This window comes from Halichoeres trimaculatus, unplaced genomic scaffold, assembly GCF_033239565.1.
Source record: "Halichoeres trimaculatus isolate MK-OKI-2021-1 unplaced genomic scaffold, fHalTri1.1 fHalTri1_scaffold_2, whole genome shotgun sequence".
Classification (NCBI taxonomy): domain Eukaryota; kingdom Metazoa; phylum Chordata; class Actinopteri; order Labriformes; family Labridae; genus Halichoeres; species Halichoeres trimaculatus.
Genome location: NW_027437180.1, coordinates 28,055,077 through 28,179,536, shown reverse-complemented (window position 1 = coordinate 28,179,536; position 124,460 = coordinate 28,055,077). Strand labels below are relative to the sequence as shown.

Here is a 124,460-nt window from a genome sequence, read left to right as displayed (position 1 = left end):
CATCTTGGATATGATGCGATGACTGTTTCACTTTGATTAATCTACCTTTATTCATCAAATTTATGAACAGATCAGCCCAGAGACTAACAAGATTTTCTTTTCTGAGTATAAATAATAATGATGCAATATCTGTGTTTGGGGAATCACTGTTTCTTAATTCCAAATCATTTCATTTCAGGGGATGTGAAAAACTATCTCACCTTTATGACTGAGAACATGAAGTGTATGACAGTTTGTTGTAGCTGCAGACTGGTCAAGCTGTCCATGCTGACCTCACCAATCAAAGGGCCTACAATGAGCATCTATGCATCAGATCCAAAATTAAAATGTTAGCCCAAGGAAACGGGGAAGTAATGATCTCAGGTGCTGGATTAAAAAAAAAAATGCTGTCCATGGAGGATCTTCATAACCACATGAGTGTAACATAAGTCTAATCAAGTTAATAAATACACTGTTCAAGCATTTTGCCTTCTCAGAGGAGTTTCTTGATTTATCAGGATAATTATTGGAAAGCTGTCTTACTATGCCTATTATTGCTGAATTTCTATCTTGGACTCTGTATTATTACTCATCTCCTATTGTAGCTTTTATTTCTTACTAATTTCTAAAAAAAAAAAAAAATTAGAAAGTCTAGTTGGCGAAATTGAGTTTATTTTAATTTCCACTTTATTCTAAATGCTCAGACTTTTTCTTAATGAGCTTGAGTCTCGGGTACAGGATGTATTGGCAGATAAACACATAAATCCTGATCTCACTAAGACCATTGCTCCCACAAACCACTCCCCTGTGTCATTCCTCAAAAAAAAACCACCTACTCAACATACCCACACCTATCATCACTGTCACGGTTTAGCTTTCGGTTTTGCCCAGTAAGTCCTCGGAAAAAATTGGCAACCTACACTTTACACATCACTGAAGACAAAAACTTACTTGGAATTTTTTAATCTTTAAAGCCTTCAACGGAAAAATCAAAACACCTTGTCTAAACACGTTAAAAATGAAAATGTCAAAAAGATTGTCAACCACCATTGCAGACAAGCTGGGGCGATAAACTTACGGAGAGTTGGCATAGAGTGTGAGAATTAGTCAAAGTATTGAATTACTTGGCTGAAAAACAGCAGGAGTGACAGTTCTACAGTTTGTCACCTGTTTGTGCCAATACACACTGTGTATATACACTGACAGAGGATGGTGCTATGTGAAGATCCAGTAAGTGTTGGCAAATCTTTTTCACAAAATAACAGCATTTTCTCCAAGGACACTTCAACATTTGGTGCCAGGGGCTTTGGATTGATATGCCCACCCTTTTATATTAAAGGACAGACAACTCTACCTCAAAGCTCTTACATGAATGTTGTTTGATTTGACAAGACCTTTAGCTGCCACTGCCAACTCTGTATGCATACAGAAATAGTTTAAAGGCAGACACACACGCACACAGACACACACACATACATATACACACACACACACACACACACACACACACACACACACACACACACACACACACACACACACACACACACACACACACACACACACACACACACACACACATACACAGAAAGGGAGAGAGAGAGAAACAGACGCAGTCTGAAGTTTGGCGCTGTGGCGACAGTTAAGGAGAAACCAGCAGGCCATTCCCAGCAACAATCCAAAGCCGTAGCAGCTGGAGTCTGACAGGAGCACAGCAGCAGGTCGTCTACTTCACCGATCCCCAGGAACCTACAAGACAAACTCAGATCCTCCCAGAGAGGTGTATGGTCAGTAACTACAACAGGAGATTAAGACTAGAAGTTAGACTGACAGAAAAAAAAGGGAAACAGGAGCCCTGTGTGTCAGTTCCCCCCAACAGTCTAAACCTATAGCAGCATGACTAAGAGCTGGTTCAGACCTGATCCAGCTCTAACTGTAAGCTTTATCAAAAAGGAAAGTTTTAAGTCTACACTTAAAGGTTGAGACCATGTCTGCTCCCCGGACCTCAACTGGTAAGTTATTCCAAAGAAGAGGAGCCTGATAACTAAAGGCTCAACCTCCCATACTACTTTTAGAGACCCTAGGTACAACGAGCAGACCTGCATGTTGAGAACGCAAAGACCTAGACGGATTATACAGAACGATTAAGTCTTTAAGATACGATGATTTTTAATCCCTCTCTCCTCTGTAATTCATGGCTTATTAATTGTATGCCCAGATTGATCAAAAGCTTGTGGGCTCAACTGAAGAACCCTTCACAGTCAACAGCTCCAACCTTTACATGATCAATTATTGAAAAATGGCAGCAAGATCAGCAGAAGGCCACACAACCAACCAGAGTTTAGGTTGAGTACTGCATAGCATCAACAGACAGCCTAACTTATCACTGACCTACATTGGCCAAAACACTATGAACTCTTGCCAAGGGTCAGGTTACTATTTACTCTTGGGATCAAATGGAGTATAAGAAGCCTCTTGAGTGAATAGGAGAGCGAGGGTGTAAGTAAAACTTTAACAAATATATATATGGAGCATCAGTCTCATTTGAAAGATAATTTTTTTCATCATGTGTTCACTCAATAACATTTCACCCTGAAACGCAAAAACACAGAGAGAAAAAATCTGTGTTTACACCGAAATGCTGAGGGACTGGAAACGCTGTACTGAGCATGCCAGGTTTGCTGTTGGTGGGAAACTACTTTGTCGAGAAGTAACTTATGGTAAGTCTCTACAGAAGTAGACTTGGGCCAATCATCTGGTGTACTGGGGAATGGTAAGAGCAGAAGTGATGCAACAAATGTGCACTTTGTTGAAAGACACTCAGCAGATGCAGCAGATGCAGCAGATGCAGCAGATGCAGCAGATGCAGCAGATGCAGCAGATTCAGCGACAAAGGCACAACACGGTAGTCCACTACAATCGAACCAACAGTACTTTTGTATTGTTGTGTGCACATATGGACAGCATTCCCAATAAAAATGCCGGGTTGCTGTTTACACGGTAACATTGGCTGCTGATTTTCAAAAAAAAGTCCATCTGGAGGCTGTTTTCAAAAGTTTGCATTTTAGATGGCTGAGACGCCATTCCCCAATAAACAAGAGGCAGAGACCCAACAATACTTTTACATATCATCCTAAATCCATTGTTATGTAAACGGCCCCTCAATCAGAAGGTAGGTGTGGGTGCATGCGTTTATGTATGTATGTGTGTGTGTGTGTGTGTGTGTGTGTGTGTGTGTGTGTGTGTGTGTGTGTGTGTGTGTGTGTGTGTGTGTGTGTGTGGATGTGATCCCTCATGTTCAGCCAGCGCTGATCCTGCAGATCGGAGCACATCAGCTAAAAGTTGGCACTTGTGCCAATCTATTCTGGCAATGATGCCTCAAGCTGATTTCTCATCATTTTCTACTGTAGATAAGCCAACACCACACCCTCACCTCCACAGTGTTACTCAATACTCAATGATAATTACTCCTTATTAAACAAGACTGTTCTTTAATTATCAAAAAAAAAAAAAAAAAAAGAAGAAGTCAGAGTCATGTTACTGCTAGCCTTTTTCTCCAGCTGGGGTACTACACTGTGGGGGGTCAATGGGGCTTGAGTACAGCATGGTTCAAATGGCCAGTGTGAGAGCTACTGCACACAACACAAGCACAAAGACACCTTTCATTACAGTTAATTGTACTGTGTATAGTTTCTTTTTACTCTGATGTTGCAGGTTGCTTAATGTGTGTGAAAAGTGTGTGAATAGTAATGGTTACAGTTTACAGCAGGCCAGTATTTTCACAAAAAATGCTGGCCTGCTGTTTACACGGCAACAGTGGCTTCAAGGTTTCACAAAGATTGTGCTCTGGGGGCTGGTTTCACAAACTTGCATTTTAGGTTGGCTAAACCATAGGCAGAAACGCAACAATACTTTTGCATTTTATCTTATAACTGTTGTCGTGTAAATGCCCCATTATCAGACCGTAGGCGTGTGTGGGTGTGATCCCTTCTGTTCAGCAAGCTCTGATCTTGCAGATCGGAGCACATCAGCCAATAGCTGACACCTGTGCCAATCTACTCTGGCAATGATGCCTAAAGCTGATCTCTCATCAATCTCCACTGTAGATAAGCCAACACCACACCCTCACCTATACAGTGTTACTCAATGATAATTACTCCTTATTTAACAAGACTGTACTTTAATTATCAAAAAATGTACCTAATCTCTTTGACTCTCACAGGTTTCCAGCAGAAAGATGAAGCCACTCAGAAGTCAGGTTCGCAGCTTAGTAATTTGGGTTGGTGTTCTTAGGATGCAGTCACACTGGCAAACTGTACTGTGCTTAAGTACACTGCAACCCTAAAGCACAGTTCCTTTGGCCAGTGTGACTGCAACTGTGCTGTGCATGATTCACTTTTCTGCTTTGGGACACTTTGAAGAGGTGTGCTTCCATCCCGGTTCGCTTCACTCATCAGCACAAGCATGTGGATAGTGCGTATGATGCATGATGTATAATCGTCGCAACCGTTCCTCTCAGCCATCTTTTTTAACAATAGCAGGGTGCTAGAGGGCTGTGTCCACCAAAGATAACCAAAGATCAGCCTAATAGTCTCTAAGGTTGTAGCAGTTTTATCTGTGTCTCATTGAGCTGACTCTGATGAGGTTACGCTCTGTTTATGATGACGTGGGAGGGCCATGTGTGTGCATGTAATACCTGCTAAAGTCTGGATCATATCGGAATAGTGTGACCACTGGCCGTACTCTCCAACTGGGGAACTGCGCTGCAGGGGGGGCAATAGTGCTTGAGTACTGCATGGTTCGAATGGCCAGTGTGACCAGGCCCTTATTCACGCAGCTCCTGAACAATCACATTAAATCCTAGCACCAGAGATTGCACTCAAAAGGTGATGAATTTTTTTTCTGACCATCTTGTCATCATTAATATTTTTAGCTACAAACCTGTGTTTTTGATATGATTACATAAACAACAAATCATTACAAAAATATAAAACTAAATTCATGCAAAGGCGCTTACAATGGCAGCATCAATAAGTAACATTTTCATTGCAAAACACAAAGATGTGCATACAAACAAACAGCACAAATCATTTGGGTTGGTGTTTTTTTATCCCACAGCTCTGCACCTAAAAGGTAAAACAAACAACCATGGAGACACCTTGCATTACAGTTTAATATACCGAATCGATTTTCTTTTTACTCTGATGTATAAAATTTCTCTATGTGTGTAAATACTAATTGCTGTTGTGTGCACATGCGCAAAGTGGGGGTGACGTCAGCATTTCCACTAAACTTGCTGTTTACGCCACAACAGTGTTTTTGTGTTTGCGTTTTAGGAGCCGTTTACCCGACAATGGTTTTAGGATGAAAGGCATAAGTTTGGTGGCGTTTGGGTCTCACGTTTACATGAAAACAGCATTTTAGCCAACCTATAATGCAAATTTTTGACAACAGCCTCAAGAGTGGAGTTTTTCTGAAACGCTTCCGACAACATTGCTGTGTAAACAGTACACCGGTGATTTCAGTGGAAATGCTGACATCACGCAAGCGCATACAACAGTACCTCTGTTACAATCGTCCTGAACTACCGTGTTGTGCTTGTTCTGCTCAATCTGCCGACTGTTTTTCAACAAAATGTGCTTCTGTTGCTCCACTTCTACTCTTTGTATTTAATAATACACCAGATAATCAGCTCCACTCTACTTCGGTGGAGATCTACAAAAAAAGGTATTCTGACCATGACAGTTATAGCACCATCTACAGGCCTGGCATGCTTTCTACAGTGTTTTCAGTCTCCCTGCGTTTCAGTGTAAACTCTGATTTTTTCACTGCGTTTTAGCGTTTTTGGATGAAACGGGCCTCAGGTTGGCAACGATGCCCTACCCAAGAAATCCAGGGGCAGAAACGCAACAATTCTCTGCATTTTATCTTATAACCATTGTCAAGTAAATGCCCCATTATCAGACCGCAGGCATGTGTGGGTGTGATCCCTCCTGTTCAGCAAGCTCTGATCATCTGCACATCAGCCAATAGCTGACACCTGTGCCAATCTACTCCGGCAATGATGCCTCAAGCTGATCTCTCATCAATCTCCACTGTAGATAAGCCAACACCACACCCTCACCTATACAGTGTTACTCAATGATAATTACTCCTTATTAAACAAGACTGTACTTTAATCATCAAAAGAAAAAGAATCCCTTTGACTCTGATAGGTTTCCAGCAGAAAGATGAAGCCGCTCAGAGGTCGGGTTCACAGCTTTTACTAAATAATTTGAGCAAACACCTACACATCACAAAACATGTGGGTTGCACATGTACATACAAAGATATCTAATTTCTCAAATGTTTCATAACTACCTCATATCTAGTACAATTTACTGTTTAGTAGGCCTGTGCGAAGTGGGGCATAATGCCTTCACTTCCACTGAAAACGCTGGCAATGGTGGCTGCAGGGTTTCAGAAAAGATCCACCCAGGAGGCCGTTTTCAAAAGTTTGCCCTTTAGGTCGGCTAGAATACCCTCACCGTTTAAACGAGAGGCAGAAATGCCTTTTTGCATTTCATCCCAAAACCTATCGTGTTTCACAGGAGCAGGAAAGAAGAGGTGAAGGACCCATTTGCAGATTTAACCAAAAAGTCTTTATTGTTGCTAAACTCAAAAATCCAACTTGAAACCAAAAACTCTAACAAAAGAAACAGAACTAAAAACAATGGGAAACTCACAATTGGAAACAGGAGAGATGGGGTCAGCCGCTGAGAGCTAAGCAAGGAGCTGGTGTTGGCCCACTGAGAGCCTAGCGAGGAGTCAAGGTTAGCTTGGTCCCAGCTGACCAAGGAGCGGGGGAAGAACCAAGGTAGGAGCCGGTGTTGGCTTGGTCACAACTGAGCAGGCCTGGTGCCGGCCGCTGAGATCCGAGCAAGGAGCTGGGGTTGGCCCCTTGAGAGCCAAGCAAGGAGCTAGTGTTTGCTTGGTTGCAGCTAACAAGGAGTGGGGGCTGCTGACTTAGAGCTGAGCAAGGAGACGGTGTCGACCCACTGAGGGTCGATTGAGGAGCCTGAGTTGGCCTGGTCACAGCCTAACAAGGAGCAGGTTTTAGCCCACTGAGAGCTGAGCAAGGAGCCAATGTTGCTGCTGAGAACCAAGGGAGGAGCAGAGGTTGGCTTTGGTTCCAGCTGAGCAGGGCTGGTGTTGGCCCACTGAGATCTGAGAGAGGAGATGGGGTCGGCCAACTGAGAGCTGAGTGAGGAGCCGGTGTTGGCTTGGTCACAGCTGAGCAAGGAGCGGTAGTTGGCCCACTGAGAGCTGAGCAAGGAGATGGTGGCGGCCCACTGAGATCCAAGTGAGGAGCTGGGGTCGGCCTGGTCACAGCCAAGTGAGGAGCTGAGGTTGGCCTGTGAGCCAAGAGGGTCACTGGTCACTGGGTGAGAGCTGAGTGAGGGGAAGGGAGTGGGCAGTGCTCCGCTGTCCCAGGAGGCATGTCTGCAGTTCTAGTCTGACATTGACAGCAACAATGAGGCAGCCTTCCTGGGTGCCAGAAACAAAAAAAACAGTCTGGTCCCTGCCCAGGGAAACCTGCCATGGCCCTCCATGGACCATGTAGCCCCATGGAAAAAAGACTGAAAATAACTAATTTTTGACACAGTTGAAACACATGAGGGGCAATCACACAGGAGGGAAACAAAAAATCAACATAGAAAACACAAGACCAGAACCCCAAATAACTACAAAGATATACAAGCAAATCCTAACTATGAAACAAAAAGACAAGCAAATCTACTCTGGCAATGATGACTTCATACTGACCTCTCATCAATCTCTCCTGTAGATGTGTGCACTGCTTGAGGTAGAGTAGGAGGTGGAGGAAGAGGAAGTGTACATGATGGTGGAACAGGGGGAAGAGACCAAGACATCAGGACACTTTCGTTCTCCGAGTACAAGTCCTGAACTCACATTCTTTAACATGTTGCAGCTTTTCCTTTTTCTGCAAAAAAGCTGTCACCACTTGGCAGCTCACCTTTATCGTCAAAATTGAATTTCAACTTTTCTTCTCAAAAAAAAAAAAAAAAAGATATTAAAATAAAAAAATGAACAAATAAATAATACATTAAAACATGTATGAAGCTAAATTGCTGAAATTGATTTATTTTGATATCCACTTCATGCTAAATTATTAATTTCTGATTTGTTTTTTTTTTTATGGATGTGAGTCTCAGGTTCAGGCAGTATCAGCAAATAAACAGACAAGTCCCGGCAAGGTGGAGAGCATTTCTCCCACAAGTCACTCCCTCATATCTTTTCTCAAAAGATAACCTTCTCACCACACCCATCACCACCACAGGCACTGAATTTATATTTTGTTCAATAAGATGTTGAAAAAATTTTTGGAACCTTCACATCCCTTAAAACATTGTGAGACTTCCTTGGAATGTTTTGCTCTTTGTTCTCTTCAACAGAAGCACCGAAACACTGTGTCTAAACATGTTAGAAATTATAATGTCAAAAAGATTTTCAAGCATCATTAACTACAAGCTGGGACGATAAACTTATGGAAAGTTTGGCAAAAACTATGTGAAGTTGTCAACTAGAAGTAACAAGTCAATTTAAAACAGTTTCTACAGTTTCACACACCACATTCATAAGCTGACGGCAGATGGTGCTATGTAAAGGTCAGTCTAGTATTGAAGAATCCCATTCACACACTGATGGCAGTTTCTCCAAGGAGACATCAACATTTGGTGGCAAGGGCTTTGGGCCAATATGCCCACCCCTTAATATCAGAGAACAGACAAGTCTACCACGGAGCTCTTACTTAACTTTTGTCTGAAATGGCAAAACCTTTAGCTGCCTCTGTATGCATGTAGAGAAAGTTTAAACCAGGTCAAAGGTATCCTTACACAGTGACGCCAATGAAAAAATGGGAACCAGTTCTAATGGTACGGCCACACCAGACGCGAATTTGCGTCTAGATTACATACAAAGTCAATGCAAAGACACGTTTGGATGCCGATTCGCCCCAGACAGCTCGTTGGACGCTTTTAGCGCGGCGTGTTTGGGGTGTCAGGCGCCTCTAGACATAAGTTGAAAATATTGAACTTTTGACGCAACGCGGCAGCTTAACAGCGATGACATTCACCCATGACGTCATTGATTTCATGACGTTGGGGGGGAACTGCCATCTGCTCTGACTCCAACTCCGCCAAAAGATGGAGGTGTCAAAAAAAAGTGTGTGTGGTTGGTTGAAAGTCCCTGAGGAGATAGGTTTTGAAGGTAAGCTCTGTAAAAATGTGTTTCCAGCTGGGTCTGATTGTGTTTTTTCAGTGGGGTTTTGTCATAAAAGATGGTAGAGCCTCAGGGACACCTACCTGATAGAGAGGAGGAAGGAGCGGGGCAGGGGCAGAGCCAGGGAAAAGATGGAAGTTGTCTACAACCCCTTCATTATCCCCAGGGAGACTTAGGGGAACATCGTTCAGGGGTCAAGGATGAGGTCGCAGGGAACAGCCTGGCAGGGCCAGTGGAGGTGGATTACCAGGGAGAGGCTGCAGGCTTTGATTGTGATCTCCAAGGCTTTCACACACTCTCTTGTTATGCTTTTGAAACCACAGCTCATTGTTTTTCAGATGCTTTTTTGGGCTTTCCATCTCTAAATTAGTGGGCTCTCTACTCCACCAGCACAGTGACTGGTGTCAGCCCCTCAGCTTGTCAAAATAGTCCAGTGTCCAGACTCGGTCGTTCACACGGCACGTTACAGGCGTGACGCGTGTTTAAATTCACAAATGGCATCCGGTGTGGCCAGGGCATTATGGTAAACTCTTCCGCAGTATTTTACCTGAGATTAAATGAAAGCTGGACAACAATAAAGTTATACTAGACACAAATGAGCAACAATAATCAGGGTTGTGCCAGGTCCATTTGAATGGACTAGTTCATGTTTGTTGCTATCATTTTTTAAAATTTTGAACTTAGCTTATGGCCTAAAAAATGAAGTAGTTGTTTGTTTTTTCATTACAAGTTCTCTATTCTGTTCATGAGTTATAAACTGAGCAGTTCAGTTCAATAATAAGCAGGGAATTATTAAATGCTATAGCTTCTTTTCATTGTTTATCTTTTCTTTTTATTTCTTGTTTATCCATTTTTCTTTTCAAGTTTATCTGGTTTTGGATAAAGCTGATGCTGAACTTTGGCAAAAAGCTGGTTAGGTCACACAAACATTCAAATGGCCACACTGTTTTCCATCCCAGACGGCTTCATGTACGTGTACGGGAATTCCAGATCCCTGTTTCTGACTTCGATTTTCACATCCAGCACTTCAAGCTCTCCTTGAAGCTTTTTTATCAGCTCAAGAGGAGTTTCCTCACAGAAGTGTTGGTTTGGGTACTGGCCAAGGGCAACCTGGTGACACCAATGAAACATTTACAAATTTTTATTTTTTTATTTATTTATTTTTTTACCCATTAGCATTTTGATTTTAACAAGCATACTTAAATTATATAATTTTTAAAATAAGTTAGTTGATTTCTCACAATAGAGTTAAAAAGTTTTAATCTGCAATATGAATTAATAATTAAGAAAATGTACCATGTGAACAATAAATTCCTTGGGTTGTGTAATTATTTTGGTTTTTACGTCTGTTTTTTTGTATGTTTTCATTTTGTTTTCATTACTTTTCCTGACACCAACCCTCAGAAGAATTTACGGGCACTTACAAAGTCAGTGGACTGCTTGCTGAGGAGATACATGATGGAGATTCCATTAACTGTGGCATTGACGTCAGGGAGCGTCTGCAGCAGGGTGTCCTCACTTGACCCCCCCTTGTTGGTTGGTGGAGGAAGTTGCATGGAGGGGGGAAAGTTGGGCATCCATGCACCATAGTCGAACTGCATAGATTGACAAATGACTTATGGGTATTTTTTGAAGTACTGTGATTATGCTGATGAATAATGTAAAATGGGTTTTTTGTGTTTTAGCCCTAACAGGAAAACCATGGATAGTTTGTTCATTACTTTAATTTACACTATAGTTTAACAGTGAGGGGGAGAGACAGTAATCAAAGCATCTTAAATAGATTTTTCAAACAGTTTATTGCTGCGTTAATACACAAAGCCTTATCTAAACTTTCCTCAAAAATGAAAAAACAACAACAATGAAATGGCTCACCTGTCCAGCATTCACAGCTGAATGCTGCCCTGAGCAGCTGAAGATCACCATGGTCACAAACTTAACCAGCTGAGGCACTGTGTCAAATTTCTGTGGAATTCCTGAAAATTACAGAAGATGAACCACATTATATGATCTGTAGCTCACAGGACATCAGGAGTTTACCGGCTGCCACTCTGTATCTAACATTTCAGACATTTGACTAACTGAAATATAGAAAATATGGAAAAACATAAGGTGCTAGCTGTTTTGACAGATAATGCCAAAAGGATGACCAAAGCTATGATGGACAGCAGGAGGGCAAATTTTGGCTTCATGGCCCACGCCCTCTAAACTTTTTATCCAAAGTGGAGAAGGGCAAAAACTGTTAACTTCTACATGTTAGAAGAGACTCTGATAAGAAACCCCCATTTCCAGAATTAAGACTCAGCACAAATATTGGCATTACAATCACTTTCATTTCCTGCACTGGCACAAACGGCGCAAAAAATACCTGTGCAGTCCATGCATCAGCATACACCACTTATCAAAAATTCAGCTCTGTTTCCCCCATGTGGGATGAGAAGAGAAACTAACTTAGCTTCATAGATTCTCTTCTTCATAAAGAAAGACATGAATCTAATAAAGAAGTTGACAACAAGGTATTGTCAAGCTTCAACCTCCAGTCTTCAAGCCAATGCAAGAGTGCTGAAAGTTCAGTTTGAGCGCCGACTTGAGGCTGGCTAAAGAAAAAACAAAATAAAAAACAAGCATACTCTTTCCAAATAACTGATTACAGCTAAAACATTTTTACATCCTGGTTCACCATAAAACAGTACACGGTAAAGAGGATGGTTTTTTTAATGCTTGACTTTATGATATTGCATTTATGAGTTTTACATCATCAGGAATACGGCTAAGTAATGTTAAAGAGAATATATCCTTGTTTATGTTTTTTTTTTTCCATTTTTGCTGATTTCTTTCTTTCTACATATAAAAGAGGAGCTCTGCTGTGTGGGACGGTGTGCCTGAAGACAATTTTTCTGCACTGTTTTAATTTCTCTTTATCATTTAGCCTAGTTTTTTAAGCTCTTGTGATATGTTTATGATTTTTCACCACTCATGATGTGTAGGTTTCCTACTCTGGGTGATTGGTGGTATTAGGTGCATCACCCCTGATTTTTACAACCTGTGTATCAATACCATAGACTGAAAAAAAACGGACGTCCTCTTGCTGGGCTCGGAGTGAGGTCTCCACAAAAACTGCTCCCCCTGGTGGCTGGCTGCAGTATAGGTTAAAAAACAGCTTTCCAGCCTTTCCAGATGGGCTGTGGTCAAACTTTAAAAAATTGACACTCCTCGTAGAAATGTTTCTCACGTCCGATTGTTGTGATGATTTGAAGATATCATTTGGCTGTCTTGTATTCAAGTCCTCTTTTTTCTTAAAAGTTTCGTTTTCATCAGTCATAAAAGGTTTTACATAATGTTTAACGGTGACTGACAGCTGACGTTCTCGTGTAGTTTTTTCGGGGATTGTAAAATATGTCGGGAGGTAGAGTCAAGAGGTGATTAGACTTTCAAAAGAATAAAAATAATATTATTTTTGTCACCCAGCTCCACTCAGATTCCCCCATAATCCCTTATCATCTCTAACAGACTCTAGCTGCACAACTGCTACAATGGCTGCGCCTGTGATGGGGGTATTTTGGCCTCAAAACTGTACAATGATAAATGGCGGAGCCACACTGTCCAGTCTATATACAGTCTATGATCAATACTAACAATTGTAGTGATGAAGGCGACAACCTGTGAGTTCACTGTATGCACATTCCAAGTACCAAATGATTTTTCCCCAAACCAACCTTAATCTGTGTTGGAAAGGAATCCCTTCTCAAAAATGTCCAGAATCCACTTCTGCAGTTCAGCGTCTTTCTGGACGTCAGCATCAGTTTTGTAGTAATAGGTGAGGACTCCTTCCACAAACCTTGAAGAGAAATTTTGAAGAGTTTTATGAAAACCATAGATTTTTACATCCTGCTGCAGTAGAGTGCTCCTTTGTGGGGCTGTTATTAGATAATTCCCTTTCATCGATCAGTCCTATTGTTTTTAGGACGTTTTAGGGCTCATTACTACCACAGTGATCTTTGATGTTTAGAGAACATTCATTTTATGTCTTACAGAGAGTTGTGCGGATGTGCAAACTTGTTGTAGATCTGGTGATGCCAGCGCCTAGCCCCAAACAACTTAAAAAGTTTGAAAATCTGAATGTCACTCCACTTCAGTCTAGCCTTCTCTAACATGATTTTTATCCATAGATAAGAAGGAGTAAGAGAATGAAAACTAAACACTGTACCTATAGATGATTTCCCAAAGTTTGAGTCCATCATCTCTGTAGAAGAAGTTGGGCACATCCTGCAGCCCACGCTCAACAATGTCTTCTGGCATGCAGAGGGAGCTGTACGTCAGTTCGGACAGTGATCTCTTCAGGAATGTGATCATACCATCTGTATTAGTTGCTGAATACTAGAAATGAAAAAAACAAGAATAAAGTTATAGACAAATACCTGACTCCCTGTTCAAAAGAAGCAAAACATAAACTTTATTTGGTTGGGAGGTATCAACTTGTTGGTTGGCATTTGTGTGTACAGTTTTAGAGAAAAAAATTTGTGAAAAATCCACATGAATAAACAGAAACCATATAGATCCCAAAAAATTCCCCTTAAAATTCAAGGAAAAGTAGGTTCTTCTTAGATACCAGGCCTTATCTTTTTATAAACACATTTATGTCAGTTAAGTGTCTGTTTTTTGTTTTCAACACACCATATGTTCGTATGGAAAAAGAGCACAGAGAAAGGAGGACTTGAACACTGTCATGCATCAAGTTTGCTCAGCAAAAGCAGCAGAAAACACTTAAACTTTTGTCACAGAAAGACAGAAAAAAAGTCTGCCATGAACTCTGGCTTGGATAATACTCCACTTGGTGCGCTGCTTTTTTTCTTACCTGTGGGAAAAACCCATCAGGGGAAATCAGCCTTTTACGAGCCAAGACGTTGATCTGCAGAGTGTATCGAGTATGCGGGACGAGGAGCTGAGAGAAAAAATGAACTCTGTTAGACTCTGTAACACTTTTATTCTTATTTTAAAAAATGTCTGGAGTTTAATTCTTGTATACCAATACGTTTTGTAAAATCCCCTGTGGTGTATGGATGCCAAAGCAATATGATGTGTTAACGTAGGAGGCTACATGTGGTGAATGCTACATGTTTGGATTTTTGTTGACCCCTAGAGGTTGTTTCTCGTAAAGAGTTTTCCCTTTCTCCTCTACAGAGGTTGGGTGGCTCACTCCTGCCCTTGCTGCACCTGCAAGCCATCAAAAGGATCCCCACCAGCCCTGAAGCTCTGAGACTGTTTCAGTGCCAGAGTATGCCATCCTCTCCTGTGGCATTACGGCGACTCACTTTCGAGATTCTCTCATGTTGCAAGAACCACGCTCACATGGGGTACTCACCAGCCTCCACCTCGAACCTCACACCCGCACCTCACCTCTGATTTCTCCCTCCCACCTCAGACTCTGAATTCATCCCCCCCACCCTCCTTCCCTTTTTTTTTATAATAAATTCACTTTGACTCCTCCTTTGCCTCCAGGTTTTGCTTTTAGGTCCTTGCTAAAACAACTGGTTTCAAACCATCACACTACACCCATCAGCAAGATAAAGAATCAGTGTTTTTTACTGTGTTCCTTTGCAGTTACCTTGTAGAGTGGATGCACCATAGGCACATTGCGCAGCAGAGACACAGCAAAGACCTCAGCCAGCAGGTGAGTGCGCAGCAGGTGAACATTGAGTTGATGGTAGCTGAATTCTGCACTTCTCACAAATGTCTTGGCCAACAACCAGTCATACTCGGAGTCAGAGGGAAGAAAGATGGGGTTGTCCTCTGCAGGAGTCTGTTTTAGCTTTAAGAGTTGAAACGTGGATGTTCATTGATTCAACAAAGAAATGAAACATCCTTGTTAAATATGATAAAAACCTAATGTCTGAAAGTTTGCCTGTTTTTTCTTACTTGGACTGTATGACCACTTTAACACTATGTCAAGGTATATATAAATCATTATCAATGTATACATGTCATATAAATTGAACTGTACCTCTTGTTAATGTATATTTTTGTATATCCCAAGACGATACTAATGATTTGACTGTACAAGTTTTGAATGCAGCCTGCATATCAGCCATTAATTTTTCGTCTGCCTTTTTGAGGTCCTGACTACAACAAGTTGCCATCATGTTGGTTTTTAGAAGACAGAGGTTACTTTAATAGCTGCGATGATTCCACACAGACCAAACCCATATTTTTTTTCCTTTCGATAACAGTCTATAAACATTTTTTCTAGTTTGGACAAAATCTTTTTTTTACAGGACCTAATAGAGGGTTGACTCTGTTTTGGTGCCAGCTCCAAGTGGCCACTGGGAGAACTGCACTTTGGCAGCATCTCAGCCTTGAGAATTTTAGCTTTCCTGTATTATGGCTGCTATTTGAAACTATTTCCAACTGTTCAGTTGATTACAGCCAAATTCAAATTCTAACCTCAATAGTTACTTTTAGTTACATTTGAGCTGCTCTCACCTGGGTGGCGATGGGCATCATCTTGTCTTCAGGGGTTTTGTGAAGCAGGACGAGGGGAGCCATCAGGTACTGTTTTTTCCCATTCACAGTGTTTGTTTCAACTCCATCCAAAAGCTTGTAGTCACAAAGGTAAATGTTGCCATTCTGAAGTTTTAGAGAGGATGAGAACAGATTGGCTCTAATACATACAGTGTGGATTTTATGAATATGGAGTCGATATGTTCATGCTTCATTAGGTGTGTTTTAAATGTCATGGTAGTTACCTTCAACTCATCTTCTAGGCTCTGCTCACCACGGAGGAAGACCATGCCATCAGTTAAAGGAAAGTTCTCAGGGAGGACTGAACAACGTCGGATCAACATGGGGTTGACGCCATTCAGAAACTGGTAGCCGAAAAAATCATCATCCTTCCAATGTTTTTGAACATAGTCTGGAAAAATAAGGATTATTGAGTTTTAACCTCACTGATTAAAAGAGAAATACACAAAATGAAAAAAAAAAAAACAGAGTGTTTGAGAGAACCCAGAATCTTGTAATCTTTAACTCCACACTCCTTTTTTTAAAGCTTTTTGGATTATTATTTTGGATTATTAAATAGGATCTTGGTTTAAAACTTTAGTCTGTGGTGACTGCAATGGATATGAAGGAAGGGAGTGACACTTGCTGTGTGATTGTGTTGTGGAACTTTGTGGATAATAGGAAGAAAAGTATGGGGAGCCCCTTTGTCTGGAGATAAAATGCAAGATTCTGTCCCCATAATACAAGAATTCTGTAACTGCTAGTACTGCACTTAAATTGTGTAGCATTATCAGTCAAAATAAGACAGAGTAAGTGGTATTATCATGGAGAATTGCCTTATATATACAATGTGACTTTAAGGCAGTGATGTACCAAAAATAAAAATTCAATATTGCATGTGTTTAAAAATCATTTCTATGGCTTGTAATGAGTAGTATATGCATGATTAACTTAAATTTTAATGGTGCAAGATTGTACATTGAAGACTTACTTTCAAAACAGTTTATGTTGATGATTCTGTAAAGTTCTGTAAATATCTGTCAACCATTTCTTCAAGGTCTAATTTCCAAGTTAACACAGTGCATTATTCTGCAGTATCATAGAGAGGTGATATGAATGTCATTTTTCCTTTTTCTTAGAAAGAGAGAGGGGAGGAATCTGCTTTAGTCATATGGAACCCCTCCCTGCCCAAGAGATAATGTTTGAAACGTGTTGGTATATGGCCAGGAAGTCCAGTGAGTCGAGTTTTGTTGTGTTAAATGCCCATTCCAGTCTCATCTTGAGTCTGTTTCCTTTTACCTCTTTTATTCATGCAACGATGCTGCCACTTCACTTTATGTTCACACACACAAAGCCTTTCTTCATATTTGGCTTTAACTTATAGCAATTATTCTGTCAAAAAACTTTTGAAATTTTTTTCCTGTGTAAAACATTTGCATTCAAACAAGTGATATATTTTTATACATTTATATTAACCATTCATGAACATCAAAGTAATTCTTCATTAGAAGCCACCAGCCTAGAGCTGGGAGTCTGGACCCTGACAGCTCATGGATACTGAAGGTCAAACCCTTTTCAAAGGGGATTCCCCAGTTGTAACCAGATGCTGCCAAAGAGGGCTGATGTCTGATTGAGCACTGACAAATAATTAGAAAATTCATTTGATCATTTACAGTGAGACTTCAATACAAGGGATATCACTGTCATTTATCAATCATTTCATCAATTTCTGATAGATAGTCATATAAAAGGTAAGCATTTTGTTTGTGAGTAAAATCCCCAATGAGGATGATTGTCTTTTAGATAACTAACGGGCACTATGTTATCTAATTTCCTCCATAGATACAGGTGGTTCCTCATCTTTATGGTATGGATGAATAATTCATTTTAACCAGCTGATCCTTTTACTCCTTTTTTTATTCCGAAGGCTTTATCAAAATAAGAACAGTACCTGATCTGTCAGTCTCTTTACCACGGGCTACACGGTAGATATCATCCAAATCAGACCACTTCTCCTCACAATCAGCCAGTCCATCCAGCTTCAGCTCAATCAATCTAAAAATTTGAGGAGAGAGATATCATTATACCTAAAATAATTTCTAGTAACAAGTAGAGAGGCAGAAACACTGATGCATTGATAGATTCTGGGGAGAATTTAGGACTTCACCCTTGAAAGGCTGTGAGGCGAAACTCTGAAAACTTGGTGAAGGAGAACTGGACCTCATAAGGCAGAGAGCTTGGGTCTTCTGGTTCTATGCAGTGAGGAACGCCTGGTGAATACAGTTTCCATCTGTGAACAAAGAGACAGTGAGAGCGACAAAAGTTTGAGACCTAGCGCACATGAAAGAACAATATAGTTCATACATATTGCAGACAGTTATTAAAACAAATACAGGCATTCATAAATTGAAAAACTTACTTGAAGACTTATGACTGTAATTAAAAAAAATAAACATGGGTGGGGGGTGGGGGGCTGTAATCAAATAAAATAAAAACAGAAAGATAATCTCTCCAGTCTCACTCATAGTCTTTCCCTCGAAAACCCAGCTCCCTTTCCCGACAGTACTTGCCAAGAGGATGAGTATCTTCAAAGACCAAAAGAACTTAAAAAAAAAAAAAAAAACACAATGAGATGTTAAATTTTATCTACATAAAAGTAAACTGACAAAAGTTTTTTCATTAATGTACCTACAAAAACTTGTCCATATTTTTTGTCAGTGAAGAATACCTTTTCCCTCTCTGAATATGTGCACGTCATTGTTAGCAATCCAGCGGTAGATTGGGAAGTGGTATGTGTCTCCCTCTGGGGATTTAACCTCCACCTTGTCAGGGAACCAGGCATTATCAGGAAGAATCATTTGGGACCCTTTATTCAGCTGTATCATGAGAAGCTTTCCGATTGACTTTGGGCAGGACACAGTAAAAGTGGACACCTTGTGTAATGACAAAAAATGTTTGATTAGATCCATGAGGTCATAGGAAATTTATCTGACAAACAACAAGACAATCTGTAAATTCAAGACATTATTGATGAAATGTGTATCAGATTTGTTGAGAATTACATGTCAGCTAGACTTTCATATGAAATGCCTCAAATCACACACAGGTACAGCTGCCGTTGGAGGCACAAAGTTCATTCAAACACTGCAAGTGTTATTTCAGACTTACTGCTCCAGTGGTGAACTTGAAAATCCCTAAGATGTCTGCGAGCCATTCAGGATGGCTTTCTCCATCTGTTCCCACCAGCTTGATGTAAACATTGTTTGAAGTAGCAGAGCTGTGCAGGTTTCCTGTGTAAACAGTCACTTCATAATTCACCATTTTCTCTCTGGTGAGCAGCAGAATCTCTGTGAAGGAGTGAAGAAAAATTTCCAGCATTAATTTTTGGCACCATAACAGTACAAATAATATAAAAGTACGCTTTGAAACAACCAAATTTGTCTTTTCCATTCATGTACAATGATCGTCCTGTCATCTAAATTCAATTGGTGAAATGTCTCACTCACCATTCAGTTAGGTCCTGAAGTTCCTCTGATGAACCACTTCTAGATTCAGGCAGACAATGCTGAATCTTCTCTTTATACTTACAAGCAGTGGGCGTGCCCTGTATTCACTTCAGATAATGTAATGTTAGATATGTTATAGTTTTCAGTGCTGCAGATTTTTGCTTTATCCTGCTAAAACCTGAATGTGAATTGGTTTATTTTTTGGGACCACAAACCAAATGGTAAAACTAAAATAATAAAATATGAGCATGAACTCATTCATTTTAGCCTAGTTGAAAAGAGTCAGCTCATTTTCCATGTGAACTTGTCAAATGCTGCCAGTGATAGGGTTTCATGGAGGTCTATCTACAGGGGTACAGAAAGGTGAGGGAGCGGCTTGAAAGGGCACTGCCAGAGTTCACTGGTAAAGGTGTTATCTGCAGACACCAGGTCGCTCTTTTCATGACATGCGCTTGGTGAATGTGGGCTGGCCTGTGTGCTGTAACCTGACGGATAAGACATGCTGCTGAAGAAGTCCGGTTCTGGCCAAAAGGTGTCAGAACATGTAATGTATGACAGTTGGTTGTGTATGGGGTTGTGTAGCTGCAAACTGATTCCTTTCCACTAACTAAAGGGCTTACAATGAGCATCAGATCTGGAATTACAAGGATGGCCTGGGGAAACAGGGAAGTGATGATCTCAGACGCTTGACAAACACCAACACTTATCTTACCTAGACACATAATCTGTTATTTTTAACAAAAACCCAATCATTTAAGTTGTATTAAATCTGTTTTTATTTCTTGCTTTAAAAGGAGAATGCTTCACAAGCATTCATTCAAGTCACATTGAAAATTTTAAACCAAAAAAGTTAAAAGCTACAGCAGATTACGCTTAATCTGTAGATATATGATGATCAATATAACATATCCCTGATGTGTTTTTTCATATAAAACATAGTTATTCTCTTAAAACTCAGGCTTCTGTGATGTTTTGGCATAAATCCCTGCAGAGATAGGAAAGAAACTTTAAAATCAACGAGGTAGAAGAAAACAGTAAATTAGGACACCTTCAATCACTGATTACAAGCCCTTAACTCACATTCTTAAACATGTTACAGCTTTTTTTCTTAAATCAAACCTACATAAAATAGGTACTGATTTGGGATAAGTGCAAATGGATTCCTTTTGTGCAGTAGAGAGTTCCCTGAACATCATAGCAGATCCTCTTTAGAAAAGAGCCGTCTGTGTTGTTCAGAATCAGGCTGCACTAAAGCATCGAGGATGGGGGTGTCGGTAAACTCCACAGTGCACATCCCTGAGCTGCAGGGAGCGTTCTCCAGCTCCAGGACGGTCACATTGTTGGGTACAGCTGTGCTCAGAATATTGGCAGGGACAAAAAGAGTGACCTGTGGCCCTCGACTTGGCCAGTAACGCCCTAGGTTGAAGCCGTTTACCCACACCTGGCCCTGTAAACAATAGAAGTAAAAGGGTTAAATTAGTCCACTTAGCTTTGTTATTTAAAACTAGTAATTTTTATTTCATTATTTTTTAGAAGGGGATGGGTCACGGTTAAGGGTTAAGGTTGTGTTTGTCTTAAGGTGGAAGTATAGTATACCTTCCTCCACTCGGGCAGCTTGATGTAAGTGTCCTGTGGGAGATCTGGAATACCATCAGGAATGATAAAACTTCCCTCATAAAATGCTGGAAGAGAGAGATTTGTAGGTGGAGGAGGAGGAGCTGTTGGTTGAGTTTCTCCAAGAAGGCCCTGACTGACCGCTTCATCAATACTGAGACTGTACATAGTCCAGCCGATGAGTGATTCTGAACCCAGAGTCAGGTTAGACACCAGGCCCTGTACAGCGGCAAAAAAATGGGAAGACAACCAGGAAGAGCTGAAGTTAGGTAAAAAATGTGCAGAGATAACAAGAGCAGAGATTGTGCCATTTTAAGAAGACAACCTTAAAGTCGTTGATGTTTTTCCCATAGTTGATTCTACCCATATTTTCCACCAGTATGTCCACCTGACTGCGAGCTTTCCCTGTCACATTGACAGTGATGGCTGTGTTCCTCTCAAGAATCCCCATGGGCACCTTTGGAAGAAATCAACAACTGTACGTCAGAATAAATTCAGTCTGTATTTGAAGTGAACAAGGTTTGATACATTTCAGGAAAAGACTAAACACAATCCCGAAAATCTAGTTCCAACGCCAAACTATTTATTTGAAATCAACTTTCTTTACTTTTTTATTGTTTCTGATTTGCTAAATGTTGCAGATCATTTTCAGAGGTACCTAATCATGTAGTTGGCAACCTTTGGTTTGACTAATAAATAATGAGGAACGATGACAGTAAAATCAATGAAATAGCAAAAACAAGGCCTAATGAGAGAGTAACCATCGCCATGGCTTGAAAGTGTTTGGATTGTTTGACCATTTTTGTCTCATTTGTAATCTTTGGTAAGGTACTTGGTTGATATTAGCCATGTAAGAATGAGATTACATCTCAGCATTATGTAAAAAACAGGTTGTGAAGCCAATGCATCATGAAACTCACCCCATTCACAGACACATACGCTCTGTCATGGACCCCGTTCATTGGAGACGACAGAGGAGTGGGAGTGTTACAGTCAACAGGCAGACGAGTCCTGTAAAGCATGTAACCAAAGGCCTGTAGGGAAAAAAATACTTTAACACACAAACTAAAAGTAAATATCAACAATATCAACATGGGTAAAAAACACTACAGGGTACCTGATTGAGTTCGATGAAAGTCTGAGGATATATGCTCTTGACTGGCCCTGAGAAAGACAGTTTATCCAGAGCATCAGATACTGTCTGGAGCTGTAAGAACAAAGAGAGACTTTTTACACTTTATTTCTTTTAATTCAGGGGGTTTGTAAAAAAAAAAGACAAATACCTGTTTCATCACAACTGCCCCATAAGCAAACTTAGGAGTTGTTGGTGGTATCGGTCCCTCCGGTATCTTACGATACTGTTGGGGCAACAAGAATAAAGTTTTCCAGTTTATATAAAATATGCTAACAACAATATCAAAATGACATATTACTACTGTGTCTTTTGCATTTAATGTTACTAAGTTGCACACAAAGGAAAGTTTAAGTAATTTCTGAAACACATACAGGAACCTTCATGAGTGTTCTCACCATTTTGATCACCTCACGGATGGCAAAGTATTTCTTAGTGAGGTCGCCTGCCTCTGAGAGCGGGGCATCATAGTCGTAGCTTGTGGGCTGTGGGGCATAGGGTCCATTCGCCCCTAAGAAATTAATATTCATAGTTTATTGTAATGCCAGAAAGATCAAACTGGATTCGGTGAGAGTCACTTTAGGTGCTGACATCAATGCATGAAACGGATCTGTCAAAGCACACTCACCATTCCAGTATCCAAAGTTTGTCCCTCCTATGAACATGTAACTGAAAGGTAGACATAAATTAACACAAGTAGATTAACACATCTCAAATTCACGTTTTACAGGTATGAGTTTTGCATTGTCTTTCTTTTTTTAAGGATATTTTGGGGATATTCATGCCTTTAATGAGTGGATAGAGTAGGAAAGGGGGCCAGAGTGGGGAGTGACATGAGGGAATCGGGCCACTAGAATCTAACCCGGGCCACCTGCTTGAGGGCAAACATCATGGGGCGTGACCTAGACCACTAGGCCATCTGCGTTCCATGAGTTTGCATTTTCATTACTTTGGTAGGTGCTTCATCCGTTATAAACAAACACACCCAACAGGTCAGTTTCTGGCATCACTGAATAAAGATCCAGTAAGATCCACTGTTACTGGCTAAACCTCACGTGCAGCTTGTAAATGAAGCCGAAGCGCCATCTGACCCCCTATACCGTTAGAGATGGGTACCTTTCACATTTGAAATAATACGGTACTGATGACTGGTACCTGGCATTTGGTATTGGTACTCAATGGTACTGATACCCTATGTAAGGTGACCTTGAGTGCTATGAAAGGTGCCCTGAAATAAAATGTATTATTATTATTATTATTATTATTTTGTGTTTATGTGGTGAGAAATATCAATTTGTTTAATAATATATATTTTTTTCATTTTTACGTATTCATTCTTTAATATATAAACTTGCAGTGCTGTGTTCAAGCCCAGCATGGAAAATCGCCTACACTTTCACTCCCTCACAGTCACAAGGATGCATTCAGGTACCTAAACATGGTACCTTTTGATTGTTCATGAATCGGTACCTGGTACTTTTGACAGAATTTGGTTGGTACCTATAAAACTACCTAATTCAGTACCTATCTCTATTTACCGGAGCTGTTAAGACATTTTCAATGTACCAAATGCAAAGCTGAAACATAAAAATTGAACCTTGTGTTGGTACTGCAGATTTTTGTTAAGGATCTTTTTTGTTTTTGTTTATTGGCTGTAAAAAATAGAGTAAAAATTTTTTAAAGGGAATTGAATTATAATTCAATATGTCATCAGTTGAGGAACAGCATTAACGCTGTGAAATCACCTTATGTTTACTGGTCTTCATTCAAGCATCTAAACCTGTCAGACAAAAATCTGCTTACTCACAGGTTGACATTTGCCCCCATGGACAGGATCTCATTGAGGGACTTTGCAACTATGGTAGACGACACAACAGAGTGATGTGACCCCCAGTGGTCCAGCCAGCCTGTGTAAAACTCTGAGTTCACCTGTCAAAGCAAGGGAAAAGCCTGTGAGCTTTGGAGCACAGATAAAGCACAACTTTACAACCATGGGAGCCAAAGTGGATCAACTGGATCAAACACTTGCCAAAGGTCCTCGGGGTTCAGCGTGTCTCTGTGCAGCAAAGGCAGCGGTTACATTTCCACCTTACAGAATCCAGACAGAGAGAGATTCACGTGTCAATGTGCAGCTTCCTCGTGACTTGTGACTAAGCAGCATTTTGGCATTTAGTCAGTGTGGAAAATACAGGAAGATGGAGACTGTGAGAATTTATGTCCTCCCAGGAAGCTATAAAAACATCTTAAACTCAAAAACATCAACATTCGAAATACTTTTTAGGTTTGCATATGAAAGAGCTTACTGTATTACATTTCCTATCATTTCTTTCTCTTGATTTTAAGCACTAAATGATACTGTCCCTGAAAGCAAAACATTTCAACTTTCTTGCCTGCATGGAGCTGCTAAACAGAAAATGGACACCAGACACAAACCTGGCCCGAAATCCACGGTAGCGTAGAGACCTTGTATTGAGCCACACTTCAGGTAGCCAGTCCCAGCTCCATCCGTGGTGAAGAGCACCACATCATCACCCAGGTAGGAGCGGAATAGCTTGGACAGGTGACGCATGTAGTCATAGTCACAAGCAAAATAGCTGCCGTATTCATTCTCCACCTAAAAAACAAGAGCAGAGCTGGAGGACTCGTCGTGCCAAAAATCAAAAACAAATCTCGAGAGAGCACCCAAGTTCTTTCTGCTCACCTGCACAGTGATGATGGGACCTCCATTCTGGTAAAGAAATGGCTTCATCATTGGTAGCAACTTCCCCATCCAAGTATTCACTGCTGCAATATAATCTATACAAGAAAAATATTGTTGTACACATACAGCAAGTAACTGTGCTTGTAATGCCTTGTTTATTCTACTTTCTTTGACCCTCACCAGGGTCTGAAGACCTCAGCACAATGTCTTTCTTCTTCAGAAGCCAAGCAGGGAGCCCACCCTGGTGAAAAGCACAAAGAAAACAATGTTAAGAGGGTTTTTCATGTGTTGTAAATGGAAGATCACTGTAAAAACATCAACATTCAAAGCAGAATTTTACATGATGCAGCATCAAGCCTTAACATTACAACATGTAAAACTTAAATTGTAATGATAAGAACAGGTTTTGTTGTCTTTTTTCCAAACTGGAGAAAAAAACATAATAACACCCTTTTGATCTTTACTTGGTAAAAAATGTATTACTGCTCCTGAATGAGCAGTTTTCATAGTTTTTTCTGCTATGAAACCTCATTATCTTCTCTAACTGGTGTTTTTAGTTTGCTTGACGTATAACTTCAGACTAGTAGTTCGCTGCGAATGGGCAAAACCAGTTTACAAGTCATGCAGTGTAATTTTCTCTGAACCAAACTGACATGATATTATATAAGCAGAGTCAACACGGGGGAACTACAAAGTTATTTCACTTACGTAGTAACACTACTCCATGAGAACATTGGGAACAGTACTTCAAGTTCTGGGCATATAAATTCACAATAGTGTCAGTAAAAGAGTGTTATTTGCAAAATATGACCAAAAGTTAAGGCTTTTAAAATGGAAACAGTGATATAAAGTGTTGTATGATTACTATGCTATCTTCTAATTATTAATACTTCTGGGGAAAGTTTTCCAGTGGTAAGCTTTATGGTGTGGAAGGTGGAAGTAATTTGCTTTAGCATTAAGTACTTCAGACTTTTAAAACTGATTATCAAAGAACTTATTCTCGAGGTCAAAGAGATGTAAAAAGTAAAACCCAAAACACAAACAAAAGGGGAACATACAGGCATCTTAATGCTGAATTTAGTTAGAATACTGAAGTGAAAGTACTTTTGATGAAAAAATATGTTAAGTACAGCTTATTGTGTTCTCTGTTAAGACTTCAGTAGCTCCTGACTTAAGTAACTCCTTCAGCAGCACACCAGTAGCAGACTACATGAAACACAATCTGTTCAGAGTCAGCACAATGAGACACAGACAACTCTGCTACAACTTCAGACATTTTTTGACTTTTGGTAAATCGTTTTGGCCCGACACAGCCCTCTAACACCCCGCTTAGTTTAAAATGATTGTCGAGAGATGCGCTCGCGGCAATCATACGTCATGGATCACACGCGCTGTCTGCGTGCTTGTGCTCGTGCATTAAGTAAACCATGCTGAAGCCCACCTCTCCGAAGCGTACCAAAGCAGAGAAGTGAATCGTGCTCAAGCACGGCACGGTTGCGGCCACACTGGCCATTCAAAACGTGCTTTAGGGCAGAAGTCTGCTTAAGCACGGCACAGTTTGCCAGTGTGACCGTGTCCTAAGACTCCTGCCCTGCAAAATGGAGCACTATCACAGGTTATTCCTCCCAACTGCAATAAGAATTTACAACTCACAAACCTGAACTTTCACCATAATACCATCCAGCATTCAAAAATACAGGCCTTTTTGCACATCATCCCAGTACTCACTGTAAATTTTAATTGTCAAGTGCTTTTTATTGTCAAGAACCGATCTTTGAACATATCTTGCTCCTATGTGAATATGTACATAGTAATATTTTTCTTCTTTTCTATATTTCTTTAAAGTTCTAATTTCATATTTTTATCATAATTATTCTATTTTTTTATTTTTATTGCATTATTGCACTTTTTGTGAGCTACTGTGGCAAAAAAATTCTCCCAAGGGGATCAGAAAAAGGAATATTCTATCATATTTCCTATTCTATTGTCCCCCTGATTTGGTTTGAGCCAACAGCCTGGACCGAAATATATCTTAACTTTGAGTCTCCTCATTTTTCTTTAAAGGTAACCATTTTCAAATGTTTCATATGTTCAGGTCATTCTGTTTGTGAAAACCACTGAGAACTCAAGTTGTGTCTCATAACTGTCAAACACGCTCACCATGTCCCACTCTGCACATATGTAGGGTCCAGGTCGAAGGATGACCAGCAATCCAATGTCGTGAGCCAGCTGAAGGAAATACTCTACATCCCGGTCTCCACTGAAGTTGTAGTGACCTGGAGCCTCTTCGTGGTAGTTCCAGGGAATGTAGCTTCAAAATAAATTAAATGGCAGTTTGATAAGGACATGCACTTAAAATGTTTATAACTGCCAAAAATGTACAAATGAAACCAGGACAAGGCACCGTTTGGAAAGCCCAGTCTGATATCTAAAAATGTCTAGTTTTGTACAAGCTGCCACATAAACCCTAGTTTGCAATCACAAAATACATAAAATTGTTCACATTCAAACCGTGCCAAATAAGATTTTAATGGATAATCCTGTTGGAAAAATGTCCTTAATAAATTGTGTGTATTAATGACAGTATTTCAGGATTGCAGTTAATGCTTAAGCAAGAGGTCTTTGTTCCTTTCACATGTAATCATTTGAAGACCCAAACAGTAAACTCTCAGGTAACAAATTGACTAACATACAACCAGTTTGAAAGCCTAAAGTTGATAATAGTACACAAAGTGTGGTGTGAGACGAACATACATTTGGATGGCGTTCAGTCCTGCCATGTACATCTTCAGCAGTCGATCCTTCCAGTACACTCTGGGGATCCTGCTGTAGTGGATGCTTCCTGATATGTAACGAAACACTTCACCATCCTTCCTAAAGCAGTCATTCTTGTAGTCAATGCTGAATGAAGGAGTTTTCCCAAGCTGCAAGTCAAGTTTGACAAGTTTGATCACATGAGAAATCATTTCTTATGGCACACATGTCTTCATCATTTGAGAACAGCTGAGTCTGAGTCATATGGGTTTACTGTGTGGTTAAATTTTCATGTTTTTATGGTCCTAGGCTGAGATCTCAGCTGACTTTGCACCAGAGAGAAAAGATAATATAACACAATGCACCATTACGTTCAAATGTTTTTAAAGGTACACAAACACGTCAGATTGAACCCAGGTGAGTTTAATCTGCTAAAATCATTGGCATTAAATTAACGTCGCTTGAGCAGTATCAAATATGCACATTAACATAAAAGTCGAAAAAAGCTGTATTAAAATAACTACCTTTTATTTCTAGGTCTTATTTTGTCCTGTAACAAGGCTGCAGGCAAAGCTATTCCTATGTTGACATTGTGATACTCACTGAATACGCAAAGAGCAGCAAAGTGACTCCAAATCTGAGCAGAGACATGCTTCGTGCTCCCACGGGGCCTTTGGTGAAGTGAAGATATAAATTATTTAATGTCCACGAAAAAAGTTTGCAATTCAGGAGAAAGCTAACAGCTACACGAGTGTCTTACTTCCCTGAACACAGTGAACTGTTTTGAATGAATGCTGCAGACTCATGAGGTACGGAAGTAAAATCATGTGATGTTACGCCGTTGATACAGATGTAACAGCGCCTTGTAATCGGTAGATGGCAGCACAATGCACTACATAGCTGGCCCCCAGCCTAGCGAGTTTTTTTATTATTATTTCGAGCATTTCACAATATACAAACTCTCAGTGAGGATAATAAAAACAAGCTACTTTCTGTTCCATAGCATAACGAAATATAACAAAGTGAAAGTAAAAAAAACAATAGAACATAACAATCTTAGAACATTATTATAAAGGCATCCATAATTAGAGTGAGAAATCAAGCAGAGTTAGAGACAAAACAAGGTTCAGTATGAAAAGCTTAAAATATAAAAACAAAAAAATACTCTGAAATTGTAATTTAAATAAATAAACATGTGGTGGGGGGCACAAGTTTGATTTTCAATCTAAATAACACAATGGTTGGAGAATATATGAAAATAAATGTTTGCCCATCTGTAAAGTACAAAATTAAATACTTATTGTAAAATTGTAAATGCAACCATCCACCTACCGATACATTTTAATCAAAAACATTAACAACCTAAGGTTAAAATAAATTAAGATTGTGTGCTAGATCGTAACAGATCCTTGTGGCATTTTTTTTGTCTTCAGTCTTTTTAGAGAGAGAAAGAATGATTTAAACTCATTCATAAAGCAAGGAAAGGAGGGCCTGTGGTTTCTCCACTTAGCACAATGACAATGGTATTTACCCATTAACAAAATAAGATTGACAATCTCTGAAACAAAATTGTCCAAATCGTCCATGTAATAAAGAATGTGATTCCATTCAAAGTTAGGAACATCATTTATCTCTTCTTCCCCAGAGTTGCAGATGTGTGTCTGCCACCTTTTATTTGGCAGAGATACCAAAGTCAGGACCTGGGCTGAAACTGGATGGGCTGCCTGTAGAGGATGGTCTTTGATATCAGGTACAATGGTTATCAGTTTTGGAAAGCAGAAGTGCGACAGATTGATTTTTATTTCATTTGCTTTATTTATTCATTTATTTATTTTTTATTCTATTTTTTTTTTTTTTTTGGTGTGTGTGTGTGTGTGTGTGTGTGTGTGTGTGTGTGTGTGTGTGTGTGTGTGTGTGTGTGTGTGTGTGTGTGTGTGTGTGGGGGGGGAGGGAGGGGGGGGGGGGGGCATTTTGGTTATTAATATCCAAATAGATTGCCAGATGGGGCATAATTCAATTAGTGGTGAGGACATATTGATATTGGTATAGTGCTAAGTCAGCTGCTACGTTTTCACAAATATCCTAAGACTGATGGACAAAAAACAAGGAAAAAAGCAACTTTTGAGTAATGTTGGGAAACAAACAGCATTAACCCATATAGCATTAGTCAAGCTAGTGTTTTGTGCCTTTTAAACATGTTAAACATGCAATGTGTGATGTCAACACTTAACATCTCGATTTTAATGTCCCACTCGGATTTGAACTTATTCAAAAACAAGTTTCAACATTATGTTATTGAAATTGAATTGATTATTTTTCCCTGAAAAAAAATGTGTTCCTAATCTTTCATCTTTTTTCTTAGAGTGCAAATCAGAAAACACCTTCTCTATTTGGTATTATTTCATCTCAACTCTCAACTCAACTCAACTTTATTTATGAAGCACTTTAAAACAACCACAGCTGAACAGAGTATTAATGCTTCTCACGTAAAGGTGTGGGTCTCATGTTCACGAGAAAACGGATAAATACTGTTCCAGGTAACTCTGGCAATGCTTCAATAAGCCACTCCCTCATCTTTTTTCCCAGAGGATAAACTTTGAACACCCCCACCACTGTCAATCAATATGCCAAAACATTTTCGTGCGACTTTTGTTTTCACATTACTGAAAAAAGTTACATGAAATTCTTTATCAACATCATTTACTTTAAGCTGGGACAAGAAAAAAAGAGCCCCCAGTGCTCACCGGAAAATTTATGAAAGCCGATCAGCGCCAACCTGTAGAAAATGCTGGAGGCAAAAAGGTGGTATCACTTATAATGCATGCCATTATTTATGTGTAAACAAAATAAAGGTTATCTTAATTAATATTAGGGGCAACTTGTTTTGCAACTGTAACATCACATAAACAAGGAAAGAGTTTGACAGGCCTGTTATTAAAGCCCAGGTAGTTTGGATACCAGTCTTCAGTGACTGTATTTTTGGGTCAGTGTTTCTCATCTTCTTCAAAACAAAACCTCTCAGGTTGTCTGAGTGGTCAAGTGAGTTTGCAAGCCAATGAAGTGCAGTAATTCAGTCAGCAAACTTTTAGGTCATAGTTTAGCTTACTGTGGGCAGGTGATAAATCCAGCTAAAAAAAGGAAACCAGTATCTCTATAAAGCTGGTCAGCAGATGGAAACACAAAGTGATCTAAAGTTCTCTTGCAGAGGGTTCTGGTAAGTTTGGACTTGAAAAGTGGTTTGAGGATAAACGTGACATTCTTAGAGATAAATTTCCCATCTTATGATGTTGTTTTTTTTACTCACTGTATCTTGTCTCAACATATTGGAGAAATAATGTTAAAAAGACCACACTGGACTTTTTCATTTTAACATGTCTTAAAGCTGTGTATGTGTGTCTCATTCAAACTGAGTTTGATAATGACTAAAGTTTTCTTCATATGCTAGAAAAAAATTCAACTGAGGCCGCTCAAGGACAGCTTTTTCTTTCTTATTAACAGTTAAATTTTAGTACAAGAGCTGATGACTTCACACTCTTAGATAAGGGCAAAGGCAGTCTTAACTGTGGATGTCTGTACATTGCATAGGTTGGAGAGGATAAGCAAGTTGAGCAGCCACATTCGCTATGACGCAAGCTGTTAGTTTTTGTTCGAGCAGCTACAGGGCGCCCGGTGTCCATCACTTAAATGGACAGCAGTTAAATACTTTGGTAAAAAGTAAAATCCCTGGTTTAATCACCCCAAAGAGTTGATTTCAGTCATCTAATCCAGCAAGACTTTCAACTCCTGACAAGATTTTCTCAAATTCAAATTTACAATTTAGACATAACCATAAAAAGACCTGTAGATGAATTTGTTAATATTTTCTGTTTCCTTGGTTCTTATCATTGGCTGCTTTGGCCACAAGTCTCTACAGACATGAAATCATATAGAGGGTGACATGTCTGAGCATGCTTTGGTTAATTAGTGTTGGCTGACATTTAGGGCAAGAACAAGAGCCAAGGAAATGTATTCACAATTGGCATATCAAAGTTACCTTCCTCTGACGTTATGAGGTGTCTTACCCTTTTTTTCCTGTTAAAGCTGTGTTTTGGAGGTGTTTTGGTAGACAATTACTGACAAACACTGGGTTTCACTTCAATGTTTAGACTACAGGAAAGGGGGGGGGAATTGTAGCCTTTGGAGAAACTCTGAAGTTTTCTTAAGCCGTGTTTCCACCAAGCAGTTCGGGTCAGTTCAGTACGGTTTGGGTACGGTTTTACTGCTAATAGAAAAAGTTAGATGTGGATGAACTGATTTAAGTCCCACATTGAGCCACTCCTAACACTGTTCACTCTGATGATGTGTTTTTTGTTTGCAGAGCTCATACATATCTATCATTACATTACCTGAAGAAAGAACAGTCAGGACACTCCCTCTATCAGACATTCAATATAAAGAGAAGATACAGTGTTGTCTGCCTTAATGTAAGGAGTGGTTCATCCGAGGAGCTTCGGGACCTGATTGACTGGTAAGTGAGATACTTCACAGAATGATATCAGTTAATGACAGTAGGACCACAAGAAACGGCAAAAGACTAACACTTGTCTTTGTTTTTGATTTTTTTTCAAGTTCCTTGATCCGTGTGACTGTTAGGATTGGAAAATTTCTCCAATTAAACAAACAAACCAACAAAAACAATCAACAGTTAAACTAGTAGACATCAGTTTGTCATTGCATTTAGCCAGGGTTTGTAGCTTAATTGATTGAATTAATCTCTTCCTTTCTTCTCTTGTAGCTGAAGCAGACTCCTGCAAAGGACAACCCCATCTTTCTTCCCACTGACTCCGAGTACAACTGGTTGTTGGCCAAGACGTTCGTGAGAAGTGCAGAATTCAGCGACCATCAACTCAATGTTCACCTGCTGCGTACTCATCTGCTGGCTGAGGTCTTTTCTGTGTCTCTGCTGCGCAATGTGCCCACGGTGCATCCACTCTACAAGGTAACTACAAAGGAGTATACTGAACATACTGGGGTTGTTTAACTTGCTGATGTGTGTGTAGCTACCAGAGTTAATAAACCACAGTGTGTTGTCATCTATATATTACTGAGAACTTCCCAATACCAAATGCTTTAAAAGCAGTATAGCAGCAGTGACAAAAAATGATCCCAGGAACTTCTGTTTACCAGTCTCCTTAGGGCAAGACAGTTAGACCCGAACTGCCCTCTTGGATGGGTTACTATTGATGGTGCTTCACATAGTAGCCTCTGCAAATAGTGTATGATCAAGGTGTCAACTGGCAACTTTCGATGATCCAGTGCTTTGATTTGTCTGAAAACAATTTGCCATTAAAATGAGCACCTTTTCTAAGTAAGAATAAAAATGCTGAAGCGTAACAGTCTTAATTCTTTCCCTCAGCTCCTCGTCCCCCACACTCGCTACTCTCTGCAGATCAATGTCATGGCTCCACTTGCCCTAATTTCTGAAGATGGGTTTTTCACAAAGGTAGGGAAAGGGCAGTACGCTCAATGGCGCTTATAGCACTTTATTTTAGATTTGGCCAATTCTCATTCCAGAGTTCTGGTCTTACAGGTTAAAGTTTTGTTTCTAGCAGGAAACAGGACTGCGGAGTTCTGTCAACTTTACACTGTGTTTTTTTGTTGTTGTTGTTGTTGTTGTTGTTGTTGTTGCCATTATGAATAAATGTAACTATATGATATCCCATGACTGACAGATGACAAAAAAAAAGTTTTCATTTTTTTATTTTCTTTTCAGTTTTTTTTTTTTTCAATCGTCTATAAAGCCAGCACAAGCAGTTGAGTCCCCCTCTCATCCCTCCTGTCACTAAAACCCGTTGGTGCTTCTTCCTGATCCATAGGAACTTTCCTTTTAGTGCTGTTTCCCACTGGGGGTTGACTTTCCCATTGATGCTTCAGTTTTCAATTACCCCCCTGCTCCTGCTTCAGGGAGTCACCTCAGTAGATGTGATGTGTGGTGAAAATTTAAAAAAAAAACCTGGTCATAAACATGAATTGGCATGTAAAACTGTAGACTTAGTTATGAAATAATGTCAAGTATTTGTCACCAACAATACTCTTTACGTTTTCTTATTTCAAGTTTTCTGCTTCTGGTGGAGATGGTATGGTCACAGTCCTGAGGAGATCACTGTCTGAAATGACATACAGATCCCTCTGCATGCCAGAAGACATTGATGAGCGTGAGCCTAGGGATCTACCCTCTAATTATTACCGAGAAGTATTCTTATATGAACATGAGTCAACATAAATGCAATCACAGTTCTTTTCATTGTCTGATGTGTGTGTAAGCTTCTAATACCTTCCCCATTTCATATAGCAGGATTTAGTGTTCAAGGAGGCAGAACCCTTAATTCAGCATCACTGACAGGGTGTTACTTCAGATATAACTTGATCAGGGTCACAACCCATACACAGCTCAGCTCTAGCTGCTTCAACTCTATTTAAACCAATGCTAATCTTTCCTTAAATTTCCAGTCTCCTGTTTTGAATGACCATGCTTTAAAGAGATTGCATTTCAGTTAATGGCATAATAAGCCTGGGGGAATGAGTCTCGACTGATCTGACTCAGGTAACTAATGTTGATATTATTTTGATAGGTTCCTTTGCTGCCGGAGTTCTCTTTATAAGCTTTTTATTTTAATGATTTGTAATTGAATAATTTGTATTGCTTGGGTTCCTTTGTGGTTGAGTTCTCATGTCAGATTTTTCCTTTGCTGGTTGGATTTCATTTTTATGCTGTTTTTTTTTTATGCTTTGTTGTTCGACGATCCTGTGTTTGGGTGTTTATATTTTCTTGATAGTCTTAGTAGTTTTTTAACCTTTGTTATTGAAAGAATTTTAAAAATATTTTTAACGTTTTTTTATTTACTTTTTCAAAGATTTGTGGATGGAATCCTCACCCATTACTACAACACCAATGCTGATGTCTGGAAAGACCATGAACTGCAGAAGTGGATTTCAGACATTTTTGTGGAGGGATTTCATTCCAGAAAAGAATCAGGTTGATGATTATCATTAATGCATTTCATTTAGAAACAGTTTGATGTAGAAGACAGTTTTTGTCAGGAAAATTCCCTGGTAATGACAATAAGATAGATTTTAAGATTCTTTTACTGGTTTTTAAAGCTCTTAATGGTCTTAGTCCTTCATATTTATCAGATTTGCTTTTACCCTATGAGCCCATTAGAGCCCCAGGTCTTCAGGAAGCTCTCTGTTAACAGTTCCCAAAGCTAAAACAAAAACTTACGGTGAGGCATCTTTTTACTACTATGGCCCCCACTTATGAAACAGCCTACCTGAAGACCTGAGGGCTGCATCTAATATTAATGTCTTTCAAAACAAACTCAAAACCTACCTTTTTAGTCGAGCTTTTACCTGAATTACCTTTTGGTGTTTTATTTATTTTAAGTACAGACCACTTTTTATTATCTTATCTTGTCGGATTTCTTTTTTTTTTTTTTAATTAATTCATTAATTAATTAATTTAATCTTTTCTTTTTAAAATCTTTTATATTTTCCGTATTTTATTCTCTAGTTTTCCTGTTTTATTCCTCATTTATATATATATATATATATATATATATATATATATATATATATATATATATATATATATATATATATATATATATATATATATATATATATAGACTTAATTTCAAGTATTTTTTATTTTTAATTCTTAAAAATCATTTTCTTATCTTACATTATGATACTTTTATTTTTATACTTTTTACCTAACCTCCAGTGTATTCTCATTTTTAAACCTTTAAGACAGCGTTTCCTCAGTACGAAGTGGGAACAGCAGTGTGCTCTATTACTGTCTTTTATCTATGTTGCTTTTTATTAACACTGTGTATGGGTTGCTGTGTGGGTGGGTTCCGGGGCTGGATGGAGTGGGTTTGGGGTATAATTCTTTTTTTAAATTCATGTGTCTGTTTGTAAGGCACTTTGTGCTACATTTTATTTTTTATGAAAAGTGCTATATAAATAAATTTTGATTGATTGATTGAAGTATACATACTCTCAGACTGGGTCAGCCAGAGCAGAAACTTGTACTTCAGCTTTGTTCAGAAAGCCTTTAGCATCTGCAGCTTTTCACACATCTATCATGAAAAGCTGACAATACTTAAATAATGCAATTACTTCAGTAAATGCATATTATGTATGTATAATTCTTCATACAGTTTTTAAATACATCAAGGTGGCTAAAAGATTTGTTTAAAGGAAATGTTTTAAGCCCTTGTTTAAAACAATAGATTGTGGTGCACTCAAGGTGTCAGGGTGGGCATTGCTTACTTAATCCTGTAACTAAATATTATGTCACCTGAGCCAGCCAGTGAATATCATGTTAAACGAACTCAATTCATGATGATGTAAGAATCATAAAACAGATCCATGTCACACTTGGATGTTTTACAGTATTTTCTGTATATGTGATTAAGATACATTAATACATATATCGTTTTGACAGTCAGATGGATGTCTTCATGCAATACAGTCTATCTTGTCTAATTCTCAGGTATTCCTCAGAAATTTGTCACAGTGGCTGAGTTGGTCAAATTTGTGACCATGGTGATGTTTACCCACTCAGCACAGCAAGCAGCTGTGAATTCTGGACAGGTGAGGCTTTTTGTTATGGTGATCAGACCATTTTTATGGAATAGTATGATGAGCTTTTGCAGTTCTCAGGGGTAAAAGAGAGTGAAGGCCCAAACTCAGTGAAGTCATTATTTTAAACCAACCATTCTTTATTCTAAACATGTAATCAAAATGCTTTCTCTTTAAATACACAAAGACAGTTTTATCAGAGATTGTTGAAAAGCAAGAAAACCCAAACTCCAACAGGGCAAAAGTCTGACATCATTTCAGCTTTTCACTTACACCACCCTGAAAAGGCGTCATGCTGGCGTTCCTGCCGGTACCACATTGTAAAACATGGAGGCACAGGGGGCATGGATTTGTATCACACTGCTCAAAACCCACGCACACTGAAGACATGTATACAGTCACACTGTTCCTCTTAGTCAGCTTCAGTGCTTCATGTCACTTCTCTCTTCCCCCCGTTCTGCTTCTGTTACTACCGCTGAATAAAGACCAGAGAAGGAATTACTTTTCTCCCACCATTATGCCTTGATAAGTAGCACAAGGCAGCCGTAGCATAAAGAAGTTCCTTGTGAAGGCATGGTGAGGTTAGGTTGGCATTGTTCCAAGTAAATGGTAGGAGAAATGCTGCTTTGGCATTAATAATCACTATGTAAATATTGTAGTGCCTCAAAAGATATTCATCAGTGACCTGTCAATTGCTTAATTATTATAGTTTGACTTTGGTGCCTGGATGCCCAACTGTCCCGCCACCCTGCAACTTCCTCCACCAACCACCAAGGGGAAATCAAGCGAGAACACCCTGCTGCAGACGCGCCCTGATGTAAATGTGACAGTTAATGGAGTCACTGTTATGTATCTTCTCAGCAAGCAGTCCACTGACTTTGTGAGTGCCAAATTCTTCATTGAAAATAAACAAATCAAAGATATTTACACCTCTTGCGCTCTAGATTTAAACATCAGGACAAGACAAAGTGTACTGAAGCCTTCACATCTGAATTTGCTTCTGTAAATCCAGACCCCTATGAGGAGGCTTTGGCTTGCTACAAACAGCTGGATGTCCACACTGATTCCTCTATGTGATTTACAAAAGAAACCTCAGTCCGACACAAGACAAGTGGTTCTTTTGTTGTTTTCAGGGTGTATTTAAGGCTTCAGAGGATAAATACGTGTGTTTGTAAAAATGAGCATGCAAGTGTTAAAAAAAACTCACTTTTAGATGTTTCATTGGTGTCATCAGGTCGCCCTTGGCCTGTACCCAGACCAGCACTTCTGTGAGGAGACTCCCCTCAAGCGGATCGAAAAGCTTCAAGGAGAGCTTGAAGTGCTGGACGTGAGCATCAAAGTCAGAAACAAAAGTCTAGATCTCCCGTACACATACCTGAGGCTGACTGCAGTGGAAAACAGTCTGGCCTTTGAATGTGCAGTAGATGTGACCTGATCAGCTGCAGGCCAAAGTTCAGCATTAGCTTTACCTAAAACAAGAGGATACACAAAACTTTTGAGTACAATAATTTCTTCCTACAGGTTTTGTATAACACATAATCATTTGCAAATGCCTTATTATTTCCCTTTTTACAAAACTTATCAAAAATAAGATAAAAATGCTCAGTACTGTTGAAAACTCTTTGCTAATTCAAAAGCTTTACTGACTCGTCAGTGTTTTGCAAAATACTGTGGTGATCCTGGCTGTGGTGCAGAAGCTGCTCTCTATCCTCCCCCTCACCCCTCTGTGAAGCTGCTCTGAGGTTCCCGCGGCTGCACCCTGCACACCTGACTCGAGTTGTGTCATTAGGAGTGCGGCTCTTAAGCTCAGCTGGAAAGGAGGACCGAAGCCAGTAGATTCCAGCTCTCATCGTGGTAATCAGGCCAACTGAGTATCTCTCAAGTATTTTTTGTGCATGCGTGCTTCTTGTTACTCTTGAGTACTGACCTGTGTGTGTTTCTCCTTTTTTCCAGTGCCTCTGAAAGAACACTCTTGCAGCAGCTCACCAACAGCCACTCTCTCTCAACACCTTTCATCCAAAATCCACTGTTCAATAAAAACTCTCAAACCTGCTTCTTCCTCCGCCTTACCTTTGGGTCTGAGAAAACCATCTGGTTTAACAGAACAAATACAGCACAGAATAAAGAAGCAGTGCTGGCAAATACTGGGATAAAGTAATTTTACCTTCTTTAGTTTTGATTTTTTTTCTTCCTCCTACCATTAAGTTGCAAAAATTGAATCAAAGAAAAAAGGTTTAACTTTTTTGCATCATGTTTCCACTAACTATACATATTTCTTTTTTGGATCTGTTCTGTTCATGTTGGCTCATGTTGTGTTGTCTGGTTTAAGATTTATCTTAGCCGACTTTGCACTCATCAGTATCTTATGCTGGGAAACATGTGATTAACTGCTTTTGCCGCCGTGAAGGGCCTTTAACTGTCTTTGAAACTGAAAACATGACACTGACCCGTAAATATTCAGGAGCCACTTTTCCAATTAGCCCTTTGACTAATTGCCATGTAGTTAAAAAAACAAAATACAAATACTTCTCGCTGCTAATTATTGTTATTTTTATAATTATTATTATTATTATTATTATTATTATTATTATTATTAGTAGTAGTAGTAGTAGTAGTAGTAGTAGTAGTAGTAGTAGAAGTAGTAGTAGTATAATTATTATTATTATTACTGTTTGTTGTTGTTGTTTTTAATAACATAATTTACCTCATTATTTATATGGTATGACAATGATCTGTTCATACCTTATCTAGGTGTAACTGTCATTGAGCAACTTGAAGACACGAAACATTGCTTAATATCTTCCCAGGAAATAGTACAAACAGACACACACATTTAGAGATCAAGTTGGCTTGTGTCCAGGGAAAAACACAACAGTTTTATTGCCCCTATTTTTTTTTTCTTTCAGATTACTGAGGTATGCCATGTTCCTGATAAGTAGGCTTTCCACAGAATTTCCTTAAGACTTCCTCCAACTTGAAGCTTTTATTATTTTTGGCCAAGACATTAAAGATTTTTTCCAATGCCATTGCCTAACCACATAGTGTGCACTATTTTTTTTTTAATGGAAGTCTCACTCCTAAACATGTGATAATTGGATAAAAGCTGTTTGATTTATTGTATTTAGTGTATATATATGTATTTTTTTATTTAGGTAAGTATCATTTATAATACTTAGAAAAGTCTAGACCTGCATTACAAATGCGTTACATTTTGTACTGTTAAATCTTAAAAAGGTTCTTAGTAGAGTTTCAAAATACTAACAGAAGAAATGGGAGGTAAGCAATTTATTGAAAACAACTAAACTGAAATAGGCTGTTCATCACCAAATCAAAAGTTTAAGACCACTAGGTCAATTATTGAGCTGTGTACTCATGGCCTCTCACAACAAGCCATCGCTGCAGAGTTTGGACATTGTAAAACATGAAAGATTCCATTTGCACACATTTCTACTTTTCCCTGACAATGTCTCAGTTATGATGGTCAGTGAGATAGGCTATTGTTAGTTCACAGCAAATAAGAAAAAAAATGTTGGGCCAAAAAGACAGGGGGGCAGTCTGTCACACTCCGTAAGCTCTTATCCTGGAACTTAACCTGCTCCGGACCAGGTTTGGCATTCAGCATCAGTCACCAGGGCAACCTGTCTGGATAATAAGAGATCCACATTTGTAGTGCGGAAAACCCGAAACTTATCCAGGAAGATATCTAGTACAGGCCCCTGTTCATGTTGGCTCATGTTGTGCTGTCTGGTTTAAGATTTATCTTAGTTGACTTTGCACTCATCAGTATCTTTTGCTAAGAAACATGTGATTTACTGCTTTTGCCGCTGTGAAGGGCCTTTAACTGTCTTTGAAACTGAAAACATGACACTGACCCGTAAATATTTAGGAGCCACTTTTCCAATTAGCCCTTTGGTTTGTTATTATGGTGGCTGACAAGGGCCAAAGGCACTGCAACGACTGAAACAATGTACATAATGATAGATGCACATCATATTTAGAAATGCTGCACATCCAAAAGCAAATGCAAACATCCAAAGCAAATGCATTGGCTGAAATATGCTGCAAAGGAAACAAATGTGCCGCAAGACGAAAAACAACTGCAATAACATTGAACACGCAGCAAGTACTGAAACTAAAACAAGCTTTGTTTCTGTTTTCTTTTACTTTTCTTTTTTTAGACAAATGAAAGCTGCTTGAGTCTGTCTTGTATTTTTCATGCAGATGTTCATCAATGGATATGCATGCAGTAAATAATTAAAAAGTTAAATCCTGACAGACTCTCGATGAAAGGACAGGAATTTGCACGTCATGTAGACAGAACTGTGAATATTAGCCCTTCTACCGTGATTCGACACATTCAAGCCGTTGTCTGCTTTCAGACTAGTCAGTTTGTCCTTCCTTACCAGGTTGGACAGGTTTTCTGATTATAATAAAAGATACAAATTTATTAGGTAACACATACAAAATTGCTTATGTTACCATGGACATGTTGGATGAACACCAGGGTTTCTCTGTTTTTTTTTTTTTTTTCTGTGACTGGTGGATTGTCCTGAAAAGAAACTCCTTGTCAGCTTCTGCTATGCAAAAAAGTGTTTGTTTCCCATAGAGTAGTTATATAGAGCTATCGCTCCAGAGTTTCAACAATAAGTGTGATGAAAAAAGAGAATAAAAAAATTAAGACGTGATTTTCATTGTGATCCAAACCCTTTCTAGCTGTTTTTATAGGCTTTTTTTTCAGTAAACAATCAGGCTACTCCATTTGGCCTTAATGAACTGCTATACGTAGTAGTTGTTGTCTTCATATGTTTGGTAACAGCTTTTAACTCACTTGTACTCTCAGCTGGCGTATACTCATTCCATAACATTACAAGCAACCAGTGTGTCCAGTGTGAATTGCCCCTGTAGGTACCATTGAGCATCCCAAATTGTTTAATCTTAACATGATCTTTTACAATGTTATACTTTTTTTTTTTGGGGGGGGGGGGGGGGGGGGGCTGGAGCCTATTTCTAGGCTCTTCAGAGTGGGCAAAGGACACTGGTTATATTTTGACACATCTATGGTCTTTGCATGGTCATGACAACTGCCCTTTGGTACCTTATCTAGGTGTAACTGTCATTGAGCAACTTTACTAAGTGAAACATTTCTCAATTTCTTCCCAGGAAATAGTACAGACAAACACTTTTAGAGATCAAGTTGGCTTGTGTCCAGAGATAAACACAACAGTTGTACTGCTCCCTTTTCTTTCAGATTACTGAGGTATATCATGTTTTTGATGAGGAGGTTTTCCACAGAATTCCTCTTGGCTAACATGCTCCAACTTGAAGCCTTTGATAATGGACAAGGGCGTTATAAACAGGTTTGGCTTTTTGGTTTCCCAGGGGACAGCAGTGTCACTGTCCCAAGGTTGGGACTAAATCAAGTTGGTTTGTTAACAAAGGGAAAACACACCAGTTGCACTACCCCTATTTTTTGTAAGGCTCTGAAGTATGCCGTATTGCCCGTTACTGATGCTTTCCACAGAGTTCCCTTCAGATGGTATGCTCCAACTTGAAGCCTTTTGGTAATTTTAGCCAAATACATTAAAAAACCGATTTGGCCTTGTGGTTTCAGTAACTTTCAAAACTCTTTTGAGACTGTAACAGCAGTGTCACTATAGTAATGTTAGGACTGACAGAGTCAAAAGGTAAATGTGTAAGTCCAAGTCACCTCTGATGTGATCAATTCATCAGTGTACCTGTCTCTCTACCTGCTGGTCAAATTTATTTCAATTATATTAGCTTTTTGCTCAAACTTGATAGATTGCTTTAGGATTGCAAGGAGAAGTGGACTGATATGGGTTTTATCTACAGGGTGTTCTGCTCCAAAAACACTGATAGATCAGGTACCACCCCAGTCTGCCTACCTAAATTGTTCGTGCAGGCCCCCAATAGACTGCAGGGATCCCACTTTATTGTCAGAAAACCCAAGAGTCAGGAGGCCTATTAGTCAGATATTAGTTTGTATTTGGTTTGTATTCTTTATTCTTATTTGGACCAGTATTTCAGAGAATTTACATTCTTTAAAAATTGAACAGATCAAAGCTGTCTTAATGTATGGGCACGGTGGACATTTGCCTGAAGCCTGCATGCCTCCACAAGCTCAGGGGCCCCCAAAAATTGACTTAAAGGGGTTTCTTTGTTTTGTTTGGTGTTTGAATATATTAATTTTTTCCATTTTTGTTTGTTGACAAAAGTCAGCTTGGAAGGGGCTCTTTATTGATTTGCCAGGGGTCCTGTGGTGTTTTTAAGACAGCTTTGGTTCAGATAACAGGAATGGTCAAAGAATAACGTAATCTTATTGTTGTAGAAAAATCTCAGAAGAAACTCAGAATAGCAACAAGAAGCTATAGCTTCAACTTATTGCAAAAAAATGAGTTGTAGATCAAAAATATAGCGAGAATAAAAAATATGAACTTAATCCAAAATAGTTTTCTGACTGACAAGCTTTCCAATATTCAGACTAGAGGGCTTTCTGACTAGTGGGCCTCCTAGAGTGGGCCTCTGACTTGCACATCTTGTACCATAAAGAAAAAAACTGCAGGAAAAGTTTACCTGCCAACCAAAACCAAAATAACAATGAAAGTACAATGGCGCCAATACCAATCAGTGTATCAAATTGGGTCATCCCTATTTTGAATAAGATAACACTGCAGTTCACAGTGCCTGTCTGACAAAGGACTTTTTCTAGAAGAATATCCTCACTCTCTTGAACCATCCTGCAATTCCAGTTTAATTGTTTTTTTGTTTTTTGTTTTTTTGCAAGAAATTGCTTACTTTTTTTTGTCTAACTCCCATTTCTTCATTTTGCATTTTTGAGACTACTTAGAACCTCTTTAAGATCCAACAACATAAAATGTAAAATTCTTGCAGTTTTTCAGCTGGTCTTCAAGTTTTAATCAGATGTGTATAGATCCTTATTGGACTCCTTTTGTGTGTGTTGGGTTACTGTTTGGTGTTTGTTCTTATCTGATTTTCCATCACCTGAGTTGAGTAATACCACAGACAAGACACTCCCACAAACCTGTAAGTATAAAGAGAGTGTTCAGTGCTTGCTACTTTAGTCCAATGACTAGTTCATCATAGGAGCTTCAGGACCTGATTGACTGGTAAGTGAGACATTTCATAGATTGATATCAATTAACGACAGAAGGACCATAAAAAACAGTAGAAGACGAACTCAGTGGTTGTTGTGAAAAGTACTTCAAACATATTTGAACTGCGTGACGGTAAGTAAAATAGGTCCTGGAAAATTTTCATCTATCCTCTGCAGGGATTCTTCTGTTCACCAGAGTGAAAATGGTAAATTATGAAGTAACTGTCTACACTGGAAACCTGCTCCACTCTACCACTTTAAACAATGTCTACATCAAGCTGGTGGGAACAGATGGAGAGAGCCATCACACCTGGCTCATTGACATCAATGGGCCTTTCAACTTCACCACTGGCGCAGTAAGTCTGAAATGTTGAAATGTGCAATATGCCTCCAAAGGAAACCTTGTTTCAGAGCAATTCAATGCATTTTACATAAAATACCGGACGTAACCAATGTATTGTATGGTCCGTAACTCTTCATGTTCTGGTCACCTGACAAATGAGCTATCATTAAGTTTCTCTCTCATTTCTAAGCAAACATTTGCACCATCCATCTTTATTTATTTTTATTTTTGTATTTTTATGGTAATTACTGGGATTTGCAGACCATATTTTTGGGTCATCAAATATGCCTCATTCAACCTCATGAACAGATCTTTTCTTACTGTTTGTAAAAGGTCGCCACTTTCACCGTGTCCTGCTCTGAGTCCATCGGAAAGCTGCTCATGATACGGCTGAATAAAGAGACTCCTCTATTATTCCTTGCTGATGCCTGGTTCCCTGCCAAGGTGGAGGTAAAATCCCCTGAGGGAGACATATACCACTTCCCTGTCTACCGCTGGATCACTGACAGTGACACACACATATTCAGAGAAGGAAAAGGTTTGTACTATTTCCCCCAAGAAAGACAAGTTCACAAAGACAGGTTACAATGACTTATCACTGAACACTGCCTATATTAAGTAATTCTGCGACTCATCATGTTTCTTTCTTTAAGCTCTTTTGGTCTATGAAGACACCCATGCTCTTGGCAAGTACAGTCGGGAAAAGGAGCTAAACCAGCGCAAGGAAGACTATGAGTGAGAGATTATCCTCTGTCTAGTTAAATGCAATCATGACCAACATCCAAAGGTCTTCTTACCTTCAAGTGAAAATATGTTTGGATGACTTAAGTATCCCCCTTGTGCAATGGTCAAATGACAAGGTCCCTTTTGAAACTGTTCGAATAACCATAAATTTATGAAACTGTTTGTGTCTAGTTATTTGGTTGTTGACTCCTGATTTTCTAACTCTGCTGGTCTCTGTTTTTCTTAGATGGGAGGAGTATGAACGAGACATTCCCCACTGCATAAAGGCAGAGAGCGCCAGCTCACTACCCTATGAGGTCCAATTCTCCTTCACCAAGGAGTTAGAGTTCCTTCTCTCTGCAGCTCATGGGTGAAGGCCTCAATTCTGTCAGATATTTATCAATACATTGATGTACCTGGTTCTCTACATGTTGGTCAAAATTATTTCGATCTTGTTAATAGCTTTTTGCTCAAACTTTACAGATTGCTTGAGCTGAAACTGGAAGGACTGGCTAATTGCCAGGAGAAGTGGACTGATATGGATTCTATCTACAGGGTGTTCTGCTGCAAAAAGACTGACAAATCAGGTACCACCCCAGACTGTCAACCTGATTTGTTGATGCAGGCCCTCAATGGACTGCACAACTTGTGCCATAAAGAAAAAGACTGCATGAAAAGTTTATCTGCCAACCCAAACCAAAATAACCGTAAAAGTACCTCTGTTCAGAGTTTAGACTGTTAAAAATTAGAGTGAAGTACTGCAAATGAGGCACAGTTTTTCAGACCTTCTTCAACCCTTCAACCCCTTTGAAAGGGAATTTCTGCATTTTCACCCATCTGATCACAATTAATACAACTATTGAGCATGTGAACGAGAACGTGAGCATATATTAGCAGATGATGTTTTAAACTCTACATTTCACTGAAAAAGTGTGAAAACAACCAAAGCTACTGTATCTTCTTGTCCAAAACAAACAATAAAAAAACAAAGTCTCTGAATGTTTTATTTAAATCATAAGAAAAAGATGAATATATGTCGTAGTAGTTATGATTCTTAGTTCTGTGAAACACACTGTGTTCTGTTTTTAAACTTGAACTGTGCTGTCCCTCTATCTTTGCATCAGTGAGGTAAAAATTCAAATCCTATCTTCCTCTCAGCCTATGTTCACGAACATTGGAAGGATGATGAATTTTTCAGCTACCAGTTTCTGAATGGCGTCAACCCCATGCTGATCCGGCGGTGTTCAGTCCTCCCAGAGAACTTTCCTGTCACTGATGGCATGGTCTTCCTCCGTGGGGAGCGTAGCCTGGAAGAAGAGTTGCAGGTGATTGTCTTAACTTCATCAGTTGTCTCACATCATGTTGAATGTACATTCATACATTAACATAGACTAGTTGATATTTGTGATGTGCACTCTGTTTGCACGTGAGCCTTATTGATTCTTGTCCTCACTATAATTTCAGAGTGGAAACATTTACCTGTGTGACTACAGACTTCTGGATAGAGTGGAAACTAATACTATAAATGGGAAGAAACAGTACCTGATGGCTCCCCTTGTTTTGCTCCAGAAAACACCCGATGACAAGCTGATGCCAATTGCTATCCAGGTGAGGGTGACTTAGATTCAACTAACAGGTATGCTTAAAGCTAGAATTTTAGTTTAAGAGTGGTCGTTTGCGTGGTTCAGATTCTAGTGAACAGTTTTATGTGTTTTAGTGGGGCAGGGCTGAACTGGAGGCAAAATAACCCACTAGACCCGTTTGCCAACACCACCGAGCAGGTTGTTTTGGGGTTGTTTTCATCAATAGCAAATGATAAAATCCCCTGACACCAACTGTTTGACTTTATCTTGCAATTTGAAAAAGGGTCAAATTAACTGATCAAACTATCTCACTTTCCTCTTCTGTAGCTGAAGCAGACACCTGCCGAGGACAACCCCATCTTTCTCCCTTCTGACTCCGAGTACGACTGGTTGTTGGCCAAAACGTTTGTGAGGAGTGCTGATTTTAACTACCATGAACTCAACGTTCACCTGCTGCGCACTCACCTGCTGGCTGAGGTTTTTGCTGTGTCTCTGCTGCGCAATGTGCCCATGGTGCATCCACTCTACAAGGTAACAGGAAAATACTGAATTAATTGTAGTTTAGTTTACTGATATGCAAATCAAACAAGTAATAATGTTACAAGAATCAGTGTAATTCATTATTTCCCTTAGCTCCTCGTCCCCCACACTCGCTACACTCTGCAGATCAACGTCTTGGCTCGACGTCTGCTGATTTCTGCCACTGGAACTTTCATGGAGGTAAGAAAAAGGCTGCACTCTCAGAATAGTATAGCACAAACAGTATACATTTTTGAAGGGAGTAAGTATTTGTCCCTTACAGTTTTATTGATGATGATTTTCTTTTTAGTTTACAGCTTCTGGTGGGGATGGTGTGCTCACAATCCTGAAGAAATCTCTGTCTGAATTGACGTACAGCTCCCTGTGCATACCAGAAGACATTGCTGAGCGTGGGCTTGAGGCTCTGCCCAACTTCTACTACAGGGATGATGGACTCAAACTCTGGGACATCATCCACAGGTATGTTATTTTGTTCTTACTCTGTGTTTTGTGCATCAGGAAATGTTGGAAGTCTTTTTTTTCCCCCTAATAACAGCTAAAATCTCTGTTAGACACTCAGCTTCAGCCCCTTGATCTTGATTGAATTGACTCGGGGAGTTGTCATGAGATATCTTCAGTGCTACTGTTTGAGTAATTCGTACAGAGAACCAAAGTGAGATCAGAGAAAATGAAAGAAACGGGCTCAAACTCCTCCACACTTCTCTTAAGGTTTGTGAAAGGAATCATCACCTACTACTACAAGAACGATGGTGATGTCCAAAAAGACTGTGAAGTGCAGAATTGGATCTCAGACATTTTTGTGGAGGGATTCCTTTCCAACGCAGACACAGGTGGGTCTGAAAGAAATAAAAATGTCTTGATCTTTAAAAATATAAGCATTGCTGTAATAAAAAGTCAGACATCATAATGACATGTAGTTAATCCTCTAACTCTCAGGAATTCCACAGAAGTTTACAACTGTGGCTGAATTGGTCAAGTTTGTCACCATGGTGATATTCACCTGCTCAGTTCAACACGCAGCTGTGAATTCTGGACAGGTGAGTCATTTCAGATTAATGATGACCCTGATGCAGAGAAAAGGGCTGAAAGTTGCAAATTGGTTCATGATAACATTATCATACAATGATACTGCACTAATGGTTATTTTACAAGTCATTTATTTAATGATACATCGCACTTTCTGACAAATTAAAGAGTTCTTGTTGCCCCTGAAAAGGCCTAGTGCAGATTTATGTTTTTTTTTTCAACTCACTACTATTTTTTGGTTTGTAGGTGTGAACGTGTAACAGTTACAGTCACTCAGATATCAATAACCACACAAGGTTTTTTCCACCAGCTAAACATTCCTCATTATTTACAAGCTGTAAGACTGAAACATCATGCTAGTTTTCACCACATGAGAATGTGTTTGTATTAGCTGTCACATAGGAGTCTTTGCACATGAAGGCCACCAAGTCAGAGTGCTGGTGTCGTTTTTTTTTTTTTTTTTTATCAGCTAGCATTGTCTGCTCAAATGCAATACTGCACTGTTCTGGTAGATTTACATGACACATACATGTGTAATTTGTGCAGCTGTGTTTTTTAGTGCCTTTCAAGACTCATGTTATCTGATTTATTTTATAGTTTAAGTACAGACTTCATATCTTCTGAATCAGAACAGAAAGAGCATGATAAGCACAATCTAAGTTTAGTGCAGTCACCCATCAATTATACATTCACTGCAGTTTGACTTTGGTGCCTGGATGCCCAACTGGCCCACCTCCATGCAACTTCCTCCACCAACTACCAAGGGGAAATCAAGCGAGAACACCCTGCTGCAGACGCTCCCTGACGTCAATGTGACAGTTAACGGAATGGCTATCATGCATCTTCTCAGCAAGCAGTCCACTGACTTAGTAAGTGCTAAAGGCTTCATAACTAAACATATGCATGGGATGTTAACTGTAAGGCAATATATCTTTAAAGAAAAGTTGAACCAAGGCCCTGATAGCTCCACACACTGCAGTTAAGGGGACAGGAGTTAAAGTAAGGGCACAAACAAATAAAAAAAAAAAACCTCACTGGCAAAAAATTAAATAAAATTCACATATGTCAGGATTTTTTTCTGATTGTTACATTTTGTAAACTGCAGCTTTCTCAGATGCAGTGTGTTAAGCACTTCTGTGCCACTAAGAATTACATTATTTAAGCAATCCAATTCCTACCAATTTCCTACTACTGTACATTGTGCTGCCAAAAGTCTATGATGCTAGTTTGGGAAACGGAAAACTCACTTTTAAATGTGTCACTGGTGTCACCAGGTTCCTCTGGGTAAATACCCAGACCAGCTCTTCTTTGAGAAGACTCCCCTCAGCCTGATCAAGAAGTTTCAGGGAGATCTTGAAGTACTGGATGTGAGCATCAAAGTCAGAAATGAGAGTCTGGATCTCCCGTACACATACATAAAGCCGACTGTGGTGGAAAACAGTGTGGCTGTTTGAATTCAGGTGTGACCCGCTCCAGCTCCAGCTTTATTCAGAGTGACAGGATAGGCTGGAATATAAGAAACATTTGAATATTTTCTTTTACTTTAATTGCTTCTTCTGGATAATATGCAGCTTCACAAGTTCAGTCTTAGCACCTACTATGTCTACAGTTATTATTTAGAATCACTTTTCTGAATCATATTAGTTTGTTGATACTTTCTCTGGGTATCTCATCAAATACTTCTGTAGGTAACATTTCATTTGTGAACACATCGCATGCTGTGACACTGTAACAATTAAAAAGTCATTTTTCCCTCATACATGTCTGTATGGGTAATGTGAGGATAATTTAAGGGAATCTATATTTGCTGTGTGCTGTATTTTCCGTATTCATTCATTTCATGTAAACATGCTGTCACTGAATTGGTTGAACTTTGTGATAAAGAATAAATGTGATTTAAAGGGGCAGTGAGGAGTTTCCACGTGATCACTTCTAGATATGTATGCCTGATCATTATCCACATTCTTAAATGAGATCATCAGTGCCATTTTAGGTTATTCCTGAATGCTTCTTATTAGCTTACCGATTGGGTCGTGCAGGACCGGATTGATTAACGGCATATTGAAATCATGGTAACAACACCACACCGGCTGACGGAGTTTAGTAATGAGAAGAGAGATCTGCTGAAAACAATTTCTGTGATTAATTTTGTAGTAATGGTGGACACTGTAGCCTAGACAGAAGAGCAGTAGAAAGCTAAACAGAAGAGTGGTAGAGCATGGGCTAAAGACTAAAACACAAGCTAAAGGCTAAAACAAGTGCTTAACTGGTTGTGATAGTGTTCATTCCAACCCACAGTCAGCAGTTATTCTGCAGTGGTCTGTTTAAACTTGAGAGTCTATCAATAAAGTAAAGAGTGAGGTTACGTCAGCTCTGCTTGGTAGATGACTGGCAGGACATAACTAGGATTCACTGGATTACCTAACCAGGATTACAGTCACGTCTCAGAGCAGCAGGCTGCCAGTAGTGCTACTGATCTACTGTATAAAAATGGTTTGCTTGTCGTCACGGTTCAAACAACAGCTCTACGTAACTGTTGATCAATACCTAACTTCATCCCATTATATCTGGTAAAAAGTTGTCTTGATTAAGTAACCTGACAGTGTGTGAGACTCTAAGCCAAAAGGTGTCACTTCAGCTTAATTAAAACAGATCCTCTTTGCAGCATCTTTAATCTATAGAAATAAATCCCCTTATTAACTAGAACACTTGAAATTGATTATTTTTGGTCAATAAACATGTCACTCTGAGTGGCTCATACATGAACAATCATTGTAGTTAGTATTGGGTTTTTGTTTTGTTTTTTATTTTTTATTCAATGGCTAGATGACAGTCTGTGACTTCTAGAAAATCAATGAAAGGAACTGTGATTAAAAGAAGAAAAATATCATGTTTCAGACTTGCAACTGCTGTTATATAATGTTTATATAATATGTATAATGTTTTTTGCTAAACTGAAATTGAAAAAAAAAAAAAATGTATTGCAAGTTCAGTACTGTCTTGACCACACTGCAGAAGTGACTCAGACATGTTGGCCTTAGCCTTACCCCTCTAAAAGAGGAACTGAAAACCATAGGTTGGCACACTGTATTTGAGAGGATTTTTTTTCTCGTCCGTTTAGGGGTCGTATTTTAAGTACTATGCCGTCTGTTAAGCTTCAAACAATGTGAAAGTCATACAGAGCGCGCTGACATAATTACTAACTTTATACCTTGAGCATGCTCCAATTCTTTTTTTGGTAATGTATTTAGCACTGCGCTCACCAAAGGTCAGATGAAGGTCTGTGACCATGGGAACGCCCTTTTAGGAAAGCAATGAAAGGAACCAGGAGAACTTTGGTTAAAGAGAAAATATCATGTGTTAGACTTGCCACTTCTCTATCATCAGTGTTTTCCCATACTTATAAGAAATAAAAATGCTTATGCAAGTTTTTTGCAGTCAGTACCTGACTGGTTCAGAAAGCTGGCCATGGCCTGTCTTCTCTGAAAGAGGAACTGAGAACTATGAATTTCTAGTTCAGCTAAAAGTCGAGGTTACCTTTATATTTCCCCCCATCTAAAGCTTTTTAAAGGTGTCCCGCTTAGTTTTCAGCTCTGTTGTAAATCAGTATGTTGAGGATTCATTCTGAGTGGATTCATTTAGAGTGAGCTGTAGAGCAGCCTGCAGAGGTCCAGGGGCCTGCAGGAGCTAACCTTTGACCCTTTGACAAGTTTAGCTGAGGCGTGTACTTGAGATGACTCTTCATTTCACCAGGATTGAAAGATTTAGTACCCACAGCTGTTTTGACCAAGGTGTCTTGACCAAGGCCTGCCCAGCAACTACATGTTACAGAAAAACAAGCTACAGACACAGAGTCTGTTTACCATAAATGGTTAGTTGCATGCATTCAGGGACGCCCCAGTAGTATAGTAGTATAGTATAGTATAAAGGGGGCTAGGACATCAGGTTTAGGAGAGAGGAGAGGAGGGTTTTTTGTCTGTGTGCCATCGTTGTGTCAACTTCAAATAAAGATGTTGGACTGAAGCTGCCATTGGATCTCCTCTTCTTCATTGAACTCCGTCTCTTCTTCATGCCAGTATTAGGGAAGTGGCCCACAAATTTATAACGCAGTCAGATCAAGGAGACCAGGAGTGAACCTCACTCTAGGAAAGACACGTCAAGTACTGATGACTAGATGCACTTTAACTAACATGGTACAGCTAAGCTCACTGAGCTGCACTTCTTTAGCCAAAAACCCTGCATGCTCAGGTACGTGAGTAGTTAGATAATACTAAAATAATGATGTCAACATGGAATAATCTACTTATCTTCTTATCTTCTATAGACTTGCACTCTTTGTATTATAGAGGAAACCCATTGTGATAGTGTGATTAACACACTTGCAAAAAAGAAGAAGGAAAAAGGAACAAGAGGAACTTTGACTAAAAACGAAACAGTGTGTTTTCTGACCCCGTTTAAACAGAAATCTATTTCTATCGTCCTTCCTGATGAACAAAACTGAAAGTGTGATCATCAAACTTTTTTATTCTTTCAAATCGGCTTGTGATAATAAAAACTGAATTAATGAATAAGTTAAAAAATTAATACATTTTTGATAAATTAATTACTCTCATGACCATTTTTACTGTGTCCAACTTGTTGAGTGTTTTGTTCAAATGAAGTTAAAAATAAATTTTTAATGATGCCACCTATTACAACGTTAAACATACAGATGAAACCCTAACCTCTCATTCTTTTATTGGCTAGAACACTGCAGACCATTCAGTTTTCAAAACCACTGTCATGTTAAAATAAATCTAGTGGTCAAAGAATGAGATTTCATCAGCAAATTGCTTCATAATACTGTTGAGAAACAACACCAGTCAATGAATAAATAAAAAAGTTAAATGAAAAATCCAGTATTTTATTCCTTTTTTTTTAAATACAGTTCTGGTTAGACTTCTGATGTTACTGGGATTTTCTTTTTTGTTGTTGTTGTTTACTTTTATTTTCACTGGTGTTGAGTTTTTGTTGAGCCAGAGATTAATATTAAACTTAAGCTTTCACTTCAACTTTGTGATGCAGTAATCATCTGATCTGATTTGATTTTATAAAGCTAACAAGGGATCACAGAGTTTGGAAAAAACATTAACGTACAAATGCTACGTTGTTACATGGACGCACATGAAGAGGATTATATTACCAGCTTTTAAAAAAAAAAAAAAAAAAAAAAAAAAACATTCCTGTCAGAAACAAGTGATAAAAATGTTTTAGATGTTTAAATTCTAGATTCTACACAGGCATCTGACCCAGGTCTACTGAGTCATATTTGACTGATCCAACACTTCAATTGGCAAACTCTAAAGGTCAGTATCTGTGTAGTACATCATTTATCTCTGGTTTGGACCAATAAAGCATACTTCTGCTTTTAAACTATACAAGTACATGTTGTGATAAGTAGTTGCATAGAGGCACAATAAATAGCTACTTTTTGTGCAAACAGTTGATTTTTGGATATATGTACCAACTTGAGTGTCCATATAGTTAGTTATAATAGTTATCATAATTAATAACCCAAAGGTTTTTTTTTTTCTTTTCTTAATTTAAGCCCTGACCCTCTGACCATCCCAGCTGAGTTTCTGGGAATAGTATTGTGGCGATTCTGCAGTGTTGTGGGCGGTTCCCACTGATTCTCACTCTCCAGCTACTGCTTCACCTGCATACCTGGGACCGGTTAGGCCATGTCCACACGTAGCCCGGTAATTTCAGAAACAGGTATTCCCCCCCTCTTTCGTTTTTTAATAATAGTTTCGTCCACACGCAGCGGGTAAATCTGGCTCTAAGCACGCCAAACCCATAACGGGCAGTGTTTTCCTGATGTAAAACCCATGCCACCCAGTCAGAATGAGCCCCCGTCATTCAGCTGTGACGTTTGAGAACCGAAAACTCTGTTTACCGGTGTCCACATGAAACCACGAAACTGGAGTTTTCCAAAATCTTCACTTTGGCCGGAGTTTTCAGAAAACATTGTTTTTAGTGACATAAAACTGCGGTTTCATGTGGACGACAGGCGTAAAGGTATAAAAATATATGCAGTTTCCCAAATACCCGGCTACGTGTGGACATGGCCTTGAGCTCTGTGACTGCAGGACTAAGATGTTAGAGAATTCCTGCTGCAAGTGGTATTTTGGCTGTATCTAAAGCATTCTGAAAGTTGAGATCTGTTTTGTGTTGCCTTATGCTCAAGACTCACCCTCTTATTTCTCTCCTTCTTCCTCCAGTGCCCCCTCAAGCCTCCTGCACCACTGCCGTGCTCCTACTGAAGACTTACCTGCTCTCACTTGCCTGCATGGATCCCCTTCACCCTTTGCATTTTGGATCTACACAACATCACAAGTGTCAATGAAATATCCTAAACTGCTTCCCTTCTGCCTGCTTTTGGGTTCTACTAAACAACTGGTGGTTCACCACAACATGTACTTTGATGAACAATGACTGGACAACATGAACCTGCTTTGATAAAATGCAAAGGAAAGGAACAGGCAAAAAACAGTGATAACGTAGGATTAATACATCTTGGTGCTGAACGCATGGACTGGTGACAATGTAAAAATTCCAGGAGAGTAAAATATTTGGACAAAGCCACAGACCATAGAAGGAAATAAGTGAGGTGAACTGTGGGTCCTAAAACACATATGTTTGAGTCTGTTTTTGTGCATTTTACATAATCTTATGGTGAACTCCTTATGCTTTAATGAGTGACATTAGATTCCCACTGGATGGTGTTGAATCTACTTATGTCACTGTTTATTAAACAGTGTTTTTAGGATGTTGTCACATTTGTTGCTGCTCAGTGAAACAAGTTTTGGTTGGGCTCTTCGTGAATGGTTTTATAACTTTCCATCTACTTCTTATCACTCTCCCTGCCAACCATCTAATCAACATTGAACACCATCAATCTCTGTTGATTCGTTTCTTTCAGTTCTGTATTTAAACTTCTGTATTTCCCCTCAGTTTCAGATCCAGATTTTTGCTGCTGTCTTTTATACTTACTGTTTTATCAACTTTCCAGGAATAACTGAAACACTGAAACTCCCTCACTATAACTGTGATGCCAAATAATAAATTGGAAAATTAAAACACCCTCCTGATGTGTCACAAGCTTTGGTGCATGTCGGTCATTTCACCATAAAGGCTGACTCTTGCTCTTGACCGGACACTCCCACCAAGCTTTCTGTATAAAAATGGGGCTCAGCGATGACATTCATCAATTGTGCAGGTCATCCAAGAAGCTGGGCTTCACTGACAGGTAAGAGGAACATTATGCAGTCACAGAGTCAGTATTTATCTAGTACTTGTAATGTCAAATCTAATAACATGTATTCTTTCTCCACCAGGAGTCCTTCTGCAGAGTCAAAATGGTGAAATATGAAGTGACCATTTACACTGGCAGTCTTTTCAGCGCTGGCACTCTCAACAATGTCTACATTAAGCTGGTGGGGACGGATGGAGAGAGTCAACAAACTTGGCTCATAGACTTCAGAGGGGCTCGATCCTTCAGCACTGGGGCAGTAAGTCTAAAATTTCCTTCTCTAGGTTAAATCAAAACCATTACTTAACTCTGATTTAGAGTCAGTTAAATACCAAGAGTTGGAGCAGAAACATGCTGTGTGCTTTTTAACCCAAAGCCAAAACACATCTACAATGTTGTTCATGATGTGCTTTTTTGTCTATCCTTTCCATTGCATTTAGTATGAATAGTTATTAGAAGTGTACAGTTCAAGTCCAGTTTATCATACTTTACAATTTATTCTCTAGTTAAAAGTCCACAAACTTATCCTCTCATTATTCCAGGTGTCCACTTTTACTGTGTCCAACCCCGCCTCCCTTGGAAAACTGCTCTTGATAGAGCTGGAGAAAAAGCCTCTCTTAATTTTCCCTAAAGACGCCTGGTTCCCTGCCAAGGTGGAAGTGAAATCTCCTGAGGGAGACATCTACCACTTTCCTGTCTACCGCTGGATCACTGACAGTCTGGTGCATTGCTTCAGGGAGGGAAAAGGTCTGTTAGAATCTACTTTTTTTACACCCTGCAAGATGGTCTCTGACCACAGAAAACTTATTAAGAGATAAGTTCCCATGCCATCACAATGAATGTTTTAATAGTTTTTAACAGTGCTCTGTTTTTTTTCCATAGCTTTAAGAGATTTTGATGACACCCACCCTCTTGGCAAGCATTGCCGTCAGCAGGAGCTGCAGCAGCGAGCTGAGCAGTACATGTGAGCATTTCTAAACATTTTCTGGTGCCTGCATTAACATGCATCCGAAACTGCACAGCTTTGATTGTCATACGCAAAAGAAGATTTGAATGAACAAGCATTTACCATTTGCCAGATGATTCAAAATCACAATATACTGCACAATATCTGTTAGGTACACTTTTTCGCTCCAATTTGAAACTACAGATTCCTCGAGGCTGCCCAAAGTTCCTCATATTTTCTGTACTTCTCTTAAAGATGGGATGTGTATCTTGAGGAAATCCCTCGTTGCATGAAGGCAGAAAGTTCAGACTCTCTGCCTTGTGAGGTCCGGTTCTCTTTCACCAAGGCTACAGAGTTCTTCTTCAGTGCAGCTCAAGGGTGAGGTCATCTGTCAGATATCTGTCATTAAAACTGCATCTTTCTTACCTGTACACTGATTATTCATGGCTTTTTGATTTGTTTAACAGACTGGTTGAGCTGAAACTGGAGGGACTGGCTGACTGTGAGGAGCAGTGGACAGATATAGAGGATATCAATCGGGTCTTCTGCTGCCATCGCACAAACATATCAGGTACTTCAATACCACTGCAACTTACTGACATTCATAATTGTGTTGGTATCATAATAAAAAAATATGTATGCATTTGTCTATGGAATACTGACTGCATCCTGGATTCCTACTCTGCTTTTCAAGCCTGGCAGATGGGGAGTGGGGTCAGGGTGTGTGTATCTACACACTCACATTTGTCCACAGGAGAACTATCTGTGGTATGCCTAATTTCATTGTATTGATGATATGACAAAAACCTCATTTAAAGTGACTAGGAAGAGTTTGAAAGTGATCTTGAAAAAGTCTCCCTTCTAGATATATGCCTAATCGTAATCCACACTTGAAAATGAGACTATCAGCACCAATATTGCTGGTTACAGGTTATTTCAAACTGCTACTTCTTAGCCTCCAGGTCGGGCCGAACAGGATGATTTGTTTTACGGCACGTCTAAGTTTCTGTGACAACACCACTGAGTAGTGAGAACGATAGAACACAGAGATCTGTGTTTTTCTTTGCTTTTTCTGTCTCTGTCAGACAGAAAAAGCAAAGAAAAGCAGAGGAAAGCTAAACAGGAATGATTAGGTGTGAGCTAGAGGCTAATTAGCCAAATAACTTGTACCACTTGCTCTGCTTGGTAGATGACTGGCAGGACATAGCTAACCAGGATTTACTAACGTTACACATCACTGACATGTCTTGGAGCACTGGACTGCCAGCTGCGCTGAATATAAACGGCTGCTGAACTACTTACAAACTAACAGTGTTTACTTGTTGACATGTTAGCCTACAGATACATCAAAGCACCGGGCTGCCAATGTCACAACATATAGCCGGCTGCTACAACATTTGCTTGATGTCATGTTTCAAACCGTACTACATAACTGGACTGATAAATACCTTACCTCAGCATATTGTATCCAGTAAAAAGTTGCCTTGAACAAAGAAAATTTGTTCTGATCCGATCTCCATTTGATTCGGAAACAAGCACACACCTCACTAAAAGTAATTTATAACAGTGTGTGGAGTCTCCAGGCCACAAGGTGGCGAGGAAGCGCACAAACAGATCCTCCTCATAGCACCTTTAAAACTTCTTTGATGTGCACTGTTCCCACGTCTCTGTTGCACAAAAGGACCAAAGTTACAGTAAACCTCTAAATAGTTTGATGCAGTGCAAAACGCTTCTTTAAAATATCTTATTTTTGGCCTGAGCAGCTACTGTAAAGACCCTGTTGTAATAGATCAGGGTTCTCACTATTTTAAAATCTCTAATTTGGTACCCTGAATACTTTAAAAAAGTCTTAACTTTTTGCATATTCACCAAACCAGGAGAAAAGTTTGATAATTTATAATAATCAAATATGTACAGGGATTATTTGGCTTACGGCACTTCTGGTGGGTTGTATAAGACCAGCAGTGTCAACAAGGAATGATCCTTTTTTATCATTTGCATATTCAGCAACCCAAGATCGAAGGAAATTTGAAAACTTAAACAAATAGATAGATAAAATAGAACATGAACGCCATGGTAAGATGTCAGCAGGCAAAAGTCAGGGAAAATCACCCATGTTGGCCATGTCCAGATTGATTTGAACAGTTTATTCTTTTGAGGGACATGTCCATTACACTTCATATGAGGTTTACTGATCGAAGAGACCAACTTGATGAAAAAATAAGGTATGGGTTTGAAAGTGGTACTTTTAGACAAAAATAGGCTCTGTGATTTTCAACATTTCAATGTTTCCAGAATACGCCCATGAGCACTGGAGAGAAGATGCTTTCTTTGGCTACCAGTTTCTAAATGGTGTGAACCCCATGATAATCAGACATTGCCCAGTCCTCCCGGAGAACTTTCCTGTGTGTGAAAGTTTGGTCTTCCTCCCTGGCCAGTGTAGTCTGGATGAAGAAATGCAGGTGACTGTCTCCACCTCAAAGAGCTTTATTTTGAATTCAATGAATTGTCGCCATGAATAATTAATGAACTCATGGGTAAATTAAATTCTCAACTCCATTAAAACTAAAAACAGAGTGGCAACGTTTACCTGTGTGACTACAAGCTTTTGGATGGAATTGAAGCAAACAGCATCAATGGAAAGAAGCAGTACCTGATGGCTCCCCTAGTGCTGCTCCACAAAACTCCTGATGATAAACTGATGCCAATCGCTATTCAGGTGAGAGAAACTTCAATGTAGCTAATACTAAAGCGGAGTGTATTGTTCAAGGAAGCTATCATCCAAACATGCAGATGTAACTCTGCTGTAGACATGAAGTATCTGCTCTGCTGAAGTGTTTTTAAGTTAACAAAGTGAATCACATCCTACTTCCCTCTTCTGTAGCTGAAGCAGACTCCTGCAGAGGACAACCCCATCTTTTACCCAGCTGACTCCGAGTACGACTGGTTGTTGGCCAAAACATTTGTGAGGAGTGCTGATTTTAACTACCATCAACTCAACGTTCACCTGCTGCGCACTCATCTGCTGGCTGAGGTTTTTGCTGTGTCTCTGCTGCGCAATGTGCCCATGGTGCATCCACTCTACAAGGTAACAGGAAAGACACCTGTAATTTAGCTTACTGATGGCTGTAGTCTTCCAAAGTTTGTTTCAGTGTTCAGTTTCCATTTCTAAATGATGCAGAAGCCTCTAAATTTCAGATTTTGTTGGCAAGTAAAAATATGTTACAGAGCTTTATCTTTCCCCCAGCTCCTGGTTCCTCACACTCGGTACACTCTGCAGATCAACTACTTTGCTCGAAAGCTGCTGATTTCCAAAACTGGCTCTTTCACACGTGTAAGAAAAGACCAACGCTCAGAAGGGAATTGTCCAAAGTTAATGTGTTAAATAGCACAATCAGTGTTTGTCTCTGACAAATTTCTTTATGCTGACTGTTTTCTATAGTTTGCAGCTTCTGGTGGAGAAGGTATGATCACAATCCTGAAGAGATCCCTGTCCTCACTGACGTACAGCTCCCTCTGCATACCAGAAGACATTGCTGAGCGAGGGCTGGGTGCTCTGCCCAACTTCTACTACAGGGATGATGGACTCAAACTTTGGGATATCATCCACAGGTACAATGTTTAATTTAACTACCTACAACAGAGAGATCTATATATTTAAAGTAGACATGTTGGTAACTTATCTGTACTTGGCTATATTCTTTTTCTTAAAGCTTTGTGCAGGGAATCCTGAGCTACTACTACAAGAATGATGGAGAGGTCCAGAAGGACTCTGAACTGCAGAAATGGATTTTAGATATTTTTGAACAGGGGTTCCTTTCCAATGCAGACACAGGTAAGCCTTACAGATTAAGTTGGTCTTAGTGAAGACTAATTGAGGCAGAATGAATTAAACATGGCACAAAAGTCAAAACAGATGATATTAATGGGCCCATCTTTTGCTGTGATTCTCAGGAATTCCCCAGAGCTTTACTACAGTGGCTGAATTGGTTAAGTTTGTCACCATGGTGATCTTCACCTGCTCAGTGCAGCATGCAGCTGTAAACTCTGGACAGGTGAATGCTTTTACAATGTTTCTGTGGATTTGGTTGGTAGGCTCTGTAGTATTACAGTCTTTTCACATCTGCAGACGTGAGGAGACTTGAATAAACTCTGGTCAGCTGGTCTTTAACATAAATGAAATTCTGCTGTGGATTTGCAGCTCATCTGAACAGTACAGAATATCACTCTGTATACGAGGGGGGATAAAACTGAGGAATTTAAAGATCAGTAATGTACATAAAATATAAAACGTACAAGTATTTCTCCAATGTCAAATTAGTTTGATGTTTGGAGAATAACAAAGGGCTTTGTTAAGAGGTTTAAGGTTATCAAATGTCACCTTTCCCTTATCAGCTATCTGTTAACATCATTAAATAAGATTATCAATGGAAAGTACAGATAAATTGTAAAGTAAAATCTCAGAAGCTTTAGCAAAAAGCTGTGCTGAGAGTCTTTCTTATCTACATGCACTTTGTGGGTTAATAGAGGGGGGATGTAAATCAGAACGACCACAAGGGGTTTCTGGGCAGGTTATGTGGTCAAGGGTTTTCAGCCAACAGGTCAGTGTCAGGGCTGCAGATCCATCTCTGAAGCAAAATATGACCAGGACTAAGCTATCTGTGCTTGAGAAAATGAGCTAACCACCTGCCCTTTCATTTAATTACCATAAATAAATTTGTCTTGTTAGCTTGTGAACACTTTCTTATTGGCATGAAACACTTAGTTCTGCATGTATTTGGTCATAAACTAAAGTATTGGATAATTTTCAGTTTGATGATAAGTGAAGACAAACTAATCAGTCAACTACTGATCATTAACTCACTGCAGTACGACTACGGTGCCTGGATGCCCAATAACCCCAGCTCCTTGCAACTCCCTCCACCAACCACTAAAGGAAAAGCAAACCAGGCCACCCTGCTGCAGACACTCCCTGACGTCAATGTGACAGCTCATGTGATGGCCACCTTGTGGCTTCTCAGCAAACAGTCTTCTGACTTTGTAAGTGCCCACTATTCAATAAATATACAGTTTATAAATTATTATTTTTGCTCCTAATGTATTTACTTGATTTAAAAGTAGGGATGCACGATATTATCGGCACAATATTGGTGTCGGCTGATAAAAGCTCAAAAACACGTTTATCGGTATCTGCAGATATGAAAATTTCTGCCGATATGCACAGCGGATAAAGTGCTATTCAGTTAGGATTATTGTTATTTTCCATCTGAAAAATAAGCTCCTTAAATAAAATGTAGCACTTCATTTATTTGCACTGCAGAGCTCTGTGTCTGTCACCAGGTTTTTACAGTTGCTCTAAAATAATCAAATGCAACTTGGTTATGTTTAAAAACTCATTGTACATTTAAAGTTCATGTGATCTAAAGAATTTATTTTTCTGTATTTCAATACTGAATGTCTTGAGTTTGAAAAAATAATACATTTCTTATTTATGGTAAAATCAAATGTTTTTTTGTCTTGTTTTATGTGTGTTCCTTAAACAAATAAGACTGTCACAATAAGAGTAACATATAAATTCCAGTACAGGATAGACTTGGCTTTCTTTACAGTGAAAAAAACAAACTTGTGATATCGGTATCGGTATCGGCCAAAAGGGGTTTCGGTATATCGGCATATCGGATATCGGCAAAAATCCAATATCGTGCATCCCTATTTAAAAGACTTAATGGCTAAAATGTTCAGTTGCTCTAAGACATGCAAACAGAAAAATGTACCCCGTGCCCCCCCCCCCAACTGTATACTCGTCACATACATAAATGTCAAGGATTTCAATATTAGTAGGGAAAGAAACAACTTTTGAATGTTATTCATGTTTTCAGGTCCCATTTGGCCAGTACCCACAAGAGAATTTCTGTGAGGAGGTCCCCCGCAGGCTGATCAGGGATTTTCAAGGAAAGCTTAAAGTGCAGAGTGTGAGCATCAAAGTCAGAAACGAGAGTCTGGATCTCCCATACACATACATGAGGCCAACTGTGGTGGAAAACAGCGTGTCCATCTAAAGACCAGAGGGTGACTTCTATTATCTTTATACTGCCAAAAAGAGAAACTGCGTAATCCAATTCAGCTTCACTGAATAAAAGAACAGCCTTCATCATTTTGTGCTGAAATTTGAATTGTACTCAGCTTTCATGATTTAACTTCAGTAAACTTTACAGTTTAAAACAGAATCCGCTTCTACTCAGTATATTTCTCAATGATATTACAGACAATCTAATCAAAACATATCACTTTGGAAAGTGCTTGCTTTTGCTTTGAGATTGTAACATTTTCTGAGTAAACTATGACTGAAAAGGCACTGTCTCAATAAAATATATGAAAATAAAGAAACATTAGTTTGGATACATTTGCTATATGTTTTGTAAGGTGCTTTGTAAAGTGGCAAAATTTTGTGTCTAGGACAGATGGATAATTGAGGTAGTTGTGACTTGCACTCTCCTATGCGTTTATAGTAAAGCAGGCAGATGTCTTGCAGTTTACACTCCAGACCACTGGGTGTCAGTAGAATGTTACTAGCTATCCGTCATCTTCAGCGGAAGTAAATCGGCGTACTCTACACCATACAGCCTCTGGTCCCACGTGGGTACGTACAAGTTTTTGGAAGTGATGTGTGAAGTAGTCTATGGTAGTTAAACATGTCAAAAAGACAAAGAGCTGTGCCGGAAGAGAAGACTGATCCTGAGATGGAACAGGAGGTCGTCCCGGAGACAAGACGAACCCGCAGCGGCCGCAAAGTGCGCACTCCAGCTGCACTGCTGGACTCCGAAGTGCCAGTAAGAACCCCTACCCGGAGGACGAGAAGGTCTGTTCTCCAAGAGCTGCCGGCGGTGGTTGAGAAAAACACTGAAGACGCAGCACAGGGACTTGAAACTTTATCTGAGGAAAAGCTTGTCATGGATGCTGAACCAGAGTCGTGCACCGTTTCCGAGCCCGCGGAGCCCTGCACTGAGGCGGCAGCACACACACACGGTAACGACGTAAACGGTAGCGAAGATGCTCATCCATCCGGGCCTGCAACCGCAGAAACGGTGCTCACTGAAACGGCACCCACCCAGACGACCGAACCTATCCCAAAGAAGAAGCCTCGTTCAGGGCCAGCTGGAAAACAGAATCCGGCCGTGCCTCTTGGAAAACCCAAATCAGGAAGAGTATGGAAGGACCGCAACAAGCAGAGGTGAGGTTATCACTATGCAAATACACCAACACTTTATTAATCATTGGTGGGTATGACAGGGTAACTCACGACACCGCCTACAGTCTGTCAGGAGGTTTATGATGATGATGATGATGATGATGATGATGATGATGAATGTATGATGTATCGCGATATCTCATGAAGTGATGAATATAAGTCGGTTCTGCTGCTATTCATTTTTCAGACATGGTTGTAGAAACGCCAACATGGATGCACAATGTAGTTTGGTACATTGACATCAAAGGTGGCAATGTCTTTTTTTAATTTCACAAATTAAACATTAAAAGAAAATGTTTGATGCACCAAGTTTACCAGTTTAGAACAGGTATTGTTCTTTATACATCAGAGACTAGTAGAGTATATATGTACATCATCATATAACCTGCTGTGGGTTTTCTTTTTTTGGTTATTTTTTGTCTTTAGGTTCTCTGCTGTGGTGAGAGATAAACAGTTGTGCTCCTCCTGGGAAAAGAAAATGGAAGCCAAGCGGGAGAAGCAGCTGGTGAAACAGTACACTTTGCAACTTAAAGAAGAGAAAGCCAGACAGAAAGAGGTAATTTAAGGCTTTGTCATGATTAAGCCTTTGTTTTTAAAGAATATCTGTGAGCTTTTTAAAATGTTTATATTGTTTCATTGCTTTTAGGAAAAGAGGAAAAGGAGAGAGGAGAATCTGAGACGCCGTGCTGAGAATGAACGCAAAGCAGAGATCGTTCAAGTGGTACGTCAACTTATAAATGCTATCCACCATTAACATGTGTACACAACAAGCTTTAGTGTAAATGTACCACGCCAGTAAACATGGAGGTGTCGAGCCTAGGTCGCTTTTTGAAACATGACCCACAATGGGTCAATGAAGAAGTAATACCCTTCTCCTGTTTTAGTATTATCAAAGCAGTTAAGTTTTCTATGCTTTTCGTCTAGAGAATTGTGATCCACAACAGAATTCTAAAAGACACTTTTATTATGTACATTGCCATTGTTTACAACCTGGCTAGCAACTTCATCTGAGAGCAGATTGTGATGCATTTTAGGACTGCATTTAGTCCAAACTCAAACCTCATGGATTGTTTTCTTGCTTGAAGCAAATGTACATTAAAACACAAACACCCCCAATAACAATCCTGCATCTACAAATTCTGCTTTTATATGCAGAAACCATGAACAGTAAACCAAGAGAGCAGTTATCTTCTTCTCTGCTGTGTTGAGAAGTGCTCAAACATTGTTCTCGTCATTTACTACCACTCACTCTTATCCCTTCCAGGTTTACACCTAGCATGAGATGATATAATATTTATTTTACTGACATAACACTCTTTGATGGCCATAAAAAGGTTTTCTTCTATTTTACACATATCTGTGTCTCATACAGAGCACAGGGCATTTCTTATTTTATATGTGCTTTTTCAAATAATTTTTATTTTTATTATCATAAAAATAAAAACTGTGCTAATGTTCATAATATTTTGTATGACATTTAGCCATATTGCCATAGTGACACAGAGACTAATCATTTAGTATTCTGAATTTAATTTGAAGTTCAAATTTACATCATCTTCTCCTTTGTGTCACAGATCAAGAACACATCAAAGATTAAGAGGATGAAGAAGAAACAACTGAGGAAAATTGAAAAGAGAGACACACTGGCTCTGCTGCAGAAGTCACAGACACCAACCGGAAAAGCCAAGGGACAAAAGAGTAAAAAGGTTGACCAAGAGCAAAACCAAAAGACTGTGGGATAACACAATGCTGAGTGCTTTGATTATTTGTCTCTACATGGATGCCTAAAATATAAAAAAGACTATTGTGGTGGTTACACTGCACCATTAAAGTTCTGTCTGTCTGCTTCATAGTTTTGTTTGCCTTTCACCTTTGTTATTGGCCGGTTGCATTCATCTGCTGAACTATCTCATGTGACCATTGTGTCTTTTTTACAGTAACATGAATATTATAGAAACTAACTTTTAAAAGTTTGAAGAGAGAACTTGTAGAACTCGTCTCAAGAGAGACCAGTAAGCTGCACGCAGTTTAAAAATGTTCCAGATGGAAATAAGTGGTTAATGAGTTAAACATGGGTTTGATATACAAACAAAAACTGTAATAGTGGATTTCTTCATGACTTATTGACTCTGTACACAGTTGAATTCCTTTCCTGCACACAGTAAGTCAAATGACAGTTTTTCCAAAGTATAATCTACAAATCCAAAAGATATTTGATCACATTCTTTGATCATTTTTGTCACATTTGTATTTGGTTGATGAAGTTTAAATTGACTGTTCAATGTTTTTAAGGACATTAATTCCCTGAAAGTTCTTGACATTGACAATATAAAACAGTTTTGTCATGAAATGTAAACATTCAGTGGTAATTTTTAAGGAATTAAAACCTTTAGTAGAGATGACAATATGTTACAAACCAGCTGTCAAAATAAATTCTTTCATTAAAAATGACGACTTACAACCTTACCTTCCTTTATGAGCAATTGATGGTTTTCAGGGTTTTATTTATTAAGTATGTTAATTCTCTATTAATTTTAGTGTTTGCCCAAAGAAACAAAAATTGTGATTTTTTTTCATGAAAAATAAAAATTAAGTTGCAAAAGAAGACGATAGGCTTTATTTAGTTTTGTTTGACCTGGGTAATACAGTGTGGGTTGAACCCTAATGGTGTGGAACCATAAACATGTTCAGCATAAGGCTAATGCCATAGTGGCATAGTGGTGAGTCTTGAGGCAACTTGCTAACTGCTATAAGAGCTGACACTTAAGAGATAAGGATCTGGTTGTGGGCAACTCTCATAGGAATTAACTTGAATTAAATAAATTAAATTAAAACTTGCTTTTGAAATTTTGATGTACTACACTTGACAAAACATCCAGTTGAATTTTTTAAAGAGGATTTTAGCTACTGAAGAAAATGGTTATTGTTAGAAAAAGGTCTGACTTGTATTTTTCTTTGTAGTTCTTGAATTGAATTCAGAATTTTAATTTGATTATTAGAATTCTGAGATTTAACAGAAACAGATTCAGAAAACATTTATTTGTCTTGAGGGGAATTTTCAGATTACAGTTTCTCTTGTACATAAAAAGTAGAAATAGATAAAATGTAAATAAAAAGAATAGATTAGAGTCAAAATTTTGATTACAAAATAATTCTGATTTCAATTTTTGAGAAAAAAAAAATCAAAATTCAAACTCACATATTAGAATTTTGAAATGCCAGAATATGTAAAAAAGAAATAGTCAGGAAAAACTCCCCCCAAAACAAACTCATTTGCCCTCAACCTTTCCATCGATTGTATCACAACCTTGCAGTGGAAAGTTATCTTCAGTCAGAAAGAGCAGATGTACACTCTTAGCTTGCTGTCATTTGATACACTTAACTAAAGAGTTACACTGTTTTTATAGCACTACTACAATCAGGACAGAAAACATGTTGGTGGTATGATGCATTACACATCAAGACTAGACATCAGCTTTTTTTTTTAATCAGATTTACTTCAAGTGTTTTATAGCAAAACTCACTTTCAACATGGCAACTGCCACAAAAATGCCCACACCTCTTCATAGTTTGAACTCGTGACCTCTAATGACTTTCTGAAGCTGATATTGCTTTAATGATAACACTTAGTAACATCATTTTATTCTGATCACAAACAACAGTCTGCTATCTGAACTGTCACATAGATTTTGAATGCAGCATCTACACGAAGGAATGCATCATGAGACCATGCTGGTCACAAACATCGTAATGTATGTTCACCAAAAATAGTTGAGTAAATGTTGCAGACAAAGACACCCTGCTTTTTCTCATACCATCAACTTTACGTGAAACATTTATTGTTTAAGCTCTACCTAAGCAGCCTATGGACAAATCACTCAAAACTGTCACTCACACACTGCTGTCTTTGTGTCACGCTGTGGGACACCTCTTTCTTTTCATGCACTGCCTGTTTGTTTTGCAGGTTCTTTCAGTTGCTGTAGACTGATGTGACAACAGTTAAATACATGTATGAACAAAGCAACTTTTTGAAACCGTGGTGAACAATACGGATGGAATGATCATACCTCAAAAATGTGGAGAGTCGGGTCTCTTTTGCATCATTTTTCATGTCTGTCTTTGACTGTATAAAATCAGACACAAACACAGAGACTGAACCAGAGCCTGAGGAGAAAGAGCAGCTTCAACACCACGGTTGGTGGCAGATTTTTACACAGGTTAAATCCAGACAAAGTGTAAGTACTAACTTTTTTTGTACGTTTTTGTAGAAAACTTTACGAGAATAGGCTTAACTAAGTTTCTCGTCATTTTTCCTTGTTTTCATGTGTAAAGTGATGTTTTTAGAGAAATGTTCAAATTTATGAGCCTTTACTTAGCAACTTGAGTGCATATGTAAAATGTTTTTTTTCCTCCATCCTTTAGATGAAACAGACATTTACAATGCGTCTTATAATTCTGGTACAGCTCCTGATCATGGGTGAGACTGAAATTTTGGGGTGTCCTCTAAATTACAACAAATCGTGTAAAAGGGGTTCAGACCTTGCGTATTACTAATGTTTTACTTTCTGATTACAGCATCCCTGGCTTCAGCATCCACGACTGCTGGAGGTACCACTGCAGGTGGGACTGCTGGAGGCACCACTGCAGGTGGGACTGCTGCCGGCACAAACAGCGCAGCTCAGACCACTGCAAACACTGGGACTGCTGCCAACACAGCCATCACTGCAACAGTGACATCAAACTCAACAAACACAAACTCCACCACCAACACTGCTGCTGCTACACATCCAGGGATCACATACACGAGCGGTCTGATTGTGTGTCACTTCACTGTTCTTCTCTACAAGTCTGTCTTTACCCTGTGACATGCCTGTGTTGTCTTAATCTCCATAGATTGTGTAATTTATATGTTGAAATGTAAACTCATTTAATCATGTGAGGACTTCTGTTGATGGATTAAGAAAATCTAAATGACGCAGTGTTACCATGGTCTTAAGCTCTTTGTTCAGCTTTTATTTGTCAGTTGATGTTCCCACTGCCAGTGCCTCACAGATGATCCTATTTTTCAGTTATCCCACTCTGACTATTAAAATCATGTTAAAATTACCTTTCATACGTTTTGACTATGTGTTTCCTGAAACATCAGCTATGTAGCTTACTGAACATTTTATTTGATGTAAACGGAAAGCCAGGATTTGAAGTTTGTGTTATAGAAATTCAAAAACAACCAAATATAACATGTCTAAGAAGTAACCACAAAGTATCTGTTTCAAAGTCAAGTCCACCCTGACAACAATTTTTCTTTCTAACGCGTACAGCTACCTGATGTTAAGGAATTTTGTTTCCTCATATAGGTCAACAAAATTTCTCTGTTAAGTTTTTTTTCCTTGTAAAATATTTAGAAGAGAACGTTTTCAATACTTCGCATGAGTTTGTAAGGGGTATGTCACCATAAATCAAGGTGACCAGCTGAAACTCAATACAACTCCAATGCTGTTTATGGAATCTTCACCACTTTGATCTTTCTATGACTCACTGTGAGTAAGTAAGTGAGTGTTGTGAGGAGCAAGGGTTGACAAACTTTTCATTCATTCATTCATTTTCCGAACTGCTAATCCTGTGCAGGGTGGCGGGTTGCTGGAGCTGGCTGGACTGGTAGGCAGTCAATCACAGGGCTGACACAGACAGACAACCTTTCACACACTCACACCTACGGACAATTTAGAGCGACCAATTAACCTGATGAGCATGTTTTTTGACTGTGGGAGGGAGCCAGAGAACCCACACATGCAGGGGGAGAATATGCTAACTCCACACAGAAAGGCCCACCGGCCAAGCTGGGAATCAAACCGGTGTTACAAACTTTTCATCTCTCAAAAATCAGCCTGGCCAGGGACTGGTACTAACCTGCTATGGGAATACACTGACAGGCCATTCCAAAAACAAACAAAACAGGCCTGAGATACTTCATTCAACTGGTCAGTATAATATTAGACTACCTACGTGAACATCTTACAGCTTTTCCACAATTAATCTGCCACCACTAATTTCCCCATTTTTCTGGCTCAGTCACCTCAGGAGTCATTTTGGCAGTAAAGAAATGTAGAAAACACATCAACTGTTTTCTTTTTGCATGGCTTTATATCAAATTTAGCCCTTGTTTTTTTGGTTGGAATTTTACAATAATGGGTGAAAAATACAACTGTAAGTAGTTTTGGATTTTAGAAGGCACTTTGTGAACCACGACTCAGTTGTACAGACTGAGGTTTCTGTCATTTTTTACTCCTCATGTATATAATGTAAGTAAGCTTGAGTTCTTTACTGCAACGAATCAACCAAAATGGAGTGTTATATTCTAATTAACATAGAATGATTTAACGTAGCCCTGAGTGAAAGGCTATTGCACACTTTGCTGTAACCAGATACTTGATTCACGTATATTCATCTTAACATGTTAGCCTTTGCTTTCATTTGAAACCATACATCACATGGTTTTACCAAACAGGTTGTGCACAGTGATCAAAGCATTTGGCCCATGTATAGAGCCAACAGCTCTCATTACAACAGTTGCTAGTTTGACTTCAGGAAATTTCTGTTTATCATTCTTTACTCTTTCCTGCCTCTCTTTAGCTTTTTGTCAAACAAAAGAAAAGATGCCTAAAAAAAAAACAACAACTTTGAAACTGACCTTTAGATTCCTCTGCCAAGGAGGTATGTTCTTGAGAGAGTTTGTCTGTCTGTGAACAACATAACTCAAAAAGTAAAGAACAGATCTTGATGATATTTTCCAGAAATGTCCGAAATAAGATAAGGAAGAAGTGATTAAATTTCACAGGTGATCCGGATCACCATTTGGATCCAGGAAAGTTTTTAAAGGATTCTTCATCATTGTGAGATAGGGATGTTTTCACCATATGAGTATTTAACTCCACGATAAATGGTCAGATTGCTTTGCAAAACAATACAAGACAAGGTCACCATAATTTCTGACAGATGTTAAAGTACAATCTAGATCCTGACAATATTCTGGATACTAAGATCTGGAATATGAAATATGTACTGGGTCATCATAATTCTCAACACTGTCAGGTAACATATTATCACACAAAACTGCAACTAACACCAAATTGTAGCAGACAGTTTGTTGACAGGGAGTATAACATTAAAGTGGGACTTAAGTGTGACAATCACAATATGCTTGGTGAAGGTCTGTGCTCTTTGAGTGCTTTTGTAGTTTATGTATGCAACAACATCACAGGTTAACAAACAAACAGTAAGACAAAATAAACCAGGTATAAATAAGATAAAAGAACAAAGAGAAATATAACAAAAAAAAATACTTTGTACCTTAAGGGACTCAAAGACTGATGGTATTCTTAGATGAGAGAGAGATATGTGGCGCTGCTTCATGAGGTGAGCTACGGTACGACTGTCTTATGTTATGTTTTACATGTTCTCCACTGGGTGTCTCTGTTGTGCCATTGTTGTCATTGTATGGATTTAATCTCAGCATTATAGTCCAATAACTTCTAAATTAAGATGTCTGATTGGTTTTTCCCTCTAAAGCACAAATATCATCTTATCATAAGTTCTAGAAAAAAAAGTTGAAAGAAAATAAGGCATTGATGATCTTTTTTAACACTAGATGGCAGTATTTCTCAATTTTAAGATCACCCTGGTCAGCTTCATAACATCAAGACTTTCATGTCTGAGCTCATTTGTGACTGTGTAAAACTGAAAAATAGATTATTTGTGTACCTTGCAAGAGAAAAAAAAATTCAACAGGATTTTCTGATGACAGGAATTTTGATTTAGTGTCAGAAAGAAAAAAAACTGCAGCATTTCCAAAACTGGGAAATTTTATTTACAGGTCAAGTCAGTCACATGCAACATTTTCTTAAAATGAATAAACATGAAATTAGCAAAAAACAAGAAAAGACAAAAGAGAAATGCATATTATTTGCTCCAAAATAGCAATATACAAAAATAGAGCTTACAAATACTGTACAGCAATTGTCTTCAAAAATATTCTGCTGCAGAATTCTTAGTTTTACAAACAATGTCTGTGAGAGTCCACAAACATAATCAGTGTTAACAAACAGGGGAGGAGGAGGGTGCACAGGTAAAGGTGTGAGGGTTTATTTGGAGAAAGACAGTGAAGTTATTCTTGAGTTGGAAAGGTTAGACTACAGAGGAATAAATAACACAAAATAGAAAACAAGAAGGTTCACTTCAGAGAGGCAGTGATAGAAAGTGAGACTCCTAAATGGTCTGGTCATGAAAACCAACTATTGAAATATGATAAAACCTTCATATACAGAGAGGATTTGTTAACTTCATTTTTTTGTCTGTTCTTTGTTCCTTTTAATATAACAGCAGAGTGTTGTCACATCCTGCCAGTGCCAGGAAACAATCTTATAAATGGCTTTCTGAGGCCATCACTCAGACAAATTCCAATCATATGAATTGTACGGCAGTGACATTTTGTCTGATTGTGTCTTGTTTAATCATAACAGACTGAACTCAGAAACAGCTCTGACGTCACCGTGACTTCAGGAAAAGAAAGTCATTCATCAATTTATTCATGGTGGACTCTTACTCTGTTTTGGCCACACATTAAATTCACCTTTTCATCAACACCTTAAATGTTTTCTGTCTGGGACTGATTTTTAATGCTCGCTCGGGTTGGCACTCTTGACGGAATAGGATTAGGACAGCACATAAGGAAAAAACAGGGAGGTTAAGGTGAAAAGGCTAAAAGTGTTTACAATCAAACACAACACTTAAGATGTCCAAATGGCAGGGAGTGTACAGCTGCCATTTAGTTTACAGGAAGGAGCATTAATTGTGCACTTATATATAAACACACCACTAATGACAATACTGTCTACATAGATTTATCAATGGTGATATCAGTGGCAACAGGACTATGTAAAATAGCACGCTTTCACATTAAATCTCATCTTCATTCATTGCTTTGCTCATCCAAGGACAAGCTGTTAGCAGTAGCAAAGCTTTAAGACTTGTGTTCTTGGTGCTTAGCTACAAAATACATCACAGGGGCACAATAGTATTGTGAAGATTTTTGGATATTTTTTTGTGGGTGAATATGTTTCAAAACTGGAACATTAAGAGTGAGATACAAGTCAAACCAAACAGTCACAGCCTCTTCATAATGAAAGAGTAAGAAGCAAAACGTTACCAAAAACTGAACTTCACACATCAGACCGAGGAGGAACCTTTGTGTTGCTTCATTTTCTGTAACATAGTCACAACTTTGCAAACAAGCCAGAATGTAACAGCTCTTTACTGGTCATTACATGTGTCAGTTTTTGTTCATGAAAAGTTCAAAAGGACAATATGTTTCCAAAAAGTAGTTTTATCCATCAGGGAAAGAGCTTCATTAATTTTGGCATGAAAAAAGGAGAATAAAAAAGATTTCTTGCCTCTGCTCATATTTGACATTAAACATCTTAATCCATCTGCAACAAAGTTCATACCTGTAGCGTTTTAAGGGCTGACAGTCAGAAAAGATGAAACAGCATGACAGAGGCCACAGTAACAATGATCTCCTGTCAGTGAAGTTTGAATGCACTAACATGTACTAAACACTGTTTGTGAGCTATAGATATTAACCTTTAGTTAGCTTTAAACTAGATGTCCTCTTAATTTCACATGGGTCATATTTCTTTAGTTGCAGCAACACAAGTCTGCATACAAGTAAAACGCATTGGTTTCACTGGGGTTTTACATATCAGCTTTTTATTCACTTTAAGCTCTGGTAAGTAACTTTCAGTGTGTATTGATTTTGGCGCCCCCAGGGGACAAAAATCCTGCTGTTGTATAACAGTCAAAAGTATCACTCACTATGAACATTTGCAGTAGGAAAAGTTAAAAAAGGCAGCTTTGTTTGTGTGGTGTCAATCATCTGACCTGACACCTACACACTTGGTGGTTGTTGGCATAAAAATAACATAAATACAGAGATAGTCAATCCTGGTGTGGGTTGTCTTGTTTGCTTTTGTGGGTCATAAAGAGGCATCAGTGTTAATTTCGGTCGGTTTCAAAACCATCCCAAAACTCCTCACAGAAGTTTTGTGTTTGTAACAATGATTGTCATTTGATTATACCCAGCTCAGGTAAAAGACAATTCCTTGCACACCTCAGGCTCATCACTCTGAGGCACGACATTTTTGTTTGTTTGTTTAAAGGGAACCTTTCTGATCTTTGATCAGCAAATTTTAACCCACAGCATGTGCACTAAATACTGCTAAAAAGGATGAGGACAAAAAAAAAACGAAGCACAAAAGGCGACAGGGATCAGAGTTACTGTATGTGTGGCACAAAACAAAAAGCACCCTGAACTGTGCAGACAGACAGACAGAGACAGAGAGAGAAAGGAGAAAACACTAGAGTCCTGTGGCCAAAAAGCACAACTACCCTGCATGTGTGTGTGTTTGTGTGTGTGTGTGTGTTTGTGTGTGTGTGTGTGTGTGTGTGTGTGTGTGTGTGTGTGTGTGTGTGTGTGTGTGTGTGTGTGTGTGTGTGTGTGTGTGTGTGTGTGTGTGTGTGTGTGTGTGTGTGTGTGTGTGCGCATGAAAGAAAATGCTGCTTCATTACAACCTGCTGACCACTGACTCTATGGCAGGGCTTAGGTTGGGGCCCTCGCTCTGTTTGGTGCTTCTGTGAGTGTTTCCCAGAGCAGTGTGTAACATGACCAAAAGACATGCTGATGACATGTTGAAGGTAGTAAAACAGAGGGGGGGTTGGCATTTTACTCTCTGGCTGTACCAAGAACTGGTAATAAATAAAAAAATAAATACAAGTTGGGTATTGGGTTGGAAGCAAAAAAGAACTGCAGCAATTAAAGTCTGAAAATAAACATCACAGAAGGCAAAAGTCTGCATCTTCCTGGTTTCTGCCTCCTGTAAATATGAGTCAATTTACAGCAGGATATGTGGGACAAATTCAAGAGAAATAGAAGAGACTGTTTGGTGTTATGTGACATATTTTTGTCTGAAGGAAGCCAAACTAACATTCACACAGCTAGGTTTCAGTAAAACTAAAACAATCAGCAGCAGAGCAAAAATAAAAACTGGAACATTTGTGTTACATTTCTTTGTTTAATATTGCCTCCATTCTTTTGTTTGTTCTGTGACACAACTCTAAAGATAAAGCACCAGGTAATCCAGATTAATACTGTTTCATAGAATCGCATTAGGTTTAGTTAGTTTGAAAGTCAGATTTTACCACATGGAAAGTTCTGTATTGTTTTTCTTAAAAACAAAGATCATGAGTAACGCCTGGGGTATCCAGGTGTATAAATATCAGGTAAATTTCTACCAGGTTAATGTAGTGTGACATATTTTGGGTTTTTACACATTCAAACCTTTCACATTTAGTCAGACATTACGTCTCGAGGTCGCTTTGAGCTTCATTTTGTTTTTGTGCAATTAAAACACCAAGCATTGTCCATTTGTCCTGATATCTACCGAACTTGACGTCCCTTTGAGATATTATTTCTTGTTTAAAAGTCAGTGTTTTAAACATATGTGGCTTTGTACTGTACATAGAAACAAAAATAAATGATAAAATAAAAAACATGACCTTGCTACTACGATCACAAGCAATGAAGGTTTGACTTCTCATAAAGTGCTTGTTAAAAGAAATATTTGTATTTTAGTGTATTGTAGTTCTTGGCTTTGTGTTTTTATTCCTGGTCTTTAGCTGGTGTTCCCAGAAAGTGCTTTGGTTGTGAAAAAGTTTTTGAAGGAAACTTCTTCTACGTCCACTCTTCTTCATTGTCCAAGAGAAAGGAAGATGAAAATGAAATCGCTATCAGTCAGAACTGATATCAATCAGGAAGTCCTTTAGTGAACAGATGCCAGGATAACAGAAGTGATGACGGTTGCAGATTCACTGTTTTTGTGAGCAACTGTGCAGTGACTCCAGTTTCTTCTGCTCCATCCACAGACTCATAACTAAGTGTACCTGTACAGGTGAGAGAAGGAGTCATGGTTTGTTGTGACTGTGTGTCTGCACTGTTGTGCGATAGTCCGCTACACCAGGTGCTCGATCCCAGGCAGAGGCTGCTGTATTGGCACCGGGGGATCTGAGCTGCCGGCCTGCTGGGCGAGCTGCAGGACGGGCATGTTGCAGAGCGGGCATACTTTCCTCACCTCCAACCACTTAATGAGGCACCTGAAAGACAAAGTCTGCAGTGAGTGTGTGGATCAGACCAGGTACATATAGAGGGAAGCGATCCTTGTCACAAAATGTGAGTTTTGGTCACTTCAAAAATTCACTTATCTGGCTTGTATGTTTCTTTTTGCTTGGCCTAAAAAGTAAAAACAACTCAAGTAATTCAAAATGTGTTTGCAATGATGTACAACCTGATGCAGCTTTAAACCAGGATGGTTTTAAACCACATGGACAGCAGAATTCTTCTTTGTAAAGTACTTAAAATTTTAGTCATCCAACAAGCAAAAGCTAAAAATCAAAGATGACCACTAAAGAAATGACTAACTTTTCAGCTTCATTTCATTTTAACTGTGTACATTACGATCAAAAAACAGATTTTGAATAGATAAGTCAGAGGTATAAATTCTCCATCTCTCTCTCCCTTGCCCACACACAAATTGAATCACAGCATCAGGAGAAGGACACCATTCAGTATCTATTCTGTGCGCACTATATCTATTTCCTTTGTGCTTCAATCACACAATTGTGTTTATGTTATTAAACGAGAGCTTCTGTAATTTAAATAGTAAATGTTGGGTACTAGTTTCACAGTTGAGAAGTTTAGTAAAAAGTTTCATCACTCACATGATAGTTTGATTATGCTCATATAAGTAAAGGGCAGTTTACTTCTTCTCCTAACTGTGTCTTTTTCTTTCCCTTCCAAGGGTCTGGAAAACAGTTATTTGTGTGTCAAGCTGATTTTTGATTACTATTAAATTTAGGGATGTCACTTCACTGGTGTTTTTTTATTCATTTAACTTTACATTTCTTTTAATTGTTTAATTTAGAAGTGATTTTCTCTCAACCTCTAAAATTCTTTAGTAACCGTCTGCCTGGAATGTCGGTTTTCTCCCTAAATCAGCTCAGCTCTACTTGCCCGCACTCTAAAAGGAGTGTTTGTACAGTCGATTCAGTGAGTGGTCACAACTCTTGCAGCAAGTGGGGGGAAACTAGGCCAAGGGAGGTGTCGTGCTGATATAAACAACTCAGTTGAAATGGCCAGGGCACGAGGGGGGAGATGTGGGATGGAGTCAGTTCAAGCAATCATTCACGTTCTATCATTTATTTAAACTTAGCACTCATGTGCTTTAGTGTAAAGCTAACTACGTGTTGACTCACAAGCTTGAACTCCCTCCATGTCATAACGTGACAGCTCACATGTTTTTTGATAAATGAGAATGTCCTACTTCCGAGCCTATCATGAAGTCAAACCTGCCCTTGACCCACATGTGCTCATTTTGGGTTCTGAGTGTGTGTGTGAGTTGGTGTGTGTCCAAACGCCTGCTAAACCTTTACTCACTTTCTGTGGAAGGCATGTTTGCACGGGCAAATCCCCAGCTCGTCTTTCTGTTTGAACTCCTCCAAGCACACTGCACATATCTGGAAGAGAAATGGGGAGTTAGAGAGTACAGCAGTGCAAAGGAATCAGACTTCTGCTGGTTTCCTTTTTATACATTGGTTCTTCTAGTCTATCTCTGAGCTCTTGTGGTGAGAGGTTGGACATAAATCATCCAGACAAACAAGGTCAAGAACTCCTGGAAAAAGACCACAGTGGCCAACATCTGCAAAACATTTGACACAAATACTAGAGCAGTGACGGACCAGTTATATTCTGTTGTGCAACTCTGAACTGGTCCCCAATGTAGGTGAAGTCAGTCTGTGTCCGAAAGCTACCTTTGACCTCAATATTTCAAATACAAGACAGAAGGAGTTTTTTCTCAGCTCTTTTACGTTAAGTGGTAAAAGATTATATAAAACTTCCATTCAACAATGTACAGCACACCGGGGGTGCAAGTAGAAAAAGAATAATTCTATGATCTCAATTCTAAGGTACAACTTTTCTGACTGGAGTCTTTTTAACGGGTCACTGATGCAATCCTGATAGACAAGTTCAAGGTATCCGTCTGCTTGTATGTTTGTTTTACACGCACACATCAGCACACGTCCAACAGGCACGACTCGTCCAGGTCATAACCTCTTAGACATCCTGGACTAACTGCAGCTACTGTGTGGGGTTTTTTTTTTAAGTGCAAAACGTGATCTTGATCAGCTGCAAAATTTTTGAACCCTGTATTTGCAGATTGAGCCAGTTGAAAAAGGGAAGAATGTTAATTCTACAACAATGGCAAGCAAATCCTTTCAGGCAGCCAATTGAGTTGATTTTACATGGACAACAACAGGCCCACTGTTTTTCAGTGAATCACATCCAAATTGTGAGAATTTGTTTTTCAAACATACACACCTTAATTTTTTCTTTAAGATCTATAAACCATAATTATGGGTTAGTGTTTTCAAAAATGCAAGGAAACAACATGAAAATCCCCCTATAAGTCTGGTACCAACACCTACATCACTTAATCACTTAATATTCCTGCACCCTCACACTTCACACGTATACAGACTCCATAATCATGTGAAACATGTGAGGCCAATCTCTTGTGAATTTCTCTGTTGACGAATAGCAACCATAAGAGCACTTCGCATATTCCTGCAGCAGAAAGTACACAATCCTCACTATGCAGCACTCATTCTTCCTCTGGCTGCGTATGCCTACAGGAATACTGCCACTTCTTTTGTGCATGTAACTACTCTATCCTTTTGACCGGGATGGCTGCACAAGAGGGAGAAATCCTCCCAGTCATAGCTGGCTGGTAAAAAGAACTAACAGATCAGCATCAGAGTTGCAATGAAAGGACAACAGTGCAGAGGTAAGGAAAATAGGGCAAAATATTTCTTATTCAACCCAAGTCTAGACAGACTGTCCTTGACTGAACTTCATCCAAACAGTGGATAAAGCTTTAATAAGAAAGAGTTTTAATTTGGCACCGTGTTTTTGGCTGTCTAATCCTGCAACTATTACTCCTTTGGCCACACAAATTCTCCTTTTTTCTCAGCTCTGCTTTATGGGTGCTGGATGGACAAGCAGGGATGAAAAGAACAGCATGGGAGCTCTTAGCTTTTCTCCTGACGAATTTTGGACGCAGAACAATCCTCCTTTAAGATGTAGGCTTTTCTCCCTTTGTTTGTGAATAGATCAGTGTTTTTGTTCTTTTCAGCGCCTTGTCTTCAGAGTCACACTCACAGTCGGGATCTGGCACCCTTCCTCAACTTTTGACAGAACCTCTTTCTCTCCATTTAGTGAACAAACATTGAAAGCTTTTCTCCACACAAACACACCGACTACATATCACAAAAGGTGACCTCAGCAGATCATGGACTTGATCATGGACTCAAGTACCAGGATTAGAGGCTCTGCTAAGGAAAAATCAATATATTGTCTGTGTCAAGCACAAAATAAATGGCACAAAGAAGTTCTTTTACTATAGTCGGGCAACAACTAATAAAACATTTTTATTAATGAGAGAAAAGACAAGTTTAACCAAGTAGATGAGTGAGTTAGAAAAAAGACAAGGGTGGAGTCTTGGAATAATCCAAAACCTTCTTTTGGTCATTGTTCATAATTTTAAGCACTTTATTTATTCTAAGTTACAGTTAGATGACACTTTAGTGCTTTGATCCACAAATGCCATCTTCTTTCTTTAATGAGTAAACAGCACTAGCAACTATCGGGCAGATTTAAAATATAACAGACAACATGAAGGTAAATGCATCAACTCAAACATCCTGCTCAATGTTTTAAAATTCTCACAAAAAAGTCTCACTTGTCAAACAAATAATCCTGTTATTTGCAAGCTAAATCAGAAAATTTTGGTAATGCTGACACAAATTCTTGGCCAAACTTTATCAGGGATAGAAAATGTTTGGGCTAAATTTGAGTTATGAAATCTGTTGATCTGCAACAGAAAGTGAGTAATTTAAAACATATAAGGAGAAAGCTACTATACCATTCTATGCTACCTAAGAAAAACAAATGTTTCATACATGTATCTACTTGAAGAAGAAAGGTCACAGTCGAATAAAAAAAGGAAAGCTGGGTGAGTGACCCAGAGACACACTTGAATATAACTTGACCAGTAAAATGATCTCATATTTGCAATGCCACTCTAGATATTCTATCAAACTGGCATAAATCCACACAGCTGAGTCTGTACTCATGTCTCTCCAGGGGGATACTCTGACGTTGTAGCTTTTAAAAACTAGGTCATCCACCCAGGCTGCTGTGTGTGTGATTATTATTGTCCTTGAACAACAAATACAGCTTGGCCATTCAGTCACTGTTTCACGTGACACCTTTTGATGTTTTCTTTCAGTTTCTCATATTATAAACAAAAGAGGGGGCCTCTCGCACAGGGGAATTCCAACACTGCTGACAAGAAAGTTTGCCCTCTGTGTTGAATCACGCATGAAGATGCTATTGTGACGGCTTCATTTGCACTATAATGTTAAAGGATCAGGTTCGTGGTTGGGGACTTCCATGTTTTTCAGTGGTAAGCTAGCGCAGCTTGTGTTCTTCAACCAGGCTGAGGTGACATACAGCTTTTTTTATAAGACAGATCAAATTTTACTAAAAAAAATACCTTGTGGCAAAGCTTAATGTTGCAAACCAGGCAAAAATATTCTCAAAATTAAACTAATAGGAGGTAATAGCGAGAGCAAATTATCAAATGTACTGCCTTGTGTAGTCATCAGGTTACATTACAGAATTTTCTCTTCACCACATCATTAAAAAACAAAAGCAAAACTAAAAGAGTAGGTGCTTACCTCATGCAAATTTAGCTCTTTCACTTTTTCCTTCTGAATGACCTGGGAGGCATAATGAGACAAGAATTATTAGTCATCAGTTCACACGAACAGTGTAATACATTTTAAAAGAGGAAGGGCTCTTGAGATATAATTACAGCTGATGATGAGTCAGGGATGAAAAATCACCATGTAAGGATGATTAGGAAGATAAGATTGCCTACATTATAAATGCGTGTTCACCACAATCTGTGTAGGGGTGTCAGCTGTGTTGGTGTGTGCCTGCTATACGAGCTCTGTAGTCTTACATAAGCCAAATAGAGGCTGAGCCCATCAGTGTTTTCATTTACAAGTAGAAAGAGACATCAAGAGACAAGTTAAACTGAAGGGTCCCCACAGTATCCAGTGATAGTGTGTACGTATGTAGATATGAACGTGCTTCACTTGACATGTGGTACCCAGAATAGGCACTCGTTTGTGTTATATAACAGAAGGACATGGGAGTCATGTTTATGCCCTCCATCACTCCTTCTCACTAGTCCTGCAGGCTATACTTTGCTGGCATACTCAGCTCCAGACACATGCAAATCTTTTTTGACCAGCTGAGCTTACAATCCAAAAAACTGAGCGGAAACGTTTCTGAAATTAGCTTTTGATGCAAACTATAGGAATACCTTCAGCTGGCAGAGGAGTATGCAAGCACAAGAAGAACTAACATTTAGGGACCAGAGAAGAGCTTCATTAATCTCAAAGCATATAAAATCATACTCGGTCACTTAATTTGTGTGAAACCTACTGGAACTCAAAACTGTTAATTTAGGCTTTTAGTTCCCTGTAGCAGTGGCACTGCACTGGTGAAAGAAACAAATGAGAAAATCTGTCTCTCTGTGTTTGACCTGTTAGATGTTTAGTGCAACAATTCGAGACCAGAACAACTAATGAGCTTTACAAGAAGCACATTCAGTTGTTAAAACCTTTTTAATCAGATCAATCTTGTTAAAGAGAAAACCATGGTTAGTCATTGATTTCCAAAGCACATATGTTGAAACCAACCCATTTGACAACCTTTTTCTTAGCAACATCATAAAAACACAATACAAGTTTTCACTGTTATGCAGACAACACCCAGTAACACTTAACAATGAAGCAATAAAAGGAGTATGCCTCTAGGGGAATGACGGCTGTATTACCACTTTTTTAGCTGCTTGATTAACTTCAAAACTTAAGATATTGTTTTTGGTATCAGACACTACAGAAATGCATTATTATTGTAAAATCATACGAAATGGCATCAGCCTGGGATCCAATCTAAAAGCTCTATTCCTTCAACTTACACAAAAAGAAACTCCAACAAATTTCAAAGATGGGCTTTATTCACCACTGTATTAGCCCAAAAACTAATAACGTGCTTTCATAAAATGAAGCACAAACCCCACCCCCGCTTGTGAATTGGTGTAATTACTTACTTGTTTGTATGCATATAGCTCTTTGTGTGCCTGGTGCCGTAACCTGGAGAGATGTGAAGACAAAACATCTTTCGGGTTAGTTTTTGACCTCTTTTCACTGACTACTTCAGAAAGAGACAAACATAAATACATCCTGGAATAATAGAAGATTCAGCACAAGTATGAGTGTTTGTTTCTTTTGATACATGCCCTCTGACACATGTCTATTATCACACATGTGGTACCAGCATGAAACTGGGACACACAACATATCCTTAACCAACAAGCTTAAAGTAGTTGTAACAGTATACTGAAACTAAAGGAGTGGATTTTAAAAATCTATTAAATATTTCTGTACTTTGTCAAGTTGTGCTTAGTAAAGCAACAGCAGACAAAGATACACATTAACAGATACTCTTGAATGGCTCTCTGACCTTAGTTTCCAGAAAAATAAAAAAGTAATTCTATAAAGTAAAATATCAACTAACAGTATGACTCAACAAACTCTGGATTAGGCATTTAGAGCATTACTGATAGTTGTTGAGACACTGTATAAAAGCTTGCAGAAACTATGTAAGATGAGAAACCCCATTGTTTTTAGAGCTTATATAAAACTCTCGGTGCATCTCTTATGTATTAGATATTGCTCTTGTCAATGATTAAAAACAAAAGACCTCAGTAAAGAGGAAGATGACAGAGAGAATCTGAGCAGGAGAAAACAAAATGTAGAAAACACTGAAAAAACACAAGAGCAATAGAGATAGGAGAAAATCATAGGTTTGTAAGATTTACCTCCACAATAAGTAACCTTAACCTCTCGCAGCAGAGTGAGAGGGATCTGTAAAACAAGCAGCACAGTCTAGGAGAGAAACTGACATTTTCAAAAAGGTCAGCAGGAAAAGGTGCAAAGACTCCCAAGGGTAGGGGACAAGTGGTCATGGGTTGGGGGTTGGTGGTGACTGATAGGGTTGCTCAGTGGCCAAGTTGTGCAATGTCAAAGTAAGCAAGGCAAATGTATTTTTGTCATCCATTTCCTTCTGACATCAGAGTGGAAAGCTAAATATCTACTGTAAAATTATACAGTTTTTCTTCAGGTTTTAAGTCTTGTAAATATTGGGAATCAAAGTAGTTGTTGTTGTACTACTTCTTCATTGTCATTAAAAGCTAAAAAGTAGCTGGGTGCCAATTTTCCCTTTGCTAATTTCTGAGCATGGAAGTGATAAAATGCTAACTCAAGCTGTTTTATGGTGGTAGCTAATGTTGTCCCCAATGTTATATCTGTTTTTTTTCTTTTCCCATAATAAGGTATCACACATTCAGAAGGTACTATCAGTATTTAAATACTTTCAAACAAAAGTTGTATCAGCTAGAATAATGCTATAATGCAATAGCTTACAGGCCATCATTTACTTCTTTTGTGTTCCTTGGAACACTACCTAAAGTCTCTGAGATGTCACCATTATTTCTTTATCATCATCATCATCATCATCATTCTTTAATCTATGGAATATGAGCCCAAAGTACATGAATTTCCCTTCGGGGATTAATACAGTATGTTATCTTTGTATCTTTGTATCTTTGTATTTATCTATCTATCTATCTATCTATCTATCTATCTATCTATCTATCTATCTATCTATCTATCTATCTATCTATCTATCTATCTATCTATCAATCAATCTATCTATCTATCTATCTATCTATCTATCTATCTATCTATCTATCTATCTATCTATCTATCTATCTATCTATCTATCTATCTATCTATCCATCTATCATTTGACTTTCACATTACTAGAAGGTAAAATGAAAGCATTTTTATTGAACACTACTATTATTTGACTGTGATGTCAGCAGGAAAAGGCTACCATGGTCAATTATAGTCAACAACCAACTGGCAAATAAGAATTACTTTCTTCTTAGAGCTATCAAGAAAAAGAAAACTCAAAGTGTAAAACTTGTGTGTCAGCAGTTGCTGCAGCTGGTGATGACTGGAGAGTTTAGTTTGCTTCACTGGACAGTCATGAACACTCATAAATGTTTAATCTGGGACAATCTTGGGTTTATTTACACATCACATTTGCATTTTGCAAACATGTGAGCTTAAGCTCATGCTTTCATTATCTGAGGGTTTCTATTGCTTGCTTCAAGTTACACCTCATGGTCAAGAATTACTTTGCAGACCTTGCAAAGTGTGCTGAATATTTCACACGTCTGTGTGTGAGTGTGTGTGAGTGTGTGTGTGCTCAAGAGACCCACTGACAGGGATGGTTGAGTGTCTCTGTGAGGGTCTGACTGTGTCAAAGTGTGTGTGAATGTATGTCCCGGTTAGAATAATGACCTGTCATACGTCAGTACCAGCTTAATTCTTTAGTGCACTCAGTCACCTGTCTGTGTCAACAATAGTAAAAATGCTAGCTGCACCAAAAAAAAGTTACATTTCAAACTGAGCTGCATAAAATTCTCTTAACATGTAAAATCAATGGAGTATGACCTTTAAAGTTCAAATACAGGGCTTTACTTGTACTCATTGTGGATGATGGTGCATGCAATGTAAGTCCTTTGGGAGACTGCATCTTTAGATGTCTTTTATGGAGCAAATAGCTCTTTTTGTAACTTTTACTTAAAGTATCAAATCATGGTACTGCATCAAAGTTTTTCTCTACAGTTGTATGAGAAAATGGTGGAACACAAAATTAGTGAACCTACTTACCATTCGCCCTGCAAGCTAGGATAGGAGAGGGTGACGAAGGGTGAATTTGTTGGAAACTGCTGCTTCATGCTGTCTCAGATAAAAAATGGTGGACATTATTTTTGCTGCTGGGAGGAAACCCAGCAGCAGGAGCAGCAGCTGGGGCAAATTCACTAAACCAGTGAGTTAAGAAGTGGAACGAGGACTAGTAGCTGTGTCCACTTTACCTTTATGAGGCTTTGTATACTGGGTACGTACAGTATTTATTCCACAAGAATCTCAAGAGAATCTTAATGGTCACAAAAAAGAAAAGAGATTTTAACACCCTAAAATAAATGTATTGAATATCCAAAAGTTGATTTGGTAAAAAAAAAAAAATGTTGAGAAATCCAATGGCTCTTTAGAGAGAAAAACAAACATTTACTGTTATCTTTGACGCAGAGTGCCATGATCATAAAAGGTATAAATAAGATGCTGAGAATTTCAGCATTTCAATGTACTGTTCAGATTTCAAGGTCCCCAGATTGGAGGCTAAGAGCTACCTTCTCCAAACTGTGCTGTTGAAAAAAAATAATCTGTGGAAAACAATCAGCAAAAGAGGAAGGGGAAAACATATCACCTTTAACTCAGACTAAGCTAGAAGTCACTCTGATCAAGTGCCATGCAGTTTATTGGACAGACACAAAATCATTGAAGCAAGTTTCATTTGACAGACTCGGCTTACATGCGTATTAGCACTTACACTTTGATTGCCAGTATAATCACACTATGTTCACAGCCATCAGGTAGCACAACGCTGCTTCTGAATAAAAGTATTTCAGTCTTAAAGTACATTTGAAACCTGAGGCTGAAGGAATAAACGACTCATTTTTAATCTCCTTTCTTGAACTGTCAAATCTGCATTTCCTGCATTTCCTATTAAATCCTCTCTTATAAAGCAGTAACTAGTGGTAACCATTGGAGTGAGTGTAATAGTGTAACTTGCTTCTTTGTTGGAACTATTGTTTATTTTCTGGTGCTTTATAACACTGTCATCAGATCCAAGAAACTGAAACAAAACTTTGAGACAAATTCTGTCACACTTCTACTTTGCATGTGGTTTTTGCTGCAACCAGAAAACAAACAAGTCGACTAGCCTGGATGACACTTACTGTCACAAAGTCATACAGCAAAGCAACATCAAACAACACAACTTTAAGAACGTCCAAACCTAGAGCTTACAGATGAATTTATCTTACCTTATCAAGTAGCAGCAGAAGAGGAGACTGAGGATAAAAACAAAGATGGCTGTCCCAAACACCACAATGTAGATATTAAGGGGAAGGTTCTGGAACCCTATATTTGGCATCCTGAAGCTGTAGTGTGGAAAATCGGAGCTCATGGATGGTCTGTATAAAGAGACAAATAACATGGTTTAAGACTAACACATTTATAGACACTGAAGGACTTGTAGCACAGCAAAGAAAAACTGAAGCTATACATTTTAATCTGCTTTGGAATTCTTGAAACTTTATTTTGAAAGTCAGTGATGTGGTAAGATTTGACGACAGCACATACGCAAATCCAAGCAGAAAGAAAGACTTCTGAACAGGACAAATAAAACCCCAAACCTTGTGACAAGGATGACGCACAGATCTGTTTTATATTTACTCACAATGCTTCACGACTCTGTTTTAATAGAATTATTCCAGGAATCTCATTAAAAACTCTTTGTGTAAAAGCCCTGAGTGGAGAATCCTGCCATGGCTTGACTAACTCAGCACACAATGAGAAATCAAAATCATATAAAAAAAAGTCATATGTTTAAGAAAAACATGCTCCTTCACCCTTTGTCCAATCCCCCCATAGTCTGGGTGAATGGCCCTGTCTGCACTGCACTGAAAGTGGTCAGATGCCCCAAACAGCGGGACAATGGTGCAATCAATTTTAAGAGACAACTCAGAAAACAAATGGTGGTATTGTATCAAGAGCCGGGTGCTCCAAAGGATGTCAATAGAGGGGTTCATCTAAAGCTGTGCTACAGTCAATGCATAACAAAATATCTGGATGCATTTAGAGATGAATGTTTAGTACGATATACACGCAACAGCTTTCTTGTGCTATCTTTTTTTGTTTTTACAAATAAAATAAAACATTTGATTTCACACAGTGTTGCTGCTCATATTTAAAAAGGATACAGAGAAACTTACTCCCAGAAAACTGATTCATGAAATCTAAGTTTCACCAACAGGATCTATTGGTCAAGTGCTCTTACACAATTTGCCAGGGGGACATGACTAGACATGTCTTCACCCACCCACAGGAGTGGAGGAGGGGAGGACAGGAATAACTTTACTCCTTTGGGAACCTAGTCCTCTATCCCTCCCCTTCACTGAACACCAAGAGATTCATTCCTCTTCACTCCTACGGAAAGTGGAAAGTTTTGTTAGTTTTGTTGAGGCCACTAACAATCCTCCACTGCTTATGAAAACACAGAACGTACCGCACAGGGAGTCTGAGGTGTCAGAGTGTAGCAGAGAAGAGCTCTCAGCATTGTTCTCAGAAAGCAGCTTTATGACATTATTCCAGAGAATACTGGATGTCACAAAGGGTGGAGAGCTTAAAGCTGAAGCACTGGACAGTCACTGATGACACCTGGTTCATGGTGTCAGAGGGCTGACAGGGTGACACTCTGTGCAGCATATGCCACAAAGTCTACATGTCCAACATCATCTGATCAGATAAGCTTGTTTCAACACCAGGACATGATCACCATTAGTCACACACACAATATTTACCTCAACATTAAACAAAAAGAGAGAGAAATAAAAGGACTTTAAAAGGGACTCTTTATCAACTATTATTAAACACTGACGGACTACAAGAATGGGATACGGTGTGTTTGATTTTGGTTTTAATGGGAATGTATACTTTGTTTCCAGTGTGTTTCCAAGCCTGAATTCTTAATTTTTAACCTTATAAAAATGCCGTTGGTCTTTGCTTTTATGTTCCAAAATATCTTTCTGATCTTTTGAGCTCTCATGCTGTCACGGGGGACTGAGGCTGTAAACACTTCATACAGAGTTTTTAAGCCTGGTTGGATTTCTTCTCTGCAAGACAAGACACAGTGGAGAAAGTTTACTAAACACACAAGGGTCAGCAGCTCTAGTGAAGAGAGAGACGTGCTGGCAGAGGCTGTAGGAATGAAAACGCTCATCTATAGCTTGTCATACCCCTTGAGAGTTTGTAATGGGACAATGACTTCAAACTCACAGCTGAAGTGTAATGAAATTATAATCTCACATGCTGAGATTCATTCTGGATGAGGAAAAAATACAGAAATAGAACAAAGGTGTTGTGGTACTGATATCAAGGCTGAGAATTATGCTTTGGCAACTTCAGGCTTTTCTAACCTTGTAAACCAAAATCTGATCTGCATTGACCTTCCTGCGTTGATGATGTAGTATTCTCCTACCAAGCCGATACCCCATACCAGGATCCAAGAGGTGCACCTCTAGGGATGGGTACCTTTCATATTTGAAACGATACGGTACAGATGCCCGATACCTGGCAATCAGTACCGGTACACAACAGTACCACTTTTCGGTACTTTTTTTGTTTTTATGTAGTAAACATTTTTAATTTGTTGAATAATAATATATTTTATTTTTTCAATATAACATTTTTATTCTTTAATACATAACCTTGCAATGCTGTGTTCAAGTCCAGCATGGAAAATCGCCTACTCTTCCACTCCCTCACAGTCACAAAAATGCATTTAGGTACCTTAACATGGCGCCTTTTGGTTTTACCTGAATTGGTACCCGGTACTTTTGACTGAATTCGGTCGGTATCTATAAAAGTACCTAATTCGGTACCCATCCCTATGCACCCCTAAATGGTCCTGTTGTTTATAGGATCAGTAGATCACACAAGGGGCCAACCATTTCAGTTAGTGAGATGAAATATGAATCCTAAATCACTTTGCAGCAGAGGGTCATCTGCATTTGACTTTTCTTGTTTTGCATCTTCACATCTTGCTTTTCCGTAGCTGAATAGACATTGAGGAAAATGGTAGCAGCAGACAAAGATTATACTGTTATTTTTTTGTTTTGTTTTTCTGCTGAAGATACACCACTATTTTTTCCCGCATGTACAAGGACAAGGACTGTACCTTTATCTCTGTATTACATGTTGTTCTTAGCTTTTGGCATTGTATTTTATCACCTATCATTAGACCAAGCCCAGGATGTGTGAGGTATAGGGCATTACTATAACATTTTTTATGTTATTGTTCAGTGTAAGAACACAGTCTTACAAAGTTCAGGTAGAGTGGCATCAAAAAATTAACTGTGATGGTAAACCACCTAGCTTTGATGTATTGACAATACTTCAAACATCATAGGTTGTTGCATGTGAGATGTATAAAATGACTATACCGCAACCATGGAAAACAAATTGTCACATACGTGTTGACGATGGATGTTGGTGTGTAATTTTCTTTCAAGTTTCACGTCATTTACTTTCTGCTGGTGCTTCTCTCACAGCAAGCAGCACACTCCCCTGCCCACCCAGAAAACTCACCTGTGCATGTATGTTTTTGAATTAGGAAAGGAGGGAAAAAGTTGCTTATCTTGTAAGTCGCAGGTTAAGGGTTTGCAAATTCGAATTTTAAAAATTTAACTGGAGCCCAGCCCAGGTGAAATGAATTGCTAAATGATCAGCAAAATAACCTATATCAATACAAACAGTAGAGTCCTTTTTTATGTTGCATATAAGAAATAAATCCATACATTCAAATATATCGATATATTGCCCAGCCTTAGTTATCTTCAATCTGATTGGTGACAAAGGGCAGAATCATATTAGTAGGGCCAGGAGGACAACGTAAATATGCCACGTACTGCTGGATCAAACTTTTGTAATTTATATTTCTCCTTTAGTCTCTGGTCTTTAAATGGGGATTATGGTGTCTTGAAAGCCTGAGAAGCTGGTGATATTATTGAAATACAGATAATGTTGATAATTGAATCAATCAAAGACATTTTTGAATCAAATCTTTCTTTTCCTTGAGCTACCGTGACACATCTCTTAGAATTAGAAGAAATATATTATTCACTGCTTAAGGTTTAAAAAAAACAATGATTAAGGACCATAAAGACTTTGATTTCTGTCACTTTAAAATTGTATCATTCCGTAAAAACAGTGTTTATCAAATTGTGATAATTTACATAAGGCAATCCTTCCCAGTGTTTATGGTCACTTTTCCTTCAGTAACTAATCAGTGGAAAACATGGTCTAATTTCCGATGACACACCCATCTAATATTGTGGTAATGCTATGAAAATAAACAGGTTAACTCCTACGCAGCACAATAACATAGTGAATTCCCCCACCAGAGGCAGCTACAGCAGGGCAAATACTTCAGTCCACCAGAGCAGGGGCAAAGGCAGCTGTAACTCAGACAAGTGGGTCATTTGGCAGGCATAGATTAATTCAAGATGGGATAGTCAGTCGTTGACTTGGTTGGCTCAGGTTGGCTGAATGACAGATTTTGAAAGGTTCCTTACAGACGACATCTTTTGCTCTTACGGGAAGCTGTCCCTTTCACTCTTTCCAACAACCCCACAGTATCAAAATTCACTGACACAGAGGATCTTGGATGCATTGAGTGATGCAGAAATCCAACTCTTTGGCAGTAAACAAGACACAAAGTGTGACACTTAAAATGTTTTTAGCCGTACATTTTTACAGTCACTAATAAAGCAATGTTTACTAGGAGTCAAACTCGAAATGGGTACCTTTCACATTCAGAAGGATACCAGTGTTTCCCATTAATTAATGAGACTGTGGCGGCCCGCCACAGTCTCATTTGGCTCCGCCACAGTCTCATATGGAGAAAAAAATACGATCCGTCACTCGGTCAGATCATTGCACAGCTGTAATTTCCTACCGCACGTAAACAAGCAAGAACACGAGTGCGCGCGCACTGCACGCTCATACACGTCGCTCTTTACTTGATACGTTTGACGCAAACCAGATTCCAGAGACACTGGAGCGGGGCGTCTGACTCTGAGGTACGTGCATATTTGGGCATTAGCGCTCATGCTAACTGCAGCCGTGGCCACAGTAGCTCACTGCGCTGTCTGCCTCCCTTCACTGGAAGAGGACCGGCTGCACAGCGCACGTCTCGGTTCCAGAGTTTCAGTAACGAGAGAGACCACACTGTTTTAATATCATAGCGCAGTCAGAGTCAGTGCAGGCACACAGTACAATCACCTGTTACCACCCCAACGAGCTGACGCGGCTTATTATTTCATGGTCTCCTCTCCTGGGGCCTCATTTTTTACAGCGTGTAAAAGTCCTCTTAAGTTTCACTTACGACGAAAAGGCAAAACGTGCATACGACCAAAATATATACACTCTTTTCAGATCTATCAAACTCTGTGTACACACGGCTGCACGCTATTCCCCCTGATAAACCACACCGCGCCGAGAACAGCGTAAATGCGGTGACGTGAACACACCTCGTTTCCCGCCTTCAGCACGCCCGAACATAACCATATATGGTCAATGCAAATCAGTACGTGCATATTAAGTAGCCATGTGCGCTGTGGGATTTTATAGCGACATCAGCGTAAGATGGTGAACACAACATACGGAGAGAGCATGGAAGAAGCTGAATTTCTCTCAAAGCCAGATACACAGCAATATCAGGGAATATCAGTCAGAAAATGATCTTTCATTGATTTAGGCTACATTTTGTAATGAAGTGGGCCTTAGCAAATTTAGGCATCTTTATTTATTTAAACTATTTTCTGCAGTCACTAGAAAAAAAAATAATGAAAACACAACAGTCCTAAATCTAGATAAGGGAGCAGAGAGAAGAAGAATAACGGTAGGCTACAGTCTCAGTAGCCTGATAATGGATCACAGATCATGGAAATAGTGTAAATAACCTGTTGTTGAAATGCTGTTCAGTAATTTTTTCAAAATATTGTGAGTAAGTGAGTTTTTGGTTTTGTTTCTGAATCAAATTTAAAATATTTCTGATATGCCTTTGTAAGTTCTTATTTAGCAGCGTACGTTCATGTCCATGGTCCCAAACTGCACTTACTGTAAGGGCGATACATCGCGCTTAAAATCATACACACACATTAAAACCGCCGAGGGTCAGCGACCCTGCCACCACAGTCTCTTAAAATCCTGTGGGAAACACTGGATACGGTACCGTTACCTGGCAATCAGTATTGGTACTCAACAGTACCAATTTTCTGTACTTTTGTGTGTGTGACTGTGGTAATAAAATATTAATTTGTTCAATAAAAAATCTCAAAGTTTTTCAATTAACATATTTATTCATAACCTTGCAATGCTGTGTTCATGTCCAGCATAGAAAATTGCCTACTTTCCCATTCCTTCACAGTCACAAGGATGCGTTTAGGTACCTAAACATGGAACTGTTTGAGTTTACATGGATTGGTACCCGCTACTACAGATGGAATTTGGTCAACAGTATCTAATCCAGTACTCACTGTAATAACCTTACAGTAATATATACTATGGCCCTGGCATGTGTGACAGATGTATCATTCTGCTAGAATTATGGACTATTTTTTAGTAATGATATCATGTTGGTTTTAATATGTAAACCTGCAACAAAAACAACTTGTAATAAACCCAGAGTAGCTTGTAAAGACATGTAAATCTGAAATACTTGTCAACAAAGCAGTTAACACTCTACACATCACAAGGAAAAAAAAAAATCACTAAACCTTGTTATCCTTCTGTATTCTCCGAGAACATTGCTTCTGCTGGGATGTTAAAAACTAACCACACTCCAGGCTTAGCACATCACATCCTGTGCCTAAAAATATCTCGTTGCCCCTCTCCCTCTCAGAAACTGAAGGGCCCACTCAGGACAAAAGCCAAACCTGCACGCTTCGATGGCTATATAAATCCTGATATAAACCAATCAGAAATGAGCTTCACGGTGAACACACTCCTTAAGATGATAATCCTAGAAGTGTCCAAACAGCATTAAAAGTGAATGTGATGATCGGACGATACTGTTTCTTCTATGTGATCTGCATTTTTTCTCCTGATCCCAGCACTCCTGCCTCCCTGGGCCTCAAAGTGCCTCTCACATATTCACATCACCTCACCCGGTTATATAAGCACCACACTTCACAGACATAGGAAATGAGCATGAGAGAGATAATCCCTCTTTGCATTTATTGTGCATTTTTTCTTATAGCACCATTAAACAGGACAAGCATCTAGATTTCCAATTTCTGTCAAAGTTTCACAACTACCAGATGATTGCTTTCAGTATTTATTAACCCAGGCTGTGGCCACAAACACTTCCTGAGGGACCTTTTGTTCTAGGCCAATGATTCATCACCTATTTGGGTAACCAAATACCTCCATTCTGACATTGTGACCTGTGAAAACAAAGTGTGCAGATATCTGTGAGCCAAAAAATATGGGCAACCCATCCTAACCAAACATAACTTGAAAATTTGTAAGTGTCACAGAGACCTTAACATGTAGTTTCATGAATCTTCTGGTTTAAATCTTTCTACAACTGCAACTGGCTTTCTGTCAGGCTCTATACTGTAGAGTGTAATAACTTCCCTTCCACTCCTCCCTTATATCCTACTCATAATCAATAGTGGCTTAACTATTAGTAGAGACATCACAAGAACAAATACGGTTCAGACCTTTCAACCCTTGACTTTTCATAAATCAGTCACATGTTAAAAGTTTCAGGCAGCTATTGAGAGGCACTGCTGTTTAACTTGTTTATCTGTGTCAAACAGCCAAAATCTCAATCACAACATTAACCTCTGAAATGCTCTCTCCAACTCAGTGACACTATGAAACATTGATCTACTTTGCAAAACTGCCCAAAACCACAGCTTTTGTGCAGGAGTTCCTCATGATCAGCCTGCAACCTCACATCCTCAAGATGCTGTCCAAATGTGTAGTGGAAATTTCCACTAGCAGCCTTAGCCAGCCATGAGATTTGCACATCTGAAACTTAATATGCCAAAGGGCAGAAACAAACACCCAGGCCTCAGAGGCAGAGTGAGGGGCTCTTTAAAATCTGCTGCATGTGGTAATAAATGCTCACATTCATAGAAGAGGGGTTTCAGTGACCTTTCACATACCTGATCATACATGAAAACATAACCACTAGTCAAAAAGATGCAGCATGGCTTGTAGATTATTCTTTCAGACAAAGAGAGGAAAAACATCAACAACAATCACACACAACACAAGCATAGGAGGAGTTGTCAAAGACAAGTGTAGAGGCTTTGAAAAAGCTCTTTTCTCTGATTCTGGACAATAAGACTTATTGTTCTACAATCTGAAAGGATTAAACAGATGATGTTTTTGATCACACACCCCATTACTTAAGAAGGTAGCTAACAGTTTCCACTTGGAGCCCTTAAAAATGCATCAAAAAAACTTGTTTTTCCAAAGTTGGGCCAAGTTCTGCAGTAAGTAGGTCGCTGTAACCAGAACTCCAGTTATGGAACAGTGCAAGGCACAGGTCTGGAGGAGAGCCGACATGGTCAGCCAGATAAGATTTTACATGCATGATTTAAACCACCCACTGACAACCCTCAAAAACATACAGACATAAATTCATAAGTATGCATCAAACTTGGCAAGTACTTCAAAATACATTAGACCATCAAACGTCTGGTTTCTATTTCACATAGGTCTCTGTTGTATTGTTGTACGTTGAAGGCACTAGTCTATTGTAAAGAATCATTAGGTATCAGGTTCATCATATCAGCAACAGGAAACCATTTTAACAGTTTGACAGCAAACATTTACGAAGTATTTCAGTATATTATGTTATCATCAATCAAAAGAAATTAAACATTAGAGACATAATTGACTTTGATAAGTCCAAACAGGCTTTTAAGTTGGAGGACTCAAACAGACTGGTTGACCCACAAAGAGGCCTCACTGAGCTCATTTCCTTCCCAACTCTGATTTTTTTTTTTTCATCAATCAACAAAGCTCTGCGAATGAGCTACTCTTTGTTGTTGTTGCTGTATGTAACTTGCTATGTGGTCTACAGGCCAGCTCATGCCTCTGCAGTAAGCAAGAAAAGTATGTAGTTCTCAGGGCTGCTTCCCAGTATGCCATACAGTATGCAGCTATTGGCATTTCCAGTGGAGCTAGATATTAAACAGGCCTGTTTAAAATGATGTTCTATACACAGGCACAAGCAGACAGTGAGAAGGCCACAGAGATGGACGGAAAGGGAGAGGGAGATCACACTTTTGCACATTTGTTTAGAAATGCATCCTGGAAGTGCTTTCACACTTCTTCTTTATGTTTTCATATTGCTGATACAAAGCTAATATCGACAAGAACTAGCTGAGCCTTCTATTCTCAAGATTTTCAACATCTGAGCCAGATTTAAGACTTACTGCTAGCACTAGCACACAAGCCTGTGTCTTTACCTCCTGCAAACTTGAACTTCGCCAGGTTTAGTTCAGCATCAAACAGTTATACCATATAGGGATGCACAATATTGGATTTTTGCCGATATCCGATATGCCGATATATCGAAACCCCTTTTGGCCGCTACCGCTACCGATAATCACAAGTTTGTTTCTTTTTTTTCACTGTAAAGAAAGCTAAGTCTATCCTGTACTGGAATTTATATGTTACTCTTATTGTGATGGTCTTATTTGTTTAAGAAACACACATAAAACAAGACAAAAACATTTGATTTTACCATAAATAAGAAATGTATTGTTTTTTCAAACTCAAGACAAATACAGAAATACATTTCTGTTGAAATACAGAAAATAATTTCTTTAGATCACATGAACTTTAAATGTACAATGCATTTTTAAACATAACCTAGTTGCATTTGATTATTTTAGAGCTACTGTAACAACCTGGTGACAGACACAGAGCTCTGCAGTGCAAATAAATGAAGTGCTACATTTCATTAAAGGAGCTTATTTTTCAGATGGAAAATAACAATAATCCTAACTGAATAGCACCTTATCGGCTGTGCCTATCGGCAGAAATTTTCATATCTGCCGATACCGATGAACGTGTTTTTAAGCTTTTATCAGCCGCTCCAATATTGTGCCGATGATATCCCCTAATATCCCTAATACCATACATTATACAGCCGATGGTACAAACATTTGTAAAATAAAAAAAACTGCATCCCAATATGTTAACTTAAAACATCTCCCAAAAGGTTAAAAATGTATAGAGTGACAAAGAACTGACTTCAGAGTTCTCAATAAATAAGAACATAGAATAGACACAAATCTGTACGTAACTTTTTTATTTTTCTCGAGGAAGAGGATAAGTTAGATTCAAATGATCCATTTTGACCTATATTTGCTCTCTCATTCATTAAACGAAGCAAATCATCTCTCAGTGGAGTCTGTCAGTAACACAAGCTGACACAAACAAGAGAAACTGACACAAACAGCTGTGCCTTAGCATTCTAGCCCCACTACACCTGCTGGCGCTTTTTGCCAGGGTTCATTAATTCCTGAGTAAACTTTATTTAAATATTTACCATGAAATCTATTCCCTCTTGTAAATTTTAGTAAGGCCACCACTTTCTAACTTATTTTTATCATTACCTACTTTGTTGGAACACGACTCTTGGTCTACAAATTGCCGGGTCACAGTCGCTCTAAATAAAACCTGCAGTCATGTGAGGGTGAGTAAGTCAAGCTGAAACATGAAAACAACTTAAACTAAATACAAGACACATCAGCTCTTGGGGTTATCACCTGCTGACCTGAAGCAAATAAACAAACAGTTAACAAAATGTATGATACTGAGGTGTCAAGTGCACAACCTTTGACAAATTTCAACATAGCCATTCAATAGTTCATAAAGCAAAACTATTTCAAGATACAGGAAATTTAGGGCCCCTGTATGGCCTGGCTGTTAAGGTCGCACGCTGAAAGAGGATAGCCCTCCAGCAAGTGACCTGAGTCAAATCCAACCTGAAGCTTCTTTCCCACAAGTCACTCTTCACTCTCACCCTGATTCCTGCTCTAAGGATGTGAAAAGAACAATGGAAAAGAAATGAAGATGGCTAAATTTGCCAATAAGCATAAGTTTATTTTTATTATAGAATTTCTTACAGCTCACAATTGTGTACATGACTTGATGGTCAAAAAAACAGAGAAAACTTGGTTTTCCAGTTCACCAGTTCAGGAATAGGAATAAACAAATATGCCAACTATTTAAAAATATCTACAGAGCAGTGGACAAAAATAATTCAGGATATATATCAGAGCACACTCTGTGATATCTTTTTTTCTCCCAATTTTGGTGTCCACGTGACACAAGTCTTTGATTCTCTTACGTAATATGGCACTTGACTCCGCTATTTAACCCTTGACCTCAATGTAAGGAGCCAGTGCCCCAAAGTAAGTTCCTTACACTTCATAATGGGAATTTCCTCTTGCGTGGAAAATTACACAACTGGCTTTAGGCAAGCAGTATGACATTATATTCCCCAAGCAGCCAGTGACTGAAACCTTTGTATGGTGCATAGTGGCTTCAGAATCAGTAAGCCCTTCAATCACAAAACTGTTTTATGCTTCTATTTGCCTATACTGGCTGTCAAATGCTGCCACTTTACCCTGTCTTTCTTTCAGCCCCTCCTCTATGAAAACACACCGTTGTAAAAACTCAAGGTTGAACCTATAATGTTCCCTTGAATTCAAATTACTCTACCAGGGTATATGCTGATATCCTGAGGTTAAATTCAATACCTTTTTAAGACTTTTTTAAAAACCTTTCAAAAAGTCTTAAGACCTTATCGTGACAATCTGCTGTTGTTAGCAACTGATCTTTGACAGTTGTAGTTAGCATTTGAACATAAATTAGGTAAACTGAGAAGGAATAAAGCTTGAAAGAATAAATGAAACTAAAGGCAGGTTAATTGACATTAACATTCTCACAAAAAGTAACAGTTGTTATTCAAGGCCAACTTGCAGAAAAAAACAAACAAGAATTTTTTTTTCATCATTGCCAAATTTAGGACATGTGCTTAAGATTGTGTGATTTGCTTTTTATCAGCGCTACATACTGACGGCTACTAAACTACTCTACAAACTGAGTTTGTTGTCACATTAGCCTTTGGATATGTTGGGCTGCTAGCACTACACATAGCTGGTGCCTCACAAAATTACAACTTTGCTTGTTGTCACATCTCAAACAACAGCGCTACATAACTATTGGTAAATACCTTATCTCATAGCGTTGTATCCAGTAAAAAGGTGATTTGAACAAAGGAAATTTGTTCCAAAACAACTGAGATCAGGGGAAGCTTTCTCTAAATCGTAGGATTCGAAGATCTCAGGTCATCAAAAGTCTGAGAAATTTTCTCAGGAGATTTGAGAAACTCTTATGATCTAGACTGAAATATTTTGAGATGCTAAAGCTTTTTCTAGATCCTCACGCTGGTCTGTGATGAGTGTGATGAGCAGAGTGATCGTCCAATCACCAGGTGTGGTTATTTTTGAAGGTTCAGACCCTGAAACATTTTCCAACCTGATAGACTTTTTCCGTGGCAGATATTTGGAACTGTCTGTCTTTGGAGTCAAAGCTTGAACACCAATAAAATTTAATACCTCATAACATTATGATTAAGACTTTTTAATACTTTTTAAGGGCCTTAATTTTCCCATAACTGATTTATCAACTTTCAATACTTTTTAAGACTCAGCGCCCTGTCTACATTAGTTAAAACAAAAGGTATAGATTACACAAAATGCCTGCCTACTTTAGATGTGAGATATTCAACTTAAGATTCTACATCAAATGACAGCTTGACATGACTTTCTCAATAACTGTTGTTTCAAAGTTGCAGATAAGAGCTCTAGATAATCAGGAGGATGCAACTGTTACCAAAAAGGGCCAGGAATGCAAAGATTTATTGGCTGATGGTATTGTAAACCTTTGCCTGGCTGATGCCGGATGACACTCACCAAATGCAGTATCAGACTTTCATCTGTTTTGTTTCAGCATGGATACACATGATGTTGGCATTCTACTTTTATGCTCTAACAACAGTAGCTGGCAGACCTAGCTGCTGATTTTGAAAAAAAAAGTCCCTGCCTGGAAGGAACTCCAGCATGACGTAAAGCAGCTGCAGTGAGCACATGTGGTTTGTTTTCACATAAAAGTGAAAGAAAATATCAGCCATATGGAGGTTAACACTGTTTCTGGGAGCATTTGGGGACATTGAGATGGTCCAGTGACCTATAATAAGAGGTATTTTAAGCAAGAAAAGAAACAGGTCAAATCTCAAGTTAACCATAAGCATGATCATAATTTACAAATTAATATTTGGTTATGCTTATGGTTAAATCATTTTTCCCCCACTCAAGGTATTGTATTGTTCAACTGCTGTAGCTGAGCTCAGGATAATGCTAATAGGTTTCAATGTGTTTGCAGGACACACTTATTGAATCTTATAGGAACTCAAGAAATTAAATTAAATCTGTTTATCAAGATAAGATCTTGTATGCTCCCTTTTTAGATGCTGGACTCGGAATGTTAAAAATATGAAAGCTGTTTTCATATATTGAAAGAAATGCACCATTTGACCATCACATCACATTGATTTTTAGGGGTTTTATAGTGTTAGAAATTTTTGCTAACCAAGATAATCAATTTCTAAACAAAACTATTCTAGACATGACGTTCTGTTTACAAGGACATCAGCATTATCTCTCACAGAGGTCAAAAGTTTAGAAATATGAACTTGGTGGTGTATGCCATATTCCACCACGATGTAAAAGCAAAACTTAAGCTTGTCATCAAAGAACCATACATTTATGAAAATTTAAACCATTTGTTTCAGAGGTTTTTAAGGTCTATTCAAAATATTACATCATTAATTTGGACCACTGACCACCGACAAAAAAAAGCTGGCTCTAACTGTGATTGAGGATATTCGAATCATCAACTCCATTGTAACGTTGCTGAAACATAAAATATATATTTTCTTATGGACCTTGAATAATAAAGTACTGTTATGCAGGATTTTTGCGACCACAAGCAGTGGTTTTCATAGTCTTACAGTCTATTCAGCCTCAAACTTGCGCTGCTGCCAGACAAACCCTCTCCAAGGATTAGCGTGTTATAGCTCAGGCGTGTTACAGCCCACACAATGCTGCCAGTGTTGACGGAAACACAGAGAAAAGCTCTACTGTTTCCCCACCACGCGTATTCACAATGGTCTCCGCTGTGTGGATAACAGTGAAGAGTTTAGGTTTGAATCACGACGACTGCTGAAACATCGTAAAGCACTGTTGTGATTGCCAAAGGACAAAATTGGCAATTACAATGCTGATATGACATCAGTAGGTGAGCCATTGACTGTGACAACACTGAGTGCAATGACTTGATATTATGTTATCGACATAAAGGTCAAGTCGGTATTTAATGATGTAGCCGATGTGAACCAATTCTTGGTTTTTGCAAATGTTACAGCTGGGCGTGGGCACGCTAGCTAGCAGCATTTACGGCTAACCTTAGCCATACTCAGCCTGATCTCATACAAGACTGTGTTAGCCATAACGGTATAACAAGAAGTGCTGAGACACACATGCATTTTCCTCAGTGATGTCAACAAATAATACGTTCAGTGACATGCCAAAGTACTTAATTCAAACAGCACATGGATTGTATTTCACAAGAATTGTGACTGCATCAGTTCTTGCTGCTAAAGCACGTTCGGACTAACAATTAACGGCCAGCAGCTACAGTGAAGTGGTTCAACAGCACCATCAACTCACCAGCGATTTCCCCTGTAGTGTGTTCCTCTGCTTTGCGTTTCTTCACAAACTCGAGATGCTGAATGACTTTAAAGAGTAAAAATAGACCCGAACAAAAAGCGAAGACAGTCCTCGCAACAAAAATCGTCTTTGTCTCAACGTAAGTTGACCTAACCGCTGCTGCCTCTGCAGGGCGACCTCATCACACAACACCCCGCCTGTGATGTTGACGACGGTCGGAGCAGTGGTTAGGGGGGGACCTCGCCGGGTCTGACCGAGAAAATGAGTCAACAAAAGCAGTAGTAGGTGGATGTGTGTTGTTAGCGGGAAGGTTGGGATTTCGTGAAGGGCTTTCTCGTCGTGACTTCCCAGGAAATCCCGTCGTTGGCAAAGGGAATCGAGGTTGGCAGTCCGCACAGTCCGCACGTTCTGTTTGCTAGTCCACTACCAGCAGTAGCTAGGTCCCACCTCCTTCTCCTCCCTGTCGGCTCAGGCTCAGCACACACAGACCGATGCGGGTAACGCCGCGGGAGGTTTTGAGGACAGCGTGTACGAGCGGAGTGATGCTGGCATGAGAGGGAGGGGATGCTGCACATGGTCACGTAGCTCATTACGAGGGAACCTTACATTGAGTGTTTCAGCTGAAACCAGGAGCCTACTAGTGGTGAGGTGAAGTTTTTTTTAGGAAACCTTTTACCTCCTTTCAATTATTCCGTTCAGGTTCAATTTAGACAGTCATTCCAGTTTCATAAGTGGTAGGAAAATGTCTATTCAGAAGAGGCCTTTATTTGATTAAGGAATCATATGGTACAGATGCATTATTAACCCAAAGGACACATAGTAGGTCCTGTTATCACCATAAAACGTTTTAGTCAAAACCATATCGTTGCATATATGTTTGTTGCAAACAGAAAGAAGAGAGACTTTTTTCAGGACTTTTCTGACTTAATTTGTTTGTATGTAGTTCTAACCTTGGTACAAAGCGACTTTCCTAAAGAAGCAAATCAATGTAGTTTCAGTTCAGTACTAAAACATGGGTCACAACCACTAAAAGTAAACATTGTATTTAATTTGTGTAAATTGGCTTAAAGTTGTAAAAAAAATAAATAAATAGGGAATTATCAAAGTTTTAAAAATAACTGATGTCATTTTGTGAACCAAATGTAAGAACATAAAAATAAATAACATTAAGGGACCACACCTGATCCTGAAGAGCTTTGTATAGTGTATCTACTGTTGAAATGGCAGTATGCAGTGTTAGTAAGGTAAAAAAAAAAAAAAAGATTACTGCTGTCATTGTGGAGTAATATGATTCATGCCTCTATGAGTTAGGGGAGGATTAAGCTGAGAAAGAGCTGAATGTGTTAACAACTCCAAATTACATTTAAAAGCCCCATCCCAAGCATTTGGAAATCTGGTTTGTCCTGTCATTCACAACTTGCTGTGAACAGGGTTGGGTCCGTTTATTTATGAGTCATGTTACAGGACTAAAAAGTTTGATCTTGTGTTTATTCAGAACATTGTTTAAACTCTGTGAATATGTGAGCTGTCTGGCCCATACAGACTCACAGATGTCTATTTGTAACCATTCACAGGTAACATAACAAGACTATCCCATTGAGTGGGATGTGGCACCTTTATCTTTCCTACCTGTAGATCACGAGTAGGTAAACTGAAAATCAACAGATCTTATGACCTGGTATTGGATGATTTAACCAGAGCTGCAATAATTGCTCTGAAACATTATTTTGGATGAACTTGTGTTCTTTGGAGCAGATATTAATGATAAACGTTCTAGTCTGATCCTAAGGTAGATTCTTTCACACTTGTTTCATTAAATTTGACAGTGCCGTCTCATGCGAAAGTCGGGGTCCCTGCACAGAAGCCTATCAACTTTTAATTGGGATTTTTTTTCCCCTATAGTGCTTTCCTTGCATGTATTGTCTACTATTTGACAGTTAAAAGTGTAGGGGCCTGGTATTACACATTTGCTGACCTCCCTGCCATCTCCCAACCCCCACACACACACCCGGTTCACACACACTTTTCAGCACTTCCTCCCGAGAAATATGAATACCAGTATCCAGGAAGCCACACTTTGGCCACCCAGCCCGGCACTTCATTTCCTTTGAAAGAAGTGGAGGAACACGACCATTCCCCAATGCACATCACTATGAGAGCATGTCAATGAGGTGCCAATGACAGGGCTGCATTGTGAGATGGGTTGAGAGTGGGAGTGCCATGTGACACTCCTGAATGGGCTGCCGGGGGTTGGCCGGGAGGGAAGGATGGCAGCATCCACAAAGGCCCATTGAAGATCTGCAGACGAGGTAAGACTGGCACTAGTCCTCCTTCCCTTCCATAGGAGGGCAGGAGGAGGCTGCTGCTTGATACTGACTGAATGCAGGGATTATTTCACAAGAATTGGAGAGAGGAGGTTTATTATCACCATGCAACATTTCCTCCAGTCTGTTGATGGCCATTATCTGCACTTTTACAAATACACTACTGTCTCACAGGATTTGACACTGTGCTTACAATAGACCATTGTATTGTTAGCAGCACAGGACTAGCCATGCTTTAAAATTACAGTCAGGGGAAAAAGGATTGCATGTTCTTATAGAGTCAAGGTAAAACTTGACATCACAGCCCATTTATCACAAAAGAGAAATGACCCAAAGAAACAAAACACTTGATAGTGTCTCTGAAATCTGTCAGCCCTGAAGAGATAGTTGTTAAATTAGAAAAAGCAATGGTAGACAATAAAACATCCAGTTAGGGGAATTAAACACCTAAAAGTCAATGATTTGTGCTAATTTCAGAGCACACTTAAAGTTTTAAAATAATAGACTTCTGTTATGCATCCGCCCAAAAAGGCACACACTAAGACTGGTTTGTACACTATTTCAGGTTTTTAGAGTTGATGCATTTCCCAGAATTTCATGCAGAAGTTAAATGTTGATGTGTATAGTTTTGGGATCTATTATGAGACAGCCGAATGACTGGAAACATTATTACATGTATGTTTAACAAATGAGGGCAGAGACAAGTGAAGAAATTTGAGTTTTAGTTGGTAATAAAAGGTTTTATCTAGTTGACACAGATTCTATTTACATCATTTTTATGTCCACTGAACAAATATTGGTATTTGCCAGGAGACTTTCATTATATTTATCTTTGAGAGTATAGGTAACATATGTTGCAAAGGATGCCTTAATTTGGATGTACACTTTGTAGTTACACATACTTTGGTCTGATACTCCTGTTTTAGGTGATTTAAAACTATTCTTTATCGGTGTTTGTTAAAGTTTGACAAAATCAAAACTCAGACTTTCACTTAGTTTAGTGAAGGCAGTAAGAAATATTTCACAGGCTTACTGTACTGTACAGTGGTGAGTGCATTTGAGACAGTCATATGAATTGACAATATTATACCATTTGAACAATGACTGATTGTATAACAATTACACTATACACGTATTTGTTGCCCTCTAGGGGAATTATTTTTAATTGCATGTGTGAATGAGTTGCTCAAACTTCAAATCGGAAGATAAGGCGCCCAGTATAAAACATTTACAGTACAGTCAATGAATGCTATACATATATAATTAAAAAATAGAGAATAAAAAAGGAAAAGAAGAAATAGATAAACAGATTACTTGTCATCTGTTGGAGATGTGTACCAGCTGGTGTTCTGTGCAGTTTAAAGACACTTTTTAGTTTTACTTATGCTAGTTATTTCCAATCTCTTTTAAAGATTCTGTGATAAGCTGAAGTAAAAGTCATGAAACGTGCTGCATGAAAACCATTATGTCTGTTAGAAATTCTCATATCACCATGTTCACCTCGTGACTTTGATTTTTTTTTTCCCCGCTGTCTGAATTTTTCTAGCTGTTTGTGCACTTTTATATGTTTTGGTTGCCTGATATTCATATAGATAACTGTTTTAAATTTTAAATCCTTTATACTTGTAGAAAGGAGCTAAATTAGCCTGTAGAGGGCAGTGTTGTTTTGTTTATGAGTACTGCAGCTTCTCTGTGATCATCTGATCATCCAGTGTACTTACTGTCTTACAGATGTCGTGATTATGTTACAAGTATGAACATTACAGGCTGTTTAAAATAGCTTTCACACAATTTAGCTCAGCTGGGACACTGTGACTTGAAATATACCTGGGTCACAGAGAGTAGAGCACACCCCACCAGCTAGATGATTGAAGGTTGAATTTTGCTTCCTAATATCTGATTAAAATAAAAAGAAGAAGAAGAAAAATGACATTAGACTATGAAAATATGACCACCAGATGCAGCATTTCTACTTGGGACCCATTGTGCTTAAAATGTGCAAGTTTTAAACTGATATCTGAATTTTTGTGATAACATTTATATTTGTTTCAAGTTTGCTTAAGCACATATTTGTGTTGATTTTGACAACCCATATGAGAGCATGTTAATGTGTATTTCTTCACTGATGTTGACCTCCTTAAAGAAGCTTTCAGCTGGGGATATGTGAGATGAAATGGTTGAGACAAGTTTGTCATTTGTTCTTGTCAGACCCATAAGATGACTTATTATCTGTGATGCTTCATAATGTTTCATGATCCTCAGCTACTAAAGGTCTTGTGCTCTTTTGTTTAAACTTGTGGACTTCAACAAACATGCTCACAGGAGTCTGCATTCTTTCCAGGAGAAATGAACTCCTGCTGCTGTAGTCACAGGAAAGTTAATTCTGTTCAATGTTTAGAAGTCTGTCAGCTTGGGTTGAAAATTAGACAAACATCCTCCATGTATGCAAGAGAGTCAGTTTCTCCTGTGGTCTGTCTGACATTTAGAATCAGCAAGGTTGTGCGTCTGCAGTGTATGTTTTGTAATAGGAGAGGTCCACAGTCACATAACTCCCCCAGCTTTCCCACTGAGACACACATAGCAGGGTCGCCCTTGACAAGGCAGCGGGTCCAGTGACAAACACAGGCAAGATGGAAACAAGTGTGAGTTCTCTGACCTCACGTGGAGGAAATTAAGGAGGAGTGTTGCTAGTGGGGAAAAACACAACTGCAGAGATGACAAGCAGTAAGTAAAACTGCTTGCAGAGAAACGGCTGCTTTGAAGATAATTTTGCAAAAAGCTGATTCTTACAGTCCATGTTTTTGAATTCATTTATTTGATGAGGAAGCTTATAATTCAGAACAATGTCATCCCTGAAACAATTTGAGGAAATTCAATAGTTATCCAAACCTTGCATTTACAGCTTGTTCTATGTGAACTATAAACATCATGAGAAAGGAAACCTGGCCAATATCCCGGCTTTTATGACACTAATATCCCGTAACATCAGTCTGATTGGCTGAACCTGTATTCTTAGCTCATAGGTTTTCTAGCTCATGCTCTGAGTACTTCTAAGACTTTTGACTTATTATCTGAGCTGTTTTGTTTGTTTGGTTTTTTTTAAAAGTTTTTATATGAAATATGACACCAGCTTTGTCGTTATTTTTCCATCACAGAAGCAGCAGGAAGTAACCCCACTTTTTGTTTTTGTGTACTAATAGCACATGATTTAAATAAGGCATTTTAGACCTTAATGGCATTTGATTTGGCCAGGTATTTCTCACAATAGCTGGGGGAGACCAGATGGAGCCAAGACAAATTAATTAAAGGATGTACCCTGGCAAGGGGCAGAAACATTAACATGAAATGATGCCTGGTCAGATTAGCATTTACTTTAACATGTTTGCTTTGTACTCAATTAGATGACCAGTAATTTTACTTATGATAAGATCAGTACATTTTAATGACCTATAATCCATTGTATCTTGCTTGTGTAAACCTTTTGTGTCCGTTATCTCTGTTCTTGTGATTAAACCCCATAATAATAGCTGCGGGGACAGAGACTGACTGATGCAGGGCGCTGGTCTCTCATCCCTTTCCTGGACTTCTAAAATAACCTTCACATGAGTACAGGTCAGGTCAGAGGGTTATCACTCACCTCCCATTCATGTCCTCACTGCAGGACCACCGGATGAGACACAGCAAAGGGCCTAGACGATAATTCAATTATCCTACATCCTTTATTTTGTTCTTCAGGCCAAAGATAAGGAAGGAAGCTATAATTTTATCCTGCCCCTCCCTCGCCATGTCTCACTTTGTCTGCTTCCTACCTCCAAAAGAAACTTTCATCTTACATCCTCATTGTACACTGTAAAGTCCCCAATTTGGATGCTGTTCGTTAAGCCAACCAGGGGTAATGTTATAAAAGGTGGTAATAATAAATAAAACATGCAGGTACATCTATGGGTTTGAAAGGTTAAGGTATTGAAAAGTATCATTACAACGAAAAAAAATCCAAGGGTTGAGCAAGAAGTGTTTGCTCACATATCTAAGTACCATATATAGCACCATATAGCTAAGTATACGTTACCCACACAGACAGCATAAGTGTCAGGAGACAAGGTCAAGGGAAATTGCAGCCAGTTCTGCTGATTCAGACAGAAAAGTAAAGATAGACTAAGGAATTGGACTTGTTGAGTACCATAAATATCCAGACTAACACATAACAGCTTTGACTTTAACACAGGAGAAACTCAAAACAATTTAAAACACACACACACACACACACACACACACACACACACACACACACACACACACACACACACACACACACACACACACACACACACACAAAAAAAAAAAAAAAAAAAAAACCTTGATTGCGTACCAGTGTTAAATATAGGGAAAACTATAACAATCTATTAAATAAGCAAAAAGCAAGTCATGACCTTTGGTTGTCTTGTTTTACTACCCAAACATGGGGTGCTGAACTGAGAATTTCTCCATCTTACACTGACTGTTCTTGTGCCTTATTGTGACATTTGATTGTTTTGCACCATGTGACAAAAGCCCCAATCTCTCTACAAGGACAAGGTCTTCTAAAAACTTCTAAGGGAGCAGAATCTTGAATCAGAAAAAAATTCTACCACTACAGAGAGAAAAAGAGAGGCTCAAAAACAGTTCCTTGAGGTATGCCAATTTCTGCTGATGACAACTAATCACTTGCACCGTTAACTTGGGCACCTTGAAATCAGAGAAGCAGTTCAAGATCCAGGATTAGGGATGGCCAAGTACCGGTAACGGGTATCGGGCCGAAACTAGCCTTATTTTACGGTACTCATGAAGGCTGCCAAGACTAGCAGCCGATATTCAAGGCAAAAAAAAGTCTTGTGGTGTGTCGGTCCTCCTCACCAGTAGTTGGCACTACAATGCTGCAGTTTGGCACCACATCAAATGTGCATCAGGTCCTTTTCAGACAGCATGAATGAACCAGAGAGAGTTAAGAGTTAAACTATTTTATTATGCACTTCAGTTAGTTTAGAAATATTACTAATACTGACAGTTGTTAGTCTTATTTTGCACTTTTGTTAATTTATGAAAAACAAATTGTAAACTCAGAGACAGTTGTTTGTGTTTCATCCTGGACTCAATAGCAGAGTGACAGAGCTGTCTTTGTTCTAAATTGGTGCTAGTCACTTTGTATCGGTACTTTGTATCAATTCTAGTGGTACCAGTGAGTACTTAAGAGGGGGTACTTATACTGGTGCTGTTCTGAAAAACAGTGGTATCAAACATCCCTATCCTGGATAAAGTGTTGGGTTGTAGTTGTCTTGCTTGATGCTTTTCTTCAGTCCGACCACTTTCTAGAAACAGTAATCGTTAACACAACTGTACTCAGAGCTAAGTGAAATATTGAAAAGGGGGATCAGCTGGTTAAATCATTTTACCCAGATTCATTTACTTGTTTTTTTTGCTGTTTGGTGCAACAAAGAACACTCACCAAAGCAGACAAGCTTTATGGATATGTGACCAGGGATGTCAAATGTGTGGTCTAGCTGTCTTGTGAAATTGTGTGTTGAAAGCGTTGCAAAAGTGCGGCTGGATGGTATTGAAATATTCTAAAAAGTAGAGGAACATGACTCTGATAGTGTTTCCCTATTTCTCCAGGTATACGAGGGCTTTTTTTGTTCCAAAGATGATTTCCTTCAACATGTTTGAGCCTGTTGCAGTTGGTCAAGGAAAGCGGTGCAAATAGTTCCCAGATAACACACAGTCGGGTATCTGTAACGTGAAACAAAGTCTGCTCAGAGGTTTTACTCTGAAAAAAGGATGACATCAGTGAATTAGCTGCCCGAGTGCAGGGGTATTGCAATACAGATGAAATAACAAGTAGAGATGGCTTTAAAAGTGGTGTATCCTCAAAGACTGAGGTTTCAAATTTCACTGCAACATCTTGCATCATTTCGGTTTTGTCTCGTCATTTCCTGCTTTGGTATAAAAATGTGTGCTTTTGTTTTGAAAGAGCAAAAGTTTGTAAATTAAAACAGTGGCTGCTGGGTGAGTCCTGGGGAGGCAGATGATTAAAAGGAGTAAGAAAGCAACATAGGATGAAGAGTTGAACATCTGAGTGTCCCTGAAGTAGGTATTGTAAAAAATGTCTTGAGTGTGTATGAGTCTTATGCAACAATGGTATAATTGCAAAGGGGTCTACTGGGAAAGCGGCTGATATGGCAGGGTGAAGCAGTTCAGATAGAATGCCCATTTTGGCATGGGTCAACTGGATGCATAGAAGGTAATTTAGGCTGTAGGCTGATTTGTGCTGGCTTTAAGATCAGCTGAAATACTGTGGGCTGAACTTGACAGGCTCATTTGTTGAAAGAAGATATCCACACTAAATATTGTAATGATATCTACTCGAACTCCCTTAACTTTTCCCGAACAGGTATTGTAAGAAAGTCATATGTTGAGAAAACAAGTCTATTAAGTATAAGTATCTGAATATTTGGAAAATGTGTTCAAATAGTCAAAGTTGTGTGTTTTGGCTTGTGAATCCTTTGGTTTCACTGGTTCCACAAAGGGGATTAATACCATGCTCTGTAATCCTCTAGTCTACAAGCTTTGTAAGTTATATTGCATTGATCCGGACTTGATCTTAGAAAATTCAATGCATATTCCTCTTTTTTTGCACAACTTTGAATGTGGTTGCAAATCAGATGTTGAGGACAGTATTATAGTTGGATATTCTGGGAGTTGTGTCGCCATATTTATTAATAATATTATCTATCTTAACATTAACAAAGATGTGCTAAGAGTGAAAACTTCTGATAAGAAAAGTGCAGAATGAAAGACTTCTGTTCTTTTTTTTTTGCTGACTTTTTCCTTTTCTGCTGAAAAACAATACATTTTGCCCTTACAAACAGCAGATTATATCAGAGGGAGGAGAATGTGTCATAATTCTGTGAATGCACATTGTTTCCCCTACTCAGCTTGACTTAAGATAAGCAGCTTTCTCCTTTTGGGTCATTCTGTTAGAAAGGCAGCTTACTAGTTAACAGTGTGAAACCAACTTGAGAGTGGTGGGGGAAGAAAAAGCAGAGGAGGAAGAAGTAAAGGAGGGGGAGGCCAGCATCAGTTTCAGAGCAGGGGGGAATTTGGCCAAAACACTTGTGACAGGGCTCCTTGTTACACTACAACAACAGAAAACTCAGACCTCCGGCCAAGACCTGTTGCGCAACTGGTGGTGTGATAATGTACACAAAAGAGAGGGAAATAGAGTAAGGAGCAACAGAGATGAAGGGATTAGCGAGGGAAGGGAATGTTTTCTGGAACTAAAAGTAAAATCACTCCAGTATTTTAACGTTTTCTGATTGTCTTCTATCCAAGTCTCCTCTTCATCTTACTTTGTGTCGTTTGTGTTAATATTCCACTCCATGTGACTCAACAAAAGATTTTCAGGAGATGAATCATCCACCTTTCACATAGAACATCTCATATGAACATTGACAGCACTCCAAGCTGAATGTGAGTTGAAATGTAACATTTTAGAGTTATTCATTACTGACGAGTTTCTGAGGCCATGTCCTCACTGTTTTCTCTGCCTTTCGGGGTTCTAGCAGCATGGCATACGAGGGGTTTACTTCTCAATAAAAAGTTAAACATATTTTGTCTTATACATATACTGATTGCAGTTGTTTGTTAAGCGTCTGCAATTTTATTACACAATTTAGTAATTTTAGCAATTACATTTAGAATCTATCTTTAGAATATCATTGTCCTTCTTTTATATTTCAAATAATGACATTAGATAATAAGATTTAGATAACATATGAGCCGGGTGGTAGAATCTCTTCATTTTTAGGGGTCTAGGGGGTTGAAATACCGACTGTCTTCAGAGTAACTGAAACCAGTTTGACCTTGAGGTTGAATCATGTGTTTCATGTATGGTAGCTATAGTCCTTAAAGCTGCCATAGTGCCTCAGTACCCTGCACTATGCACTGTCCTATCTTTATCCCCTGTGACATTCGATCAATATTACATTTTCAGTTTTGCAGTTAATCAAAGATGCCAAGATGCTTACTTTCTCAAGATACTTCTACTGAGGAATGAAAACTCCTTTCGTGTGGCACACAAACAAAAACCCGTGCAACTATTCAATTCTTCATGCAGCTGTAGGCTATCTCTTTGTTGACATATTTAGGTTACTTTCAGTTACACAAGCTTAGTCCATGGCAAAAATAGACAGGGAAAGCACCATACGACACTTGCAAAAGGATACTAGCATCGAATGGTGCTCCATCAGTTGTATATTTTAAGTGTTGTTATGAATCACCAAGAGAGGGTAATACAGGGTGGACAAAAAAAAAAAGAGTACCAACAGCCGGTAAGACATCCTGGAGTAATGAAAAGTTATGATATGCCACTCAAAGCACTGACACTAAGCAAAAGTATCAAGGCAAGAAGGTTTACAAAATGAAACTATCAGACTTGAACTCATCACCTTTGGTATTTTAAAAATCCTGAAGACTCCACAGATTACTTCTTCATCAACAGGTGTTAGTCTTTGTATAAGAGTAAGATTAATGTAACACTCAAAGGTTTCTATTTGCTCCTGAAAACTTCCATAGCTCTAACATACACAAGCCTTTTTACAGTCCAACATGTCCCTCATTGAACTCTGGGATTTATGGTGGACCTTGAAGTTTGACCAAAGAGAGTTGCTCTCTAACAATAAACCTGCCCTTACTCAATGCATTTTGATTGGCTCTCTATAAACCCCCTTCCTGCTCCATGGCAGCAGGGGAGGTAATGAGTCACTCTGTGGCATTCATGCAGGTTGCCGGTTGCCGGGTGAAGGTTCAGGATCTTGAAAGGAAGTTGTAGCCAGCTGACTGACTCGTCTCTTCACTAAGTTCCTGTGCATGCTCCAACCAACCCAATCAATGAAACAACACTTTCTTCCTCCTCTCTGGAGCATGGCTGTGCAGGAGAGTGAAAGGGAGGTGGGAAACCAATGGACAATACAGTAACCCAATGCTGGCTAGACTCTCAATGTGAGGTCTCTGTGCCCGGGTGGACCAACAAACAGAGGGGCCTTTCTCATGGTCCAAGCGCTTCACCAATCCCACGCCAGCATTCCTCAGCACATTCATTATGCAGCAAGCACATGCATATTCACGTGCTAATCACGTCAACTTGGCGGGGACACCCTGTAAAGTGATTTAGATAGCAAAGGATCACGTGGGCCAAAGGAAATAATGCAATGAAAGGACATGGGTGTCCTCTGATTACATAATTCTTTCAATAAAAAGACTGGCTGGTATCTAATCAGTGTTGATTTGTAAAATAGGAGCCCACAGGGGGCCCTGCTGTGCCTGAACAGTTTCAGCCACAGTGAGCTCAGTATGGCTTAATCTCAGGGGAAATAAAAGCACTTTTAACACAATATCACTTCAAGCAAATGCCAGATACAATGATCTTTCAGTCTACTTATGTATTCTAGCATTTGAGTTCTTTTCTTTGTTTTTCTTTAATTTTCAGGATAAGATACACAAGACTATGATGTGAACAAATCACATCACCTTTTCCAAACAACTGTATCATTTTAATTTTTACATCACAAGCTTCCCTTCATTCATAAATTCCATCAGCCCACTTAAGAAAAGCATTAGGTAATGACTACACACATGAATCCAACACTAAAAAAGTAAGGAACAGAATAAAAAACATTGTTTCCAAAGTCTTAACTGATCCAAACAAAAACTGTACATTTTTTAAGCAAAATGCTGCTGAAACTAAACAAAAGGACTAAACCAATGCTAATCCGTTCAGCTCTGGTTGAAAGGATGGTTAAAATAGAAGACTGTTTTAGAGAGAGTCAAATTTACTCTTTATATTTCAGGTAACTAAATAATCACAACTTTCAGGAAATTTAAATACTTTCAAATTTTTATTTCATGAACTTAAAGGTAGAACTTTTTTAAAAAATAGATAGGTCAAGTACTCATGACATTTGCAGAATATGGCAGTTAATTGACTGTCACACATACTCTTTCACACTCACGGTGTTACTTCATTTACATCTCATCAGCTCATGTTCAAAAATCATATTTTTCAGCTCCCTGGGATTGTTTGAACTACTGTTTAAGGCTGAGGGTGTAAACTAGACCCACGGTTTGCTGAGTTTTCTGTCAAAAAAGAATTGAATGGACTATGTTCTTGCTTGAAACTTTAGTAATGACTGAGTTAATTTCTTGGTCAATTTGAAAGCTGTGAAACTGGAAATATTTACCAAAACCTCAGTACATGAATCCAAGTTTCCCTGATTGTTGCCCTTCAGAAATGTTACTCCTATTGTTGTTCTATTTGTTGTTTTAACTACAACGCACTTACAATATATGTTTCAGCAAACAGATGGAAAATCAATCATGGACTGTGTATTGTGATTACTGTTTTTGCCTTTCACTTATATTTGATGATAAGTATCTTCATGTTCTTTTGCAGCTCAAGTAATTTTCTGCTGATTATTCAAATGATTGTCAGACAAACTTCCTCCTTTTAGTAAAACACAGACAAAGCACAGAACAGGAAGGGAGGTGACCTGCAAGATGAACTTGAGCAATTATTTGCCCATACAAAGACAAACGCTGATGACATCCGAGAGGTGCGCCTCACTACTGAATCATCCACACAACTTCCTGTTGATCTATGGGTTTGGACCTGCAGACAAAACAGCTCAGGGTGGCCTTTTGGAGAAGGTAAAGGGTCAACCAGCCTAAACAAACAACCTCTTTTTCCTGAGGGGTTTCCTGCTCAACATCATCAAACAAATCCACCACAGTACCACCTACAATTCAAACGTCTGTCCCATGCCTTGTTATTGAGAAGACAACCAAAACAACCACTATTAAAGAAAATACTTTCCCTGGTTTCAGTGTTCAGTGCAGGTTTAGACTGTGATTTTTCCCCATCCACATTTAACTCCCTTTTTCAAAAAGATGCTGTACATTTTGGTCTAAATCTACAGACAGTATCAAAGATCCTTTAGTTAGATCTTAGTTCTCATGTCTATGCAAGTAGTGAGTATAGACCAAAAACGTGCTAATTTGTCTTAAATAAATGTATGTACTTTAGGTGTGTTATTCACAGAAACATTCCTTTTTTCAAAATTTTGTTTGGACTAAGATTCAAAGCATATTTATGAAAAAAAGCTATTTTTTGAGTTGTTTTTAAACCCTGAGCTACTTACGTCCATGCTTTGCTACTACTAGTCCTGCTATACAATATTCTAGGGAAAAATCTTTAAATGATATTTCTCAGGCTTTTTCTTGACTGCCCTAAATGAATTGTTGCTACTACCCTGCAGAAATTATTATGGGTTTAAATATTAAACATTGTCTTTAAAGTAAATTGTTAGTGCTATTACTGCCACAAAGGCAACAAAATATACATATTGATTTATTCAATTTCAATACCTCATGATACTAACTGTCTGCAGACACTGCAGGCAGCCTCAGACACAACAGCAGCCTTATGTGGCAACTGTTTGCACTTTTCCTCATGCACATTAAGCTGTTCAGAATACCACATTCTGCTATTTTTAATTTCAAAATTTGAATTTTTTTATATTTTTTCTGGCTAGGATGAATACATTGGATTGTAAGTAAAACTACTTTGGGTGTTGGGAATATTGACCATTCATAATTATTTAAAAATGTCATAAAAGATAAACCACATAACCTAAAAGACAGTGGCACAACTACTGCAGATCAATAGTAGCAGAATGGAGGACAGATCATTTTTGTACCATCAGGTTACAACAGCTAATAAGCATACCATTGAAAAAGACTGTGAAGACGATCAGTTTGAAGAGGACTGTAGCGACTCATTTGACCAGAATCAGGCACGCACTGTTGTGATGATGACTCTTAACAAAGTGTGTTTGTTTTGAAAAATGAATGGGTATTGGATCTTCTTTTTTACTCTACTTTTCTTTTTTCAAGACAACCCGATACAATGTGGCGAGGTAATGTATTTATTGACTTTTATGCCCCACTGTTGTTTGAAACACGACAACAATCAAACTTTGTGAACCCCTTTTTTTCCATATAGTTTAGTAGCCGACTACATCTAGCACTGCTCACAGCTGACATATTCATAATGTGTAATGTTAGCAAATCCTTGTTATTTCCTGCTGGTGCTCATCTGGAAAGCAGAGCAAATGAAACCACACTCTTATTTTTATTGATAGACTCTTGAGTTTGAACATACTACTGCAATATACTGCTGCATGTTGGTTGGAATGAGCATCATCACAAACAGCTTAACACATGGTTTAGCCTTTAGCCAGTGTTTTAGCCCGTAGCCTGTGCTCTATCCCTCTCTTGATAAACTTTTTTTTGCTCTTCTGTAATTTTTTCCCCACAGTCCAGCTCCAGTGTCCAGCAGAGAAAAAAAATAAAACAGCTATCTCTTCTCACTACTTAACTTATTCAGCCAGTGGGGTGTTGTCATAGATGACTACATTGGCTGTAAGTCAATCTGGTTCTGTCCAATTGGGAAGCTGACACATATATATTATAAATTATCAATCTAATTGTCAGGGACCAAGCAATAGCATGAGACAAAGGAGTTTTTCTTTTTTTTTGTTCATGAAAAAAGTGGGTTCTTTTTTGTTAAAGCCAAAAAGAGAATCAAATGTAGAAATAATATGTCTAACAATTGGGCCTATAAAAGAGGTCAACTTGATAAAACTCAATTCAAACTGAACTTAAGGTGTTAACACAACAAGCAGACCTGACAGTGAAACAAGAGGACAACATAGAGGTTTGGCTAAATGCTTAAACAAACCAATGTCAAAGCAATGTAATATGTTAGAATGGTTCACTGCCAATAAAAGAAAAAAACTGTTTTGTTTAACAGCTGAGGTGTGAGGTGAGAGTAAAGTTGAAATTACCCTTGTGTGGCCCTGGCAATCACACTTATCTTTGTAATTGTGGATTACGAATAGGCACACATCTAGAAGTGAGACTTTTTAAGATCACTCAGGAAGTCCTCACAGCCTCTTTCACATTATAAGTGGCAAGCTAAATGTCAAGTGACCATTAGCAACAAAACTACTATATGTGCTTAGTCTATTACTGTGTACAGTAAAGCTAGCTTAGAAAAGACTGAATGCTAATGTTCTTTGTAGGAATATGTTAATTAGTTATTTTTTTTATTCTCTAAAATATTGTTCATTTTCAGTGTGTCTCAGGATTATTCGTCATTATGAATTCATCAATGTACCATGAGCTCAATGCCAGAGGAAAGTCGCTCCCATGTGATCACAAATTTAAGTGAAGGAAATTCTGATTCACAAAAAGGTACCCTTTTTTATTAGAGAACCAGTAGCATGATTTTATGTTAAATATACGAAGTATACTTGGGTTTAAAAATGAACATAAAGACAAAGCGCGTATATACACGTTCACACGGGTATTCCAGCTTCATGTGAGTGTGTGTATGTGTATGCGCGTGCGCGCGCTCACCGCTCTGTGACAGCGGGCTGACTCAGTACAGGGGGGCTGGTCTTTGTCGTCATCATTGTACATATATAATTAATGAGGAGGCAGCGGCCACGGGAGAAACTGGCTGCTTCTGGTTTCCAGGCATAAATACAAAGCGGAGCCGGTCTGGGAGAAAAACGGCACAAAGGAAAGTGGACCACTCTGAGGTTTTAAAGCTGAAGACTAAGAGAGTCAGGTAAACAGCTGCCCTACCACACAACGAACATTTTTCAGAATTATCTGAATATTTCTAACGGTAACTCGGGGATGTTTTACATACCGGTTTACCCTGATAACAGCTTGTAGCAGTGTATGTTACTGAAAATTCAGTGAGAATAGCTAAATTACTTTAGTTATCGATGCTGTAAGACTAATGCATACATTGTAGTTGTTGTCAGCTCGCTGTGTGTGTATAACATAAGCAGGAACGTGCTGCTGAAAACAACCTGTGTAAACAGAGCAGATCAAATGTTAGTGACACTGATGTGTTGTGGGTAGCTGTGCGTGTTTGTAGTGGGAGACTGCTCTAAATGCTGCATATGGAGAATTTTTGTTTTATTTTGTACAGTGCTGCTTTTTTTTTTTTCCTTTGGTCTTGTATCAGTTGTTCAAGTGTATCAAGTTGTCCTTTCCAGAAAGACAGTGAGTGAGTCGTGAAGTTGTTTCAAAGTGCTGCCACTTTGGCATCATAGCTTATACGTGGCAGCTCTTTCTATACAGCTGAGCATATCAGCCAGCTGAGTGCTGACTCTTTGTTTCATTATCTTTCGTCATTGTTATTATCTCTTTAAAGACTTGCGTCTCAATTTGACACCAGTTCAATGTAAGCCACCTTCATAAACTATTGGCTGTCTTATTAGTTAATAAATCAATCACCATTGTTGGTCTCATTTAAGAATGCTCAGTAAAGGACAAAGAAATTACTTTTAACTGTTTTTACTGTGGCACATAAAGTGTGTTTTGGCTTACTAATTAACATTAAATTATTATTTTTAAAAGTCATTCCTGAATAGTTTTAAATTGATCAAATCAGGAAGGTGTAAGTGATGAAAAGAGAAGTAAAGGCTTGATTTGAGTCCAGCTAAATGACTACAAACAGGTTTGTTTTACTTTGTAATAAAAAAGTTATATACAACGCCATTTTTTGTTTGACAACAATTTTATTTTATAACAAATTAAAAATTAACATACTGTTAGATGTTGTAACTTGGTTGTGATATCATTTTTCCTTATGTTTCTATTCAAGTGAGCCTCCTTTGCTGTAACTTGTGTTATCTTTGATATCACCACTATTGTCTCCTGCCCTTTTCCCTTTATCTGCACTAGGAGAGCATCAAGTGCGGTACACAGTAGTACATTGACAGTGTGTATGTGAGTGTCTACTGTGTGTGAATAAACACTTCCACACCAATGTCCCAGCTTGGAAAAATCTGAGTTAGGAGAGAAGTGTGGAATGTTAGAGCTTTGGCACAGACTACACAAGGATTTCTCTTTTCTTTGCATAGAGACGCACAGATGTTAGTTGGCACGGTAATGGGACTGCTAAGGGAAATGCAGGTGTGTGTGAGTGTGTGTGCGCATGTGGACACAGCTAGGATGTGGTAAAGACAAGAAGCTGAGGTGCGGACAAAGCAATATAAATATATGCCTGCTCTTGAAAAGGCTGCCGGGAGATGCACTGTACTGCTGCCATTTCTAGGTCAGTGGTAACCTCCCCCTACACACACACACACACACACACACACACTTGATGACTCCACCCCACCCTGAGCCACCTATCTCACTCAAGCCTAGTCTACACATTAATCTGTGGTGGGGGTTTTAAAGTATGAGGACATGGCATGTGGGGAGCGATTTAACCAGCCATGGAATTACAAGTGACCAGAGGGGATGAACAACCTGAAGTGACGGAGTGTGAAGTGACTGAACCCTGACTACGAAACACATCAGCATATATCATAAAAGAATTAAGCTAATTCTGCGCTAAAATAGGCATTTTTTATGCTTTAACATCACAGCCTTACTGTGGGTCAACCTTGACTTAAATCATGGTTCTCTAAAGAAATGATGCGATAGGTCACTCTTTAAAATGATGTTTCCTGCTCAGCAGTAAGATATACACATTACATACACACTGTATTTATTTGACCCATTTTAAACAGTTAAACAGATCCTCATTTCTTTTTCTGTAAATAGAATAAAGAGCAAGAAAGGACAAGGGCTATACTGTAGTCTGAGTAGGTCTCCAGGACAGCTTGCGGTGTGAAGAACACACTAAAAACAGTACAACAAGTGTTCTGAATATTTTTGTGTGATGAGGGCTTCAATGCTTTCTGTGAAATTGTTTTTCCAATATTCATCACATTCAAGTGTGTCCTTATGATTTCATCGACCAATGGACTGTCTGTTTCAGAGTAAAAGAAAGGATCAGATCATGGCAAAACTGGAGCAAGTATGTAAAACCAACAGCTGAGGTGTCCTAGCAGGAAACATTTTACGCCTCTCTTAATTTGCCTTTCCACCCTTTAGTAATTATGTAACTTTGATTATGTAAAAATTTGATTGGGTCCCCTGCATTATTAAACCGTTTCTACTGTAGGTAAGTCAATGTAGCTACATTACTATAGTCTTTGTCATCTAATTGCAACTGCTGGTAACTTAATTAGTTAGTAATGTAAACAAATGTTCGCAATTGGCCTTATGTAATTTCCCCACAATCCAGGTTGTAAAACATGAGAAAAGATGCCTGTTTTCACAATATTGAAATACTTAGCCGTAGACGGAACAGACACAGTCATCAGTGCATCCTCGTGTTGTCAGAGATGTTGTGTACAGTTGTTTTTCGGTCACAAAGCAGCGTCCTCTGTGACCCTCATCTCTACCAGCAGCAGTGGAGGATAAAAGGACAGCAGTTACAGAACAGTGAGAGCTGAAAACACTCGCTAAAGAGACACCACGGTTAAAAACACCCATCCTTTATTTTACAGCTCATGTAAACAAGCATATAAACCTCAGTTCATTACCTCAGATTAAAAGAACCAACATCGCACAAAGGCCCTTTTTTGGAGGTTTGTTTGTGACACTAAGTCATCTGTATAAACTCTGTCATTCCAGGTAATTCTACTTTTGTTGTTTTGTCATATCAAAATAAAAGGTGAGCCCACATTACATTCTTTTCTTTGAGGCCTTTGCCAAATGGCGTTGCTGCATCTCAGATCTGCATCAGTGAATTTAAGTGATGCTTATTATCTCTTTGTTCGCTTTATGCCGACCAAATTAAAGCCTCCTGACCTCTTTAGTAGAGGACTGATCTGGAACTGGAACCTAGCTCTTTCTTTAGCTCTTTAGTCTGAAAAAGATGTAATTCTGTCTAAATCTGCGGGTGACTCCTGTGTGATGTTGAAAAAAAACCCCACCAGAATTGTTTGTTTAATTAACTGTTTTTTTTGGGGGGGATATTCATTCAAAGTTCAAAGCTTTGCCAAATTTTGCCATGAGTCAAGATCACTGGTTAGAAATATGAATGTGTCCAAACCATGTCACAGGGGTCCTGACCCACATATGTGTGTCAGGGGTCAGGGTTAAGACTCTTGGGGACTTTGAAACAGGAAGTGATAGAGATTTACAGAAATCCCTACATATGACCTCTTCACTTCTTGTTTCGCTCCGGCATATGTTCTCCCTCTCAAATCTTATCTTGCAGTGTTAGCTGATTTCCTCCCGATTCTCATTTTCAGCCGAACACGTGACTCAACAGCTGAGCCTTCAAATTTCATGACTTGCTTGGAAACCCAGTTTCTCGGAGGTTAAAGTTGAGCCAAAGTTCAAAACAAGAAGGGAAGTCTTCTCCTTTGTTGCTGTTTATATGTGTTGTTAATGTAGCTGTGTAGTTCTTTCATTGTATTTTCTACATTGTACCAGACACACTGCCCCATGTCCTGAGTTTCTTTGGAAACAAAGCAGAGAGGACTTTGTTACAGCTGATTATTACCATTTTACCTCAGAACTCTTGATATTACATTTCATGTATTCCAGGAAAGAAAACAAAGAGACGCATTTTCTGAATGAAAGCCATCATGTTACAGCCTCGTCTGTAAACATCCCCAGCAAAAAACTGTCTCGCTGTTTCTACTTTGTGAGTGTCTTAATGTTTTTAGAAGAGACTCCCACTGTGTTATTCTCACACGCAGCTGTCCATACATTTACAAATAGCAGCCTTGTGAACTGGAAAAACAAGGTCGCTTGTGTGCTCTCCACTCTGATGATCCAATCTGAATGTTTGTGACCTGGAGCAGTTCTCAGTGTGATCGAGGATAGCCCTAAAAAGAATTTATTGAAGGTTGTTTACAGTCTTTGCAGAAATGCCAGGGTTGTTTCAGGGCTTATTGTCTTTTGCTTTAGGATGGATAAACAGTCATTGCACAGTGAGTGGACTGAACAACATTCTTCATATCATGAAGCAAAAGACTCAAATTAAGTTGGGCTAGGTAAATCCAGCAATGAAGGGAAATTTCTGTTAATAACATGTATTGGCGCTTAAGAAGTTTATATAGACAGTGATTAAACACGAGACCTCAGCTTTGGGGACGCTGTGTTGTCACATAGGAGATTGAATGCAGCACCTCAGTGCACCAGTTACATAAAGAAAACAACATTTTTATTATTTATCTTTTATTTGTAAGTGTCATGGTGTGATGGTCATCAACTAGCCAAGATAGAGGAGGGTTTCATAGAGCAGCAACAACAAGAAAAACATGGTGCTTTTAGGTGGAGAAAAAATTGGGAAATAACCAATATGAAAATGACTTTATTTAAATGGTCGGTTAAGTTATTTATATAGTAGTGCTGTCAGGTGATTAAAAAAATTAATCAAATTAATTACAGGATTTGTAATTAATTAATCTAATTAATCACATTTTAATCTCATATCTGCTTAAGGTCCCAAAATAAAGAATTTGAATTCAAGGACATTAAAATTACATTTAAAGACATTAAAAAAACATTAAAAAAAAAAAGGTGGGAATATATACAACACATTTTTAGGTACCCTGAGGCATAAGGAACACATGATAAAAGTTTTATGGTTCTATCTTTACAAAATCTACACAGTCCTGCACCTAAGATAAGCTGATTTGATTTTTAGGACGGTTTTGCTTCTGTCACATTTTTACTTGATGTGGACTCAATTTTCACTGCAATATGAATATGAATATCGATCATCCAGGGCTTGTTTAATGCAGTAAAAAGTGTAGAATTATCTGTTTTTTTACAGAATTGAGCTAGAGCAAACAGTTGATTTTCTGCAGATTTTCAAAAAGGACGTGTGAATAAATGAGATGTGGATGGCAGTCCCCCCCAAAATCACTGTCGCTCCCCCCACCCCCCACCCTCCCGATTTAAAGCATGTTGCTGAAGTCAACTGTGATACATTCAGAGACCGTCGGAAACTTGAAAATCTGACGAGAACACCACTTTTTCCAAGTAGGACAAACAGTTTGTATATGACAGACATTTGAAAATAAGTGGGTCTTTGAACGCCCCGCGGGTTTGGGATCCAGATTAATCTGCGTTTATTTCTATAACGCGTTAATTTGCTGTGTAATTCCTTAATTTAGTTAACGTGTTAAAATGACAGCCCTAGTATATAGTTCTATATATAGAATATGATGAAATAAAGATTTCATATGTTTAAGCGTGTACACTTTATAAAGGAAGTTACAGCCTCAAACAGTTAAACCAGGCTTAAAATGTGAAGTGCCAATGTTTGAGATTTCGCTTCAGGCTGGCTGCAGAACCGACATAAATCACAGACACACCAGGCAAAAAATAAAAATGATATAAACACAAAACATTTTGGCTCAGTTCTCTTTGGTGATTAGTTTTTTTACGACTCGTTATTTTTGTAGTTATTAAACTTAAAAGTGTTGCCCATATAAGGGCATAGCTCAGTAACTGACAGGCAGGCACCCTTGAGCTGCCTCTAAAGAATCAAAAGGCCCGCCTCTTTGCCTCACCCAGACCCAACCGAAGCTGGGTTAGGATTGGCCCCTGATGTCAATGGCTTCAAAACTCAGATTCAGACACAAATGGCTGACGCAACTTGTAAGCATTCAGCAACAAGTCTACAACTCTGAGGTAGACAGACGTAGTTTATAAAGTTTCTTATCAGATGATAGATGTGCCTATACTCCTATTAAATATTTATATGTTTGCATGTAGATGTGTTAGTTTGCGGATGTGTTTTTTCTCTCTTATTTTTCTTTATTTGTATAATTCCTTTATCTTATGAGGCTGACCTTTGATTTGATTTCTTTAAACACTGATCCTTTGTGACCTTATGAACTTATATCTGAAGGGGAAGGACTAAAGCGTGACTCTGATTGCTTGTTTCTCACAGTGCCAGATTCATTCACCCTTCTCTTTCCTGAGAAGTGTGTTCTTTTTATCTGTGGTCGTGACTACCATGTATGCAGAAGTTATTGTTTGTAGTATGAGGCGGGTTGGGCTGGAAAATAGGATTATGTCATGTTTGTACAGGTAACCAACACATTTATATTTGCTCAGTTAAGCTTGAAAAGTAACGAGGGATGATTTTGAAGATATTATCTTCAAGGAAGTTAGGTTGTCATCAGTTGCCAAAAAAAAAAAAAAACAGGTTTGTAGATTTTTACTGATGTTTTTTTTTAATGCATTATAATACCTTGACAACATATTTCAAAGGCAAGAACACTACACCAAGAGAGGGAAACAGTGATCTGTAGCTGAAAATATCCAGTGGAGACATGATATAGAAGGTAACATACAGCTAACTGGGATACAACCCAGTATGACCCTTACAATCAGCTGTTTACAGTCATAAAAATCTGCTTCACCGTATGTTTTCTTCCTCAGGTAAATGATGTGCCACTCAAATACCAAATATAAACTCAATGGATAACTTGAGTTTCCTATCTTCTGCTGTATGAGTGTTTTTCACCTTCTGGCTTGCTGTAACAGTGGTGTCCTTTCTTTCATTTCTGATCAGACTCCATCGAAGAGGAGCTTGGACGGCATGCAAAGTTGTGAAATTTCGTCAGACAGCACTGATGATCCTCTTAGTAGCGCCCTACACACTCACCGGCAGCCTCGAATAGTAGTGATTGGTGCTGGCTTGGCCGGCCTTTCTGCAGCTAGAGTCCTACTGAAAAACGGCTTCACAGATGTTGCTGTCCTAGAGGCTTCAGACCACATCGGAGGAAGAGTTCAGAGTGTTCAGCAAGGTGAGGCAAAAACAACAATTATAAGGACCAACCAACAAAACGAGTTCAAGCACGTTTGCACAGATCACTTTTCTTTAGCCTCTTTTTATTTTTTATCATCACACAAACTCCCTATTCTTGCTAAATGTCCTAACATTAAGCAAGACTGTCCTCATAAAACAGCAACAGAAACCGCTTTCTTTGGAAGATAAGTAGACATTATTAAAGTTCAGTCTGGCCTGGTTCTCTTTTGGCATAAAGGAAGTCTTCACTCCAAAATCTAAAATCTAGGAAATGTTTATCTTATTTCATTTCTAAAAAATTTTCTAATAAGACCCAATATGAGTCAAATTCACTTTTATTTCCTTCTTATTTCAAGATATTCAAATGACACCTGAACTGCTTGTATAGAGTATAAACAAAATGCCCGCGGGATGAACCACACAAGTAGATATTTTTCTCATCACAGGGAATTCAGGCAACATTTTTGTCTTGTAATATCTTGAAATTATTTTTTTCTGGACTTGTCAGGTGAATGAGGCTCATATTAGGTGTAATGATTAAAAAAAAAATTAGATTAAGACTAAAAACTTGCCTGAGTTTTAGTTTTTCCAGTTTCCAAGCAAGATCCTTGTAAAAAAAAAAAAAGGCAGATAAAGGTTAGCTGAATACCACAAGAGATGACAAGGACGCGTTTTGCTCTTCTTAGACTCAGTGTCTCCAACCCCAGTCTTAAAAAATGTGAACCCTCCCACCCTCAGCCATCAGATTAAACGTGGCGACAGACAAACAAACCAATGTGATTCACTCAGTTAGTCCCTGCTTGTAATTGATTTGCCTCCAGACAGACCCAGGCTAGCTCCAGACTTTATGCAAAATTGCAACCTTTCAATCTTTCTACAGGCATGAGTGAGGTCAAACTATTTTAAATTTGAGGTTATACAGTTATAATTTCCCAGAGCTTTCTGTAAAATTATAAGTGTTCATTCATATCGCTGTTATGCCAAAAAGTTAAGTGTTCATTGTCTAGTTCAGCTCACAGAATGATTGTATTCATCTTTTCTGTGACCACACATACGTGCTGCCAGACATCAGAGTTGCACAGTTGTAGTGAGAAAGTGCAGCCCTGAAGCAAACCGTAATAAAGAGATCAAATAAAACTGTGATTGTCGCCAGCACTAAATACACTCTTTTTTGGGTGTCATACTTTTTTTTCAAAGAGGGGTCTGTTTTTAAATGTCTTTTTTGTTTTCCCCACATTGCTTTTCTGAGGCTGTGCTACCTGGCACTTTTGCATTTATTCAAGAGAATAGCTTCACAGAGGCAGAAAATATAGGTAGAAGAGAAAAAAAGAGGGTAGTTAAAATTCTGTCGGAAGAAAGGAAGCAACCAGTGTGAAGGACTGAAGCCTCTATTCAATGGGTGTAGACTATCCTGCTTCCCAAAACAATAACTAAGGTTGCTTTTTAGCAAATACTCACATTGATTTGAGTGAAACATTGTAAATGTCCTCCAAAATATAAACTAAACTGCAGGTCAGAAGAAGTCTGAACCTGCCACTGATTTCTATGATGATAATTCTGTTTGGTACGAACAGAACAGATTGGAACATCATCTGCTCATGTC

General features: G+C 38.8%; 8 protein-coding genes across 8 annotated transcripts in view; 5 read left to right on the top strand and 3 right to left on the bottom strand.

Moving 5' to 3' along the window:
- Nucleotides 1-9,454: 9,454 nt before the first annotated feature.
- Nucleotides 9,455-19,296, bottom strand: LOC141807336 (arachidonate 12-lipoxygenase, 12R-type-like). Its single transcript, XM_074693277.1, has 15 exons — nucleotides 19,266-19,296; nucleotides 18,928-19,106; nucleotides 18,488-18,692; nucleotides 18,281-18,362; nucleotides 17,927-18,049; nucleotides 17,711-17,814; nucleotides 16,005-16,171; nucleotides 15,742-15,885; nucleotides 14,867-15,070; nucleotides 14,117-14,203; nucleotides 13,469-13,638; nucleotides 12,978-13,099; nucleotides 11,137-11,237; nucleotides 10,686-10,856; nucleotides 9,455-10,371 (listed from the first exon to the last, which is right to left on the bottom strand). The coding sequence occupies exons 2-12, from the start codon at nucleotides 19,078-19,080 to the stop codon at nucleotides 12,979-12,981; spliced, it is 1,560 nt and encodes a 519-aa protein (XP_074549378.1). The 5' UTR covers nucleotides 19,081-19,106; nucleotides 19,266-19,296; the 3' UTR covers nucleotides 9,455-10,371; nucleotides 10,686-10,856; nucleotides 11,137-11,237; nucleotide 12,978.
- An 823-nt stretch (nucleotides 19,297-20,119) lies between these two features.
- Nucleotides 20,120-28,343, bottom strand: glb1 (galactosidase, beta 1). The gene is made up of 16 exons (XM_074690349.1): nucleotides 28,070-28,343; nucleotides 27,467-27,636; nucleotides 26,873-27,023; nucleotides 24,893-24,953; nucleotides 24,713-24,807; nucleotides 24,445-24,625; nucleotides 24,041-24,099; nucleotides 23,819-23,940; nucleotides 22,640-22,680; nucleotides 22,410-22,522; nucleotides 22,163-22,237; nucleotides 21,997-22,086; nucleotides 21,800-21,913; nucleotides 21,205-21,336; nucleotides 20,862-21,098; nucleotides 20,120-20,712 (listed from the first exon to the last, which is right to left on the bottom strand). The coding sequence occupies exons 1-16, from the start codon at nucleotides 28,115-28,117 to the stop codon at nucleotides 20,458-20,460; spliced, it is 1,944 nt and encodes a 647-aa protein (XP_074546450.1). The 5' UTR covers nucleotides 28,118-28,343; the 3' UTR covers nucleotides 20,120-20,457.
- Nucleotides 28,344-31,089: 2,746 nt separating this feature from the next.
- On the top strand, nucleotides 31,090-37,526 carry LOC141800214 (hydroperoxide isomerase ALOXE3-like). Its single transcript, XM_074682634.1, has 8 exons — nucleotides 31,090-31,101; nucleotides 32,241-32,444; nucleotides 32,862-32,948; nucleotides 33,561-33,714; nucleotides 34,350-34,481; nucleotides 36,003-36,103; nucleotides 36,801-36,971; nucleotides 37,326-37,526. Exons 1-8 carry the CDS (start codon nucleotides 31,090-31,092, stop codon nucleotides 37,524-37,526), a joined length of 1,062 nt encoding a protein of 353 aa, XP_074538735.1.
- Nucleotides 37,527-43,199: 5,673 nt separating this feature from the next.
- On the top strand, nucleotides 43,200-48,892 carry LOC141807318 (polyunsaturated fatty acid lipoxygenase ALOX15B-like). The gene is made up of 15 exons (XM_074693241.1): nucleotides 43,200-43,236; nucleotides 43,401-43,579; nucleotides 43,900-44,104; nucleotides 44,220-44,301; nucleotides 44,537-44,659; nucleotides 44,773-44,876; nucleotides 45,448-45,614; nucleotides 45,754-45,897; nucleotides 46,200-46,403; nucleotides 46,506-46,592; nucleotides 46,702-46,871; nucleotides 47,121-47,242; nucleotides 47,349-47,449; nucleotides 48,137-48,307; nucleotides 48,713-48,892. Exons 2-15 carry the CDS (start codon nucleotides 43,427-43,429, stop codon nucleotides 48,890-48,892), a joined length of 2,013 nt encoding a protein of 670 aa, XP_074549342.1. The 5' UTR covers nucleotides 43,200-43,236; nucleotides 43,401-43,426.
- A 5,656-nt stretch (nucleotides 48,893-54,548) lies between these two features.
- Nucleotides 54,549-62,033, top strand: LOC141803937 (polyunsaturated fatty acid lipoxygenase ALOX15B-like). The gene is made up of 15 exons (XM_074688056.1): nucleotides 54,549-54,726; nucleotides 54,815-54,988; nucleotides 55,272-55,476; nucleotides 55,612-55,693; nucleotides 55,931-56,053; nucleotides 56,143-56,246; nucleotides 57,971-58,137; nucleotides 58,251-58,394; nucleotides 58,560-58,763; nucleotides 58,923-59,009; nucleotides 59,118-59,287; nucleotides 59,389-59,510; nucleotides 59,630-59,730; nucleotides 60,545-60,715; nucleotides 61,555-62,033. The coding sequence occupies exons 2-15, from the start codon at nucleotides 54,836-54,838 to the stop codon at nucleotides 61,732-61,734; spliced, it is 2,013 nt and encodes a 670-aa protein (XP_074544157.1). The 5' UTR covers nucleotides 54,549-54,726; nucleotides 54,815-54,835; the 3' UTR covers nucleotides 61,735-62,033.
- A 236-nt stretch (nucleotides 62,034-62,269) lies between these two features.
- Nucleotides 62,270-65,366, top strand: ccdc86 (coiled-coil domain containing 86). Its single transcript, XM_074688068.1, has 4 exons — nucleotides 62,270-62,906; nucleotides 63,351-63,480; nucleotides 63,571-63,645; nucleotides 64,499-65,366. The coding sequence occupies exons 1-4, from the start codon at nucleotides 62,368-62,370 to the stop codon at nucleotides 64,664-64,666; spliced, it is 912 nt and encodes a 303-aa protein (XP_074544169.1). The 5' UTR covers nucleotides 62,270-62,367; the 3' UTR covers nucleotides 64,667-65,366.
- An 8,056-nt stretch (nucleotides 65,367-73,422) lies between these two features.
- On the bottom strand, nucleotides 73,423-100,327 carry rnf24 (ring finger protein 24). The gene is made up of 6 exons (XM_074687795.1): nucleotides 99,746-100,327; nucleotides 85,181-85,330; nucleotides 81,272-81,314; nucleotides 79,827-79,868; nucleotides 76,465-76,544; nucleotides 73,423-75,125 (listed from the first exon to the last, which is right to left on the bottom strand). Exons 2-6 carry the CDS (start codon nucleotides 85,321-85,323, stop codon nucleotides 74,984-74,986), a joined length of 450 nt encoding a protein of 149 aa, XP_074543896.1. The 5' UTR covers nucleotides 85,324-85,330; nucleotides 99,746-100,327; the 3' UTR covers nucleotides 73,423-74,983.
- A 15,332-nt stretch (nucleotides 100,328-115,659) lies between these two features.
- The window catches only part of smox (spermine oxidase), a 16,720-nt gene continuing 7,919 nt past the window's right edge, over nucleotides 115,660-124,460 (top strand). Inside the window, exons 1-2 of the mRNA XM_074699421.1 lie at nucleotides 115,660-115,792; nucleotides 122,621-122,855. Coding sequence (XP_074555522.1) covers nucleotides 122,648-122,855 — 208 coding nt within the window. The 5' untranslated portion in view covers nucleotides 115,660-115,792; nucleotides 122,621-122,647. The remainder of the gene's footprint in view (nucleotides 115,793-122,620; nucleotides 122,856-124,460) is intronic.

Bases quoted from the DNA above. Each gene is read 5' to 3' on its own strand.
- rnf24 (XM_074687795.1), bottom strand. From the start codon at position 85,323: ATGAGCTCCGATTTTCCACACTACAGCTTCAGGATGCCAAATATAGGG. The intron at 81,315-85,180 runs GTAAGATAAATT...ACATCTCTCCAG, and splicing joins TTCTGCTGCTACTTGATAAG to GTTACGGCACCAGGCACACA. The intron at 79,869-81,271 runs GTAAGTAATTAC...TATGCCTCCCAG, and splicing joins AGCTATATGCATACAAACAA to GTCATTCAGAAGGAAAAAGT.
- LOC141807318 (XM_074693241.1), top strand. From the start codon at position 43,427: ATGGTAAATTATGAAGTAACTGTCTACACTGGAAACCTGCTCCACTCT. The intron at 47,243-47,348 runs GTGGGTCTGAAA...TCTAACTCTCAG, and splicing joins CCTTTCCAACGCAGACACAG to GAATTCCACAGAAGTTTACA. The intron at 48,308-48,712 runs GTAAGTGCTAAA...TGGTGTCACCAG, and splicing joins GCAAGCAGTCCACTGACTTA to GTTCCTCTGGGTAAATACCC.
- LOC141800214 (XM_074682634.1), top strand. The intron at 32,949-33,560 runs GTAGGGAAAGGG...TCTTATTTCAAG, and splicing joins AAGATGGGTTTTTCACAAAG to TTTTCTGCTTCTGGTGGAGA. The intron at 36,104-36,800 runs GTGAGGCTTTTT...TAATTATTATAG, and splicing joins CAGCTGTGAATTCTGGACAG to TTTGACTTTGGTGCCTGGAT.
- LOC141803937 (XM_074688056.1), top strand. From the start codon at position 54,836: ATGGTGAAATATGAAGTGACCATTTACACTGGCAGTCTTTTCAGCGCT. The intron at 55,477-55,611 runs GTCTGTTAGAAT...TTTTTTCCATAG, and splicing joins TTGCTTCAGGGAGGGAAAAG to CTTTAAGAGATTTTGATGAC. The intron at 59,511-59,629 runs GTAAGCCTTACA...TGTGATTCTCAG, and splicing joins CCTTTCCAATGCAGACACAG to GAATTCCCCAGAGCTTTACT.
- glb1 (XM_074690349.1), bottom strand. From the start codon at position 28,117: ATGTCTCTGCTCAGATTTGGAGTCACTTTGCTGCTCTTTGCGTATTCA. The intron at 24,626-24,712 runs GTGAGCAGAAAG...CTTGTTTTTTAG, and splicing joins GTCCCATCATCACTGTGCAG to GTGGAGAATGAATACGGCAG. The intron at 21,914-21,996 runs GTACCCTGTAGT...TTTTCCCTACAG, and splicing joins CTTTCATCGAACTCAATCAG to GCCTTTGGTTACATGCTTTA.
- ccdc86 (XM_074688068.1), top strand. From the start codon at position 62,368: ATGTCAAAAAGACAAAGAGCTGTGCCGGAAGAGAAGACTGATCCTGAG. The intron at 62,907-63,350 runs GTGAGGTTATCA...TTTTGTCTTTAG, and splicing joins AAGGACCGCAACAAGCAGAG to GTTCTCTGCTGTGGTGAGAG. The intron at 63,646-64,498 runs GTACGTCAACTT...TTTGTGTCACAG, and splicing joins AAGCAGAGATCGTTCAAGTG to ATCAAGAACACATCAAAGAT.
- LOC141807336 (XM_074693277.1), bottom strand. From the start codon at position 19,080: ATGGTGAATTATGAAGTGACTGTTTACACAGGAAACCTGCACAGCTCT. The intron at 15,071-15,741 runs GTGAGAGCAGCT...CAACTCTTAAAG, and splicing joins TGATGCCCATCGCCACCCAG to CTAAAACAGACTCCTGCAGA. The intron at 13,639-14,116 runs GTAAGAAAAAAA...TTTCATTTCTAG, and splicing joins CTGATGGGTTTTTCCCACAG to TATTCAGCAACTAATACAGA.